This window comes from Pan troglodytes, chromosome 3 (genome assembly GCF_028858775.2).
Source record: "Pan troglodytes isolate AG18354 chromosome 3, NHGRI_mPanTro3-v2.0_pri, whole genome shotgun sequence".
NCBI lineage: Eukaryota > Metazoa > Chordata > Mammalia > Primates > Hominidae > Pan > Pan troglodytes.
In genome coordinates this window covers 42309549-42433095 of record NC_072401.2, presented here as the reverse complement: position 1 = coordinate 42433095, position 123547 = coordinate 42309549, and the positions used below count along the sequence as shown (strand labels likewise).

Sequence of the window (123547 nt, the reverse complement as noted above, 5' to 3'; positions counted from 1 at the left end):
CATGACTTTAAAAAATAAACAGATACTGATTATTTATGGTTTTTGAGCAGTGTTCTGCGTACAAAGGCAGAATAGCTGTGGCTAAATAAGGGGACATGGTTGTGGCTTCCCACTTCTAGTTATTACATAAAATGTAAATCTGACATAATCATTATCAAACAGCATAATTGAGTAACTGTTAAGTCAGACTAAGTAAAAGCTAAGATGACACAGTATTTCATTTTAGGGAAAACATAAAGGTATTTTATTTTTGCCCTAGAAGATGCAAACTTTTAAGAGTTTTTGTTTTTGTTTTTTGTTTTGAGACAGGGTTTCACTCTGTTGCCAGTGGCTCAATCATGGCTCACTGCATCCTCGACCTTCCTGGGCTCAAGTGATCCTCCCACCTCAGCTTCCCGAGTAGTTGGGACCACAGGTGCACACCACCACACCCAGCTAATTTTTGTATTTTTTGTAGAGACGGGGTTTCACCATGTTGCCTGAGCTGGTCTTGAACTCCTGGGTTCAAGCAGTCCTGCCGCCTCAGCATCCCAAAGTGTTGGGATTACAGGCATGAGCCACCATGCCCAGCGTAGACAGTAATTTTGGATGGAAAAGGAATACTTTAGTCCAAATAATTTTTGTTAGAATCGGAATATCAGTTAAAAAGAAATTAAAGTTTTTCTGAAGCATTAAAAGAGGATTATTAAGTAATATGAGCTGTTGGATATTTTGTAGCAAAGCACACATAGGGTAAAGCTACCAATTAAAAAGTGTTAGAAACAGGCTGGGTGGGGTGGCTCACACATGTAATTCCAGCACTTTGGGAGGCCAAGGTGGGTGGATCACTTGAGGCCAGGAGTTTGAGACCAGCCTGGGCAACATGGCAAAACTCCATCTCCACTAAAAATATTAATATAAAAATTAGCTGGGCAAGGTGGTGCATGCCTGTAGTTACAGATACTCTGGAGGCTGAGGTGGGAGGAGCACTTGAGCCTGGGCAGTGGAGGTTGCAGTGAGCCGCAATGGTACCACTGCACTCCAGCCTGGAGGACAGAATGAGACCCTCTTTCAGAAAAAGAAAAAAGAAAAAAAGTATTGGAAACAAGTTCAGTTAGGCTGCAGAACACAAAATCAATATGCAAAAATCGCTTGTACCTTTATACACTAGTGGTACACAATCTGAATGATTAAGAAAACAATTCCATTTACAATTGCATCAGAAATAATAAAATAGGAATAAATTTAACAAAATAAGTGCCAAACTTGTATACTGAAAAACTACAAAATATTATTGGAAAAAATTTTTAAACAACCCAAATAATGGAAAGACATCCCATGATAATGGAGTGGAAGACTTAATATTGTTAAGATGGCAATATTCCCCGAATTGATTTACAGATTCAATGCAATTTTTATCAGAATCTCAGCTGGCTTCTTTGCAGAAATTGACAAGATGATCCTAAAATTTATATGGAAATACAAGGAACTCAGATAGCCAACAGAAATAAACTCTTACATTTATGATCAATTGACATTTATCAAGAGTGCCAGGACAATTCAATGGGAAAGAATAGTCTTCAACAAATGGTACTGGGACAACAAGATATTCATATCCTGAAGAATGAAGTTGGATTCCTACCTCAACCTCAAAAAGTAACTCAAAATTGATCATTGTTCTAAGAGCTAAAACTATAAAACCGTTAGACACAGGAGTAAGTCTTCATCTTGGCTCAGGCAAGATTTCTTCAATATGACACCAAACGCTTTAGTGACAAAAGAAAAACATAGATCAATTGGATTTCAACAAAATGAAAAACTTGTATGCTTCAAAGAACACCATGAAAAATGAAAAAGACAACCCACAGAATGGAAGAAAATACTTACAGATTATATGCCTGATAAGAGACTGATGCCAGAGTATATAGAACTTACGACTCAACAATAAGAACAAAAAGCCCCATTAGAAACAGGCAAAAGATCTGAGTGTGTATGCCCCAAGGAAGATATGCAAATGGCCAATACGCACAAGAAAAGATGCTCAACATTATTAATCACTAGGGTTATGTAAATCAAATTGCAATGAGATGCCACTTCACTAGGATGGCTAAAATGAAAAAGACGGTAACCAATGTTGAGGATGTGGAGAGAGTTGAAACCCTCAAACATTGCTGGTAGGAATGTAAAGTGGCACAGTCACTTTGGAAAATGCATTGGCAGTTCCTTAACAAGTTAATCATAGAGTTATTATAGGATCCAGCAATGCTTCTCATGGGTACATACTCAAAAGAAATAAAAATACGTCTACACAAAAAGTTGTACTCAAATGCTTATAGGAATATTATTTATAATAGTCAAAAAGTGGAAATAACCCAAATGTCCATCAATTGAATAAACAAAATGCATATCCAAACAATGGAATATTATTCAGCCATTAAAAAGGAATGAAGTATTAATACGTATTACAACATGAATGAACCTTCAAAATTTATGGTAACTAAAAGAAGCCAGACAAAAAGCCATGCATTGTATGATTCCATTTATATAAAGTCCAGAATAGTCAAAATACTATGTAGGCAGTTTTAGAGAGTGCTGCTCAGTGCATGGTTTACATAATGAAGGAACCAAATATAGGATGATATAATCACTTCTAAATTTATTATACATTCATAAAATATATTTATTAAGAGCCTGATGTGCCTGGCATTGTTACCAGGCGCTATGGCCTAAGAACCAAAGTAATACAGCCAATGGCTTGGCAACTATTTGAAGAAAAATGACAAAAGAGCTGTTAATTACGAGAAAACCCCGAGCTTTACTGGGCAACTTGTTCCCCCATATAAACCTGTATTCAGAAAGGTGAATCGGGTTGGGTGTGGTGACTCATGCCTGTAATCCCAGTGAGGTTGAGCTAGGAGGATTGCTTGAGGCCAGGAGTTTGAGATTATCCTGGACAACACAGTGAGACTCAATCTCTTAAAAACAATTTTTTTAAGCAGAATCAGATATAAAATGAGAAAAATACGTGCCAGTGAATCAGTGTCTCTGTTAGATGAAGCCATCTATTAGATGTGGCCATCTCTTGGTTCTGATTCAGTCCTAATGCTCTGTAGAGATACAGTCTCAGTGCCTGTAATCATTGGTCCTAATGTTTAAGAAACATGCCTGCATTTTATCTGTAAATTTAAAAAGATACAAAATTGATGTGAAAGAAGAGAAATACACTTGCAGCCTTAAATAAAAAGCTGCAGTAGAATAAAATACATCTAAAGTAGAATATCTTAGTGCTTGTACTTACCAGTTGTATATTTTTCACAAATTGGGTTAAACCATGGTTTTGAAATACAGCTTTAAGATTAAACATTTATTGTCATTTCACAAACATTTTATAGACCAAATTGATGCAATTTTTTTTAACCTTTTTTAGTATTAAAATTAAAAATGCATTGAGGCTTGAGAATGCTTAAGAACATTCTCATTTAAGAATGTTTAACATAATAAAAACGAAATACAGGCTGGGCGCAGTGGCTCACGCCTATAATCCCAGCACTTTGTGAGGCTGAGGTGGACAGATCAGTTGAGACTAGGAGTTCAAAACCAGCCTGGTCAACATAGCGAGGCCCCTGTCTCTACAAAAAAAAGAAAGAAAAAAAAAAGCCAGACATGGTGGCAGACACCTGTAGACCCATTTACTCTGGAGGCTGAAGTGGGAGGATCACTTGAGCCCAGGAGTTTGAGGTTGCAGTAGCGCATGATCACGGCACTGCACTTCAGCCTGGGCAATAGAGAGAGACTGCCTCAAAAAAAAAAAAAGGAAGAGGAAGAAAGGGAAGAAATATAGTCATGTACCACGTGGTGACATTTTATTCAATAACAGACTGTATGGTATGTATGACAGTGGTCCCATAAGATTCTGATACTGTATTTTTACTGTACTTTTTCTTTGTTGAGATACATAAATACCACTGTGTTACAGTTCCCTGCACTGTTCAGCACAGTCACAGGTGGTACGGCAGAGATGTCCAATCCTTTGGCTTCTTTGAGCCACGTCGGAAGAATTGTCTTGGGCCACACATAAAATACACTAATGAGGTTGGGCGCGGTGGCTTACGCTTGTAATCCCAGCACTTTGGGAGGCTGAGGCGGGCAGATCACGAGGTCAGGAGATCGAGACCACGGTGAAACCCCGTCTCTACTAAAAATACAAAAAAATTAGCCGGGCGTGGTGGTGGGTGCCTGTAGTCCCAGCTACTCGGAGAGGCTGAGGCAGGAGAATGGCATGAGCCCGGGAGGCGGAGGTTGCCGTGAGCCGAGATCGTACTACTGCACTCCAGCCTGGGTGACAGACTACGTCTCAAAAAAAAAAAAAAAAAGAAAAGAAAAGAAAAAAATACACTAATGATAGCTGATGAGCTAAAAAAAAAAAAATCTCATAGTGTTTTAAGAAAGTTTACAAATTTGTGTTGGGCCGCATTCAAAGCCGTCATTCAAAGCCCCATGGGCCACGGGGGAGAAGCTTGCTGTACAGATTTGCAGCCTAGGAGCAATACTCTGTACATAGAGTCTGGGTATGCAGTAGGCGACACCATCCAGGTTTGCGTCAGTGCTCCCTGTGATATTTGTACTACAGAATCACCTAATGACACAGTTCTCAGAACCTGTCCTCATCATTGAGCAACGCACGACTAATGAAGAGTAGGCTGTGTGATTGAATAGAAGCAGGGGGACCAGCCAATGTAACTGGAGATACAGGCGTTTTTTTAAACCCAGGGTTTGCTTCCAGACAAAATAAGGGCTTAAATAGTGACTTTTCACTCTCCTCCAGATGCTGGGGAGAAACGCAGGCCCTGCCAAGAGATGAGGAAAGGGGTATAAACGTGTATTCTAGTCTTGTTTTATTTTATTTTTTTTTTTGGTACCAGTGACAATGATTCTTTCTCCTTCCTAGCAACACAGAAGCATTTTCAATTCAATATAAAAATATAATAATGCTGTTTGATTGTGGCTTAAGTTGTGTTTTCTATTAACATTTTGTGCTAAATAATTACCCATTCACTCTCTGGTGTATATTTGGGTAGACTTTGTGTGTTTATGTGTTTTGAGACAGGGTCTTGCTCTATTGCCCAGGCTGGAGTGCAGTGGTATGATCATAGCTCACTGCAGCCTCGAACTCCTGGGCTTAAGTGATCTTCTCACCTCAGCCCCGAAGAGCTGGGACTATAGGTGTGTGCCACCATGCCTGGTTAATTTTTTTCCTTTTGATAGAGACAAGGTCTCACTATGTTACCCAGGGTGGTTTCAACCTCCTGTCCTCAAGTGATCTTCCTGCCCTGGCCTCCTGAAGTACTGGGATTACAGGTATGAGCCACTACACCTAGTGGATGGACTTTTTTTTGCAGAAGTATGTCTATGATAGCTTTAAAATAGGTAAAGATTGGGGCTTTTCCTAGTCCTTTCACATTTCTCTTTAAGGATACATGATGAGGAAAATCCTCATGAATCTATGGGGAACTACAAACATTTGTTTAATGAAGAATTTTTAATACTGGTGAAAAGTGTAAAGGATGCCATTTCTTTGAAGTATCAGTAATTGAGAAGTTATCACTGTTTATCAAGTTTGATTATGATCTGCCTTGGTGTGGTTTTATCTAAATTTCTTCTACTGGGGTTTGTTGAACTCTTGGATCTGTGAGTTTATATTTTTCATCATATTTGGAAAATTTTTCAGTCACTATTTCTTCAAATATAATTTCTGTCTTCCTTCTTCCTCTTCTTTTTCGGGCACTCGAATTACATGTTGTGGAAGGCAGAATAATGACTCACCAACGATGTCCACACATGTTAATCCCCAGAATTTGTGAGTATGTTAGATTGCAGGGCAGAAGGGATCTTACAGGAAGATTATCTTGGATCATCTGGGAGGGCCCAAAGTAATCACAAGGGTCTTAAAAAGAGTAGGTTTGAGTGATGCAGTGTGAGGACCCCATGCTGGTTTTGAAGATGGAGGAAGGAAGCCACAAGCCACAGAATACTGGAGTCTCTAAAAGCTGGAGAAGACAAGGAAATTGGTTCTTTCTTAGAGCCTCCTGCAATAAATGCAGCCCTGTGGACAGCAGTGAGGCCCTAGTTGGACTTCTGACCTACAGAAGTATAAAATAAATTTGTGTTATTTTAAGGGGCTAAGTTTGTTGTAATTTTTTACAGTAGCCGTAGCAAACTAGTACACACACATATTAGACTGATGGATTGATATTTTCCCATAGATCACATGGACTCTGTTTATTTCTTTTCTGTCTTTGCTTTATTTTGGATAGGGTGTATTGCTTCAAGTTCACTGATCTTGTATTTTGCTGTGCCTAATCTGCTATTAATTCTATCCAGTGTATGACAGAGAGAGTGTCACATCTGTCCTTATTATGTTTATATCTTCATTTACATTCTTGAGCAAATTTATATTTATATGGCTTTGTTAAGGTCATCATGTATTCTATCAGAAAAAAGTTTTCTCATCTTCAATAGTTGTTTCGTTGGTGTTATAAATTATGTCTCTTCATAAGATTAGCAAGAGCTCTCTGTTCCTCAAATTTTAACCTGCTTATAAATCACCTGCAAATCTTGTTAAACACAGATTTTCTGATTCAATAGGTATGGAGTGGAGTCTGAGATCCTATGTTTCTGACAAACTCACTGAATGTTAAGAACTAAGATTATTTTCAAATGTGTGGATATCCAGCCTGCTGGCTCAAGAAAAGCTCGTCTTTTACAATAGATGCATCTCTAATGATGTAGGGATAGTTATTGTGGTTGTAAAACGGAAACAACTTTTTTAAGAAAGATCACTATGAATTATCTTGTAAAGGAATACCTTCTTACCTACTTTATTTCTTGGGTACATCTGTAATTGTAGCCAAAGTATGATCATAAAATAACATCAGTAGTATTTTTAACAAACATTGAAGAGCAACTAAGTATTCCTTTAAAAATAATCTCTTATGAGGCTATCATCTTTTTCTAACAATGTCATCATCTTTAGGATATGTTTGAAATACTGCTTGGGAGTTACCTGAGGTATGTGGGACCAATTTTTAAAATAGGCTTGATGGAATAATGGATATCTTTATCTTTTGAAGATAAATTTGATTTTTTGGAAGCAGTCAAAACTAGTTGGATTGACAACTGATGAATATGGTAGATTGATTAACTGGCTATTATTATTTTGGGTTAAAAATAAGGAAAACTGTAATAAAATTTATTTTGTGTTTGTGACTCACCAGTGCATTTTGTAGGAGAAGCCCTAACCATTCTATGAACATTTTTAAGATAATGTTCTTAGTTCATGTTCTTCAAAATATACTATAAAGCTACTATAGTAGCCAAAACAGCATGGTACTTGCATAAAAACAAAGTACAGAAATAAATCCACATATCTACAGCCAACTGATTTTCAGCAAAGGTGCCAAGAACACACCTTGGGGAAAGGATAGTCTCTTCAATAAATGGTGCTGGGAAAATTAGATACCCACATGCAGAAGGATGAAACCAGACCCCTATCTCTCACCATATAACATAGTCCCCCCCTTATCCCAGTTTTCCTTTCTGTCTTTCTTTTTTTTTTTTGAGACAGAGTCTCACCCTGTCGCCCAGGCTGGAGTACAGTGGTGCGATCATGGCTCACTGCAACCTCTACCTCTCGGGTTCAAGCAATTATCTGCCTCAGCCTCCTGAGTAGCTGGGATTACAGGCACCACCACCACGCCCAGCTAATTTTTGTATTTTTAGTAGAGACAGGGTTTTACCATGTTGGCCAGGCTGGTCTTGAACTCCTGACCTCATGATCCACTCGCCTTGGCCTTCCAAAGTGCTGGGACTACAGGCAGGAGCCACCACGCCCAGCCTCCAGTTTTCTTTTCTGAGGTTTCAGTTACTCACGGTTAACCACAGTCTGAAAATATTACATGGAAAATTTCAGAAATAAGTAATTCATAAGTTTTAAATTGCACACCCTTCTTTTTTTTTATTATACTTTAAGTTCTGGGATACATGTGCAGAACGTGCAGGTTTGTTACATAAGTATACATGTGCCATGGTGGTTTGCTGCACCCATCAACCTGTCATCTAGGTTTTAAGCCCTGCACGCATTAGGTATTTATCCTAATGCTATCCCTCCCCTTGCCCCCCACCCCCCCAATAGGCCCTGGTGTGTGATGTTCCCCTCCCTGTGTCCATGTGTTCTCATTGTTCAGCTCCCACTTAATGAGTGAGAGCAAGCGGTGTTTGGTTTTCTGTTCCTGTGTTAGTTTGCTGAGAATGATGCTTTCCAGCTTCATCCATGTCCCTGCAAAGGACGTGAAATCATTCCTTTTTATGGCTGCATAGTATTCCATAGTATATATGTATATGTGTATATATATATGTATATATATGTGTGTGTATATATATGTATATATATGTATATATGTATATATGTATATATATGTGTATATATGTGTATATATGTATATATGTATATATGTGTATATATGTATATATATGTGTATATATATGTGTATATATATATGCCACATTTTCTTCATCTAGTCTATCATTGATGGGCATTTGGGTTGGTTCCAAGTCTTTGCTATTGTAAACTGTGCTGCAATAAACGTAGTGTGCATGCATCTTTATAGTAGAATGATTTATAATCCTTTGGGTATATACTCAGTAATGGGATTGCTGGGTGAAATGGTATTTCCGGTTCTAGATCCTTGAGGAATCGCCACACTGTCTTCCACAATGGTTGAACTAATTTACACTCCCACCAACAGTGTAAAAGCATTCCTATTTTTCCACATCCTCTCCAGCATCTTGTTTCCTGACTTTGTAATGATCGCCATTCTAACTGGTGTGAGATGGTATCTCATTGTGGTTTCGATTTAATTGCTCACCCTTCTGAGTAGTATGATGAAATCTCATTCCCTCCTTCAGGAACATGAATCATCCCTTTGTCCAGTGTATCTGTACTGTATATGCTACCTGCCTATTTGTCATCAACATCATCGTGGCTCAGTGATCCAGGATCAGTGAAGCAGATGGTCTTCCTTCTGACTTATCATCGAGGGTCGGTAGTAGCCTAATGCTATGGCACAATGCCTACGTCATTTACTTCACTTCATCTCATCATATAGGCCCTTTATCATTGCACATCGTCTCAAGAAGGGTGAGTACAGCACAGTAAGATATTTTGAAAGAGTCCACATTCACATGACTTTTATTACAGTATATTTTCATAATTGGTTGATTTTATTATAGTTAATCTCTTACTGTGCCTCATTTATAAATTAAATGTTATTATAGGCATGTACATATAGGAAAAAGCTTAGTATAAATAGGATTTAGTACTATCCATGGTTTAAGCATCCACTGGGAGTCTTGGAATGTACCCCGTATGGAAAAGAGGGGATTACTTTATAAAAACTAACTAGAAATAGATTAAAGACTTAACTGTAAGACCTGAAACTATGAAACTAATAGAAGAAAACAGGAGAAATGTTTCATGACATTGGTCTGGGCAAGGAGTTTTTTTTTTTACCTCAAAAGTACAGGCAACAAAAGCAAACTAAAAAGCTTCTGCACAGCAAAGGAAACAATCAACAGAGTGAAGAGACAACCTACAGAATGGAAGAAAACATTTGTAAATGTTTGTGACAAGAGGTTAATATCTAGAATATATAAGGAACCCAAACTATTGAGTTCAATAGCAAAAAAACCAAATAATCCAATTAAAAATGGGCAAAAAACCTGAATAGACATTTCTTGAAACAAGACATACAAACAGCCAACAAGTATATGAAAAAATACTCAACATCACTAGTCATCAGTGATGACTTGCATGACTGCAAGTCAAAATCACAATATCACCTAACTCCAGTAAGAATGGCTATTATCAAAAAGAAAAAAAATAACAAGTGTTTGTGAGGATGTGAAGAAGAAAAAACCCTTACACACTGTTGGTGGGAATGTAAATTATTATAGTAATTATGGAAAACAGTTTGGAGGTTTATCAAAAAAATAGAAATATAACTACCACATGACCCAGCAATCCCAACACTAGCTATTTATCCAAAGGAATTGGAATCAGTATGTGAAACAGACATCTGCATGCTCCTGTTTATTGCACCACTATTCACAATAGCTAAGGTAAGGAATCAGCCTAAGTACCCATCATCAGATGAAGAGATAAAATGTGGTGTATATGCACAATAGAGTACTATTTCACCATAACAAAACAGGAAATGCTGTCATTTGCAACAACATGGATGAAACTAGATGACATGATGTTAAGCGTAATAAGCCAGATAGAGAAAGACAAATACCACATGATGTCATTCATATGTGGAATCTAAAAAAGTTGATTTCATAGCAGTAGAGAGTAGAACCTTGGTTATCAGAGGCTGGGGGAGAAGGGTGGGAGGTAGAGGAGAGGAGGAGATGGGGAGAAATTGGCCAACAGATGCAAAGTTACAGTTAGGAGGAATAAGTTCTGGTGTCCTATTGCAAGTAGGGTAACTATAGTTAGCTATGTATATTTCAAAATTGCTAGAAGAGGATTTTGAATGTTCTCACCACCAAGAAACAATAAATGTTTGAGGTGATGGGTAAGGTAATTACCCTGATTTGATCATTACACAATGTATACATGTATTGAAACATCATATAGTACCCCATAAATGTGTACAATTATGAGTTGATTAAAAATAAAAATTTAAAAAATAGTGAAGCTTATTTTATTAAGGAAAAATTAATTCTGGAATTAAGTGTTTAGGAATGTAAAGCTTCAAAAATATTGTAGCTAAGTTTATTTGGATTGGAGATAGGTATCAAGAAATTAAGTAAAGAAAATTGAACTCTAATCTGAAAACACTGCCATGCCTCGATAGGAGGTCGTGTTGCAACATTGGGCCTGTCTTCTGTACACAGAAAGTCCTCAGAGGAGTGGAGGTAGCTGGAGACCCCTGGAGGAATCTTGCAGGGCTGGGGACGTAAGACAGTCCCATGGAACAAATAAGATGGAAACAGCTGCAACATATATTTTTTCCTTTTAGAGATCCAACCTTATTCCACTTTATAATAAACTGAGAAGTTCTATATCAAATATAACTGCCTGTAACATTTTAAATTGCTTCAATCTGAGTTTAACACCCACCTTTCCTTTCATCTCTTAGCAAATAATCTTAAAGCTGTATCTAAAATTCAGTAAGAAAAATTACAATAAAAATGGGTTTTGGAGTTTTTTTCAGATTTATTTAATATTTCTACAGAGAATGGATAAATCACAATTTACAATTCCAGCATGAAACAATATCTTGAAGTCACACTTATGAGGAAACAAGTTAAATATACTGAACCCCCAGAGACTCTATACCATTTTGAAATAGGCATGAGACTCATCCATTGTGATTCTTCAGATTTGGCAGAAATGTAGCAAAAGGGAATTTATTTCATACTGAAGGCTAGAGATAATTTGTTTCAACACCAGGGAAAGGGTCCTCAGGAATGAACGCACTCTGATACTCTTGCTAGAATAAGATGGTATTCACCTAATTAGACATAGTTATCAACTGAAAATCAGTAGCCATCTATTTGTACATGTCCTCTACCTATTACCTAGCACACTCTTTACCCTCCTTTTTCTCTGTGCCTGGCCTTACAAAGGGTACTTCCCCAAGGAGGATTCCCTACCCCGACTGCCGAGGTAGTTACGAGGTAGTACAGTGCCCAGTGACACAGACACTCAAAAAGTATTTGTCATATGAATGCAATAATGGAAGTCTGTTTTTAAATTTTCTTTTTCAGTTTTCCAATTTAATAGGACAATTGTCCTACTCTTCTCTGACAAATAGGTTGTTTTTATGATGCTCCACAGTGAGATTTAATATCATTTCAGATTATATCAACAAAAAGTTAAGCAAACGACCACGTTGAGTTCCAACAGCATATGCCATATTACTAGGGTTGGAAATTTAGAGTCTAGTGGTACTAAACCCAAGTTTTATAATTCAAAGAAACATGCTCATCTTCAGTCTTTTCCCTTTAAAACTTTTGGTTCTTACCTCCTCTTGAAAGTAGGTATTAAAATTAAAATTCTAATTCAAAAATTCTCACATCTTAGTTTTATGACACTCCAATCAATGTCTTCATTTATCCCAAGATTGAAGAATTGCTTGTCCTTTTCTTTTCTTTTGACATAGAGTCTCGCCGTGTCGCCCAGGCTGGAGTGCAGTGGTGTGATCTCAGCTCACTGCAATCTCCGCCTCCTGGGTTCAAGTGATTCTCCTGCCTCAGCCTCCCGAGTAGTTGGGATTACAGGTGTCCACCACCATGTCCGGCAATTTTTTGTATTTTTAGTAGAGACGGGGTTTCACCATGTTGGCCAGGCTGGTCTTGAACTCTTCACCACAGGTGATCCACCCACCTCAGCCTCCCAAAGTTCTGGGATTACAGGTGTGTGCCACTGCGCCCAGCCTGAATTGCTTGTCCTTTTAAATTAACTTTTTATTATAAAAGACAAATTCATTGTAGAAAATCTGTAAATGACAGAAAAAGAGAAGATAAAAATTATCCACGTATGAAATTGTTAATAGTGTATTTGCTTTCAATCCTTTCCCTATGTACACAACATTGAAATTATTCTGAATATAGTTATGTATCCTGTTTTTTCACTAGAAAATGAATCTTAAGCACTTTTTAAAATGTAAAAAAGTAATACCTGTTCATAAAAATGTTCTTTATGTCCCACTCCAATCTCAAACCTTAGCAGTAACAACTTGAACTGCAAGATGTATATTCTTTTCTTTTCTTTTTTTTTCAGACAGGGTCTTCCTCTGTTGTTCAGGGTGGAGTGCAGTGGCATCATCTTGGCTCACTGCAACCTCCACCTCCTCCCACCTCAAGCGATCCTCCCACCCCAGCCTCCCAAATAGCTGGGACTACAGGTGCGTGCCACTATGCCCAGCTGATTTTTGTATTTCTTTGTCTTAGAGGCCGGGTTTCACCATGTTGGCCAGGCTGGTCTCGAACTCCCGGGCTCAAGCAATCCTCCTGCCTTGGCCTCCCAAAGTTCTGGGATGACAGGCATGAGCCACCACGCCCAGCCCAAGATGTATATTTTTACATTTTTCTCTATCATAATCCGTATTAAATATCCTGCCAAAAATGCCTCCAAAGACTGTATTATTAGGCTGTATTTCTAGAAGTGGAATAAATAGGTCAAAGGACATGGCTATTTTCCAGACTCTTTTTTTTTTTTTTTTTTTTTTTGAGACAAAGCGTTGCTATATTGACCAGGCTGGTAACTTCTGGCCTCAAGCAAACAATCCACCCACCACCTCCTCCCAAAGTGCTAGAACTGCAGGCATGGGTCACCACGCCCAGACATATTTTTCCAGACTCTTAATATCTTCGGCTATAGTACCCCCCACATAGCTAGGCCTACTTCACACTCCCATCAGCAGCATATTGGAATGCCTATCTCACAAACCTGGAGATGTCAAGTAGGCAACTGGACATTTGAGTCTGGGATTCAAAGTAGAGAATCAAGGTTTCAATAAATGGTTTTTTTTGTTTTTTTTTTTTGAAAGCCATGGGACTGAATCACTCAGTGAATGAATATAGACAAAGAAAAGACATAGTCCTGGGATATGCCAATGTTTGGAGGTAATGGAAATGAGGAGAAACTACAAAAAGAGACTGAAGGCCGGGCATGGTGGCTCACACCTGTAATCTGAGCACTTTGGGAGGCCGAGGCAGATAGATCACTTGAGGCCAGGAGTTCGAGACCAGCCTGGCCAACATGGTGAAACCCCGTCTCTACTAAAAATACAAAAATTAAGTGATGCACACCTGTAGTCCCAGCTACCAGGGAGGCTAAGGTGGAAGAATCGCTTGAACTCGGGAGGTGGAGGTTGCAGTGAGCCAAGATTATGCCACTGCACTGTAGTCAGCCTGGCAACAGAGCGAGACTCTCTCAAAAAAAAAAAAAAAAAAAAAAAAAGACTGAAAAGGAGTGGCCACAGAGGTTGGTGGAGAACCCAGAAAGTAGAATTCTGGAAGCCAGATTCACTGTGTCAAATGCTGCTGACAGATCAAGTAAGATGACAACCTAAGATTGACAATTGTATTTAGTGGTATGGAAGTCAAGGACAGGGTTAGTGGAGAGAGTGACAAAAGCCTGATTGGAATGGGTTTCAGAGAAAAGGAAAGAGAGGCAGCAAATATAGACAACTCCTTTGAGTTTTGCTGTGAAGGGAAGTAAAGAAATAAGAAACTAAGTGAAGGATTTTTTTGTTTTTACTCATTTTGTGTGTGGGGGCGTGGTTGTGATGTTTTAGTCTGTTTTTCTAAGATGGGAGAAATAACAGCATGTTTACAAAAATTTAGGAATTCTGTAAATATCGTATACATTATGAAACTTAGTTACGAAGCTTAAGGAAACCTGGAAAAGCAAACACAAATTAATTACGGGCATTTCCCAGGATACCTCCCATTAAAGTGGACTCAAATTAGGGTCCCAGCATCTTCTATACTTGAAATCACTGGCCCATGATGGATAAACAATTGCTTGGTTCTGCTCAAGGCAGGCCTTATTGACCTCAAGAAGGACAAGATGCCACAGCCATGAGTAATTCTGTCCTGGTTATTGGATGAGGGGATTATCAGGACGGGACATCCCCCACCTTGACCATCAGGAATGATTATCTGGTTGACAACACTGCCATCATCTTCCTTCTTCTAAGAAGGGCCTCACGGGCATCTAGTATATCATAGCTTGTATATAGTAAATATTCAATAATTGACATGGGCTGTCAATCCATATAGAAAATGTCATAAGGAAATTGGATCAGTTTGAGTAATTCCTTGGAACTTCAAGCAGTGATGATATTAGACCATCTATCACCCAATCCCTTAATGCTCTTTTAACCTCAACATGATCTGCCATAGTTCCAGGAGTAATCTAGAAGTCATCTTATAAAATCTCTTTTAAACAGGATTTAACAAAATATAAATAATCATACATTACAGGAGGATTTCTTTAAATTGTGAACTCTTCTAGTGCATCTAAAAATAGATTTAGAAATATTTAATTTATAGATTTAGAAATATTTAATTTACACAATGTCCAGGAACTTATTTTTCTTTCTTTCTTTTTTTTTTTTTTTTTTTTTTTTTTGAGACGGAGCCTTGCTCTGTCACCCAGGCTGGAGTGCAGTGGCGCAATCTCGGCTCACTGCAACCTCCGCCTGCTGGGTTCAAGCGATTCTCCTGCCTCAGCCTCCTGAGTAGCTGGGACTGCAGGCACGTGCCACCACGCCCGGCTAATTTTTTGTGTTTTTACCAGAGACGGGGTTTCACCGTGTTAGCCAGGATGGTCTCCATCTCCTGACCTCGTGATCCGCCCTCCTTGGCCTCTCAAAGTGCTGGGATTACAGGTGTGAACCACCGCGCCTGGCCCAGGAACTTATTTCTTGTATAAAGTGTGATAAACCCGCAACTCCTTCCTTTCTCACCACCTGGGCCCACCAATCCCATATTTTGTTCTCTGAGACCTTTATGTGATGAATGGTATCATACTTATTTAGCCCTTTGCTGGGCCACAAGATAAACTGACATGAACATTCAGAAACATAATTTATGAACTTGGGTAAGAAATTTTGATGGTTCAAGAACACTTTTGTATGATTCAATTGTTCCCTAATGTTCAGAATGTATATTATGCATTTGAATGAGAGGAAGTCAAATTCAAACTCTTCATTTTGAACATGAGAAATTTATTTGCTGAAAGTAACACTTACCAGTTGGTAGCCTTAAGTTATAGCCCGAGAGCTATTTGTATTGATACATTTCTAAGAGCTAAGCCAGAATTTTATCCTCCTGCCTCCAACAACAGAAACCAGGCACTCTTATGCTGTACACTGTAAAGACACTCTCAAATATTAAAGAGAGACTAGGATTACTTTAATCCACCATATTAGGACTGTCCAAAACAACTTTCTGTGATAATGAAAATGTTCTATATCTGAATTGTACAACACAGTCACTGGCCACATGTGGCTACTGAGCACATGAAAATGTGGTTAATGCAACTGAGGAACTGAATTTATCTTATGTAATTAATTTAAATTTAAATATCCCCATGTCACTAGTGGCTACCATATGGTAAAGCACGTTATGTGTTATGACCTGTTGATGTAGTAATTTTCAGTAAACACAACTCTGGAAAATGGCTGTGTACTTACATTATGAGAAGGTTCATTAATATATATACTATTTTATCATCTTTGTAGAACAGGGGAAATATATATAATAAACATGTATATATGTGAATATATACATCAAATATCTCTATAAGGATATATCACAAGCTTATAACATTAGTTGCCTCTGGGAAAAGAAAATGGATAGCTGTGAGCAAGGTTGAGAGAAAGAATGTTTCCTATAAATCTGTTTGAGCATTCTGAATTTAGAATCATGTGAATGTTTTATCTATTCAAGCACAATTTTAAAATATAGTCAGCTTTTCGTATCCATGGGTTCGCATCTCTGATTCAACCAATGTATCGAAAATACTCAATAAATAAAAAATTGTGTCTGTACTAAACGTGAACAGGCTTTTTTCCTTGTCATTGTTTCCTAAATACAGTATGACAACTACTTACGTAACATTTACATTGTGTTAGGTATTATAATAGAGATTATTTAAAGTATACTTGAGGATGTGTGTAGGTTATATGCAAATATTCCATTTTATATAGGAAACTTCAACATCCTTGAATTTTGGTATCCCAGGGATATCCCCACAGGGTATTTCCACAGATACCAAGAGATGACTATATATATAAATTTTTTTTTTTTTGAGACAGAGTCTTGCTCTGTCGCCCAGGCTGGAGTGCAGTGGCATGATCTTGGCTCACTGCAACCTCTGCCTCCCAGGTTCAAGCAATTCTCCTGCCTCGGTCTCCCAAGTAGCTGGGACTACAGGTGCCTGCCACCATGCCGGGCTAATTTTTGTATTTTCAATAGAGACAGGGTTTCACCATGTTGGCCAGGCTGGTCTTGAACTCCTGACCATGTGATCCACCCGCCTCAGCCTCCCAAAGTGCTGGGATTACAGGCGTGAGCCACCGCGCCTGGCAGGGATAACTATATTTTTAAAACTTCTGACTAATTCTAATTTTCACACCTCTCCCTGAATTTCTTTCCTACGTGGTTCAAATCAGTGACTGACATTTGAACAAAATATTATGTTCTGGATATGTTTATCCAGTGGTAGTAATAGTTAAAAATAAATATCATTTAAAAAATAGGCCGGCTTGGTGGCTCACGCCTGTAATCCCAGCACTTTGGGAGGCCGAGGTGGGCAGATCACAAGGTCAGGAGTTCGTGACCAGCCTGGCCAATAAGGTGAAACCCCATCTCTACCAAAAATACAAAAATTACCTGGTCAAGATGGCAGGTGCCTGTAGTCTCAGCTACTTGGGGGGCTGAGGCAAGAGAATTGCTTGAACCTGGGAGGCAAAGGTTGCAGTGAGCCAAGATCGCACCATTGCAATCCAGCCTGGAAGACAGAGCCAGACTCCATCTCAAAAAATAAATAAATAAATAAATAAATAAATAAAAAATAGCCTAACCTAACAGACAAGACCTCAGCGTCCATAAAAACCTTAATGAGGGCCGGGCACGGTGGCTCACGCCTATAATCCCAACACTTTGGGAGGCCGAGGGGGTGGATCATGAAGTCAAGAGATCGAGATCATCCTGGCCAACATGGTGAAACGCTGTTTCTACTAAAAATACAAAAATTAGCTGGGTGTGGTGGCACACACCTGTAGTCGCAGCTACTCGGGAGGCTGAGGCAGGAGAATGGCTTGAACCCAGGAGGCGGAGGTTGCAGTCAGCCGAGATCGTGCCACTGCACTTCAGCCTGCCAACAGAGTGAGACTCCATCTCAAAAGAAAACAAACAAACCAAAAAAACCCAAACACCGCCCCCCCCCAAAAAAAAACAACTCATTGATCCACGCCCTACCCCACCCGTCATCCCCCTGTCCCAAGCATTCTGAGTTAGATTTAGCTAATTGTTCTGACTACTGAATATAAATTAGGTTACTGTATAACAATATAATGAATATTTCCTTTCTACTTTTTATACAGTGTTACTTCTCTTGGGCTTTTCTGTTTAGCAGAATGCTTCCTTGAGAGTTCAAATCCTGACTCTGCCTTTTATTGGATGAGTAGTCTCAGACACTAATATTACCTACTGTATCTGTTTCCTCATCTGCAAAAATGTGAATTACAGACCACATTTCACTGGCTCTTTGTGGGGATTAAATGTGTACATGTAGGCATGTACAGGCATGGTGGCTCATGCCTGTAATCCCAGCACTTTGGGAGGCGGAGGCTGGCAGATCACGAGGTCAGGAGATCGAGACCATCCTGGCTAACATGGTAAAACCCCGTCTCTACTAAAAATACAAAAAAAATCAGCCGGGCATGGTGGCGGGCGCCTGTAGTCCTAGGTACTTGGGAGGCTGAGGCAGGAGAATGGCATGAACCCGGGAGGCGGAGCTTGCACTGAGCTGAGATCGCGCCACTGCACCCCAGCCTGGGCGACAGAGCGAGACTCCGTCTCAAAAACAACAACAAAAAAGTGTACATGTAAAACAGTACCTGGCAAACAGACCTCAAAATATTCTGTTAATAGCTATTATAATACTAACAAGTATATATTTTAGTCTATTTAAAAACCTTTTTTTTTTTTGTTTTTTTTTGGAGACAGAGTCTCGCTGTCTCCCAGGCTGGAGTTCAGTGGCACAATCTCGGCTCACTGCAAGCTCTGCCTCCCCGGTTCTTGTCATTCTCCTGCCTCAGCCTCCCCAGTAGCTGGGACTACAGGTGCCCGCCACCACGCCCTGCTAATTTTTTGTATTTTTAGTGGAGACGGGGTTTCACCGTGTTAGCCACGATGGTCTCGATCTCCTGACCTCGTGATCCGCCCACCTCGGCCTCCCAAAGTGCTGGGATTACAGGTGTGAGCCACCGCGCCCGGCCGTTTAAAAACCTTTTAGAAGGGTTTTATTTTGGGCCCTAATGACACATACAGTTCTTTATTTTCCTGTGCAAATCATAAATCGTAGTGGTTCTACTTTTAATAGGTTTTGAATTTTGGGAGGGAATTTTACCCTCTCAAAATACCAAATTACTTTGGTTTAGTTTCTCATGAAAAAGAAAATACAGTTGGAATTCCTACAGGATTAGTATAGAGTTCAATTTAGATCACAGTGCAGGCTGGCCTTAGGTTGAGGGTTTTGATGTTTCCATGTTTTGTATTTTTTTCTCTAAACATACTCTTGTAGACACATCTGAAACAAAATAGCCTAATTAAAATGTTAAATAATCTAGTTATGTCAAAATGTACTGAAAATATATATCACTAAGGAATATAACTTTCCAGATTTTGTTTTACCAAACATATTAATAATAGTTAATATGTTAATAAACAGTATATTAATAGTTCTTTTTAAACTGAAACCGATTATAAAATTATTATAGTTTGGTTTTATAAAACCAAAAAATTAATAGTTCTCTTTAAAGTGAAACCGATTATAAAATGATTAAGAGTTATTATAGTTAGGTTTTGTACGACCAAAAAGAAATCTTAAAAACTAACAGGCAGCCGGGCACGGTGGCTCACGCCTGTAATCCCAACACTTTGGGAGGCAGAGGCAGGTGGATCACGAGGTCAGGAGATCGAGACCATCCTGGCTAACATGGTGAAACCCCGTGTCTACTAAAAACACAAAAAATTAGCTGGGCGTGGTGGCGGGAGCCTGTAGTCCCAGCTACTAGGGAGGCTGAGGCAGGAGAATGGCGTGAACCTGGGAGGCGGAGCTTGCAGTGAGCGGATCTCCAGCCTGGGCGACAGATCGAGACTCCGTCTCAAAAAAAAAAAAAAAAAAAAAAAAAAAAAAAAAAACACTAACAGGCACACTGAATGAGTAACAAATTCTGTTCAAAAACATAGGCATAAAAAATATATCAGATTATGTAGTTTAGTTCTTAGCACATGAGGTAAAGAAGAATTTATGTTCAACAAACATTTATTTCTCAAGGGAAAAAAATCCCAAACTAATAAATGAGTTGCCTTTATTTACATATGACATTTATTAAGGGAAAAAGTATCCTGAGGGACCAGGACCATCTTAATGTGCCAGGGAAATCAGACAGATGAAATACAATATCACGAATAAAATTTTCTTTTTGCATAAAGCCAAGTCTAAGGATGCAAGTAAACTTACATGCAAATATAAAGGCTGTCAGACTAATCTATATAAATGGCTTCCAAAGTTCCATTTCAGAGACAGAAATGAAGGATTTAGGGGAGACAATCTTTGAATCAACATTTTACCTTCGATTCTTTGCTTCACTGACTTCTGATAGTTTGGCAAATTGGGGTTCATCACATTTAAAAGAAATGCTGCCAAAGCTTGACAAATGCAGTCTAAGAAGATAATACAAATTCTAAATGCCTATGCAGTTTTCTGTAGTTCCCAGCATTCTTCCTCAAAAAGTTACGAAATTTAAAACTTAGGCACTCTTTAGATGGTATCATTTTAGCAAAAATCATTACCTAAATTATGAGATAAGGTAACACTGAAAGCCATATACCAAAAACTCAAGCCTTACGACATTTTGTTATTCACTTTGCAGTATGTGTGTGTGTGGGGGAGGATGTATGCAGGAATTACCTTTGCTTTTGAAAAAATTTGAAAATTTTTCCATCTGATCTGATCTCACAGGTTCTTTAGTGTATGTTCAGGAACTTACCTCTTTGGAGTTGGATACTATAGGCCCCCAGGATACTCCACTTAAAAACAGATCACCGGAGCAGTGGCTCACACCTGTAATCCCAGCACTTTGGGAAGCCGAGGAGGGCGGATCACCTGAGGTCGGGAGTTCAAGACCAGCCTGACCAACAAGGAGAAACCTTGTCTAAACCAGAAATACAAAATTAGCCGGGTGTGGTGGCGCATGCCTGTAATCCCAGCTACTCAGGAGGCAGGAGAATCACTTGAATCGGGAGGCGAAGGTTGCGGTGAGCTGCAATTGTGCCAGTGCACTCCAGCCTGGGCAACAAGAACGAAACTCTGTCTCAAAACAAAAAAAAAAAACAAAAAAAAAACTCCACCCCTCATCCTCCCACTGCCATGATGAAAACTGTGCCACTTACAGTGAATTAGAGATCCATTCTCAGCCAAAGCTAAAAGTAGGTACAGATGCTTTTTACTTATTATGGGGTTATGTGCCAATAAACCCATCATAAAAATTCTTAAGTGCAACCATTATAAGTCAGGGACCACTGTATACCTCACCTTTGATAAATCCTAGATTTTAGTTTTGGGCAAGAAGGAATCAATCATAGACCCTTGACTGCCCCTCCTCTGTCCAGTAATATTTTTGCAATTATTCTCCTGCAGAGAACATTTTCCTTAAAAATGATTTACATGCTTTAATACTCAAATGCTATATGCTAAAGTAGATACAAACAAAGTAAGAAACATTAATTTGGTAAAATAACAAGAAAACTGAAAAACTAAATATAGCCTTATTTTTGGAGAAAGAGACCCAAATTCTCTTTTTGAGACAGGATCTCACTCTGTCATTCAGGCTGGAGTGGCATGATCATAGCTCACTGCAGCCTCGACCTCTGGGGCTCAAGTGATCCTCCCACCTTGGCCTCCCAAGTAGCTGTGATTACAGATGCTGATATGCTTTGGATCTTTGTCCCACCAAATCTCATGTCGAATTGTAATCCCATGTTGGAGGTAGGGCCTGGTGGGAGATGACTGGATCACGGGGGTGGAGTTCTCATTAATACTTTAGCACCTTCCCCTCTTGGTACTGTATAGTGAGTTCTCATGAGATCTGGTTGTTTACAAGAGTGTGGCACCTACCCCCAACCCCCGCCTCTTGCTCTTCCTCTGGCTATGACTGCTTCCCCTTCGTATTCTGCCATGAATGAAGTTTCCCGAGGCCTCCCCAGAAGCAGAAGCTGCTATGTTTACTGTTCAGTCTGCAGAACCGTGAGCCAATTAAAGCTCTTTTCTTGATTACTCAGTCTCAGGTATTTCTTTATAGCAGTGTGAGAATGGACTAACACAGGTGAGCACCACCACACCCGGCTAACTTTTTTTAGTAGAGATGAGGTCTCGCTGTGTTGCCCAGGCTGGTCTTGACCTCCTGAGCTCAAGCAATCCTCCTGCCTCGGCCTCCCAAAGTGCTGGGATTAAAGGCATAAGCCACCACATCCAGCCCAAATTCTCTGATTTGAAAATTCAATGACTCTAGAAAAATTTCCTGATTCCACATAAATACTCAAATTCCTTGATATGTTGTACTCCTTTATGTCTTATTTTACATAAACAAACTTTATGTAAGTTTATCAGTGCAAAACAGAATTAGAAAAGATGGCAACATAAACCTTCAATTATTATTTAAGAATGGTATGACCTCAACCAAAGTCAGATTTAAAAAGAAATCTCAGAAATTGTTTTTTTTAGAGAATCCTAAAAAAAAAAATTACCATTTGGAATACCTGCTGCACATTAACTTTGAGGGTCGTCTTGGGAAAAAAAATGAGTAATTATTCTTGTCTGGCTTTGTGAAATTTTTCAGAGTAATATCACTAGGAAGAAACTGGATATAATTTGGTACTTTCTCATATGGCAATGACATGAAGTAATAAATGGCAAGTGGGAAAGGGGAAGGAAGAAGAAAAAAGTATAGAATGAATCATAACAGGTAAAAAAACAAAGTTTTTTTTGTAAAGAAGGGGTAAGGAATTTGAAACTGTAAGAATAGAGTATCAAATTATATATATATATAACAATTTTCTATCTTAAAAATAAAACTGGAATGTTATTTCACTTAAAATGTACAGCATGCAAAATACTCTGTAATAGTAAAAAAAAAAAAAAAGAAAGAAAAATAAACCAACGTAAAGTCTCACAATTTTCCAGTAAATGAGATTTCTGGATCAAAAATCACCATTACAAACCCTTTAACCAAGGATTTATTTTTGTTTCCAGCATTACAATTTGCAAAAATTCATAAATTTCCATTTCAGTAAGTTTTAAGACACAGATCTCACACAGGCAGTTGGGTCCACATGTTAACAACTCATTAATTCAGCAAAGAGATCACCCAGCCGCCATTCTTATATGAACAATGCTCACTGCTAACTGAACATTTTAAAGTATGTTATGAGTTGTTTTGATGATGACAGCTGCAGCTTTTCACCACATTTTCAATTACTGAATTGCATGTTTTTTTTCCACCTTGATAACTTAGGGTCAGTAGAAAGCTATTTACTTACATGTTATAGTCAATATAACTATGCTAAATGCCCATTTGTAACTGGAAGAAACTCACAGACACAGTATGAACTATATTATACAAAATCATGACCATGAGTTTCAGTGAGAGATTCTGTCTCTTAAAGCAAGAATTATCCCACAGCTCAGATTTACATAAGTAGTGCCGCCTTTTAAATAAAACTCAAATGCTGTCCTGCCTGTAAAATTATAAATATTTCTAACCCATTTTACAGAATTTTAAAATGCTTATAAATGCATTATCTCCCAGTAAATAAACATTATGGTACTGAACCTCATTTAAAAAAAAGTCATCACACTGGCCCATGGAAATATCTAGGACTATATCTCCTAACATTAGAAAAATTAAACCAAATAAGGGGAAAAAAGCAAAGAAGAAAAAAGAAATTTTACAAAATGGCAACTACTATGACCTAAAAGAGTGTACTGAGATGTCTTTATTCAATTCAGTAACTAAACATTTCTGGAATGAACATTTGTAGATAACTAGGTAAGGAGAGTGATTCTCTTAGCACTCAGGTCAAAATCACAAGGTATGGAGAAATAATTTCCACATTCTATAAGGACAGACAGACTTTGAAACGGAGTGACTATTTAAAAACCACATACCAAGATTTAGCCAGAATATTGAAGATTGGCAGATCTTGATGGAGTGAAATCTTCAGAGGCAACAAATTAAAAATCATGATCCTATGGATGCCACTTATTTTTACCAATGTGAAAAAAAGAAAGATGATTGCAAAGTACAGTATACACTGAACAGGTGAAATATGGGACATTATGAACAATTTAAATAACCAAAATGTTCCCTATGGAAGCATAAAAACATGATTTTCAAATTGATTCAACTTGTAGTGTGTCTCTTAGATGTAAGTAGTAGTTTTAGTTCTGTGTCCTGCTGAGTTGCTCTTTACATAAAATATTTCCTTCATCTTAAAAAAAAGGCTTCTGCATGGCACTGAGTCCTTCAGTGTAGGAGAGGAGGAAACTTTGTAGAGTGGACGGACAAACTTGTTTCCAAGGTCCCCACCCAGGTGATTCATTCCATCAAACTCACAGTATCTCCAAATCTACATGTCGAACTTCAGGATTTCGTTTCTGGAAAGAAAAATCACCACCACATTATTTGTAGCAAAATAAAATCTTGTTTCTTTTTATTCCTTTTGGTCATTAGAGCCAATGAAAACATTTGCAAACTATTTCACTATAGCATACTAATGAGAGAAATAGTTGCATAAGAAAAAAAAATAAGATCAATAGGTAAATAGACATACTATAAACAGTACAATAAGTAGTCTCACATTCCTAAGTTTGTTCATGTGTTTGTTAATACAAAAGTGCATTAAGGATCTAGTACATGCCAAGCATTGCAAAGCACTGGAAATACACATTTTTGTGTGGTGAAAAGAAAATCACTGCAAAACAATAATAATCAAAAAGAGTAAATTGACAACCACTCATTTTATATACTTTAGCAACAATCCATATATTCTTGGGCCGGGCCCTGTGCTAGAAAACAGAGCTATGATTATTAAATAAGACTCTGTTCCTGACCCTGAGTGACTCAGTTTAGCTAGGGAGACAAGCATAGCAGTAATCATCTACAACTTAAAGTATTAGAGCTAATAATAAAAAGTTAACATTTATTGCTTACTCACTCATGTATCAAGTACTGTGTTACATGTGCACATGTATGTGTGTTTTAAAAGCCTCATAACCTAATTACTATTTCCATCTTATACATACATCAGGGAAAACTGAAGTATGAAGAAACTGACTAACCTGTCTGAAGTCACACTGCTAGTAAGTGATGGAGCCAGGATTGATTCCAGGCCTGACTCCAGGCCTGATTCCAGATCCCAAGCTCCTATTACATTGTACTAAATAATAACACTGGGAGCAAAAATGAGACAGCCATTTTGCTCATGAGATCTAGAAAATTTCACTGAGGATATAATATCTAAGCTAGGTCTGCATATGATGAGCCTTCCAGGTAGATAATGAAGAGTGTCTAGACAGAAAACACAACATCAGCAAAGTCAGACAGCCTGCAAAGTGTGCACTGGCACTATGGTATAGCTAGCACAGAAGCTGCAAAAAGGGTAGGGTTGGTAATGAGGCTGGAAAGACAGGCAGAAATCAGGTTGTTAAAAATCTTATATGCTAGCTTAAGGAACTTCAATTCAATAACAACCAATACTGTCTGCTATTACATGCCTCCTCTGTGCCAGGCATTGAAGTGTATATGACAATGAGCTGGGAACAAACAGTATTTGCCTTCAGTGGACTTAGGTTTGGTAGTGAGGTGATATAGGTAAATTAAGTAGGCAATTACAACACTCGGCTACCACAGAGCAAAGTAAAGATTTTGGGTTTCTTTTTCCTGTGAGTGCACAAAGGAAGGGCACCTGGCCGGGCGTGGTGGCTCACGCCTGTAATCCCAGCACTTTGGGAGGCCGAGGCGGGCGGATCACAAGGTCAAGAGATCAAGACCATCCTGGCCAACATGATGAAACCCCGTCTCTATTAAAAAGTACAAAAATTAGTTGGGCATAGTGGCGCACGCCTGTAATCCCAGCTACTCGGGAGGCTGAGGCAGGAGAATCGCTTGAACCCGGGAGGCAGAGGTTGCAGTGAGCCGGGATTGTGCCACTGCACTCCAGCCTGGCGACAGAGCGGGACTCCATCTCAAAAAAATAAAAAAATAAAAAATAAAATAAAATAAAATAAAGGAAGGGCACCTAAATCAACTTGAGGGGAATTACAAATATAATAAAATGTAATACATTAATACTGTGAGAAGGGAGGACAGAAAGTAGTGTATAAAAGAACTAAATCTACACCTATCGTAGAGGAAATACTGTTAAATCAAGAGAAGTAGTATAAGACTTTTATGCAGAAATATGGCAATAAATAGAGACATACTAAAATTATTAAAAATGGTTATCTCTTAAAATATAAGTACTGAGGCAGGTGAGGCAGTGATAGTTATTTCTGTTATAATCTTTTCAGTTCTATTTGACTTTATAAACTTTGTGCATTATTGATAAAAATTGCAAAAATAAAAAGGGGAGAAAAGTTCCTGTAAATGATTCAGTTAGGATTCCTAGCTTAAAAATATCCTAGGACCATGTGCATATTACTCGTATTAAAGGCATCCAGTTATAAAAACAAAATCTGGCAGAATATTGGAGTTTTGCTCCAGCAAGAACACTCTACTGAGTGCACACAGGGATTTTTCTTATAACTAGTGTTGCTCAGGTGTGCCTGGGGCTACTTTCCTCTTAGATCCTAATGTGGGAATGACCAGGGACCTTTTAACAAGGAGGGCACACTTTTGTTCCCAACTTTTTCCTTATTTAAAACTATTCCCTGTCTCTGGAACTCCTTAAACTCAATATAGAATTAAAAAAAAATTCTCCAAACAGAAATGAAACTAAATTGTATCTTCCTACTCCAATCAACCCTTACCTATCCTAATATGACTTGAAAAATTTACCTGTTCATTAAAAGTTTGACATTATTCTGTCTAAAAAGCATGATATAAACAAATGTGTACTAATAAAAGCTTTATCTAAAAAATTTGCTCTGCTTTTTAAAATCAAGTTTTCAGAGTAAACTAATCAAATCTGTAAAAGTATATGTGCACAATACAAAGCACACAATATATGCTGAATGAATAAATAAGATTAATATCCTTAAAATTCAATGTTTACTGCTTAACAAGATATGTGTATAGTAGAAACTAATATTTATTGAACAGAACTGAAAATCAATAATTGGTATCCAATTTAAACTTTTCACCCACTTATTCAACAAATACTTTAAAATCTATATTCCTTGCATTGCTCAATACCAATTAGGCTATTTTACACACCATGAGGATTTTATCCCAATACTTGCAGAGAGTTAAAGCCCAAATTACATAATTTATTTTACAATGCTGCAGATTCATTAAAAACAATGCTTTAAGAGAAACTGGAGAAACAAAGGCAAAGTAAAGAACAGAGCATTTAATTCAGACATTATTTATAAGGAATTTATGAATGCTACAGCAGCCTCCCAATGAACTAATTTCCATTAATCATCATAAACAAAAAACTTAATGGAGGGATAGGAGAAAGGTTTATCTATACTCTGAAATACAGAGATAAGACAAAAAAATGTTTAACAGGTCAAAGAACTTCAAAATAATAACAAGATATATTTTATATTAATTTTGTAGTTCCTATCTTGTAATATGGGAATCTATGAATTAGTCTCTATTATTTTTAACACCTTTACAAATAACTATACAAAAGTTCTAGAATTTTTTTTTTTTTTGAGATGGAGTCTTGCTCTGTCGCCCAGGCTGAAGTGCAGTGGCACAATCTTGGCTCACTGCAACCTCCACCTCCCGGGTTCAAGCAATTCTCCTGTCTCAGCCTCCTAAGTAGCTGGGACTAGAAGGGCCCGCCACCATACCCAGCTAATTTTTCTATTTTTAGTAGAGATGGGGTTTCACCATATTTGTCAGGCTGGTCTTGAACTCCTGACCTCAGGTGATCCACCTGCCTTGGCCTCCCAAAGTGCTGGGATGACAGGCGTGAGCCATTGCGCCCAGCCACAAGTTCTGGAATTTTAAGCCAAAAATATAATCTATTTCAACACTCAATGGCATTACTCAACAGAGATGACTCCACTGGTACAGAATTATATAAATGAGTGTGACCTCCCAAAATAATCCAATAATAATTACAATTTAAACTGAGATACTAAAAATGAAGGAATATGCCAGTGAACAAAGTTTTAGTTTTCAAAAGAAAATCAGCTTATTTTCATGACTAAGAAAAACAATTACATTCATGCATTCCCTTTTGGTTTGGCACCTCAACTATGAACATGTCCTTTGACTTAAGATTAATTATGCTTTATTATCTTTATTTTATTTTATTTTTGTTTTTTTTTTTTGAGACGGAGTCTCGGTTTGTCGCCCAGGCTGGAGTGCAGTGGCTCGAACTCAGCTCACTGCAAGCTCCGCCTCCTGGGTTCATGCCATTCTCCTGCCTCAGCCTCCGGAGTAGCTGAGACTACAGGTGCCTGTCACCACGCCCGGCTAATATTTTGTATTTTTAGTAGAGACGGGGTTTCGCCATTTTAGCCAGGATGGTCTCGATCTCCTGACCTCGTGATCCACCCGCCTCGGCCTCCCAAAGTGCTGGGATTACAGGCATGAGCAACCGCGCGTGCCCGGCCGTGCTTTATTATCTTAGCCAAAGATGTTTCCACCTGAATGTATGGATTATACTTACCTTCCTGGTTTGAAAGACTTACATAATTCAAAAACATTATTAATGATTTAATAGCCTCTAGTTAAAGTACAAAGTTAGCTAAACAAAAACAATAAGGTCTGATTGTTGTAAGAGTAAATGTAGGTGACAAGGACCAATTTGTTGATTATTCTTAAATCTGGCTTCTGATTTCTTGTATCTACTAAAATGTAAAGCAAATATTTAGTCCATTATTTTCCTTGCCAGCAAAATAAAAACAAATAGAATAAAGAGCAAAGTTTATTCAATCTTGTGCTACCTTGCACAAAAATAACCATTGTCTCACATTTTATATAGATTAGTTGTTTGCAAAGTGCGGTTCAAGGACTGCTGGGGTCCTGAGACCTTTTTAGGGGGACTCTAAGGTCACAACTATTTTCATAGTAACTGTAAGACATTCTTTGCTTTTTTTACTATGCTGACATTTCCTGATGGCATAAAAACAATGGTGGGTAAAACTGCTTGCACCTTTGCACAATTCAACACAAATGGCATCAAACAATACCAGTAGTCATTGTCTCTACTGTCCCACACTTGACATAAAAAAAAAGCCAGTTTCATTTTAAAAAGTCTTTCATGAAATAGCAAATGTATCCATTTTATTAAACCTAAACCCTTGAGTTCACTTTTAAAAATACTGTGTGTGACAAAATGGAAAGTACGTAAAAGTACTTCTTTGATTGCTTAAGTTGTGAGCTGAATAAACTGCTTTTTAATCTAGAGTACATTTTTATTTGAAAGATTAACAAACTCGGTTTATTCAAATTTGGGTATTTGGCAGGCATCTCCTAAAAAATGAACAAAATGAGTCTTATTTCAAGGAAAACAACAGTATTTGTTGCTAATGATAAAATGCAAGCTTTTAAGTGGAAATTTAAGTTGAAAAACATCCACCCCATCAGCCTGAGAGTGTACCCATATTTAGAAATGTATCAATATCTGAAAGATCTATGTACTTCTGTGAACAGTATTTTCCAAAATACTAATTCATAATGTTATAGAATCATGCATGGGTAAAAGATTCATTCAGAGTATAAAAATAGACCAACAGATTTTAATATAACAGTGTATAGTAGAGAATTACTCTTACCCAAAGGGAGGTTTGGCTTTTGTTCTCCATAACCGGGAAGGAATTTCTAGGCCCTTGACATGTCCTGCCTAAGAGTGTCTTTGTTTACCTGGGGGCATTAACTTTAGAATGTGATATATGATGGGGGCCTTTGGCCACACAGTATCTGCTCTACCTCTAGAAGGGCTAGAGACAAAAGGTCAGCTACTTAGGCAGTCAACTATGGAGCCTCAATAAAATCTCTGGTCATCAAGTCTCAGATGAGCTTCCCGGTTGGCAACACGTCATGCTACTGTCACACTTCATTGCCAGGAGAGTAATACTATACATTACAGAGAAAAGACAACTGAAGCTTCATGTTTGGAACTTTCCTGGACCCTGCCCTATGCACTTCTTCTGTTGGCTGATTTCAAGCAGTATCCTTTCCCTGTAATAAACCAAACCATGATGGGTATAACATGATTCGGTGAGTTCTAAGAGTCCTAGCGAGTTATTAAATCTGAAGGTGCTCTAGGGAACCTCCTGAACTCACAGTTGGTATTAGAAGGAAGGACAGTCTTGTAGACTGTGCCCCCTACCTTCACAAGTAGCATATGAAAAGTTCATTCATTGATTTGGTTTCTACCAGCTGTTATAACACCAAAAGAGAATATCACAATTATCTCAAAAGGCTATAGAAACAGTTCTCTCTTTCCTTCATATTCTTCGGCCAAGCAATCAAATCACTACAACTGAAGGCAGAAGCAGATATGGGAATGTAGCTGTCTTCTACTAAGCCAGGCATAAGAGACTTTTGCAAAAATGTGAAATATCACTCTTCTAACTACGTTTTTTCATTTTGGAAAATACAACTATTTATATAAAAATGTGGGCTTGGCGCGGTGGCTCACGCTTGTAATCCCAGCACTTTGGGAGGCTGAGGTGGGCAAATCACAAGGTCAGGAGTTCAAGACCAGCCTGGCCAACATAGTGAAACCCTGTCTCTACTAAAAATACAAAACAAAACAAAAATTAGCCAGGCGTGGTGGTGGGTGCCTGTTATCCCAGCTACTTGGGAGGCTGAGGCAGGAGAATCCCTTGAACCTGGAAGGCGGAGGCTGCCGTGAGCTGAGATCGCGCCACTGCACTCCAGCACGGGTGACAGTGCGAGACTCCGTCTCAATTAAAAAAAAAAAAATGTGACTGGGTGGGGTGGCTCACTCCTGTAATCCCAGCACTTTCCAGCACTTTGGGAGGCCAAGGCAGGCAGATCACTTGAGGTCAGGAGTTCGAGACCAGCCTGGCCAACATGGTGAAACCTCATCTCTGCTAAAAATACAAAAATTAGCCGGGCATGGTGGCAGGCACCTGTAGTCCCAGCTACTCAGGAGGCTGAGGCAGGAGAATTGCTTGAACCCAGGAGACGGAGGTTACAGTGAGCCCAGATCGTGCCACTGCACTCCAGCCTAGGCAACAGAGTGAGACTCTATCTTAGTTTAAAAAAAAAAGTTATTTATATTAAATAGGTGTATGTTTTTAAAAGTAAATGATAAATATTTTAAAATTTATCTACTTTCATGCATGATTTGGTAAATATCAATAACTATAACTCAAATAAATAAAATCTCTTTGGGGTCTGCAATAATTTTTAAGAATGAAAGAGTCTTAAGACCAAAATATCATCTAGAAAATTCAAAAATTATGTCAGATAAAGCTCATGAACTATAATATTAACAAAATCTTATTTGAAGTACTTGTATTAATCTAATCAGATATCCAGATTCTCAAAGAAAAACTTGAACAGTAGAGATGGAAGTTTTTTTCTTCAATTTTTTACAAAATTAAAGAATGGTCAATATCAACTGAAGAAAAAGCACTGCCTTCAACAAATTATATACATTAAAGATCATTTACAAGTTTTTATTCATTGAAAACAGAATTCAAATGCCAATAAATGGCAATTTGAGAACACTGAGACATTTTAAAAGACAACCTGATCAGGATCAGGTAATATTTCAGTAACGTAATCAATAAATTACAATAACATCCAACTGAATAGAAACAAACAAAAACAGAAAATAATTTCAAATGGGCTAAAAGCAAAATATACATTCTATTTTTTCTAACTTTGACCAGAGTCTAAAGTTTCCTTTTCATCTTTCTCTAGGAACTTTCAAAATGCTTATTTATTAACAAACAAAAAAACCCCCTTTGACTATTTTAGAAACTAAGCAGACTGCATAAAATAGTGTTTAAAAGTAAAGAATCTGGTTCAAATCACAATTTTCCTATTTCCTTGGGTAAATTATTCAACTTATCTAACTCAGTCATTTTCTTGCTTATAAATACCTACACACTGTGGAGTTATGAGTGGGTTAAAGCATGCATGTGATGGATGCACTTAGTGTCTGCTGTAGAGTAAGTACTCAAAAAAATAGCTGCCATTATCATTATGTTATTTTTATGAATACATCTTACTTTCAGTTCCTTCTCAAGTCTATCTACTTCAGCTCCTAAAGTATCAATAATATTTTCTCCATGTTTAAGCATAAAGGTCTCTAGTTCTTCAGGAGTTTTCACTTCTTGAATTTCCTATAAAGAAAATGAAAACAGGAAAATAAATTTTTTAAAAACCATAGTGGTACACTTATGACTCCTTAAAAAAAAACAAACCTATAACAAACACCATTAAGTTTAATGAACATTTTTAAAACTTTAAGCCACAGGCAATGGATTACCTATTTCCAAAACAATTCGGATCAAGAAAACTGAGTATAATACTACACAGAGGTAGCACTACAAAATTACTGGGGAAATAATATAGTCAATAAATAGTGTTAGAATATTTTCCCTTAAGAAAAAAAATTGAATCCCTATGTCAGACCATTAAAATAATTCGAAGTGGATAAAAGACATAAGGGTAAAAAACAAACCACAAAACTACTAGATGAGAAGAGAATATTTTTATGGTAATGGGATATGGAAGGATTTTGCATGCAAAAGAATAAAAAGCACAGAGGAAAAGATTACAAATCTCACATTAAAATTAAAAATCATATTAAATATTTTGTCTAACAACAAAAAGAAAAGGAAGTTATAAACTAGAAAAAAAAATTGCATATATACAAGTAAGAATTAGCATCCAGGATATTAAAAATAAAGACCTTTCCAGGAGTTCAAGACCAGCCTGGCCAAGATGGTGAAACCCCATCTCTACTAAAAATAGAAAAATTAACCGGGTGTGGTCACAGACACCTGTAATCCCAGCTACTTAGGAGGCTGAGGTAGATAATTGCTTGAACCTGGGAGGCGGAAGTTGCAGTGAGCCAAGATCGCGCCGCTGCACTCCAGCCTGGGTGACAGAGCGACACTCTGTCTCAAAAAATAATAATATAATACAATAAAATAAAGACCTTTCAAATCTATAAGTGTAATACAAATGAACTTAAAACATGAAAAATCAGGGAGCAATGTAGAGGAAATCCCACTGGCCAATGAACTTCAATGTTTATTAACCTCAATGCTCCAAGAAATAAAATTAGAACAAGATACTATTTCACACCTATCAAACTGGCAAAAATTTAATAACTCTATTAATACAATCATGTAAGAATATGAAGCAAGAACCTTGATATACAATGATGGAAGTTAAATTGACACACTTTGGAAAATAACTTGGTAAGACCTAGGCAAGCTGAAGGTAAGTATACCCAATGGCCCACCTATTTAAAATCTAGCTATATATACACCATACTAAAGAAATTTTCATATATGTGAACAAGGAAACGTGTGAGAATGCAATCATGGCATTGTTTCTTTCTTTTTTTTTTTTTTTTTGAGACGGAGTCTCGCTCTGTCGCCCAGGCTGGAGTGCAGTGGCACGATCTAGGCTCACTGCAACCTCCACCTCCTAGGTTCAAGCGATTCTACTGCCTCAGCCTGCCAAGTAGCTGGGACTACAGGCACGTGCCACCACGCCCAGCTAATTTTTGTATTTTTAGTATATACGGGGTTTCACCATGTGGGCCAGGATGGTATCGATCTCTTGACCTCATGATCCGCCCACCTCAGCCTCCCAAAGTGCTGGGATTACAGACATGAGCCACCGCGCCTGGCCATGGCATTGTTTCTAACAGTAATATAAATGTCCATCAACTGGAGACAAAATAAATAAATTACAGCATATTCATAGGATGAAATGCTCTATAACAATGAAAGTAAACTGACTAGAGATATATAAATTAACACAGAAGAATCTAAAAAATATGTTGTTATGCCAATTGCAGAGACGCATACAGTAGGATACCATTTATACCAATTTTTAAACATTCAAAATGGTACATATTATACTAAAAAATGCTGAAAAGTATAAAAATCTGAATGGAAAAGACAGGTACCAAATTCAGCATAATGTTTAATTCTAGGGATGGAAGAAGAAGAATGAGATATAGAAAGAGAAAATGGGGGCTTGAACTGTTTTTGTAATTATTTCTTTTTTTAAGAACTTAAGCAAACACACTATAGCAAAATGTTAAGATTTGACAGGGGCAAGTGGTAACATCTGTGCTGTTCATTATATTCTGTTTTATAAATTCTCTTTTAAACTATTCTTAATAAAAAAATGGATTCTGGAGTCAGGCAGATCTTGATTCATATATGACTCCATCTCTGTGGCACTACAACTTAAGGCAAATTACTTAATCTCTCTGTGTTTCAATTTCTATATATGTTAAAACAAAAATGTTATTTCATTGTTGAAATAACAGGGGTGTTGAGGGTAAATTAGATAAAAAAAGATTAAATGCACATAGCAAGCATGTAATAGTAAGTTTGTTCTTTTGCTGTTTCCTCTGAACCCCTCCATAGTAAATATAAAGGTCTCTGTTAAATTTTGGAACCTAAGAAATTGAGAGCTAAAGTGCCTTTAAGATCTATAAAAAAAAATTTCATTTTGTTTACCTTAAAAGCATTTTTCTAACCCTCAATTATGTAAGAAAACAACAAATAAACTTACTTGTAACATTTGGTCAAAATCTTGTTTTTCCAAATATGATCTTGTAACAACTCGCCCATCAAAATCTACTTCTGCCTTAAATCTTACTTTACCTAATCCCAGATCTGTGGCTTTAACATCATGAATTGCCCTGCAATCAATAACAATGCATACAAATTTATTTATACATACATACACATATATATACTTTAATAGCACAAAGGCTTGACTTATTGTTTTTTTCCCCACTAGTTACAAGAATGGACTAAGATGGCTTCAGAGTATTCACCATTAAGTACCACCTATCATTTTCCAAGGCCTGTCCATTTAGCTTTTTTTTCGGCATGATATCATACAAAGGTGCAAACTTAACGAATATTATTTTATGGTAATTTATATATATGAATTATAAAGCTCATATACTAAAAATTCATTAACTCTGCTGGGCGCAGTGGCTCATGCCTGTAATCCCAGCACTTTCGGAGGCCGAGCGGGTAGGATCACCTGAGGTCAGGAGTTTGAGACCAGCCTGGCCAATATGGTGAAACCCTGTCTCTACTAAAACTACAAAAATTAGCCAGGCATGGTGGTGCATGCCTGTAATCCCAGCTACTCAGGAGGCTGAGGCAGGAGAATTGCTTGAACCTGGGAGGCAGAGGTTGCAGTGAGCCAAGATTGCGCCACTGCACTCCAGCCTGGGCAACAGAATAAGACTCTGTCTCAAAAAAAAAAAAAAAAAAAAAAAAAAAAAAAAAAAATATATATATATATATATATATATATTCATTAACTCTAAATCAATTTTCTAAAATGTCATGTTATCTCATAAGCCTTTGTCTCCATATATCCACTTATCAATTTCCTAAATGCCATATAAAAATGTTTTAATTTATAATGGTGTTGTAGAGTATATTAACCAATTGTATATTTACTAGCTTCTTTAAAAGTCTTCATACAATGCTGTGAAGTTCTCTATTAGAATGAGGTTAATAATAACTGCCACATGGGACTTGATGTGAGGAATAGTGAGCTAATACATATATAAAATGTTTAATATAGTAAGAACTATAAGGCAGGCATTTAATGGATGGCTTTCATAAGTGGATAGGGTGACATCTTTATTTTATACATGATAAAACCATCCTAGAGGGGCATAAGTGACTTGCTCAAGGTAATTTAGCTAGTAAACAGCAGATTAGGACTCCCCAGCCCAGCTCTTCAGAAATCCAAGCCCAGTGGTATTTGCATCATACCTTTTGCCTCCCAGACAGGAAAGCAGATACTCAAGCATAACTACTTTTCACCCCTCCTGCTCTAACCCTCAGTAAACAATCTTCCCTAGAAACTGTTGAGAAATTCTCTTCTTTCTACAGTGATCACTGTAAGATCTTTTCTGTACAGCACATATAAGAAACAACAAAACACTCTGAATTCTGAGGACATGGAGATTTACTAGAAAAACAAGCCTACGTAAGACTCCAAGTATTCTTACAACATTAGACCCTAATTTCTGAGGGATCCTGAGCAGGTTACTAAACACTGAGTCCAAAATTTTTTATCCATATAAGGAAGCTATATTTTAATCAACCATCAAGGATGAAATAAGAATTAATGTTTTAATATTTATAGTTACATGTGCTCAAGTTAAAACAAAACTTTTTCAGATTGGCAAGAGGCTATATCATTTATTCTTTTTTTTTTCTCTCCTGGTAACTCACAGAACATATTTATTCATTTTTAAAAATCATTTCTACTTTAGTCTTCACAGAGTATTAACACATTTCATTATTTGGCTGGTATGTGAGTAGCAACTAATAAATACATTTAGATATACTTTTTCCTTATGTTCTTACATATAACTAACTACAGACAGAAAACTGTTTGGAGGGCTCCCAATGATCAATCCCTGCCACCTATACGCAAGCCCTTGTGTGATTTCCTGTCACTGAATGTGGGCTATAACTACCAAATATGGCAAAGTGATGAGATGTCATTTCCAAGACCAGGTGACTAATCTGTGACTTTTGTCTTGTTCACACTCACTCTCTATTGCCTTATCAATTTGCACGCTTTGATTAAGCAAGCTGCCATGTTGAAGAGGCCCATTTGGCAAGGAGCTAAATCTTGCCAACCATCATGTGAGTAAGGTTAGAAGCAGCCCCTTCCCCAGGAGATGACTATAATCCCAGTCAACACCTTGATTACAGTCTATGAGAAACCCTGAAGTCGAAGACCCAGATAAGCTGTGCCCTAATTCCTGACTCATAGAAACTGTAAGATGGTAATATGTTGTTTAAACCACTAAGTTTTGGGCCAATTTGTCACACAGCAGTAGGTAACTAATATACTGTTTAAAAAATTGTATGAATTTTCTGGATTACTAACGTATTTTTTCCAATAATTGAATCCACAGATATTCACTCTTCCACAAAATTTCGAATTTGCCAGTCTTTCAGTTTGTAGCTCTTTAGACATTACTTATTAAACAATATATACAAAATTATAAACATGTATGTAGCAACAACAGAGCACCAAAATATATGATGCCAAAACCAAGAAGAAATGAAGGGAGAAAGAGCTAATACAACAACAATAACTAGAGACTTCGATACTTTCAGTAACGGATACAGAGGCCGGGCGCAGTGCTCACACCTAACACTTTGGGAGGCCGAGGCGGGTGGATCACCTGAGGTCAGGAGTTTGAGACCAGCCTGGCCAACATGGCCAGTGATGAAACCTCGTCTCTCAGGAGTTTGAGACCAGCCTGGTCAACATGGCCAGTGGTGAAACCTCGTCTCTACTAAAAATACAAAAATTAGCTGGTCATGGTGGTGAGCACCTGCAATCCCAGCTACTTGGGAGGGTAAGGCAGGAGAATCACTTGAATCTGGGAGGCAGAGGTTGCAGTGAGCCAAGATCGTGCCCCTGGGCAACAAGAACAAAACTCCATCTAAAAAAAAAAAAAAAAAAAAAAAGGATAGAACAATAGAGCAAGAAGATAATTAGGGAAATTGAAGTCACTATAAACCAATTAAACCTAACAAACATCTACAGAACACTCTACAACAACAGCAGAATATATATTCTTCTCAAGTGCACATGAATATTATCCAAGACTATATGTAAGGCCATAAAACAAACCTTGGTAAATTTAAAAGGACAGAACTAATATAAAATATATTCTTTGACCACAATAGAACAAAATAATAAATCAATAATGGAAAGAAATCTGTGCAACTCACAAATACATAAAAATTAAGTAACATACTCCCCTAAATAACTGAAAAGAATAAAAAAAGAAATTAGAAAATACTATTAGATGAATGAAAATGGCACAATATATGGAAATGTGTGGAATACAGAGAAAGCAATACTTAAAGGAAAATTTGTAGCTGTAATTGTCTATTTTAAAAAGGAAGAAACATCAAATTAAAAGCTTAACCTTAAGACAGTGGAAAAAGAGCAAACTAAACTGAAAGCACGCAGAAGGAAAAAAAATAATAAAGATTAAAGGAGAAAGTCATGAAAAAGAAAATAGAAAAACAACAGAGAAAGTCAATTAAACTAAAAGCTGGTTCTTTAGAAAGATCAAGAAAATGAACAAACCTTTAGCTACACTGACCAAGAAAAGGAGAGATTCAAATTACAGAAATGAAACATGAGACATTTGTACCAACACTAAAGAAATAAAATGGATTACAAAGGAATATTATAAATAGCTGTATACCAACAAATTAGGTAAATTAGAAGTAAAAGACAAATTCCTAGAATACAAGCTACTTAAACTAAGTCAAGAAGAAACAGACAATCTGAACAGATCCATAACAAGAGATATAATTACTAATCAAAAAACTACCCACACAGCAAAGCTCATATCCAGATACTTGAATTCTACCATTTAAAGAAGCTAACACCAATTATTCACAAACTCTTCCAAAAAAATAGGAGAGAACATTTCCCAACTCATTCTCTGAAGCCAGTATTATCTTAATACCAAAACCAGACAAAAACATCACAAGGAAAGGATATTAATTTGGATTATCTCACATTATGTTAATAACTCTAATACTGATTTTCATAATGCTCAACTTCTAATCTTTTTTTTTTTTTTTTTTTTTGAGACAGGGTTTTGCTATGCTGCCCAGAATATAGTACAGTGAGTGGCTATTCACAGACATGATCATTGCACACTAGCCTCAAACTCGTGGCCTCAAGTGATCCTCCTGCCTCAGCTTCCCAAGTAGCTGGAACTACAGGCATGTGCCACTGTGCCCGTCTCTCATTTTCTAATCTTGTTCCAATAAGATAGTTACTTTTCAAGATTAAACATATAGGGCATAGAATATAAATCTAGTAATCATTAATATATTTTACTAATTCAGATATACAGGTCATTTTAAAAAGATTTAACTTAAAGATTTCAAGTACAATACACAAAAAAATCTTATTTTAAAGTTTGAAAAAATATAGAGCGAGTTAGTAGAAAACTGGGTTTTTAAAGGTTTGTTCTTTTATTTCATTATAAAACCACAATGCTGCTAGAATTTCACTGAAAAGCACTATTAGAATTCTGTATCTCTTCTGCTGATTATCTCCTAAGTCTCCAGTTCTTTAGTTTTACATAATTTAAAAGATAAAGATTATAAGAAAAATACTTAAAATAAGCTAAAACAAAGTCTATTTTCAAAGTAAATATAAATTATATTTAATTTGGTAATCATTGCCCAATGAACAAAAATCTTTTTAAATTTAATATATTCAATTTGTAATTGCAACGCGAATATAAGGCAACTCTACAGGTTCCATATTAAGTATTTCCACTAAGAAGACAACTACTTTGCAAACTTCCATTCTCATTATATCAACTTGACTCTTCCTTACTCTAAAAATTAGAAGTATAGAAAATTTAAAAGGAAACTTAGAAGGAGTTTCCTAAGTGTATTCTTTCTTCCTTCCAGGATTTTAATTCTGAAAAGTTACAGACTAAAACGTTCTGCAAGACGAGGAATCCAAAACTTCCTCTGGAAGTATTTACAAACCAGGCATTTCTGTTTTTTAATATGTTTTTGTAAGCCTTAACAGGATTACTGGAATAAGGCTGACCTTACTGATGGGTCATTCTCCAGGAGTTCAGTGAGCCGTTGTACTTGTTCTGGCTGGATGGACCGCCCTAAGAGTGCTTCTGTGTTAGTGTAGATGAGGAATGCTGAGACCATGCCTAATAAGGTGCCCACACCCAAAGAACCTAGGCTGTCATACAGTGGATTGCCTAAATGAAGCACATAAAAAAATCAGTAAATTAACAGTTTATATTATTTCAGTGAACTTTATAGAGAGCAAAGAACCAGAACGAGTAAATCAAGGCACTTGAAATTTATTCCTAATTTCTTTAATTACTTCCTTTAATGACTCCTAATAGTTTTAATATACCACAAAATGAGGATGCTACAACTTGCTTTCATAAGAGTACTATGTGACATAATTAAGATCTCTTACTTGTACCTGTCATTACATATGTGAAGTTTCTGAGCACATTTAGATTAGAGACACCAATACAAAAAAATGACATAATGAAGAATCCATTTCTTTTAGATATATCCATAGCACTTTTCCTACACCACATAGACAAAATAACAGTGAAATCAAAAGCTGAAAGAAACCTTTTTCTGTATCTTCTTCCTACTAATGTTCTGTAAGAGAATTAAGCCCTACAGAAAATAATATGGGTGACTCTCTTCTCATCCAACCAAGGATGATATATAGCTAGTATCATTCTAGATAAAAAGGAGAGAACTTAATTCATTACATGCCATAGGTGCCTCAAGGTGGTGCTTCTCAAAGTGTGGTTCCTGGACCAGCAGCCATCACTTGAAAACTTGGTAGAAAAGCAAATTCTCAGACCTCATTTCAGGCCCCTGAATAAAAAATTCTGGATGTGGGTTTCAGCATTCTGTGTTTCCCCAAGCCCTTCAGGTGATTCTGATTCTAATATTTGCCTTAGGTTGTCAGGGCTTCTCTCCCAGAACCAATGAGAAAGGCTGATTTATCATCTATGAATGTATAGGTAATATTTATATAATAGACACCAATAAATACATTTTAAATCTTCATAATAAATTTTACACATGGCTTTTATGACTACAAGTCTTTTTATCCCAAAGATGAAATGTCATCAATATATTTAACTCTTCTTAATGCTTGATAAAACATATATTTTGCTAAGCTGTAACACTAAAAAGCAAACTTGTTTATCTATACTAAGTGTTAAAAATGATCCGCTTGTAAAACATTATCCATTAGAAGTTTTGTAATTATAGAGCTCAAAATCAAATGCTGCTCTTTAGAAATCCAAATGTAAAGAGTTATTTTTATTTAAATATATACATTCATGTACTCTTAAAGAAATCACAGGAATATTAGCTGAAAGAAAATACCTTTTTTAAGAAAACTTTTATTTCTTGGCATGTTATTTAATTTAATTTGAATAAATTAGCTAATTAAGAAAAATTTAATTCATGTAAAATACATTACATATTTTTGTAAGTTTGATTTGATTGGTTTCTATTACTATGTAAAAGAAAATAAATTATTCAAAGTTGACATCTGCATCAAGTCACACTTTTCTTAAGCCTAAAATTTTGCTAGTAATTTATGTTCAAAAACAGTCTAAAACTATATGGTCAACCAGAAAAACAATCAACACTTTTACAAACATTTTGGATCACAATAAACATCAGAGAATGCTGGTTTGGTATTAAAATGAACACTCAGAATGAGAAAGAAGTATTCATATTTCAGACCATTTGAAGAAACACTGCAGAACTGTGGAAGCTCGTCACCTAAAATTATTTTAAATATGTAAGGACAAATAGAGAAGAACGGAAGAAGTTCCTTTCCAAGAGAATTCCAGCTTCATAAATTGAGTCTTTTCATGCTAAATGGTCCTTTTGTTTTCGAAAATAAAAAATGTATTTTATTGGCCCTCAAAACAATTAGCTACCAAAATAAGGACAGAAACAACTTAGAATTAAAGAAATAGGAAGGCAACAGTAGTTATTATTGGCATTAAGGGTGGAAAAAGACAAATGAACAAGAGCCACAATATACGGTTAAGTCCACATTCATGTTGTCAATAGGTTCTTAGAAACTGCGACTTTATAGGGAACAACATATAACAAAACCAGTTTTACCATAAGCTAACTGATACAAACAAGAGTTAAGTTCCGGCCGGGCGCGGTGGCTCACGCCTGTAATCCCAGCACTTTGGGAGGCCAAGGTGGGAGGATCACCCCCGAGGTCGGGAGTTTGAGATCAGCCTGACCAATATGGAGAAACCCCATCTCTACTGAAAATACAAAACTAGCCGGGCGTGGTGGCGCATGCCTGTAATCCCAGCTACTCGGGAGGCTGAGGCAGGAGAATCGCTTGAACCTGGGAGGTGGAGGTTGCAGTGAGCCGACATGGCACCATTGCATTCCAGCCTGGGCAACAAGAGCAAAACTCTGTCTCAAAAAAAAAAAAAAAAAAAGAGTTAAGTTCCTATGGCATATTTCTGGTCACAAAAACATCACTCAACTTCTAAGACCCAAAACATGTCTAATATTGAACACTGAAATAAATGTGGGCTACATATACATTTTTAAAAATTAATAAAAACTATGTAAAATAATTATTTACCCAATTTTTGGTGAATCAGTGAGTATCAGCAATAGTAGGGGTGGTGGGTTAAATCAAAGAATAAATGTTTGCAAAGTGAAAATTGTAAGGAACACCTATCACCACCACATAATTCAAAAATAAACAACCACAAATATGTAGGCTTGCTGAGCGCTTTCATACATCAGTTATTGTCCTGCATTTGTCTGATTATCATCTACTTGAGCCTATCCTAGCAGCTCAGGACACAAGAAGGAACCAGACCTGGCCAGGATGCCATCCCATGGCAGGGCACACTTACACACACCCCCACACTCACTCAGATTGGGACTATTTAGACACCCCAATTCACTGACCATGCACGGCATTGTGATGTGGGAGGAAGTTGGAGTGCCCAAAGAAAACCTATGCAGATAAAGGGAGAATGAGCAAACTCCACAGAGATGGTAGCTCCAGTTAGGAATTGATATTTTTCACAACAATGTTATAACAAAATCAAGTTGAACAAAACAATGTTACTTGAGGACCTATGTATATTTATTTGGAACTTTAGAGTTTATTAAAACTCTCATATTTTCTTAATAAACCTAAGAGGTTACCAAGGTAAATATTATCCACACTTTTATAGGTAAATAAAAAGTTCAGAGTGATTGCATAATTTTTTAAGTCACAGCTAGAAAGACAGCATTACAGAAATCCTTTACAAATAGCCTTCCTTATTTCTAATTTAGAGACATTTTTAATTCAAATAAACCTGAATACTTCTGCTGACCAAATGTCTTACATAAGTCAATGATTAGTATGGAATTAACATTTAACAATTTGTTGGTTTAATATTATTCAATGATGTAAGAGAAAATTCCCACATATTAGAGAATTATTTAAGTAGGACAAATAAATCACCTGTAATTTAAGAAATATTTACCTGTTATAGAAGTAAGGCCCATGCAAGTGGCTGCTATTATAACTCCCAAGACTGCAGCAGTATCCTCCAATAATATCACATTTGTACTAGGATCACGACTTTCCATTACTAGTCATTGGGGAAGAGACAAGACAAGAAAATTTCTAAAATCTTAACTTGATACTATCAGGTAACATTTTAATAAGTATCCATTTAAAATCAAGATATAAGTTAAGATAAAAAAGTGTATGAGAGATTATGATTTTAAAAACCTTGTTCAATGCAAACATAATTTCTTGGCTTAAATGTCAACAATAACTGATACATAAAGTCAAATTACTTTCTCAAGTTATATAACCATATAAAGAAATACCTTAGTTCACTTAAGTCAAATCCAAATATAAAGTATCCATGTTCATATTTCTATACTACATTTCTTTTTAATAAGGGCTGAAGGATATGTAAGAGCCACAAAGGGATGATATTCAGATATATTTTGTACATTTCTATTAGGAACAAAGCAATAACAGTACTAAGTAATTTTAAGCAAATAAGGGAGGTGAAACAAACACTTGGTTTCTAAAATACATACCATACTTGTAAAATGACATTCCTTTAGCCCGAGCATTCCTACGAAGTTCATTTACAGCAACAAGAAGTGTTGCTAAAAGAAAAGCATTCATATCAGCAAGACAGAAACTTCATGCCTCCAAACTTTAAAGATGGCATCTCAAAAGATAAACAAATAAGCACAACATTTTAAAACTAGGGTTGGCAATAAGGACAAGTTCTATGTTAATTAGTTGTTATCAATTAATCATTATAATAAAATGAACCCCATAATTCTAAACCATAATAATTAAATATAATTACTAATAACAACAGCTTTAGTTTATTGAAGAGCTGCTATTTGGCAGCACCACACTAACCACATTCATTTCTGAGCCTCCCAATCTTTTGAAGCAGGTTGTGTTATAACCATTTCATAGACTTTCAAAGATGAGGGGCCCCATAAACATATACAATTAGGATCTGTCAATAAAAAATGTTAATTTTAAAAATAGATGAAGGGAACATTATACATAGAAAGTTACAATGTTTCAGAAGTAAACATGAGCACAGCAGTGAATCAGGCAGTTTTATACTGATATTAGCAGTTCTCTGTCATCATACTGCTATAGCTGTGTATTTCAAAAACTTTGAAATATTTGTATCACAAGAGCCAGTAAATAATATTCTTCTGGTGAATACTATTAAACTCTAATTTTAAAAGTTCAGTTTAATTATGTTTTTTATACTCCATTTCAAATGTTTTGAGTATTATGGTATGATACTCAAAAATGAAACATACTTTCCCTTTTAAATAAGTAAAATAATTATTTATCCAATTTTTAGTGAATCGGCAAGTAACAGCGATAGTAGTGGTGGTGGGTTCAATCAAGGAATAATGTTTGCAAAGTGAAAACTGTAAGGAACACCTCTTACCACCACATAGTTTAAAAATAACCACAAATATGGTGGGCTTGCTAAGCGCTTTCATGCCACATCAGTTATTGTCCTCCATCTATCTGATAGTCACCTATTTGAGCCTATCCTAGCAGCTCAGGACACAAAGAGAAATGAGGCCTTGCCAGGATGCCATCCCATGGCAGGGCGCAGTTACACACCTCCCCACAGCTATCCATTACAGAACAACCACAGTACATTATGCAAAGACTTTACTCCCTAAAAGTAGAGAAAGCTTAGATGCCTATTCCCACACTTGCTTTTCTTTAATCAACAGAACTTAGCAAACTATAATAATGGACAGCTGAATATATATTACTAAATTAAGAATAGAGACATACTTTGTGACAGTACATACCTCCTTCAGATACTAATGATCCTGCTAAAATACAATATGCCTAGAAAAGAAATATTAAAATAAAGCATAAATTAAGTACTTCCAATCACAATTGTTCATATATAAAGTCCATAATGTCTAAAACAAAAACACGAATTCAAATTTAAGCCAGACAGTAAGGTTACTAATGGGAAACAACTCAAATGAGGAGGACAATGAGATATGAATACAATATTTGATATCAGGAGTGGTAGACACCAGATACAGTAAGATCCACACCCAAACTCAAGTAACTTCTGGATTTTGCTTCCATGCCTAATACCAAGAAAATCGTGATTCAGAAAGATAAGTAGTTACAAACAGTAACCAATTTTTGTTTTTCGGTAATACCACATTCCCTGCAATCCCAGGACACTCTTCAATTAAAGATGGTAAAAAAAGCTTTAGACAGGGGTGTACCAAAAAAAAAAAAGTTAACCTAGCAACACATTTTTTTTATTTTAATGAAATTCAAACCAAACATCTACAGAATTTTCAACAATGTTTAGAACCCTAGGTTTTCCTAAAATAGAGGTCTGAAAACTTTGAACCTAGTCCAACACTATTTTAAAAAGGGCCATAGTCTAATGGAAACCCATTTAGTTACTGAAAGACACAAGAGCTTTTAGAAGTTTTAAAACTTATACACAACTGAAAATTTAACTAATTACCTAATTTCTAACTACAGAGAGTGCTTTGCCTCTATAAAGTGACACTATACAAATTAGAAGAATGCTAGAACAATGAAGTACCCATAAAGTGGCCAAATCTTTTCAGAATGGAGGAAACACATTTGTTTGTTTTAATTATATGAAATGTATTATGGTAAGAAACTAGTCAATCAAAACTATAGAAAACTAGAGAATAACAAATAAGCCTAGTTTAATGCGCTTGTTATTAAGTAGATTTGCATGATATAACAGGATATTAAAAAAGTAGACAGATTGATTCTGTCTAGTTCTGACTACAACCCAAAATAGAGAAGAAAACAGGTACAAGTATCCCCACATTCCAAAAGGAGGTGTTATACCAATCCATTCAGGCCTTGCACAGAAGGTAGCCCAAACCTGGGGCCCCTACCCACTAGACTACATGCTAGCTCCACATCCTCTAGACCACATAAGAAGAGCTGAAATTGAGGAGGCCAAAAATGAAGATTTCTTTGGTGAAAGCTGTTGAGCTACTAAGATTGTTCAGTAGCCTTGATGTGTGTCCCCCGGGATACTGGATATCACAGCAAACTGTCTGATGCATACCTGAGTGATACATCCATATGCAAGCCTACTAACTGATATTGGCTGTATCAGCAGAGTAGATCATTGGGCTTGAGAGAAAAACCTGCACTCCCACAGAAAGTGTGTTAAAGATGTCTGTTTTAACACACAGGTCCCTAGGAGTCTTTTATAAGGAGATCAGCTGCTCAAAGGGCATTCTTTCCAAATGCAAGACAACTTCAGCACTGTCTGGAAACCACACCATGAGATGCAGAAGCTGAGAGAGTAGGCTGCGTGATCAATTTGGGCAGCCATAGCCAGAGCAGCCAAGCAGGGTAATCTCCAAGAAGTGCCCATGAGAAAAAAAGAGACAGCTTTAAACATCTACAAAGGCCAGAGGAAACCAATGCAAAATAACACTGTAGTCAGTAAAGTGGTATGTTTTTATCCCCTATCCAAACCCTCAACACTTTCCAGGGAATAGGAGAGAGGGGCAGAAGCCCCAGAGGTGATCATACGGGTGATCATCCTGCTATCCTCCCATTCCGCCAGTGCAGGCTTCCTACCTGAAGGAAGCCCAGGATGCGGGAAAAGAGAAGCTTTAACTTCAAATATAGTTCCAACTTATGACTATTACATGGGTCTGAATATTTTAATTACTGAAATGAGACTATTCTTGGGACCAAAAGGGAACAGAGGTTTTCTTGTTCTTCAACAGTAACTGGAGAAATTAGTGGAACTGCCCAAGATTTTAACCAAGGAGCAGGGCTTGATAATTGGTACCTACAGAGATCTTGTTCAACATCATTGAATCTTATGGATTTAGAGGTTATGTCCAGTCACGTTCTAAAAATTAAACTATAGATATATAACCCTACAATACACAGTCAAGAAGGTGTATGTCATTCTCCTTTAACACCAATATGACAAAGGCCTTCTACTGTACACAATCACTATGTCATAAGACATCAAAACTGAGGAGAAAAAAAGAGGATTACCCATAGAAGGGATTCTATTGGTTGAGGATGAAGCAATCCCATGACTCCATGGTACCAAGATAGTCCTGCACCCATCATGAAAATACCAACGCCACTAATTAGCGAAGAAATATAGCGCATATTTGAAAATCCGTACCTGAAAAATAGAAAAGAATATAGTTCGCAAGAAATACAAATGGTTTCTTTTAAAATATATGTGCTTAATAGGTCAATGAAAAAGACTAAGAATATCAAGATGTTATAATTTTATATTTAAGTAAGATGTTAAGTGCCAAACTTGAAAAGCAATATGCAAAGTGGAAAAAACTGTAAGAATTTTGAAAATACATAAAGTGAATACCATTTAATTCAGGTATTTTCTGATCTCTTTTCCAAATAGCCTATTTTGATTTAGAGAGCTACTTTACTATTATGTACCACAGATCCTGGTAAAATTAATCTTTTAAAAAATGCATTCAGATGTTTAATGAACAGGATAACATTTAAATTTCCTTGTAATGCAGCTTCTAATTGAATATTTTCATCTTTGTGTGCAGCCAGTCTATTATTTATAATACCTATAATTTGATGCTGGATACAGAAGTTTACAACACATAATTTATTGCTGGTTCTGAATAGGTTAGCACACAGCAACTTTCAACTATTACTAGAACTAAGACCTTCAGTTTTCTGGGTGTTTTCATGGTGCTAAAATCTCAATTATTTTTCAAGCATGCTTCGTCAATATGTACATTATTTTGTATTATTGTAAGTACTGACACAATACTTAGTATTAAAGGTGCTCAAAAATATATTAATAACATACTAGAGGAGGAAAAGAATCACTCATTAATAAAAATATTTCCTGGAAAATTTAGTCCCAAACCCAAACTCAGTGGCACTCTTCTGAGAAATACAAATTTAAACAAGAATTCTTTTTTTTTTTTTTGAGACGGAGTTTTGCTCATTGCTCAGGCTGGAGTGCAATGGCAGGATCTTGGCTCACTGCAACCTCCACCTCCCGAGTACAAACGATTCTCCTGCCTCAGCCTCCCAAGTAGCTAGGATTATAGGCATGCACCACCACACCCAGCTAATTTTGTATTTTTAGTAGAGACGGGGCTTCTCCACGTTGGTCAGGCTAGTCTCGAACTCTCAACCTCAGGTGATCTGCCTGCCTCAGCCTCCCAAAGTGCTGGGATTACAGGCGTGGGCCACCGCGCCCGACATTTTTTTTTTGAAACAGAGTTTCGCTCTTGTTGAACAGGCTGGAGTGCAATGGCGTGATCTTGGCTCACCACAACCTCTGCCTCCTGAGTTCAAGCGACTCTCCTGCCTCAGCTTCCCGAGCAGCTGGGATTACAGGCATGCGCCACCATACCCGGCTAATTTTTTTGTTTTGTCAGTAGAGATGGGGTTTCTCCATGTTGGTCAGGCTGGTCTCGAACTCCCGACCTTAGGTGATCCGCCTGCCTCAGCCTCCCAAAGTGCTGGGATTACAGGCATGAGCCACTGCACCCGGCTTTCAACAAGAATTCTTAATCAAGCTGCTCTTGGAATTCCTTTTTGCAAAGAGTAATCCTGCCATGGGGAATTCCCAGTTTATAGATGTGACAATGTGACAATCAGCTCACTCAGAAAAATTTACTTTCTTCTAAAGTAACATGAATATATATTCACGTTAAAGTAAATTAAGATCTAAAATAAATGGTATTACTTCAGGTGATTTCAAGGAATTATTAACTTATTGAAAATTTTGATTATGTAGGTCTAAACTGCCCAATATGATGAGCCACTAGCCACATGTGGCAATTTAAATTTAAATAAATTAAAACTAAATATAGTTTAAAATCTAGTTCTTCAGTTGCACTGGCCACATTTCAAGTGCTCAATAGCTACATGTAGTTAGCTACTACCATACTGGACAGATATAAAATATTTCCATCATTGCAGAAAATTCTGTTGGGCAGCACTAAAGTAGACTATAAAAATACCTTGAGAAGAAATCTTCACAACCTAAAATTTAAAATTTGTACCTTCTGTTTTTAAATCTTTTGTACATAAAACTGGCCAAGAAAAAAAAAATTTTCTTAAGATGGTAAAACACTGTAATGATGGGTAATTAACACACTAGAGAGCTATTCTCTATACTAGCTTGACAGTTACAAAACATTCAAATATGTTATTTATGGGAAAACAGTAGTATTGCTTTCAAGTAAAGAAAGGCATTTCTAAAGAATAGAGGTAGACTCCTTTACAGAAATAAAAGTGCACTTTTTTTGGTCTTAAGATTTATCAAATTATATTACTGAAGCTAGCCTTAAAATGATGCTTGTGGAATTCAAAAGTGTTAGATGGTTATGTTAATAGAAGCAATAGAAAAAAATCTCTGTATCAAATAATGGCTATGATTCAAAATAATACATTCTAAAAAGTATACTCATTTTACAAATAAATAATTCTGAAATATTAACAAAATACATTTCCAAATCACAACAGGAGGATTAAAATAAGTGTGTATCTAATAGAAGTTATCATCAAAATTTTAGATTGGGCAGCCTATGGGTCTAAATCTAGAATATATGTTTCCTTGGACCAAATAAAACAGACCTCTAAGATCAAAATATGTGCTTTATTATTATCAAATATGGAGAAAACAAGATCTCCATGCCATGCTACAAAGCATAAAAATAACTTGAACTCCATTTTCAAATTATACCTTGAATTTACTTTGACACAGTGGGAAGTTCTGCATTTTAGATACTACAGTGGAAGAAATGACCAAATCTTGAACAAACTGCAGGTACATAAATTGCAGGAGATTTCTGATATTTAGTTATTTCAATGACTTATCGCCAAAACAAACAAAAACAAAATAAGGCAATGTCCTTACGGATGAGAAGGATCTGGTGTTTGAACAGACTTACTGATGCCCAATGCTAGTAAACCCTATGAAGAAGAAGAAAAAAAGGTGAATAATCATTAGCAAGATGGAGAGTATAATATGGTAAAGCCAATGTGGAGGGTGCAGGCTAACAATGACAAAGAAACACTCAACATATGCATGTCCAATGACCCAGCAATTCTGGTTTCTAGTACTTACCTTAAAAAATAAAGATGAACTCAAAGGGGTTCAAAACACCATTGTTTATAAAGATGAGAAACATGAAAGCAACCTAAAAAAAATCCATCAATTGGGAATGACAAAATAAATGATAAACCATAAATTACTTCTACAGTATGTTAAAAAAATAGGGTTAGAGTAGAGCTTTCTATACTGACATGGATAAAGCTCCTAGACATACCATTAAGTGGAAGAAGAGAAAAAAGCAAGTTAGGAACAGTATGTACAGTACAGAACTTACGCTTTGTAGTTTTTATAAACTACATATAATGTAAAGCACGGAAAAGGTTTAAAAGAACATGCAAGTAACTATGTTTGTATCTCTGAAGAGAGGCAGAATTAAGGTAGTCTAATATTTGACTTTTTACAGGAAGAATAACTTGTATAGCTGTACAAGTAAAAGATAATAACAACTTTAAACAATATACATATATTGTGTATGGGCACACACATTTCTATTAAAACTGCAAAACCATGCACAGGAATTATATATCATATTCTTTTCTTTCCTTCCTTTCTGACTCCCTCTCCTCTGTCTCACTTGCCTTCATCATTTCTTCCTTCTTTCTTTCATTTCCACTTAGGTGGTTTTAAAAGTTTTGCCCTTTGTTAAAGAGTTATCCACTGGAACTTCTCAATAGTAGTATGCTTGTCCCTAGTAAGTCCTTTCCATCCTAATTTGATGTGAATCTAGAAATCACATCATAAGACTACCTTCTTAGAACTATTTGATAAAAATATAAAGCCTCTGAGTGAATTCCCTATGTAATTTTAGTTGATTAATCTGAGGCTTTTCCTTTTTCCAGCATCATATCAAATAATCAGATAAGTGAAGTTTCTAGATAATGACTTCTTCACAGATGAGGTTTCCCTTAGGTTGCAAGAAATTTAATAGACACATTTTTTCTAATAAAAAATAGAGATTAAAGAAACTTGAAAATACTTAATACAAATATATTTTTAGGTCTTAATATTGGAAACCCTACCCTAAATACACAGAATATTATAAGCTTTTACCACTGGATTCCATGGGAAAAGGGAGCAAACCACCTAAAATATACATGATTTTTCAGGGAATTAAATTAAGAGAATGACAGGAAATTCAAAGGAAGATATAACTCTTTTACACCCTGATACGGTTTGGCTGTGTCCCCACCCAAATCTCATTTTGAATTCCCAAGTGTTGTGGGATCTGGTGGGAGGTAACTGAATCATCAGGGCAGGTCTTTCCCATGCTGTTCTTGTGCTAGTGAATACATCTTATGAGATCTGATTGTTTTAAAAAGGGGAGTTTCCCTGCACACGCTCTCTTCTCTTGTCTTGCCACCATGTGAGATGTGCCTTTCACCTTCTGCCATGATTGTGAGGCTTCCCTAGCCATGTGAAATTGTAAGTCCATTAAACCTCCTTTTTCTGTAAATTGCCCAGTCTTAGGTATGTCTTTATCAGCAGCATGAAAACAGAATAATACAGTAAATTGGTACCAGTAGAGTGGGGTGCTGCTCTAGATACCCGAAAATGTGGAAGCAACTTTGGAACTGGGTAACAGGCAGGGGTTGGAACAGTTTGGAGGGCTCAGAAAAAGAGAGGAAAATGTGAGAAAGTTTGGAATTTCCTAGAGACTTGTTGAATGGCTTTGCCCAAAATGCTGACAGCGATACTGACAATAAAGTCCAGGCTGAGGTGGTCTCAGATGGAAATGAGGAACTTGTTGGAAACTGGGGCAAAGGTGACTCTTGTTATGTTTTAAGCAAAGAGACTGGTAGCATTTTGCCCCTGCCCTAGAGATTTGTGAACTTTGAACTTGAGAGAGATGATTTAGAGTGTCTGGCTGGAGAAATTTCTAAGCAGCAAAGCATTCAAGAGGTGATTTGGGTGCTATTAAAGGAATTCAGGTTTTTTTTGTTGTTTTTTTTTTGAGACAAAGTCTCACTCTGTCGCCAGGCTGGAATGCAGTGGCACGATCTTGGCTTACTGTAACCTCTGCTTCCCAGGTTCAAGCGATTATCCTGCCTTAGCCTCCCGAGTAGCTGGGACTACAGGCAAGCGCCACCACACCCAGCTAATTTTTGTATTTTTAGTAGAGATGGGGTTTCACCATGTTGGCCAGGATGGTCTCGATTTCTTCACCTCGTGAACCGCCCGCCTCAGCCTCCCAAAGTGCTGGGATTACAGGCATGAGCCACTGTGCCCAGCCCCGGCATTCAGTTTTAAAAGGGAAACAGAGCATAAAAGTTTCAAAAATTTGCAGCCTTACAATGCAATAGAAAAGAAAATTCCATTTTCTGAGGAGAAATTCAAGCCAGCTGCAGAAATTTGCATAAGTAATGAGGAACTGAATGTTAATCACCAAGAAAAGGGGGAAAATGTCTCTAGGGCATGTCAAAGACCTTTGTGGCAGCCCCTTGAATCACAGGCCTGGAGGTTTAGGAAGAAAAGTGGTTTTGTGGGCTGGGCCTAGGGTCCCTCTGCTGTGTGCAGTCTGGGAGCTTAGTGCCTTGCATCCCAGCTGCTCCAGCTGTGACTAAAAGGGGCCAAGGTACAGCTCCAGCTATTGCTTCAGCAGGTGGAAGCCCCAAGCCTTGGCAGCTTCCACGTGGTGTTGGGCCTGTGGGTGCACAGAAGTCAAGAATTGAGGTTTGGAAATCTCTGCCTAGATTTCAGAGGATGTATGGGAAACACCTGGATGCCCAGGTAGAAGTTTGCTGCACGGGCGGGGCTCTCATGGACAACCTCTGCTAGGGCAGTGCTTAAGGGAAATGTGGGGTGGGAGCCCCCACACAGAAAACCTACTGGGGCACCACCTAGTGGAGCTGTGAGCAGAGGGCGGCCATTGCCCTCCATACCCCAGAATGATAGATCCACTGACAGCTTGCACAGTGCACCTGGAAAAGCCACCGACACTCAATGCCAGCCCCCGAAAGCAGCCAAAAGTGGGCTATATCCTGCAGAGCTAAAGAGGTGGAGCTGCCCATGGCTGTGGGAGCCCACCTTCTGCATCAGCGTGACCTGGAGGTGAGACATGGAGCGAAAGGAGATCATTTTGGAGCTTTACGAATTGACTGCCCCGCTGGATTCTGGACTTGCATGGGGCCTGTAGCCCCTTTGTTTTGGCCAATGTCTCCCTTTTGGAGACATTTACCCAATGTCTCCAAATGGAGACACTGTATTTACCCAATGTCTGTATTTACCCAATGCCTGTACCCTCATTGTATCCAGGAAATAACTAACCTGCTTTTGATTTTACAGGTTCATAGGCAGAAGGGACTTGCTTTGTCTTAGATGACACCTTGGGTGGACTTTTGAGTTAATGCTGAAATGAGTTAAGACTTTGGGGGACTGTTGCGAAGGCATGACTGGTTTTGAAATGTGAGGACATGAGATTCGGGAGGGGCTGGGGCGGAAAGATGGTTTGGCTGTGTCCCCACCCAAATCTCATCTTGAATTCCCACATGTTGTGGGAGGGACCTAGTGGGAGGTAACTGAATCATGGAGGCAAGTCTTTCCTGTGCTGTTCTCGTGATAGTGAATAAGTCTCACAAGATCTGATGGTTTTAAAAAGGGGAGTTTCCCTGCACAAGCCCTCTTCTCTTGTCTGCTGCCATGTGAGACATGCCTTTCACCTTCCACCATGATTGTGAGCCTGCCCTAGTCACAATTAAACCTCTTTGTTTTGTAAATTGCCCAGTCTTGGGTATGTTTTTATCAGCAGTGTGAAAATGGACTAATACACACCTGTACATTAAAAGTGACAGTCATTATTCACATTATGTGTATATATGTATACATAGATATGTATTTATATTATTTTTAAAATATTCAATAAACATTCAACTATTTAAAAAATCCTTAATATTCAGTTGGCTGTGCAATGAAGTGTGAGATACCGTCAACTATTTTATAAACTGAATATGGACCATATTTATTAGTTCTAACAAAAATGAGACCACCCCAACCAGCTCTCCTCAGAAGTAAGACAGAATCACAGTTATATTTGATATGTATCCTTCCAGACCTTTTTCTACACATTTACAACATAAATCTCTATCAGTTACGTATATATAACCTACAGAGCATTTGTTTAGTTTGCAGCATAACGAACATTAACATCTAGTGGCTAAGAAGTACTGTAAATGCTCTCTACTCCATGACCACCCTTCACGTTTCTGGTGTTAAGTATCATACTATCCAGCACCTGCATAAATGGTACCTTAGAAGATCTTTCTAATTGTTTTATGTGCATATAACCTGTTTAAAGAAGACAGAGAAAGAACCATGTCTTCTTCTAAACACTTGCTACATTGCAAACTCAGGTGCTCAATAAATTCATCTGAGTTGATATTAAATGATATGATGTGCAATATTTAACAGAAAAGTTTTCCAAAATGAACTGTAACAGAAATTGTAAGGCTAACATGGTGAAACCCTGTCTGTACTGCAAATACAAAAAACTAGCTGGGCGTGGTGGCGGGCGCCTGTAGTCCCAGCTATTCGGGAAGCTGAGGCAGGAGAATGGCGTGAACCTGGGAGGTGGAGCTTGCAGTAAGCCAAGATCATGCCACTGCATTCCAGCCTGGGCAAGACAGCGAGACTCTGTCTCAAAAAATAAGTAAATAAATAAATAAAAAACTACATTATAATTAGAGACACAGGTCTAATTTAAAAGTTGGAGGTACTTAAGTCTCTTAAGAAGTGAGGGAAAACATATGGCATAAAAATATTACAATGAATTAAAATTTTTAAAATATTATAGGTCTCGAAAGAAACAACTTTCTGAAATACAATTTCCATCTATTCAGAAAGGTCCAGTTGAAATATTTTTCACTGAAGTCTTTTTGAAAACTCTAAGAGACGGGGTTTTGCCATGTTGGTCAGGCTGGTCTTGAACTCCTGACCTCAGGTGATCTGCCTGCTTCGGCCTCCCAAAGTGCTGGGATTACAGGCATGAGCCACCATGCCCGGCCCTGATAGAACATTTTTAAAAACTCAAATCATCCATCATTAAGCTTTAACAATTATAAATATGTAACCAAATATGTTTTATTTCATCCATATCTACTCCCTCATGAATATTTTGAAGTAAATTCCAAGCATCGTACCATTTCATCTTTAAATATTTTGGATGAATCTCTTTAAAAACTAGGCTTTTTAGAAAATACAGCCACAAGACTATTATCAGACTTTTAAAAATCAATACTAATTCCTGGCCGGGTGCGGTGGCTCACGTCTGTAATCCCAGCACTTTGGGAGGCCGAGGCAGGTGGATCACAAGGTCAGGAGATCAAGACCATATCGAGACCATCCTGGCTAACACAGTGAAACCCCGTCTCTACTAAAAATACAAAAAATTAGCTGGGCGTGATGGCGGGCACCTGTAGTCCCAACTACTTGGGAGGCTGAGGCAGGAAAATGGTGTGAACCTGGGAGGCGGAGCTTGCAGTGAGCTGAGATCATGCCATTGCACTCCAGCCTGGGCGACAGAGCGAGACTCTGTCTCAAAAAAAAAAAAAAAAATCAATACTAATTCCTTACTATTATCAAATATCTACTAAGTAATCACATTTCCACATAGGGAGAATTTTTTTGAGGTAAAATTCACATACAATGAAATGCACAAATCCTGAATGTACAGTTTTGTTTTTGTTTTTGTTTTGAGATGTCTAGTTCTGTCGCCCAGGCTGGAGTACAGTGGTGCCATCTTGACTCACTGCAACCTCTGCCTCCCGGGTTCAAGTGATTCTCCTGTCTCCATCTCCTGAGTAGCTGGGATTACAGGCATGTGCCACCACGCTCAGCTAATGTTTTTGTATTTTTAGTAGAGATGCGGGTTTCACCGTATTGGCCAGGCTGGCCTCGAACTCCTGACCTCCAGTGATCTGCCCGCCTCGGCCTCCCAATGTGCTGGAATTACAGGCATGAGCCACTGTACCTGGCCCAGAATGTACAGTTCTGGTTGTTAACAAATACACATACCCTTGAAACATATATTCCTATGAAGACACAGAACCTTCCCATCATTCCCAAAAAGCTCCCTGTGCCTCTTTCCTCCCCGACATCAGATGCAACCATTTTTCCCAATTTTTTAAACTATTAAAAATTAAAGTTCCTTGCTGGAGATACATCTATGTTGCCAGTCAGAAAAGTAGTTCATTCCCTTTTATTGCCAGATAATATTCCATTGTATGAGTATACCACAATTTGTTTATCTGCTGTACTGCTGATAAACATTTGGGTTGATTCCAATTTTTTCAGCCATTATAAGTAAAGCTGCTATAACATTCCTTTTTTTTTTTTTTTTTGGAGACCGAGTCACTCTTGTCATCCAGGCTGGAGTGCAGTGGTGCAATCTCGGATCTCGGCTCACTGTAACCCCCGCCTCCCGGGTTCAAGCGATTCTCCTGCCTTAGCCTCCCGAGTAGCTGGGATTACATGGACCCATCACCATGCCCAGCTATTTTGTACTTTTAGCAGAGATGGAGTTTCACCATCTTGGCCAGGCTGGTCTCGAATTCCTGACCTCAGATGATCTGCCCGCCTTGGCCTCCCAAAGTGCTCGGATTACAGACGTGAGCCACCGCGCCCAGCCAACATTCTTATACAAATCTTTTGGGACCATTCATTCCCACTTCCCTTGGGTAAATACTTAGAAGTGGAATTGGTGGGTCACAGGATAAGTATATGTTTATAGGAGGCGGCCAAATATTTTCCAGAGTGGTTGTACCATTTTATTAATACACCAGCAATGACTGGGAGATCTGGCTGCTCCACATCTTCACCAACATTCGGCTGTCAGGTTTTTACTTGTAGCCATTATAGTGGATATGCAGAGATGTCTTGTGGTATTAATATACATTTCCTGATCATTAATGGTGTTAGCACTTTTTCAGGTGTCCACTGGCCACCATTCATGTTTCCTTATTTGTGAAGTACCTGCCCAAATCTTTATCCTTGGGGGGAAAAAACTGGGTTCTCATTTTATTACTGAATCGTGGAATTTCTTAATTCTGGATACCAGTCCCTTGTCAGAATGCTTTGTGACTATTTTCTCCCAATCTATGCCTATTTATTTCCTTAAGGATGTCTTTCAATGAGCAAAAGTTTTTAATTTTGATGAAGTTGAATTTGTAAATCTTATTTTATGATATTGTTTCTGTGTCCTATTTATGAAATCTTTGCCTACCAGGTCTAAAAGATATTCTCCTAGGTTTTCTTCTAGAATCTTCATAGTTTTAACTTTTATATTTGGACTATGATCCATTTCAAACTATACAGTGTTTGAAGTACTATACAGTGTGTGAAGTAGGAGTCAAGGTCCTTTTTCTCCCCATATGGATCCAATTTTTCCAACATTATTTGTTTTAAAAAGTTTCATTTCTTCACTCAATTGCTTTGATGCCTTTGCCGAAAGTCACGGGCCATGTAAATGTGGCTCTGTTGTTGGATCCTCAATTTTGTTCCATTGATTTGTCAATCCTTATGCCAGTAACTCACTGTCCTAATTTCTATAGGTTTATAATGTCTTGAAGTTCTCCAAATTTCTTGTTTCAAGATTGCTTTGAATATTCCAGGTTCTTTGCATGTCCATATGAATTTTGGAATTTATTCGGTTTGTCAATTGTACAGAGAAGTCTGTTCATATTATGAATGGAACTCCATTATATCTGTAAATCAATTTAGGGAGATTTGACAGATCTATGACATCCAATCTATGAACGCGGTATTGTATCTCTCCATTTCTTTAGGTCTTCTTTGATTTCTCTCAGCAACATTTTATGATTTTCAGCGTAAAGGTCTTGTATGTCTTTTGCTAGATTTATCTCTAAGTATTTAATATTTTGTGATACTACTTTATATGGAATTTATTAAAATTTCCTTCCCCATTTATTTGCTGATAGTAGAAATGCAATTAATTTCTTCATATTAACCTTCTATACTTACTGATTTTGAATGTTAAACCAACTTTACACTCCTGAAATCTTACTCACTTATGATATAATATCATTTTTATATATATCATATTTATATATTTATATAATTCAATCTGATTATATTTTAAGGAGTTTTATATCTGTGTTCATGAGGAATAACTGGTCTGTAGGGTTTTTTCCCTCTCATAATGACTTTGTAAAATTTTGGGATCAGGGTTATACTAGCCTCATTAAAGCAGTAGAAAAACATTTCATTCTCTATTTCTGAAAGTCTGTGTACTCAGTATTGTTTCTTCCCTAAATGCTTGACAGAATACTCTTGATATTGTTCCATAGGTTACCAAGGCTTCCTCCATTTTTTTCAATCTTTTTTGTCTATGGCTTTAGTAAGAATATTTTCTGCTGTTACATATTCAGGTTCACTGACTGTTTTACCTGCAGTGTCTAATCTGCTGTTAATTCTATACAGTGAATTTTTCACATCAGATATACTTTTTTAGCTCTAAAAGTTTCATTTGGTTTTTTATACCTTTGATTTCTCTTATGTTCATATTTTCCTTTCAATACATGACTGTACTTGAAATAGCTGTTTAATATCCTTGTCTGCTAATTCTATCATCTGTTTAGTCTGCTTCCGACTGATTTTTCTCCTGGTTATGAGTCAAATTTTCCTGCTTCTTATACTGGCGATTAGTCTTTTTTATTGGATGCTAAACACTGTGAATATTATACTGAGTGTTTGGATTTTGCTGCCTTTATTAAAGAATGTGAGGCTTTGTTCTGGCAAGTGATTAAATTATTTGAAGATCAGCTTGATCCTTTAGAACTTTTAGGAAGATTTGTTAGGGAGGGTTCTAGAACAGCCTTTACGTTAAGAATAATTTAGCCCTGCTCCTAAGGCGAGCCTTCCATTGGCCTCGATAATCAATGACAACTCTCTTACGTCAGCTAGTCAGAACCTGAATGTATCCTAGCTTTGTGTGAGCAGTGGGAAGTAGTCAGTTACTGCTCCCTGCTGGTTCTCTGCCCAGATTGATGCTCACATCTTACACATGTGTAACTTAACATTAAGCAAACATTCAATTCAAGGAAATCCCTATGTAGACTTCTATAGCTTTTTGTCTTTGTAGCTCCTTCCTCTGTGGAACTCTGCCTTGTAAGTTCTAGCCACCTCAGACGCCCTGAACACTGATTTCTGTCTTCTCAACTCAATGAGACTGTTATTTCCCATCCTGCTCCACTATCCCGAATATGCGTTCAAGCAAAAAGCCAGAGAGATCAGAGAGTTCAAATAATTTGTTTCTTATCTCTCAGAGATCATGGTCTTATGCTGCTATTGTCCAATATACTGTCTAGTTTTTAGTTGTTTATGGCAAAAGATTAAATTCAATCCCTGTTAGTCTGTCATGGGTGAAAGCAGAAGTTCTGAACATAGTATTTTGCAACTTGATTTTTTACTCAATTTATCATGGTTATCATTCCAGGTCAGTACACAGATATCTACTACATTCTTTTTAAATGCCTGAATAGCATAGAGAATGAACACTTAAACACTGTCTTCAATGTTTGAAATAAAAACCAATATTGAGACTAATAACATCATACATATCTCCTTGCCATATGGACAAATATTTCTGTATTTCAACTTTCCTTGATAAGCTTACAAGAAAATAGAGATTATAAGTTATATATCTCTCCCTATCCCCTCTCCTCCCACTGCATACCACAGTTGAATGGTAAAATTTTATAGAGACAGTATTTAAGTATATACTGAGTATAAAAATTAAGTTCAAGGTAAATACTTAGTACTAATGGCAAACGCTTGTCTTCTTTCCTTACTTTTATGAACGGTTTTAATCCATCTGATTTGACAGTGAGTGAGACAAGTTCACAGGCTTAATTTTTAATTAATATTGCTCTCCTTGCTCCTTATCTTCATGTTATTTTTATCCTTGTCTTAAATATTCTTATTTTACCTGTGTCTTTCATTGAAGTTCTCCCAAATCAGTTTTTACATAACAGGACTAAAAATAAGTTAAATATTGAAAAGGTATCCTCTTAATATACCACACTCTTTAAAATGTAATAGGATGCACACACAGAAATTTTTATTATATTCTTAGAAAAGTTTTGGTTTCTAGTTTTCACAATTTGGGCCACAGGGGGTTTAAAAGGTATTTTAATTGTATTAATACAAAAATTTTTCTCCATTTGCAAAGCCAAGCAAAGCAATTCAAATTATGAATCTAATGTGAAAGCATTTTAACCAATTACATATGATTTTACATCTTTATTCCAAAAGTTTAAATTCATTGACTATTACAGTCATTGAGAATTCATATTCAGAGACCAGATTTCTGCTCAGTGACTGACAATGTTATACTTCACATTCCATTGTCAGAGGTTCTTAAAGCGTAACAATCTGCTTTAAAATACTATGATTAAATTTCTATGCACTTCATTGCTGAAAAGTAAACTTTTATTTTCTCCCACAAGCCAACTATTGGAATCATTCAGTTTTAAAATAGATCACCTTTTAGATTAAAGCCTACAACTATTACTTTAAAATTGACTTATAAAAAAGCTTTAGTCCTCACCTGATTACAAGTATCAGATAATGAGTGTATAGCTTCTGAGAACATACTTGCTGAACCGGTATAAATCCAGGCAAGAAATTTAAAGAAGCAGTTTAATCCATTGCTAGAAGAGAAAGAGAAAACAATTTAGCATAGGTTTGGACAAAAATTTAAGCCAAAAGCATACTCAATCAGCTGTATACCTCTATACTAGCTTCTGCTGAAAGTAAAATTAGGCTAAGCACAATGGCTCACACCTATAATGCCAACATTTTGGGAGGCTGAGGTGGGAGGATGGCTTGAGGACAGGAGTTCAAGACCAGTCTGGGCAACAAAGTAAGACCCCATCTCTACAAAAAATTTTTTAAAAACTTAGTCTGGTGTGGTAGTGCACGCCTTTAGTCCCAGCTACTGGGAGGCTGAGGTGGGAAGATCATCTGAGCCCAGGAGTTTGAGGCTGAAGTGAGCTATGATCGTGCCACTGCACTCCAGCCTAGGCAAGAGAGTGAGACCCCATCGCTAAAACAACAACAACAACAATAACAAAAAAACCAAGTACAATTAAAAGAATCCCTAGCCTTAAAAAACTTTGTTTAGGTAACAAGAGTAAAAATTTGAAAAAATATAGATTATGTACTGTTAAGAGGCATGCTATGTGTAAGCAAATTACTTAAGTATATTTTGAAAACTGGTGAGAAAAGACGGTCTTCTATATGTGGACAAGATAAAATGTAAAAGAAAATTATGTGTTTTAGGTAGATAAAAGCAGATCTGCACCTGATACTGTCCATTGGGCCAGTGTCAAAGGCAAGACTTCAGTGAAAATCTGTTTACTTAAGGAGGCAGATGCCAGAGGTGACTCTAAGCAGTCTCAGAGTCATACTAGAAGCAGCTAGATGCCAAAATAAACACAGTTAACTCTGAGGAAACTAGCTGCTCAGATACCAACAGTAATGACTAATATGATTTATCTCAGACGTTATTCTAGTGAGTTACCATGTTATATTACAAGTCTGTTATACAAATATTAACACCCCCATTTTATAAATGAGAGAACTGTATGTCCCCCTTTAGCTACCCTTTTCCCATCTCCTCCACCTCAGATAACTTCTTAAAAACATCATATTTATTCTGTCTGTCACAGTTTTCATCTTATCAATACCACCTACCATTCCATACTACTAAATTCCTGGAAATATTTTAGCATTTCTCTTAACCTCCTGGGAGCATCTGACACTATTTTCTTCTTTTTTTAAACAATGTTTATTTATTTTTTAAATTTATAATTTAAGTTTTGGGATATATGTGCAGAATGTGCAGGTTTGTTACATAGGTATACATGTGCCATGGTGGTGTGCTGCACCCATCAACCCGTCATCTACATTAGGTATTTCTCCTAATGCTATCCCTCCCCTAGCCACCCACCCCCCAATAGGCCCCAGTGTGTGATATTCCCCTCTCTGTGTCCATGTGTTTTCATTGTTCAGCTCTCACTTATGAGTGAGAACATGTGGTGTTTGATTTTCTGTTCTTGTGCTAGTCTGCTGAGAATGATGGTTTCCAGCTTCATCCATGTCCCTGCAAAGGACATGAACTCATCCTTTTTTATGGCTGCATATTATCCCATGGTGTATATGTGCCACATTTTCTTTATCCAGTCTATCATTGATGGGCATCTGGGTTGGCTCCAAGTCTGCTAATATGAATAGTGCTACAAAAAACATACATGTGCATGTGTCTTTAGAGTAGAATGATTTATAATCTGTTGGATATACACACAGTAATGGGACTGCTGGATCAAATGGTATTTCCGGTTCTAGATCCTGGAGGAATCGCCACACTGTCTTCCACAATGGTTGAACTAATTTACACTCTCACCAACAGTGTAAAAGTGTTCCTATTTCTCCACATCCTCTCCAGCATCTGCTGTTTCCTGACTTTTAAATGATCGCCAATCTAACTGGCGTGAGATAGAATCTCATTGTGGTTTCGATTTGCATTTCTCTAATGACCAGTGATGATGAGCTTTTTTCCATATGTTTGTTGGCTGCATAAATATCTTCTTTTGAGAAGTGTCTGTTCATATCCTTCACCCACTTTTTGATGCAGTTGTTTGTTTTTCTTGTAAATTTGTTTAAGTTCCTTGTAGATTCTGGATATTAGCCCTTTGTCAGCTGGATAGATTGCAAAAATTTTCTCCCATTCTATAGATTACCTGTTCACTCTGATAATAGGTTATTTTGCTGTGCAGAAGTTCTTTAGCTTAATTAGATCCCATTTGTCAATTTTGGCTTTTGTTCCCATTGCTTTTGGTGTGAAAGTCATGAAGTCTTTGCCCATGCCTATGTCCTGAATGGTATTGCCTAGGTTTTCTTCTAGGGTTTTTATGGTTTTAGGTCTTACGTTTAAGTCTTTAATCCATCTTGAGTTAATTTTTGTATAAGGTATAAGGACAGGGTCCAGTTTCAGTTTTCTGCATATGGCTTGCCAGTTTTCCCAGCACCATTTATTAAATCGGGAATCCTTTCCCCATTGCTTTTGTCAGGTTTGTCAAAGATCAGATGGTTGTAGATGTTTGGTGTTATTTCTAAGGCCTCAGTTCTGTTACATTGGTCTATATATCTGTTTTGGTACCAGTACCATGCTGTTTTGGTTACCGCAGCCTTGTAGTATAGTTTGAAGTCAGGCAGCGTGATGCCTCCAGCTTTGTTCTTTTTGCTTAGGATTATCTTGGCTATACAGGCTCTTTTTTGGTTCCATATGAAATTTAAAGAAGTTTTTTTTCTAATTCTGTGAAGAAAGTCAATGGTAGCTTGATGGGGATATCATTGATTCCATTAATTACTTTGGGCAGTATGGCCATTTTCATGATATTGATTATTCCTATCCACGAGCATGGAATGTTTTTCCATTTCTTTGTGTCCTCTCTTATTTCCTTGAGCAGTGGTTTGTAGTTCTCCTTGAAGAGGTCCTTCACATCCCTTGTAAGTTGTATTCCTAGGTATTTTATTCTCTTTGTAGCAACTGTGAATGGGAGTTCACTCATGATTTGGCTGTTTGTCTATTATTGGTATATAAGAATGCTTGTGATTTTTGCACATTGATTTTGTATCCTGAGACTTCGCTCAAGTTGCTTATCAGCTTAAGGAGATTTTGGGCTGAGATTATGGGGTTTTCTAAATATACCATCATGTCATCTGCAAACAGAGACAACTTGACTTCCTCTCTTCCTATTTGAATACCCTTTATTTCTTTCTCTTGCCTGATTGCCCTGGCCAGAGCTTCCAATACTATGTTGAATACGAGTGGTGAGAGACAGCATCCTTGTCTTGTGCTGGTTTTCAAAGGGAATGCTTCCAGCTACTGCCCATTCAGTATGATACTGGCTGTGGGTTTGTCATAAATAGCTCTTTTTATTTTGAGATACGTTCCGCCAATACCTAGTTTAAGGTGAGAGTTTTTAGCATGAGGTGGTGTTGAATTTTATTGAAGGCCTTTTCTGCATCTACTGAGATAATCATTTGGTTTTTGTATTGGTTCTGTTTATTTAATGGATTACATTTATTATTTTGCATATGTTGATGCATATGTTGAACCAGCCTTGCATCCCAGGGATGAAACCAACTTGATGGTGGTGATAAGCTTTTTGACATGCTGCTGGATTTGCTTTGCCAGTATTTTATTGAGGATTTCTGCATCGATGTTCATCAAGGATTTTGGTCTGAAATTTTCTTTTTTTTGTGTGTCTCTGCCAGGTTTTGGTATCAGGATGATGCTGGCCTCATAAAACGAGTTGAGGAGGAGTCCTTCTTTTCCTATTGTTTGGAATAGTTTCAGAAGAAATGGTACCAGCTCCTCTTTGTACCTCTGGTAGAATTTGGCTGTGAATCCGTCTAGTCCTGGGCTTTTTTTTTTTTTTTAGTTGATAGGCTATTAATTACTGCCTCAATTTCAGAACTTGTTATTGGTCTACTCAGGGATTCAACTTCTTCCTGGTTTAGTCTTGGGAGGGTGTGTGTGTCCAGGAATTTATCCATTTCTTCTAGATCTTCTAGTTTATTTGCGTAGAGGTGTTTATATTATTCTCTGATGGTACTTTGTATTTCTGTGGGATCAGTGGTGACATCCCCTTTACCATTTTTCATTGTTGTCTATTTGATTCTCCTCTCTTTTCTTTTTTATTAGTCTGGCTAGTGGTCTATGTATTTTGTGAATCTTTTCAAAAAACCAGCTCCTGGATTCACTGGTTTTTTGAAGGGTTTTTTGTGTCTCTATCTCCTTCAGTTCTGCTCTGATCTTAGTTATTTCTTGTCTTCTGCTAGCATTTGAATTTGTTTACTCTTGTTTCTCTAGTTCTTTTCATTGTGATGTTAGGGTATCGATTTTAGATCTTTCCGACTTTCTCCTGTGGGTATTTAGTGCTATAAATTTCCCTCTAAACACTGCTTTAGCTATATTCCAGAGATTCTGGTACACTGTGTCTTTGTTCTCATTGGTGTCAAGGAACTTATTTATTTCTGCCTTAATTTAGTTATTTACCCAGTAGTCACTCAGAAGCAGGTTGTTCAGTTTCCATGTAGTTGCGCAGTTTTGAGTGAGTTTCTTAATCTTGAGTTCTCATTTGATTGCACTGTGGTCTGAGAGACTGTTTTGATTTCTGTTCTTCTGCATTTGCTGAGGAGTGTTTTACATCCAATTATGTGGTCAATATTAGAATAAGAGTGACAGGGTGCTGAGAAGAATGTAAATTCTGTTGACTTGGGGTTGAGAGTTCTGTAGATGTCTATTAGTCTGCTTGGTCCAGAGCTGAGTTCAAGTCCTGAATATCCTTGTTAATTTTCTGTCTTGTTGATCTGTCTAATATTGACAATGAGGGGTTAAAGTGTCCCACTATTCCTGTGTGGGAGTCTAAGTCTCTTTGTAGGTCTCTAAGAACTTGCTTTATGAATCTGGGTGCTCCTCTATTGGGTGCATATATATTTAGGATAGTTAGCTCTTCTTGTTGCATTGAACCCTTTACCGCTATGTAATGACCTTTGTCTTTTTTGATCTTTGTCGGTTTAAAATCTTTTTTGTCAGAGACTAGGATTGCAACCCTGCTTTTTTTTTTTTTTTTTTGCTTTCCATTTACTTGGTAAATATTCCTCCATCCCTTTATTTTGAGCCTATGTGTGTCTTTGCACGTCAGATGGGTCTCCTGCATGCAGCACACCAATGGGTCTTGACTCTTTATCCAATTTGCCAGTCTGTGTCTTTTAACAGGGGCATTTAGCCTGTTTCTATTTAAGGTTAATATTGTTATGTGTGAATCTGATCCTGTCATTATGATGCTAGTTGGTTATTTTGCTCATTAGTTGATGCAGTTTCTTTATAGTGTCAATGGTCTTTACAATTTGGTATGTATTTGCAGTGGCTGGTACCAGTTTTTCCTTTCCATATTTAGTACTTCCTTCAGGAGCTCTTGTAAGGCAGGACTGGTGGTTATAAAATCTCTCAACATTTGCTTGTCTTTTCTTCTCCTTCGCTTATGAAGCTTAGTTTGGCTGGATATGAAATTCTGGGTTAAAAATTCTTTTCTTTAAGAATGTTGAATATTGGCCCCCACTCTCTTCTGGCTTGTAGGGTTTCTGCAGAGAGATCTGCTGTTAGTCTGGTGGGCTTCCCTTTGTGGGTAACCCGACCTTTCTCTCTGGCTGCCCTTAACATTTTTTCCTTCAATTCAACCTTGGTGAATCTGATGATTATGTGACTTGAGGTTGCTCTTCTCGAGGACTGTCTTTGTGGTGTTCTCTGTATTTCCTGAATTTGAATATTAGCCTGTCTTGCTAGGTTGGGGAAGTTCTCCTGGATAATCTCCTGAAGAGTGTTTTCCAACTTGGTTCCATTCTCCCAGTCACTTTCAGGTACACCAACCAAATGTGGGTTTGGTCTTTTCACATAGTCCCATCTTTCTTGCAGGATTTGTTCATTCTTTTTCATTTTTTTCTCTAATCTTACCTTCATGCTTTATTTCATTAAGTTGATCTTCAATCTCTTATATCCTTTCTTCCACTTGATTTATTTGGCTATTGATACTTGTGTATGCTTCACAAAGTTCTCATGCTGTGTTTTTCAGCTCCGTCAGGTCATTTATGTTCTTCTCTAAACTGGTTATTCTAGTTAGCAATTTCTCTTACCTTTTTTCAAGGTTCTTAGCTTTCTTGCGTTGGGTTGGAACATGCTCCTTTAGCTTGGAGGAGTTTGTTATTACTCACTTTCTGAAGCCTACTTCGTCAAACTCATTCTCCGTCCAGTTTTGTTCCCTTGCTGGCGAGGAGTTGTGATCCTTTGGAGGAGAAGAGGTGTTCTGGTTTTTGGAATTTTCAGCCTTTTTGCACTGGTTTTTCCTCATCTTCGTGGATTTATCTACCTTTGGTCTTTGATGTTGGTGACTTTTGGATGGGGTTTTTGTGTGGACATCCTTTTTGTTGATGTTGATGCTATTCCTTTCTGTTTGTTAGTTTTCTTTCTAACTGTCAGGCCCCTCTGCTGCAGGTCTGCTGGAGTTTGCTGGAGGTCCACTCCAGACCCTGTTTACCTGGGTATCAACAGCAGGGGCTGCAGAACAGCAAAGATTGCTGCCCGTTCCTTCCTCTGGAAGCTTCATCCCAGAGGAGCACCTGCCAGATGTCAGCTGGAGCTCTCCTGTATGAGGTGTCTGTTGATCCCTGCTGGGAGGTATCTCCCCATCAGGAGGCATGGGGGTCAAGGACCCACTTGAGGAGGCAGTCTGTCCCTTAGCAGACCTCGAGCGCTGTGCTGGGAGATCCGCTGCTCTCTTCAGAGCCAGCAGACAGGAACGTTTAAGTCTGCTGAAGCTGTGCCCACAGCCGCCCCTACCCCCAAGTTTTCTGTCCCAGAGAGATGAGAGTTTTATCTATAAGCCCCTGACCGGGCCTGCTGGGCCTTTCTTTCAGAGATGCCCTGCCCAGAGAGGAGGAATCTAGAGAGGCAGTCTGGCTACAGTGGCTTTGCTGAGCTACGGTGGGCTCTGTCCAGTTCGAACTTCCTGATGGCTTTGTTTACACTGTGAGGGGAAAACTGCCTACTCAAGCCTCAGTAATGGTGGTCCCCAACCCCCACCCCCCCAACACACACCAAACTCAAGCATCCCATGTCAACTTCAGATGGCTGTGCTGGCAGCCAGAATTTCAAGCCAGTGGATCTTAGCTTTCTGGGCTCTCTGGAGGTGGGATCTGCTGAGCTAGACCACTTAGCTCCCTGGTTTCAGCCCCCTTTCCAAGGGAGTAAAAGGTTCTGTCTCACTGGCATTTGAGGCACCACTGGAGTATGAAAAAAAACTAGTCTAGCTAGCTTGGTGTCTGCCCAAATGGCCGCCCAGTTTTGTGCTTGAAACCCAAGGCCCTGGCGGTGTAGGCACCTGAGGGAATCTCCCGGTCTGCGGGTTGTGAAGACCATGGGAAAAGCGTAGTATCTGGGCTGGAATGCACCATTCCTCACAGCACAGTCCCTCATGGCTTCCCTTGGCTAGGGGAGGGAGTTCCCCAACCCCTTGCACTTCCCCGGTGAGGCAATGCCCCACCCTGCTTCGGGTCACCCTCCATGGGCTGCACCCACTGTCTGACCAGTCCCAATGAGATGAGCCAGGTACCTCAGCTGGAAATGCAGAAGTTATCCACCTTCTGCATGGATCTCACTGGGAGCTGCAGACAGGATCTGTTCCTATCCAGCCATCTTGCCCGCCACCCCCTAACTGGCTATTTATTTTTTAAAGACAGGGTCTTGTTCTTGCCCACGTTGGAGTGCAGTGGTATAATCACAGCTTACTGTAACCTTAAACTCCTGGGCTCAAATGATTCTCCTGCCTCAGCTTCCTGAGTAGGTCTACAGGCACACATCACCCACCATGCCCAGCTAATTAAAAAATTTTTTTTGTAGGTACAAGGTCTCACTATGTTGCCCAAGGTGGTCTGAAATTCCTGAGCTCAAGTAATCCTCCTGCCTCAGCCTCCCAAAGTGCTGGGATTCCAGGTGTGCGCCTGTACCAGGCCTGCTATTTCCTTAAAACATGTGTGCCTGTAGTCCCAGCTACTCAGGAGGCTGAGGCAAGGAGAATCGCTTGAACCTGGGAGGCGGAGGTTGCAGTGAGCCAAGATTGCACCACTACACTCCAGCCTGGCGACAGAGTGAGATTCCGTCTCACAAAAAAAAACAAACGGTTCTTCCCTTGGCTTTCTTGACACTCCTTGATATGGTTTGGCTCTGTGTCTCCCACAAAATCTCATCTTGTAGCTCCTATAATTCCCACATGTTTTGGGAGGGACGCAGTGGCAGATGACTGAAGCATGAGGGTGGGTCTTTCCCATGTTGTTCTTGTGATAGTGAATGAGCTCACGAGATGTGATGGTTTTTAAAAATGGGAGTTACCCTGCACAAGCTCTATTTGCCTGCTGCCATCCATGTAAGACATAACTTGCTCCTCCTTGCCTTCCACCATGATTGTGAGGCTTCCCTAGCCACGGGAACTGTAAGTCCAATTAAACCTCTTTCTTTTGTAAATTGCCCAGTCTTGGGTATGTCTTTATCAGCAGCGTGAAAAGGGACTAATACACTCCTGGTTTTCTTTCTACTTTTCTCCTTACTCCTCCTCAATCTCCTCTGCAGGCACTTTTTCCTCCACCTTTTTCTTTTTTTTTTTTTTTTTTTTGAGACAGAGTCTGGCTCTTTCGCCCAGACTGGAGTGCAGTGGCGCAATCTTGGCTCACTGCAAGCTCCACCTCCCGGGTTCACACCATTCTCCTGCCTCAGCCTCTCGAGTAGCTGGGACTACAGGCGCCCACCACTACGCCCAGCTAATTTTTTGTATTTTTAGTAGAGACAGGGTTTCACCGTGTTAGCCAGGATGGTCTCAGTCTCCTGACCTCGGATCACAAGGTCTCCCAAAGCCTCCACCTTTTTCTTAATGTTAACATTCTTCAAGGAATTTTTCCTGAGGACTTTCTATTCCTGATACTATATATACATACATTCCTCAGGTGATCTTTACTTTTATGGCTTTAGTTATCATCTATATACTAAAAACTATCAAACCTCTAACTCAGATTTCTCTCCTGAGCTTCAGACCAATATATATTAACAATAACACTTCTTAAGTACGTATCTTAGAGCAGGTACTATGTTAAGCACTTTTCACACATACATCCCTCCAATGAGAAAAGCTATAATCACTATCCCTGTATTACTGGTGAAAAGAACCCTGTTGACTCTCTCCACCTGGGTGCCCTAAACATACCACCAGCTCAAAAATGAACTCATCCTTTTCTCTGCTCCCACCCTGCTCCTCCTTCCAGTACTCTCCTCAGTGAATGGTACATTATTTACACAATTGTACAGCCAGAAACCTGGTCACTATCCTTGAACATACTTTCTAAGAAGTTGAAACTGTCTATGTCCATCTGTACCACCACTATTGTAGTTATGACAGCATTATTCCTTGTCTGTATTATAAATGTCTTCCTCTAGTTTAGTGTCCCTCCAATCCTTAAAGAATTATGTATTATATCTTTATATTTTCATATCCTATCACACTATCTGATACATATTTTACATATATATTTAAGAATAAAAGAACTAATGAATTATTGAATGATTTCATACATCCTAAAATAGATTAGTCAGAAAAACAGACAAAAGGTGAACAAAACAATAGGAATCAAGAAGATAGAGGGAAAAAGGGGAAGGCAAGGCCGGGCTCAGTGGCTCACACCTGTAATCCCAGCACTTTGGGAGGCCGAGGTGGGCAGATCACGAGGTCAGGAGACTGAGACCATCCTGGCCAACGTAGTGAAACCCCATCTCTACTAAAAATACAAAAATTAGCTGGGCATGATGGCGCGCACCTATAATCCTAGCTACTTGGGAGGCTGTTGCAGGAGAATGGCTTGAACCCGGGAGGCAGAGATTGCAGTGAGCTGAGATTGCGCCACTGCACTCCAGCCTGGCGACAGAGCAAGACTCTGTCTCAAAAAAAAAAAAAAAGAGGAGGCAAAAATAACAAGAACAAATAATTATGTTCTTCCAAGATAAGTGGAATAAAGATAATAAGCACAAAGATATTCTTCAGTAGCTGTAACCCAGGTTGGTTTAGCTAACTTCTTTAAAAAAGCCTTCTATCAACTCCAATAAAAACAAGAAAGGATTTTCAGGTAGCAACTATTCTTAGATCTAACTACATCAAAAATATACAGAGAATGAGCATGGTTATCTATATGAATTCATGCTCTTTCCCCACCACTTTACTGACAATAATAAAGACTTATTCAATTTCCTCCTAAAACAAAATAAACCTCAAACTCTATAGCTAGCTACCATGTAATAAATTTACATATTTAAGGATATACATATTTAAAAGAATATATTCTATTTCACAAAGTTTATTTTTCAGTACTTACATGCAAATTGCAACCATCACCACTTTTCCTGGTCCCTTAAAAAACACTGATGCTGTTCTGGAGCGTGGCTGTAAAAAAACAAAAACTTTTTTTAATACCTCCAAAATTTTGCAGAGAAGCACCATAACTGGTAGCTTTGACAGACCAGAACATTTTCCTCTATCAAAACTTCTGAATTAGATTTACTTATTTTTCTCTAGAAGTTCTTGTTTAGAAAGTGGAAAGATTAAAACCAAAAGCATATCTGGGTCTCTTTCCAGAAACTTGTTTGTTTTGTTTCCTTGTAATTCATGTCCTGCCTACTTCCAGAAAGGATCTGAGCTGGCTACATAAAAACTAGTAATAAAGTAGAAAAATGCACTGTGCTGAAATTCATATGCTCTAAGAATGTGTGAAATCAGACACCCAAAATTCTGTATTGACCTGCCTTCAGAGCTAAGAGAAGGAACTACACAGGGATAAACCTTGTCCATGTGATCTCAACTTTTACTTCGATTTGTAAGCCATAAACTCTGACTATGGGTCTAGATTTCTGAATTATACTGTTTATTGATAACAAACAGAATGTATGTTTTATTAAAATAAGAATATATTGTATTATTTGGATGAATAGAGAAAAAACTCAATGAAATTATTATGGGAACAATAGAATGCTGCTTACGGTGAAAAATAAGATTTCTTTAGAAGAAAGGTTTGGGAACTCATGGGAGGGGCAAAACAGGGAAAGGAAATGAGATCTTTAAGATCAGAATAAGAAATAATAAGAAAAATAAGGAAAAAGATTCACTCGGCCCAAACCACTCTAATAAAGAAGGCTGTAGAAAACGGGAAGATGTGTTGGTAGAAACTAGAAATAATGATAAGGCCCAAGGAACTCTAACAAGAGAATAAAAATCTAGAAAAACAAGAGATCACAAGGAGCCAGGATCCACAACCTGCTTGGGAAGCTTCCTGTAAAAGCTACTCAAAAATTCCATAATCAGGCCGGGCGCAGTGGCTCACGCTTGTAATCCTAGCACTTTGGGAGGCCAAGATGGGCAGACTGCTTGAGCTCAGGAGTTTGAGACCAGTGTGGACAACATGGTAAAACCCCGTCTCTACTAAAATACAAAAAAATCAGCCGGGTGTGGTAGTGGGTGCCCGTAATCCCAGCTACTCAGGAGGCTGAGGCATGAGAATCTCTTGAACCTGGGAGGCGGAGGTTGCAGTGAGCTGAGATCGTGGGCAACACAGCAATACTCTGTCTCAAAAATAAAATAAAATAAAATATTAAAAAATTCCATAATCAGAGCAATTGGAGAACTGCCCCTTTTTGAAGACCAGGACAGCAAAATGTTAGAAATTAATGAAACTGGATAGCCAATATCTATTTTTTCTATTTTTATATATCTTTGAGAACATTCACAATAAACAAGGTTCTTTAATATTGGGACAAGTACAGAAAATTTGGATAGATTTCAGAGAGAACTACCAGGAAAAGGAGCATAAATTGTTCAAAGCATTATTGGTGCATTTCAAGGTGATACTATTGTGGAGTTAAATATATTAAGCAGAGATAAAGGTACTTCCAATTCTCTGAAGTACTATATCAAGAAACCCATGAATTAGAACTAGAAGGGAAGGCATGGGAAAGTAGAAATGTATTAAAGGGGAAATTATTATATAAGAAATTAAATACCAGAGGAGCAGACCCAGAACACTGTGATTTCATATATCTCATTATTGGAGTTCTCATGAGATAAGAATATATTGGAAAAACAAGTGTCTGGGTCAGAAATAACAAAAAAAAAAAAAAAGAAGGCATTTAATTTTTGCAAACAGGATTAGCCCTATGTTTTAGAGAAGGAAAGCAACCATCTTCAGTGAGAGAACAACCATTCCTAAAGGGAATAGGGGTACAGTAGAGGGAAATGAAATACTAGTTTTATCCTAATGTCCCAGCAATAAAACGTTGTAATAGCAAAAAAAAAAATCAATTCAAAACATGGAATATTCAAAAGCTGACCAGTATTAATCTTCTGAAGTAACAAAGATTTCATAAGTCAACAGCTACTATTAGAAAATCTGGTGAGGATGATTCTCCATGTGAAACAGATGTGAAGGCGAGGAGTGAATCTTCCCAGGAGGCAGGTCTCACCAGCCTAAGTTATCCCAGCACGAGAGGCAATGGCAATAGCCCTTGAGGCATGAGAGTGAAAATGCTGGCTCATAAGACATATGAAGGCTCTACCAGAGGAGAGTCCACATCTTCAGGGCAGTACTGGGGTGCCAGAAATGCAGGGATCAAAGGGGAAATGGAAATTAAGAGGTCTTGAAGATAATAAATGGAAAAGGAAAGCATATCAAATAAGATTTGGCTAAAATTATCATCACTGCCAATGTCTAAACTTTGCAAAATGGGTGCAATGTCTCAAATGCCACCAGAGAGAAGAAAATGTGCATAGGTAGCCTTTTATCCAAATATGACATTAACTTCTTGATAGGAGATTCCTCCCAGCCAAGTTTAAATGGAAAGTCAACTTGGCCATAGACTGCTTGGCATCTTAAAGGTGCTGGGGACTTTGGTAAGTCATTTCAGTGGGGTGGTGGGGTTGAAAGCCCAATTGGATTAGGTTCAGGAGAAAATAAGAGGTAGAACAGTAGAGGCAAACTTTCTACATGTGTCCCAATATTAATTTCCTTCTAGTAGGAAGGAAAGCAGAGTATTTTGTCACATGTGTAGATAAGTTAGTAAATTTGGTGATGAAAAGATGAGGTGATGAAAAAGATGAGGTACTTTTATGAAATTACACCTATTTTTTCAATAAAATATGAAACAAAGTCAACAGCTGAAGAGTAAAGAGTGAGGCTGTTGGGAAGAAAGAAAAAGATACGTAAAAGCTATTTCAAAGAGTGGGAAGGTGAACATACTCTGTAAGTTTAGTAAGACTGTCAAATAATATTGAGTATCCATTGATTTTGTATAGTCATGTAAGGAAGAAAGAACAACCACACTGGCTGTGTAATTTTCTTCTCCAAGGGCTAAGCTTCTTGGATACAAGCACAGAGTTGGCAGTCTGAATGTTGAACCAGAGTTAGGAGCAGAAAGAGAGAGGCTAAAGAAAATTAAGAGTGTGTATGACAGATATAAATCTCACTAAAACCTAAGAAAATAAAGTCTTCCTCATCTATATCTACATGCTTAAGGTTCATAACATGGTTATGACTTTAAAGAAAACTTATGTACAAATGTTTTAAATTTCAAGAAAATCAGGCCGGGCACGGTGGCTCACGCTTGTAATCCCAACACTTTGGGAGGCCGAGGCAGGTGCATCACCTGAGGTCAGGAGTTCAAGACCCGCCTAGCCAACATGGTGAAACTCTGTCTCTACTAAAAACACAAAAATTAACTGGGTATGGTGGCATGCCTGTGGTCCCAGCTGCTCGGGAGGCTGAGGCAGGAGAATTGCTCAAACTCGGGAGGCGGAGATTGCAGTGAGCCGAGATTACACTACTGTACTCCAGCCTGGGCAACAAGAGCAAAACTCTGTCTCAAAAAAAAAAAAAAAAAAGGAAAATCAGACGGAAATGAATGAATTGACTATAATTCAGTGAACTACAATGTACTCAAGAAAATCTTAGATTGAGATCACAGACATGCTAGAATTTTACAGTGGACTGGTATTAGAATTTTGCTGTGCAACACAAACACACACATTACAAAGATATCCTTACCTTGGTATTTCCCAAGAAATCTCTGTATTCTCTTAATATTTTTTGGTTTCTAAATAGCCCTGTAAGAATAACAAAATAAATTTAGGTCATAGATATTCTTACCAGTCACAGTTTAGATTAACATGATATTCTCTTCAGGACTATGTTAAATATGCACTACTAGCTAACAGCAAAAATATTAAGTTATAAAAAATTTGGATTTGTAAACTGATTAAAAAATGGGGAGAGGATTTCAATAGACATTTCTCCAAAGATTATATAGAAACCACCAACAAGCATATGGAAAGATACTCAACATCACTAATCATCAGAGAAATACATATGAAAACCACAATGAGATATCACCTCACATCCATTAGGATGGCTACTATTAAAAAAACAAGAAACAGAAAATAACAAGGATTGGCAATGTGTCAAAACTGGAACCTTTTTGCACTGATGGTAGGAATGTAAAATGGTGCAATTGTTATGGAAAAAAATATGAAGGTTCCTAAAAAAAATTTTAACATAGAATTACCATATAATCCAGGAATCCTACTTCTGGACATACGTCCAAAGAATAGCAAGTGGGGCCTCAAAAAGCTATTTACATGCCCATGTTCATAGCAGCAGTACTCACAACAGTCAAGAGGTGAAGCAACCCAAATGTCCATGGATGGATGAATGAATGGATAAACAAAATGTGGTATATACGTATGATGATGGAGTATTATTTAGCCTTGAAAAAGGAAATCCTGTCACATGCAACAACATGGATAAACCTTGACGACACTATGCTAAGTGAAATAAGCCCATCTCAAAAGGACATACACTGTATGACTCCACTTATATGAGGTATCTAAAGTATTCAAATTAATAGAAACAAAAAGCAGAATGGTGGTTGCCAGGGACCGGGGGGTGGCAGGGAAATGGGGGGTAGTTATTTAATGGGTATAGTGTTTCAGTTTTGCAATATGAAAAACCTCTGAAGATCTGTTTCACAACAATGTGAATATACTTACACACTTAGGAACTGTACCTTTAAAAATGGTTAAGATGGTAAATTTTGGGCTATGCGTTTTTTACAATAAAAAAGGAGGCAGGAAAATCTGGATTTGCAATGAGATAAAGACAGTTTGGTAAGATTCTTTTCTCAATATTACCTTTATAAAAGTTAACTAAGCCTGATACAAAAACAAGTCCTTCATTTTTACCTCAAAGTTGAAAAATATGAGAGAGTATTTTTCTATTACTGTGTTTTCTCAAATTTTTGTATTACAAAAAATTCCTTTAACTTTTATTTACAAGGCCTCTCATGGTATCGTTTTAATAGCAAAACACTAGAAACGTCCTATGGGCGAATGATTGAATACATTACGGTATATCAAAAAACAGAGTATTATAAAATAAATGAAAAAATGTCTTTATTTACCGCTATAGCATAGTCCTCATGACAGAGTTAAGTAAAAAAAGCAAGAGCAGCCAGGCACGGTGGCTCATGCCTGTAATCCCAGCACTTTGGGAGGCCAAGGCGGGCGGATCACAAGGTCAGATCATCAAGACCATCCTGGCTAACATGGTGAAACCCCGTCTCTACTAAAAATACAAAAAATTAGCCAGGCATGGTGGCATGTGCCTGTAGTCCCAGCTACTTGAGAAGTTGAGGCAGGAGAATTGCTTGAACCCAGGAGGCGGAGGTTGCAGTGAGCCAAGATCGTGCCACTGCACTCCAGCCTGGGCCACAGAGCGAGACTCCACCTCAAAAAAAAAGCAAGAGCAGAAAGTATGTATAGTATGCCTTATTTATGAAGGGTATGGCGTTTAATACAAATATGTATGTTTTTTTTTTAAATATTATTTTTATTTTTAAATTTTTGGTAAGGAAAATGGTCTCGCTAATGTTGCCCAGGCTGGTCTCAAACTCCTGGTCTCAAGTGATCCTCCCACCTCAGCCTCCCAAAGTCCCAGGATTACAGGCATGAGCCATGGAGCCTGGCTTTATTTTCTTATATTTTAAGTATTAAAAAAAAACCCAAAAACTTTAAAACAGTTACTTATACAAGAGAGAGGACTTAGAGTGGAAAGGACAGAGATGGAAGCTAGAGTTCTCTGAAATATCTGTTCTGTAGGTTTGACTAAGAAATCATGTAAATTTTTAGGCAATTATAAAATAAAAACAAAATTATTTTTAAAAATCAGAAGCAAAATGAAACAAATGAGCCTAACTGTATATCTACTGATGATATTTCTATATAGAAAAATTTTAAGTGACTTTAACACACAGAAATTGAACTATACATCTCTAGTGGGATATATATACTAAAGATAAAAAGAAAAGCAAAGAAATCTTAAATTACATTGTTAGTATTAATACTGCTATTTGAAACTACACTTTATTCTCTGTGTGTGTAGAGACATAGAATAAATCAAGTATGTAATTACTTTAACTTGATTTTATTTTCCAGTAAAAAGAAAAGTGGCTCCTTTTAGAAATAGTTGATTACCAACCCAGGACAGGAAACGTACAAGATGAATCTGAAATATATTATTCCTGAAAGTAAGGACGCCATGATACTAGAGTTATGACAAAGGGACTTAGGAGCCAACTGAGGTGCTTCCATTGACCAACATTAGAACAGTTTGAGCACTGCTACTTTGTTCTTTCCTTGCATATCTTCTTCTCCCTCTTCCCTCTTCCTTGATCTTCCTATCCCACTGCTCCCCTCCTGGTAATGAACTCCTATACTCTCAAGAAACTCTCTCCATCCCTTTTCTTCCTGGGTTATTGACCATAATTGTCTCACAATTTCCACTTTGAAATTTTGCCAACTCATCTGGAGAAGGAAATATTGTCATTTCTAAGCCTTGGTCCTGTGCAGAACTGAGATAGTCAAATAATTTAGAATCCTCCTAAATATTTATACTCCAAGGCTTCTAGTTACATCCTTCTAGTTTCATGGCTTCTTTCCAGGTTACTAATAACAAGAATAAATAAAATGGGGTGGAATCCTAACGAAACCATTGAAACAGGGTTGGCAAACTTTTTTTGAAGAGGGCTGGTGACATGGTTTGGACCTGTGTCCCCATCCAAATCTCATGTCAAAATGAAATCCAATTGTTGGAGGTGGGGCCTGGTGGGGGGGTAACTGGGTCATGGGGGTGAATTCTCATGAATGATTTAGCAATATCCCTCTTGGTACTGTCCTCACGACTGGTGAGTTCGTTCTCATGAAATCTGGTCATTTAAAAGTGTGAGGCACCTCCCCCATCTCTCTCTTGCTCCTGCTATGTAAGATACCTGTTCCATCTTTGCCTTCCGCCAAGACTGGAAGCTTCCTGAGGCTCCCCAGAAGCTTCTATGCTTTCTATATAGCCTGCAGAACTGTGAGCTAATTAAACCTCTTTTCTTTATAAATCACCCAGTCTCAGGTATTTCTTTATAGCAATACGAGAACTGACTAAACAGCTAGATAGCAAATATTTCATGCTTTGGAGGCCAAGAGGTAATATAAAGGACATGATGAAGGTATAGCAAGAAATAACTACAAATTTCCATGAAATTTTTTGACAAAATTTAAAATATAATAAAAATATGTGAGTGCAATTCTTTGTAATACAGGTCTACTAATGAGAAGAACAGAATTCTTTTTGGGGGGATAGGATAAAATATTTCACTTAATTGGGATTCAGTTAGTATTCCTTATCATCAAAATTAATTGCAAATGTTCATCTATTGATGATGATCTGATATTTTACTATTTCATATTCAAAATCTTATAGATAGGTACTGCCAAATGCTGATATAAATCTATAAACATAATTTTAAATAACTATATTCATTGCTTTGAAAGCATTTATAGAATTCTATGAAATTCTTGTTGATATTTGCCTTTTAGCATCTTCTTACATTGACGACTAATCACTTCCAATTGAAGTCAGGAGAAAGCTGCTCAACTGCACTATTTAATGGATTTTGAAATATGTAAATTTCCTCTGCACTTGCATGGAAATCTGAAAAACACTTCTGGAACTATAGGTTGGGCTTGGAAAATATATCTGCTGCAGATGTCTTCTGTTTTTGTTTTTTTTTTCATATATTCATTCTTTTATTGCCCATTGTTTTAACTTGACTGAATACATGATCAACAAGAGCACTGTACTCCTGGCAATTATTAGAACATGGACTTTGCATAGTAGAAAACATTTTACACCAGTCTATGGGGTACTGCATTGCTTTGTATAAAGTTCAAAATAAAGATTTATTTTCAAACAAGTGACTGTGGTTTATTTCATACACTACACTTTTTCTTGCAGAAAAAAATAAAACTGTACAACTGCATAAATAAAAAATTCTTCCACCATGAAAATGGTTAAAACACTCATAAAGACACACCATCAGCATGATGCCTCCAGAAAGGAAAAAAGGAAAGTAAAAGAAAATGTACAAAGCAAATTTATTAGGCCTGTCACTAGCCAAAGTGATGGGCAAATCCAGATGTCAGACACAGCTTTAGAACATACTAGAGGACAAGGGAAGAGATGTCAAGACAGCATTCAAAACAAGCACAACACAACCCATCACCTTTTTGTGTTTTTCTGTAGTGTCACTTAAAATTTAAAGGGCAGTTCCCCCATGACAAATCCCTGTCCCATTCCCAGGAGAAAAAATAATAATAAAGTAAGACCTAACACCACAGGAAAAGACTATAGAATATGTTAAAGATGCTCATTAATGGGCCATTATCTTTGAAAGAGCCCCCCCCAAAAAAAAGACCATGCCAGTTTTATTTCCATTGAATATTTACACCTTGGACAGCAAAACCTGCTCACATAAAGTACAAAACAGATACGATAACACATGGCTTGAAAAAGGACCAGAGTATGCACCTATAGTACTATACATTAAATAAAATATAGGAGGCAATACTTAGGGGCCAGAAACACTGCTTACAAGTCACTTATGGAATCACAATTTACAGTAAAAATGAGCACATCCCAAGGCTCAATTTTTCTTTTGTCATTTACAGTAGAATATTTTGTTGCTATTGCTACACTTTAGTTTACATTAATTACATTCTAACCGATTAAATGCAGAAAGCAATGTAAAGCATATAGATTATGCTTTAAGTGTAGGTCCCATACGTATGACAGTTTGTTCAAGACTAACAGGCTTTTGTATCTTTTTTTAAACTTATTAAATGGCTAGCGGGAAAGATTTGTGCTTGTGATCAGCTCTTAACTTCAATTTTTACATCAAAGGATCCCTGAAAACCATCTTTCTCACTGTGCCCAATGTTCTCACCATCTGCTTTACACTAGGCAAATTTCAGTGTCCATGGTAAGGTTGGTGAACTGTACAGCAAGCAGGGGCTGCAGGTATTTGGGCTGCAGGAGTTTGCCATAGTAGGGATAATTCTGCAGAGGAAAACCAAGGTAGGTGCCCAGTCCAAAATACTCCACATTTCTATTTTTATCCTTATCTTCATCTTGCTAGCCAGTGCACTGAACAGGAAACACAGATGCGTTATACTTCATCACTGGGTAAGTCTCCAAGGACTCATTCTCGGGAGACTTAGGTTTGAAGCCTAGAACTCACTTGAGCTTTATAATAACATGTGGTTTGCCCTCTTCGTAGCTGTAAGTTTTGTCATTTAATCCAGAGCAATTTCCCAGCCACTCAAGCTTGAATCTGCAGACCTTTCGCTCACCTCATTCTTGATTAAAGTCTCCTCGTTCTTTGGGTTCACTGGGCACATTGTCACAATTTTCAAAAATCATGTCATCCTTCTGGGCTGAATCTTTGTACTTTTCCAGGAACCTAACTACGTTCAGCACATATGCCACACAGTGCTTGGGATCATTAGGATGAAAGGCAATTTCAGTCTTCTGGATCTGAGAAATCTGTGTTAATCCTGGTGGGGTCCTGATATGTGGTTCTGATATGTGGGTTTAAATTCACTGATGGTGAGCAGCACCACTTGGATGATTCCGATGAAGATGCCAGTCAGGCAGCCATAAAATATTATGTAGAATAGAAGGATCTTAAACCAACTGCCACCGGTCCTGCCTAAAAACTCCTTCTTCTCTGAGTTCCAGAAGAATTTCTTCCAACTGCCCTCCTCATTGGCTTTCCTGCAGGTCATGGCAACAGCGGGTCAGCAGCTGCCGCAGTCGGAAGGGTGGGCGGCTTCGGGGCACGCCCTCGTGTTCTCTGAGGTGTTGCTCATTGTCTCTGGCCTGGCTCTCTGCAGACAGGACACACCACTGCCACTGCGGATCTGAGTGCTTGTGTTAAACTTTTAACAGCATGGGAAGTACATAAAGCTGACTGACATTACTTTGATTCAAATAATGTATCTACTGTTGAAATGACTTCACAGCAGAGTAAGTTTTGTATTTAAGCACTGTTTTCCCCTGTAATTTTACACTGAATGCATTAAGAAAAATAACGTCTACAGCAAAACCTAATTTTCTAAGCCACTCAGTGTTTGATAATAGTGGTTGACAGGTGGGTCTTCTTATTCAGAAAAATTTCCATTTTGAATTTTTCAATCCTGAGCTCAAAAAATGGCAGTAAAACTGCTAAACCACTGAAATGCAGTGTAGAAGGACAAGTCAGGATTATCAGCTTCTATTTCTTTCAGTGGTTAAGTCCACAAGTTCAAAGGTGATACTATTGGTTCAATAGCAAACGAGATTTAAGCATTTTCCACAAAGTTCCTCCTCATGACAAATATTTTCTGGGAAGTATCTACTAATGAAAAGGCTTTAAATATCTTATGTTTTCACAAACTTTATAAATTTGTCCAACTAAGGCTTTTTCTGCTCCACATGTATTTTTACCACCATCATCTATATAAGACATCTTAGCAGATTCCACATCAGGTTTACTGAATTAGTATTTTCACATCTTCTTTGAAAATATTCTCACGTGGCTGGGCGCAGTGGCTCATGCCTATAATCCCAGCACTTTGAGAGGACAAGGAGGGAGGATCACAAGGTCAGGAGATGGAGACCATCCTGGCTAACATGGTGAAACCCCATCTCTACTAAAAATACAAAAAAAATTAGCCGGGCATGGTAGCACGCACCTGTAATCCCAACTACTCGGGAGGCTGAGGCAGGAGAATCACTTGAACCCGGGAGGCGGAGGTTGCAGTGTGCTGAGATCATGCCACTGCACTCCAGCCTGGTGACAGAGTGAGACTCCGTCTCAAAAATAAAATAAAATAAAATAAATTCTTGCCTGTGGTTGTTCCACATACACTATTCACAAAGGGTAATTCTCCAGTCTCTTCAAACTCAGCACTGACTCCTCAAATAGTATTGGTACACAGGTCAACTTATCAAGAGCCAAGGAATATCATTCAAAATAATTTGCCTTGCTTTTTAATTGACTACTGATGTATGTCCTCAGTGTCCTCAACTCCTGAAGCAACTAGTCTTGCCTAAAGACTACTAGTCCTGGATACATTTCTTCAGCTGCTTAAATTAAACAGGACTTAATTTACTTGCCATTAGAAACCCACTTTCTTCGCTTGACTAATAAGCCACTCAAAAACCAAACTTTGGTTGCAGCCTCATTTTCATTTTCTATTTTTGTGAACAAATTCTGCTGTAATATATTCCATCTTAAATTCTCTAGTTTTTCTGATTGTTACACTCCTGTGAGTTGGGAATACTGTGATGATTGATTAATCTAGTAATGTCAACATATATTGTATTCTTTTAACTCAGCTATGGTGTCACTGCATAGTAGACACAGTACTTTGCCATCTAATTCAATAAAAAATAATCCATGCTCAACTGTGACTTAAAAGCACAACACTAGATGTCTACTTTTCTTACTCACCAGACAGGTATGCACTCATACTAAAAAAAAAAAAAGGTCATGTACAAGGATACCTATGACATTTGAAATACTGCTGAATTATAACTGTTACTGAATTGTAACTGAGTAGCAGTGCAAAGTGACAGGAGCACCACACGCGGTCTCTGTCGGAGCTACTCAACTCTGCTGTTGGTAGTGCAAAGGCAGCCACAGACAATATGTAAATAAAAGATCATGGCTACGTCCCAATAAAATTTTATTTGTGGACTCTGAAATTTAAATTTCATTTAATTTTCATCTGTCACAAAATATTGTTACTCTTTTGCTTTTTTGTCAGTCATTAAAAATATGAAAACCACTCTTGGCTTATAAACTATACAAAAACAGGCAGCAGACCAATTTGTTCCACGGGCCATAGTTAGCCAACTCTGGCTACTGAAGACAGATGCCATAACACCGGCAAAAGTTATTTATTAAGAGCCAGGGACATAGGTTGTTGTAAGCTATCCAGGAAGCCATCCTCTATTAAAATTGATTACACTAAGATCCAAAACTATAAACAAAAAAACCCCACAGAATTAATAGGTAAATTTAGAATTAGACTTCTAGAAATAAACAGTTTGTGGACACTGACCCTGATGTAGAATGCCAAGGGACCCTTTATGCTCTCTTTGGTTAAAGGGCCTTAAATTAAAAATAGGGTGGTAAGAAAGATTAAAATGAACTGGCAGTTAGTTCATGTTGGAAAAACTAAATTGCAATGCACTGTCAAGAAACCAAAAGAGAAGATGAAAAAAAAAAAAAAAAGGAACAAACTTAGGGCTTTTAACAGCCATACAAGGCAAAATTTATTAACTTCTCAAATCCTAAGCAAGTGCAGTCCCTTTCTAATACTAATAAAAATCAGTGTCATTGATAAGAAGTATGAACACTAAAAAATAAATTGTTCTATCAAACCAGAAAGGGAATAGCAGCAATGATATTCTTCTGAGAAACCTCACGATGCTTAATAAAATCTGTTAGTCGTTTAACAGATAACAATAAAGTCAGCCTGATTATCAAAGAAAAATATGTATACATTTTTCATAAATACTAGCACATCGATCTCTACTTTAATCCTGATACATTACCATATATAAGTGCCCAAGAGTAAAAGAACTATATAACTGCACTGGCAATATCTAATTCCCCAATGGAATATGCCCTATCTGATTGCATCCTGTGTTAGTACCTGTATTACCTATGAAGAAACTCAATGGAAACCATTAACTGAATAGTACACCAGAATTTCCAGGACTATCCGTCCCCAGTATGTATTTCTTCCATTGAAAGTAAATACTTCACTTCTGTTAATTTAAGTGCAGCCCTCTTTATAATATCTGTGGATTGTCAGCTAGACACGGTGGCACACACCTGTAGTCCTGGCTACTCAGGAAGCTGAGGCAGGAGGATCACTTGAGCCCAGGAGTTCAAGGCTATAATTCACTATGATTGCACCTGAGAATAGCCACTGTATTCCAGCCTGGGCAACATAGTGAGACCTCATCTCTTAAAAAAAAACAGATGATCGCCAGGTGCAGTGGCTCACGCCTGTAATCCCAGCACTTTGGGAGGCTGAGGCGGGCGGATCACGAGGTCAGGAGATCGAGACCACGGTGAAACCCTGTCTCTACTAAAAATACAAAAAATGAGTTGGGCGCGGTGGCGGGTGCCTGTAGTCCTAGCTACTTGGGAGGCTGAGGCAGGAGAATGGCATGAACCTGGAAGGCAGAGCTTACAGTGAGCTGAGATTGCACCACTGCACTCCAGCCTGGGTGACACAGCAAGACTCTGTCTAGAAAAATAAAATAAAATAAAAATAATCAACAACTTTTTCTGAGGCCAAAAATCCTTTGATACTAGGATTCACTGTCTCCTTCAAACTTTTGAAAATGCCAAACCAATGATTTAAAGAACTTGGATTTTACAAGGAAAACTATACTTATTCAACAACTAGATGATTTAATATTATATATTCCAGGTCACACAAATATACTCCTTATTCCTCCTGACTAGGTTAGCTGAAAAGAGACATACTATTTTCAGTTTTGTCAAGAAAAGGAATCATCAACAGAAGGTCAATCACTTGCTTTGTCAGAATTAAAGCTATTTGAGAACATCCTAGACCTTCAACCAAAGGGCAAATGAGAGGATTACTAAGACTGACAGCTTACTACAGGCAATGGATAGTTAACTTTTCTAAAACAGTTCAACCATCACCATCACATGAACTGACTAAAACAAACATCCTGACCTTTTAATATATACTGGAATATTTATAAATAAAATGATATAATGTCTGGACCTGGTTTCAAAGTAATCCAGTAGAGTGAAGGTTAGTGAGAGGGATATACATTAAACAAGGCTGGCCATGTGTTGGTAGCTGTAAAGCCAGATGATGGGCATTAAAAGGTTATTATGTTTTTCTCTGCACTTCTGAATATGTTTGAAATTTCCCTACTAAAAAGAGGAGAAACCAAATTTCAAGATAGACTGTTAGAAAATATTTAGAACATATGAAACTAACTTGGTTAGATTTTGGTTAAAATCCACCAAAAACTTATTTAAATCAATTTTAAGAGACACACAATCTAATAGAAAAGTGAACAAAACATATAAAAATTATTACAGAAGAACTAAGAAAAACCACTATACATAGAAGATAACCTCAGTAGTAGTCAGAGATATTCAAAATTAAACGAGGTACCATCTGTTGCCCATCAAATACACAAAAAAGTTAAAATCTTGTTAATATCCAGCATGGGCAAGGGTATGAAAAAATAGTCTCCCTCATACACTGTGATTGTAAATGTAAATTGGTACCATATTTCCTTCAGAGAGTAATTCTTTAGGATCTATCAAATTTTTAAATGCCTATGCCATTTGATCCTAAAATTGTATTATTAACACTCAATCCTATGTAAATATTCACAATTATCTCACGTTAAAAAATAAAAATATTTATTGATGTATTCTTTCTAACAGTGAAAAACTGAAGAACATAAATCTTGCTACATCCATACAATGGGGTACTATACAACTGTTAAAAAGAATGAGGTAGATTTCTATATGTAGATATGGAAAACGGTTATGATTATACCACTATCTATAAAAAGCAAGATGTACAATATGTATGGTATCACCCCATTTATGTCTATGTTGCCCAGGGTGGTCTCAAACTCCTGGGCTCAAGTGATCCTCCCACCTCAGCCTCCTGAGTAGCTGGGATTACGGGCAAGTAGCTGGGACTATAGACATGTGCCACCACACCTGGCTCCTAAGAGTCTTACTTGCATATACATTTCAAACACCAAGCACAGCTTCTTGTTCATAGCGGGTATTGGATAAATATCTGCTGAATTAATTAATGTAGCTGAGTTAATAGACCTTTCTGTAAAAAAGTAATTGATATGATTTGGCTGTGTGTCCCTACCCAAATCTCATCTCGAATTATAATAGCCATAATCCCCATGTGCCGAGGACAGGCCATGGTGGGAGGTGACTGGATCATGGGGACGGTCTCCCCCATACTGTTCTCATGATACTGAGTTCTCGAGATCTGATGGTTTTATAAGTGTTTGACAGTTCCTCCTACACACACGCTGTCTCTCGCCTGACACCATGTTAAGATGCGCCTGCTTCCCCTTGCGCCATGATTGTATGCTTCCTGAGGCCTCTCCAGCCATGCGGAACTGTGAGTCAGTTAAATCTCCTTTGTTTATAAACTACCCAGTCTTGGGTAGTATCTTTATAGCAGTGTGAAAACAGACTAATACAGCAATTACTTCCTATTCTATCACTTTTATAACAAGTATAATCTTTAAATCATAAGTTTTGATAGTTATATGTCTTATAAAAATGATAAACTGTAGCTTCTCTTCCTCTCATCATCTTCAAAAAGCTATACAGGAGAAAACAAAAATACAGTTCCTGTTTTTGTGAAATAATTGAATCCCAAAACGGAAACTAGCATTTGCTGGAAGCAACAGAGCCTAGGCCAACAGGTATGCTAGCACTAGAGAGTTCTTACAGATACAGTTCTCACCTACAAGTTATTTTTCAATTAACTTGACTTTAAATTGAATATACTTACTTTCTCTGTATTCTATTTCTGCTTCCTTACGCAATTTTTTCTCTCTGGCAAGAGCTTCAGGGCTTCCCCAAACTTCCAAAGATCTGTGCATACACACATGGTCACCACAATGAACAATTTTAATGACTTTATTGACATCACATTTAAATCTAAATTCTCTAATGAGAATCTTACAACAAAGTGTAAGGTGCTTTCGGAGAAACATAAAGGACTTAGGAACTTTTCCAAATGAAATCTAAACAACTAGAGTAAATTCAACAGCAAATTTTCTTACACATTATGACATATATTTAGTTAAGGAGTACATACTAGTAACTCACAAATAAACAGATTTGCAAATACAAAAATATTGTTTTTAAAAAGTCATTTAAAAAATTCTGACTCTGTCTAAAATGTATTTTTATTAATCCAAAATTTGGCTTGCACTTTTATTCTGAAAGAACTATGTTCTTACTTTGCTTCCACATCTGATCTCAAGTATACAGTAAAAGACTCAGTATCTTCATGGGGACTTCGTCGTCTGATTTTTCGAAGTTGTTCTAGATCACTAGAGAAAGAAACATGTTGCATTTATTCAGACAAAGTGCATATAGTTTATATACTTAAAGAGGATTACTAAGGGCAGATAAAAGCAACAACACTGATCCCTATCTTAGAGAAATATTGATGTGAATGGCTTTTAAAGATCAGTTTAAAGATGACATTTTGTATACAAAAAATAGAGACAGTGAAAAAAAATTACTCTTGATGCTCAGTGTAGACACCACAATATAATATGTAGAGATTCACTTCCCTCACCAGTACTTGTATTTGTATCTGCTATGGGCACACCACTGCCATCTCTAATATATGGGGAAAAAAAGTGAAAAGTTAGGTAATGCGTGGTGGCTCACTCCCAGCGCTTTGGGAGGCCGAGGTGGGTGGATCACCTGAGGTCAGGAGTTCGAGACCAGCCTGGTCAACATGGTGAAACCCCATCTCTACTAAAAAAAATACAAAAATTAGCTGGGTGTGGTGGTGCCTGCCTGTAATCCCAGCTACTCAGGAGGCTGAGGCAGAAGAATCACTTGAACCCGGGAGGCAGAGGTTACAGTGAGCCAAGATCACGCCACTGTACTTCAGCCTAGGAGATAAAGCAAAAAAAAAAAAAAAAAAAAAAAGTGAAAAATAAGCAAGGTGCGGTAGCTCACACCTGAAATCCCAGCACTTTGGGAGGCTGAGGTGGGTGGATCACTTGATGTCAGGAGTTCGAGACTAGACTGTGCAACCTGCAAAACCCCGTCTCTACAAAAAATACAAAAAATTAGCCAGGCGTGGTGGCGCACAGTCGTAGTCCCAGTTACTCAGGAGGCTGAGGTGGAAGAATCACTGGAGCCTAGGGAGGTAGAGGCTGCAGTAAGCCATGATTGTGCCACTGCACTCCAGCCTGGGCAGCAGAGTGAGACCCTGTCTCAAAAAAAAAACAAACAAAAAAAACGAAAAGAAGAAAGAACATGGATTAGAATATCATCCCTCTACTTAAGAATTTAAGTTAAAAATTTACAGTCATTATTTGTTTATATGTAGATTAATACTAAGTGGTAATATCCATTCAAAGGAATGATGTCATAAAGAGTATGTGTCAATTACATGTTATTTATTTTCCTTTCTCTTAAATTCTGAAAGGCTTATATATTCATCAAGTCACTGCTAAATAGTCATTCTATATTTAATCATGGATCTTCCTATGGAAATTTTGTTAAAGCAATGAAACAATCTATAAATAAAAAGTCTGTGACTATGTAATGTTATCAAGTTCTAGAAATTAAACCTAGATTTAAAAAACATCAATAACCATCATGTTAGTAAAAATGTATGGATCAGCTTTCAAAAGATATATATTCTAGTTCTCCCTGTCACTGACTCACTTAAATGAGTTGGGTCAATCACTAACATCTTGTATTATGCTCATCCTGGTCTATTAAAGTGGAGACAGCAATGCCTAATCCACTTAATTCACAAAATTTGTGTCAGAACTAAATCAACATTATAATTGGTTGTTGATGTAATAGTTATAAAAGTTAAAAATTATAGGAATACCTATTTCTTGATATATACCAAAGTGGCTGTGACAATGAGGAAGACTGAAAAAAAGATAGATCATCTGATTTCTCTAATTCGTGCACAAAGGAGGGAGAAAAGTTTAAATCTGTGACTAACATCATTTCAATAAATATAAATATGAGAAAATTAATAATAACAGATATTGGAAAGTAGTAAAAATAATTTATACTCAACAGAAATCAGTTGGGAGCATGAACATAAATTTAACTCACTAAATTAAGTACTCAACTCTGCTGGCCAAAAAACCAAAACAGTCAAACATACAAATACGCAAATGATCTTATTGAGAATTCTGTCACATACCAATGACTTAACAATTTAACTCCTAAGATTCTTGTGTGATGGAAAGGTTTTGAAGAATTTACCATTGTGGATTTAAGAAACTAAGAAAGACTAGAATTGCTAATGCTGGGGCAGGATTCAGTTTAGTTTGCTAACAATTTTTAACATTTTTGACTGAATAAAAATATCTCTTCATTTTAAGGAGCCAGTAGCAAATTTTCCATATATGGATGGTAGCAGGTAACACACTCTAAGAAAGGAGTAGTTATTTAGATTATTTAGATATGACACACGGCTACATTTTTTTTAAAAATTACCTGGATTTGAGGCAGAACTCATTTATCGCTCTGACTCCAGTGATGAAATTATTCTGAGTGTACTTTGATCCATACTCCCTTTTCTTAAGGACTGCTTTAACTAAACAAAAAACAGGAAAACATAATAAATATGCACATTGAAAGTCACATGTGAAGATGAATATAGGCTGATACTTAAGAGGCTTCACTAATGAATTTCACAGAAAACTGATCTTTTTCACTGAATGACATCAGAGAAAAAATTATCCAAGTGCAGAATAGGATGAAATTGCATTTGTAGCCATCTAGCTTTTGTCTCTATATGTCATCTATAACTGATCCCAAAATGTCAACCTTTGTCTAATGAACACCTTGAACAGGTATTACTGGTCTGTCTAAATCATATTGGTATAATTTAAATTGCTTAGGGTCTAAATGAAAATGAACTGAAGTTTTGATAAAAAATTACAGAGTATTGGGAGGCCAAGGCAGGTGGATCACTTGAGGTCAAGAGTTTGAGACCAGCCTGGCCAACATGGTGAAACCCTGTCTCTACTAAAAAAAAAATACAAAAAATTGGCCAGGTGTGGTGGTGGGTGCCTGTAATCCCAGCTTCTCAGGAGGCTGAGGCATGAGAACCACTTGAACTTGGGAGGCAGAGGGTGCAGTGAGCCAGATCATGCCACTGCACTCCAGCCTGGGCTACAAAGTCAGACTCTGTCCAAAAAAAATAATAAATAAATAAATAAAATAACAGAGTAGTTGAGTGCTTTTCAAACTGTGAGGTGAAATCAGCACTTCATACAAAGTAGAAATATAAAGTAATCAAAGACTACTACATATAATTTTTTTTTGTGAAAACCTTTGTTTCATTTACATATACTAATCTATGTGTATACTAGTTGCTAATTAGTATTTCTTATGTGGGTTACAGTCAAAAAAGTTTAAAGCCACTAGACCATTTCACATAATGTAATAAAACTGAAGAAAAGTACAGAATAATTTCATCAGTTAAAAATTACAAAAAAAATTATTACAGATTATAGGTTAAATATTGCCTTCAAATAAATTGTTTTTCTATTGTCAAGTATCAAACTGCTCATAAAAAGGCCAGCGACACCAATACCAATAGCAATTTGGCATCAATTATAGTCTGTGAGTTAAAAATTACAGAACATTGGTCTATGTTAATAAATCATTATAAGGTGAGACTTTTGGTCATATGATAGAGATAAATAAGCAAATACCTGAAGTGCAAGAGCAAAATAACAAACTTATGTGTTCTATTTCGAATTGTCACCTATTCACTTCATGTTCTATTCTCATATTTATTATTTCACAATTTTCTGTTCTACTTCCAAGTTGAAAGAGCAAATTCAGCCTAAGATTACCTATCACTACAGTGGGTAAAAAGATTCCTAAAATAATACATACTTACATTAAATGCACAAATATTATGTAATAAGAATATTTGAAAAATAAAGTTCAATTAAAAAATCAAAACCTTATCTGAAAAACACATATAAGGAAATACAGATTTTTTTTTGCATGAGTTTCATGTCTCTAAACTGCCTTTTAAATTTTTTAAAAATTTTTTAAAAAATTTCTTCCAAATAGCTAAAAAACCCTGGCCCAGGTTATTAATGATGAAGATGAGGATGATAATGATAATGATGGCTGCTATAACAACATTAATTATTATTAATTGTCTACCATGTGTTAATCAAAGTTACCCTAGAAAAGAAGTCTCATTTTCAGCACCACGTTATAGGGGAGAAAACTAAGCCTCAGAGAAGTCAAGTAAATTGCCCAAGGTCAGCCAGCTGGTAAGCACTGGAGCCACAAATTTAATCCAGTTTTATCTGATGCCAAAGCCACAGTGCTGTTAATCATAGAGTTGCTGCCTCCATGAAACAGCTGCTTTGAAGATGGGAACCACAGCCTGTTATACAGAAGAGAGCTACAAACAGGAATTCCTTCAATTTCTCCTAGAAAAGAAAGTCAGACAATAACGGCCAAACTCTACCTGGATTTGAATAAGCAGTAGCTGAAAAGTGTGGGCCTCTTGTTCTTTAATTGCCTTACTCTTCTAAAAATGATAATGCAATTGATGATTCTTATTTGCCATTATTCCTTTCTTGGGCTTTTGAAAAAATTTGTGACAAAAATGCAAAATAAATTTAATAGAAAATTAGTTTATACGTAAGAGAATAAATCCTTATGGTCAATCTATTTAAATAAAAGTAAAAAATAAACTATACTCTTAGAATAATATAACTATAAAGAGCTCTACATAAACCAATGTTATATATTTAATTCAAAACATCTTTATAATACAAAAATAGGATAAAATATATTTACCTCTTACTTGGAGAGGTTCTTGCTTAAGTGGAGCTTTGAGTTCTGCGCCTATACCTTCTGCTGTAAAGTTTATTAAAAGAAGTTTACATTAAACAACTGCTTTCATAAATCTATAAACTTAATTAATATTAGCCAATGTAATATAGCAATGCATAAAAACGACAATGTATCAGACCATGTTGGATTCATCTTAAGAATGTAAGAGTAGTTAAACATTACAAAAGCTATTTATCTCATTAACAGATTAAAGAAGAGAAACTATACAATCATTTCAGAAGCTAAAGAAAAAGCATTTAATACAATTCAACATCCATGCAAATCTCAAACCCTTTTAGAAAATTAGGACAAATAGGAATTTCTTTAAAGGGTAAAACAAACCTACAACAAACATTGTCTTTAATGGTGAATGTTTAAATGCATTTTTAAATTAAGGAACAAAAGAATGCACAGTTCTTCTATTTAAAACTGTACCAGAGATACCATTCAATCAATAAAGAATGATTATTAAGTGGGACTGGGACAACTGTACAACCCTACACCTACCAAAAAACACATTAAATTTAAAAAATTTGAATCTACCTCCCACCATAAAGAAAAAACAATTACAGGTAGATTAATTAATTATTTAAATGTTAAGGTATTTACATGCCTTATAGTAGACAATACAGAATACTTTTATGGTACAGAAAGATTTCTTAAACAAGATATAAACAACACAAGAAAAACTGGATAAATTTCTGCCAAATTAAAACTCAGAAAAACTGTTCATCAAGTAATCCCATAAAAAAAAAAAAACAGAAAAAAGAAAGGCCGCAAACTGAGAGAAGATATTTCCAACAAATAGAATCAACAAAAGTAATCAAGAATATTTAAATAAGTCCTCTAGATCAAAAAAATGACAATCCATTAGAAAAAAATAGGAAGGACAATCTTGCACAGAAAAGGATATACAAATAACCAATAAACATTTGAAAAAATGTCTGCCCCATTATTAATAGAATCCAAATGAAATCACAAGATGCTATTTTATAACCATCAGATCAAGAAAAAGGAAAATATGAGAATACCTAATGTTGGCAAGGGTATGGAACAATGAAAATGCATACACTGCTGGTGGAAATATAAATGGGCACAATACCTTGGTAAACAAGTTGGCATTATCTACTATAGTTGAACACAAGCATAATTTATGACCCAGCAATTCTTCCAGGTCAATATATTTGGCTTCAAGAAACTCTTGCACGAGGGCACAAGGACAGAGGTACATGAGTGTTCAGAGCAGGACTCTGTTCTGTTGTTGTAAACTGGCAACAACCCAAATGCCCATTAGCAAGAGAACAGATAGATAGATAGATAGACCATGTTATATTCACACAACATTTCATACAGCAGTGCATAGTAACAAACATAATAATGGCCATCTTTCTTTGAGCTTTTACTGTGTGCTAAGTACTACTCTAAGCATGTATCAACTCATTTAACTCATACAACATCCCTGAACAGTATGTGCTATAATTATCTCCAAGAACATTAATGAACCAGACACACACACCAATCAATAGGATAAATCTTAGCAACTAAATTTAATGAAAAAAGTAAATCACAAAAGAATATATACAATAAGCTATGACAACGAAGTTCACAAACAAGCAAAAGTAAATAATCAGGGCTATATACAAATGTATAAAGCTATTTCTTCTTTTTATTCACATGGATACTTAGGACAAATGGAGATAGGAGGATGTGATCAAGACAGTGAAGTTCTTAGCTTGAGTAGTAAATTCCAAGGTTTGATTTTATTATGTTTTTAACTTACATATGTATTATAATATCCTTTTGTATGTATCAAATATATTGTAAAAATCTCACCCTTAAAACATTTTCCATTATATTTATATCCTCATTCAATAACATTTCAGAGTTTATGAAGAATGGCTATATATACTAAGCATTTAACATGTGCCATGTACTGTCCTATGCACTTTACAAATTATTTCATTTAATTGTCACAAAATTGCTCTGAGGAAAATACTATTATCTTCATCTTATGAGGAAACTGAGGCACAGAGATTATTATAACTTCCCCCAAAGTCACAGAGCCAGTTTTCCTTGTTATGAGGAAACTGGGGCATAGAAAGGTTTTGTAAATTCTCCCAAAGTCACGCAGTTAGTATTTTAAAGATGGAGGCACAGTTATTTTGATTACTCTGCACTCTTAACCACTTTCCTGTATTGCCTGTGTTTAGAACAATATTTAATTTTATGTGTAGGTATTTGTGTATTTTTCTAGGTGGTAAAAAAAAGAGTAGATACTGGATTACCAACATGAAGATCACTGGAACCTCCTGAAAACAGCAGTTTCTGGACAAGAATGGGAATGGACACAATAGTTGAGGAGAAAATAGGAGATTAAATGGAAGCGGTATTTGGACTTTCAGCAGGAGCTGAAGAGAATGAATCAAGGAAAGGTTGACTGCATTTTACATAGAGATAGGAATGATGCAATAACCACGAAGAAAATATAAAGTAGGCTAATAGGATAATCCCAAAAGCAAAGTCCTTGAGCAGATGGGGTAGTAGGGGATCCAGAATATAAGTCTCTGAAAACATGGAATGAAACAGAAATTAACTAATTCCACATATTTAGATTATGAGTTCATTTAAATGATATGGAACACCACTAAGTCTGACTACTTAACTGTGGTACATTTGTACTTCTGCCATCTTATTGTTTTCAGTTTACCATCTTGTTTTCTTTGCTTTTATTTTTATTTCGCTTTTCCTGCCATCTCCATCTCTCAGATTGAAAAAGTTTTCTATATTCTCCTCCCATCCAATCCCCCAATTGCTATTTGGAATTTATAAGACTGTATTTCTATTGTTTAACATTATTTTTCTTTAAAAAAAACTTTTTATTTTTTTTTGGTTTTTGTTTAAATTTGCTTTTATATTTTAATTTTTTATGGGTACACATTAAACATTTATGGGGTACATGAGGTATTTTGAAACAGGCATACAAAGTGTAATAATCATATCAGGGTAAATGGAGCATCGATCATCTCAAATATTTATCGTTTGTGTTACAAAGAACCCAATTATACTCTTTTAGTTATTTTTAAATGTACAATAAATTATCGCTGACTGTAGTCACCCTGTTGTGCTATCAAATACTAGCTCTTATTCATTCTATCTAACTGCAGTTTTGTACCCATTAACCATCCTCACTCTCCACCTCCCACTATTCTTCCCAGGCCCTAGTAACCATCATTCTACTCTCTCTCTCTCCATGAATTTACTTGTTTTAATTTTAGCTCCATAAATAAGTGAGAATGTGCTGTTTTTCTTTCTGTGCCTGCCTTATTTCACTTAACGTAACAACCTCCAGTTCCATCCGTATTGCTGCAAATGACAGGATCTCATTCTTTTTTATGCTTAAATAATACTCCATTGTATATATAGACCATATTTTCTTTATCCATTCATTTGCTGATGGACACTTAGCTTGCTTCCAAACCTTGGCTATTGTGAACAGTGCTGCAATAAACATGGGAATGCAGATAGCTCTTCTGATACACCGATTTCCTTTTTTTTTTTTTTTAAGACGGAGTCTCGCTCTGTCGCCAGGCTGGAGTGCAGCGGCACGATCTCAGCTCACTGCAATCTCCGCCTCCTGGGTTCAAGCAATTCTCCTGCCTCAGCCTCCCCAGTAGCTGGGACTACAGGCGCATGCCACCACACCCAGCTAATTTTTTTGTATGTTTTCCTTTCTTTTGGGAATATACCTAGCAGTGGGATTGCTGGTAGTTCTATTTTTGGTTTTTTGAGGGTCCTCCAAATTGTTCTTCATAGTAGCTGTACTAATTTACATTCCCACCAACAATGTACAAGGGTTCCCTTTTCTCCACATGTTCACTAGCATTTGTTATTGCCTGTCTTTTGGATAAAAGCCTTTTGAACTGGAGTGAGATGATATCTTATTATAGTTTTGATTTGCACTTCTCTGATGATCAATGATGTTAAGCACTTTTTCATACACCTTTTTTTGCCGCTTGCATGTCTTCTTTTGAAAACGTCTCTTGAGATATTTTGTCCACATTTTAATCAGATTATTAGATTTTTTCCCCCATAGAGTTATGTAAGCTTCTTATATATTCTGGTGAGATCGATAGTTTGCAAATATTTTCTCCCATTTTGTGGGTTGTCTCTTCATTTTGTTGACTGTTTCCTTTGCTGTGCAGAAGCCTTTTAACTTAATGTGATCCCATTTGTCCATTTTTGCTCTGGTTGCCTGTGCTTGTCGGATCTAACTCAAGAAATCTGCCCAGTCCAATATCCTGGAGAGTTTCCCCAATGTTTTCTTTAAATAGTTTCATCATTTGAGGTCTTAGATTTCAGTCTTTACTCCATTTTGATTTGATTTTTGTAAATGGCGAGAGAAGGGGTCTAGTTTCATGCTTCTGCATATGGATATCCAGTTTTCCCCAGCACCATTTACTGAATAGACAGTCCTTTCCCCAATGTATGTTTTTGGCACATCTGTTGAAAATGAGCTCACTGTATATCTATGGATTCACTTATGGGCTCTGTATTCTGTTCCATTGGTTTATGTATCTGTCTTTATAACAGTAAAACAGCATAAAGGATTTAGGTTTAGTAACCTAAACCTATGCTGTTTAGATTATTAAAGCCCTGTAGTATAATTTGAAATCTGGTAATATTCCTCCACAGTTTTTTTCTTGTTGCCCAGAAAGCAAAGGTGGGTAGGGGGTGATTTGCAGTAGTATCTGAGAAAGAGTAAGACGAAAAATAAATGTTACTCTAGAATTTCATAGTGATCTAAATGTCTTCCATCATACTATTATTATTATATTTTTAGGAGTCAGGATCTTGCTATGTCACCCAGGCTGTAGTGCAGTGGTGAGATCATAGCTCACTGCCACCTCCAACTCCTGGGCTCAAGTGATCCCACCTCAGCTTCTCTAGTAGCTGGGACCAGAGGTGAACACTATCACATCAAAGTTAATTTTTAAATTTTTTGTAGAGATGAAGTCTCACTATGTTGCCCAGACTGGTCTCAAACTCCTGGGCTCAAGTGATCCTCCCACCTCAGCTTCTCAAAGTGCTCAGAGTACAGGCCTGAGTCACTGAGCCTGGTTATAGTATCAGGCCTCAGCCACTGAGCCTGGTTGATTATAGTTTTAGCATTTAATATTAAAAAATTTTTACTGTTTTATTATCAATAGTTTTACCAGGACATTTTATCCATTTCTTGTTCTTTGTTGTCTCTTGGATATTTCATCCTTTCCCTTCTGTAACTCCAGGTTTCTTCTGCATCTTGCAGAAGTACATGCTTTAATAGTTTTTTTTGTTTGTTTGTTTTTTAATGTGGAGGGGTTGATTAGTAAAATGATTCTCATCTTTGAGAGATGAAGATGGTTAATGGATTAAAAAAATAGAAAAAGATCTACTATTTGATAGCACAATAGGGTGACTATAGTCAGTAATAACTTAATTGTATATTTTAAAATAACTTACAGAATGTAATTGGTTTATAAACCAAAGGATAAATACTTGAGGGGATGGATACCCCATTCTCCATCATGCGCTTATTTCACATTGCATGCCTGTATCACAACATCTCATGTACTCCATATATACACCTACTATGTACCTCCCAAAATTTTAGAAAATAAGCTTTTTTTAAATGACATTCATCTTTATATGTATGATAACATTCCTATTTTTGCCTTCACTCTACAATGATTATTTAGATCACTATGAAATTCCAGAGTAGCATTTATTTTTCCTCTTACTCTTTCCTGGATATTATTCCAAATCACTCCCCCATCTTTGCTTTCTGCATATTTTTGCAGGTAAAAAGTCTACTTCAGTAGAACAACAATTAGGCTGATAGTATTCTGATTTTTCTCTTTGTCAGCTTTTAAGTTGGGTTGTTTCGTGTTTTGGTTTTTAAATCTGTGGTGTCTCTACAAAGTGTCAGGGGTAGATTTCTTTTTATTTATCCTGCTTGGTACTCAAAACATATTTCTGATCCGAGAATTCCTGTTTTTCTCAAATTCTGAAAAATTCTCATCTCTCTTTATATATTGATTCCTCACCATTTCTCTACCTATTAAATGTAGGCTAGAGCTGCAAGTTCTTAAATGCTTTCAATTTTTGGAATATCTTTTTGCCTTCCTATGTGCCTTCAGACTGAATTTGAATTTACTAATTCTCCTACTGACGATGACTATTTAGTCTACTACATTTTTACTTTAGTGGCTACACTTTCATTTCTAAGATTTCTAATTGTCTCCTTTTCCTAATTATTTGCTCTGGTTTTATTTCTGCAAGTTTGTGTTTCAAAATTCCCTGTCATTTTTAATGAAGATGAGTCCTTCATTTAACCTTTTGAGAACATTAAACTTATTTTAAAGCAATTGAAGCTGTTATTTTAGCTTCAACTGGAATTAATTCACATTTATTGATTCTATTGGCTTTCGTAGCATTAGGATTCTTCATGTATTTTGAAATTTTAGAGTTCACCATCTTACCCTGAATAGGGTATATCCTTTCATTCTCCTCTTCACATTCTTGTGTTCAGAGTTCATTCTAATACCTCTATGCAAAACTCATATTGCCAGTTTGATCTCATATTGCCAGTTTGAAATTCCTTCCCCTCAATCCAGTCTCTAAGCCAGGAAACAGCAAGTTTCAGTTCCTGGTTGATATGGTTTGGCTCTGTGTCCCCATCCAAATCTCACCTTGAATTATAATCCCCATAATCCCCATGTGTCAAGGGCAGGACCAGGAGGAGGTAATCAGATCACGCAGCAGTTTCCCCCATGCTGTTCTCATGATAGTGAGTGAATCTCACCAGATCTGATGGTTTTATAAGTGTCTTGCATTTCCCCTGTTTGCACTTATTCTCTCTCCTGCCACCCTGTGAAGAGGTGCCTTCTGCCACATGAGGCCTCTCCAGTTATATGGAACTGTGAGTCAATTAAATCTCTTTTCTTCATAAATTACCCAGGCTCAGGTATTTCCTCATAGCAGCATGAAAATGGACTAGTACACTGGTCTTCTCCTTGCCTCCCTAGGCCTACAGCTTCCTGTAAGACACAGCCTCAGGTAGCAACTGGAATTAGCTATTTTCAGTCTCCTTCTGTGGGGGTGGGTGGATAAGTTCAAATAGTGAGTCTGACTCCAGTACCTTGCTATTCAAATAGCACATGTAGTATATTACTCCAAACAAGCCAAACTCCTAGCTGCCACTCCCAGATTACAGACCCAGAGTCCAGATGCTTCTGTTCCATTTCTTTGATATAACATGTCTTTTTTTAGTCCAACTATGTCTTCAATTTTCTCTTTTTATACTTTATCTATTATTCCAATGAGTGGTTAGTAGAACACGTGCCTCAAAGTATGTATTCACAATACCACTGTGATCAGAAGTTCTGCCTATCCATTGAGTTACCTCTTTCAAAGCTTACATGAAGCAATTAAATGCCAATATATTAAGCACTAACAAAAGCAAAGCCCTATTTGAAATAAAAGCAAAATATTTTACAGGTAATTTTTAGTATATTTCTTGGCAATTGTTTTTCAGTGAAAACCACTGGGAAAATGACCAAATACTGTGTGTGTGTTTATTTTATTTTATTTTATTTTGAGACAGGATCTTGCTGTGTCGCCCAGGCTGGAGTGTAGTGGCACAATCAGGGCTCACTGCAGCCTCAACCTGTTGGGCTCAAGTGATCCTCCCGTCTCGGCCTCCCAAGTAGCTGGGACTACAAGTACATGCCACCACACCTGGATAATTCTTTTATTTTTTGTAGAGACAGGGTCTCCCCATGTTACCCAGGCTGGTCTCAAACTCCTGACCTCAAGGGATCCTTCACCTTGGCCTCCCAAAGTGCTAGATTACAGGTGTGAGCCACTTCACTTGACCAAAATACAGTACATTTTGATACCTAAAGCATGTACAGAAAATCTAAAAAGGCTTTAAGTGTTTGCCAAATCCTAAGTAGGTTATGATGTCATACTAGTAAATTGAAGATAAGCTTAAAAACACTTCTATTTAGTAACTACATTTGACCTTAAAAAATTAAATTATTATGATTTTATTTTTGTCTCGCTACACAGCAAGCAAATTCTAAAGTATCTTTATCTATAGAACCTACACATCCATTTCTTAAAATTTAGCTTTGGGAAACAGAGAGCAGGGCAGAGAGGAGTGAAGGGAAAAAGGTGGAATAATACATTTTCAAAACTTACCTAATGTCCAAACAACTGATATCTACTGTCAAAAGTTTCAGAAACAACCCTAGTTTCTACAATGCTCAACGTTATTGAACTTAATCACATAAAATGAGTTGCTTTAAGCTGTATATTTCTGGATATTCTTCTCACTACAAACTGTCTAGATGTTACTAAATATATAGTGTTATACAGCACAAACAAGAATGCTAGTAAATGGCTTAAACACATGTATGAATACTTATTTTACAGAGCACCAACTTAATAAACTCACACTGCATCACTGCAGTAGAATATTTTTGATTTCAATCAGTAACCAAACATTCTATCCATGAATATCACTAGACATTTGTTTTAAGCTCAAACCCTGGCTGTTTGCCACACATCTGCTGTCATTAGCAAAATTAAAACTAATTTTACTAAAATTTAACAAATCTGAATGCTCCTTAAAAACTTAAGGATTCCTTAGCAAGTCTCTGCTTCTTAATGAGCTGTTCCTGACTTTATCATGTGATTTGAATTATTCAAAACTCAATCTCAAATCCTTAAATATACAAATTATCTTTCAATCAAGCAATTACTTGCACTCTGTCTGATGGCTAACAAGGTCTAATGTGGCCTAAGCAAGTACTGAAAAATTGAGCCCAAAATAAAACTGTCAATAAACAATGTATTTCTAATATAAGAAAATAAACTAACATTTTTATTCCAGTCAGCAGAGAAAAAAGAAACTTAATCATGGATTTCAATTTGAAAGATTCTGAATGGTGGAACCATATTAAATATTTTCCCCTGAGTCTGCGTTCACCTCTGCAGAGCATTATAACATATTTTACCCTTAATTATATTATTTCATCACTATTTCTTTTCCCTTAACTGTGTTCTAATAAACATGCTTATTTCTGGAACTTAGGGACTCATTACACTCTGCATTCTTTCATTGCATAAAATCAAACTCTCAATCAATATTTACCCCAGCAGTTCTCCATCACCACAAAAGAAAGAGAAGAAATTGCACAGGTAAACCCAAAGGGAGGATGAGGCTTAGGAAAAAGAATGAAAACAAGGAGCCATTAAATGTATACAGGTTTCTCAAGGAATCTGTAAAATCTTCCCCTGTGAAAGACATCTAACTAAAGGAAAAATGGTCTTGAAATGTTTATTATTCTTCAAACACTGTCTTCTCCTGACACCAGATAGTCTGGATTTTCTCCAGCCACTCCTTCTCAAGTCTTCTTTGCAGGCTCCTCTTCTACCTGTCCCTCACCCATGTGGGGGATTTTGTACTAGAAGATCTCTCCTCACTCTAAACACTGTCCCTGCACTGTCCCAAACAGACCCATGGCTTCAGTTCCATCTATGTATAGGTAAAAACTCCTAAATCTTTAGTTCCAGGTTAGAACTCTAAGCATTCACTCACTTATAAATATTTATTATGTCCCTACTATCAGCAAGACACTGAGGTTCATGCTGTCATGGAGCTTGCAAACGTGTAGGTGATGAGGAAATAAAATATGGAAAACATCAATCAGGAGTAAGTGCTACCTATGCCAAAAATTAAATTAGGGTAGTATTAAAGACTTACTGGGTGGCTACTTTAGGTTGAGTGATTTTAAAATGTCTCTATGCAGAGCTGACATTTAAACTGAGATATGAATGACCAGAAGAGGCTGAGCCATGTGGAGAAGGGCACCTTGGAAAGAGAACACAACTAGAGCAAAGGCCCTATAACAACAAGCTTGCCATTTTCTCCGAACCAAAAGGAGAGTGCTTTGGCTGAAACATAATGAACAAGCAAGAGAGTAGCAGAAGAAAATAAAGAGGAATATGGAAGCCAGATCAGCTAGAAAGAACTTTGAGAGTCAGAATAGTAAATTTTAATTTTATTCTAGCAGTCTTGGCTTTGTTCTATGGGTAACTAGAAGCCAATGGAGAGTTTTAATTAAAAAAGTGACATGATCTGTTTTTAAAAAGACCACACTTGTTACGTGAAAAATGAACTACAGAAGGACAAGAATGGAAGCAGAGATCCCAGGGAGAATACTACCACAGTAAATCAGACAAGAGATAATGATATCTTGAAGTAGGATAGTAGTTGTGTTAAGATGTGTGACATCTTTTGTTTTTTGAGATGGAGTCTTGCTCTGTCGCCCAGGCTGGAGTGCAGTGGCGCGATCTCAGCTCACTGCAACCTCTCCCTCCTGGGTTCGAGCGATTCTCCTGCCTCAGCCTCCCGAGTAGCTGGGACTACAGGTGCGTGCCACCATGCCCGGCTAATTTTTTGTATTTTTAGTAGAGATGGGGTTTCACCGGGTTAGCCAGGATGGTCTTGATCTCATGACCTCGTGATCAGCCCGCCTCGGCCTCCCAAAGTGCTGAGATTACAGGCATGAGCCACTGCACCCGACCTGATGTTGGACATTTTAACAGATGATGCAGTGACTAGTAGATTCACTGGATAACCAACTGCCTATTGGTCACTGCATCATCTGTTAAGACCTTCCATAGGCACCTATAATTCGGATGTGCAAACCAAGCCATCATCTCATTAAAATATACTCCAGCTCTGGTACTCCTAATTTTAGAAATCAATGAAATCATCTAGACAGCTGGCCAAACAGTAACCAAGCATTGCCCTTGGCTTGACCCTCTTCTTCATCCCCCAAATTCAATTACTAAGTCCTAATTATTCAGCTCCTAGATCTCTTAAGGTCATCTACTCCTTTAAAAAAAAAAGCATTATTATTACCCTACTCCAGACCTTCATTTGTACTACTACTTTCAATCTCCCTCCTTTGCAACCTGTTTGACATTTTGCAACTAGTTATCTTTCTAAAACCTTAAATCTGATCAAGTACCTCCCCTACTTGTATTAATAATACTCTGTTATTCCCACTACCTACAAAACAAAGCCCAAACTCCCGAACAAGACCCCGATCTGACTAGTGCTTAACTCTTGCCATTTTCTCAGAACATGGCTGAGAAAAAGGGAGACTGCTTTGGCTGAAACATAGTGAGCAAGCAAGAGAGCAGTAGAAAAAAATTAAAAGGAATATGGAAGCTGGATCACCGTCTCTTGTACTTTCAACACTACCAACCCCACCGCCAAATCCTCTACTCACTATTCCAGGAATTTTACCTCCTTTTTCCACCATTCACCACACATCCATACCTACTTTTTTTTTTTTTTTTTTTTTGAGACAGGGTCTCACTCTGTTGCCCAGGCTAGAGTGCAGTGGCACTATCATGGCTCACTGCAACCTTGACTTCTCAGGCTAAGGTGACCCTCCTACCTCAACCTCTTGAGTAGCTGGGACTATAGGTGCACACCACTATGCCCAGCTAATTTTTGTATCTTTTGTAGAGACAGAGTTTCACCACGTTGCTCAGGCTGGTCTCGAACTCCTGGGCTCAAGTGATCCACCCACTTGGTCTCCCAAAGTGCTAGAATTTCAGGTGTGAGCCACCACACCTGGCCAATACCTACTTTTCTTTCATGTCTCCAAGTAGGTATCATTTCCTTATGGAAATCTTTCCTAACCACTCAAGACTCGGTTAAGTGCCTCTCCTATGTGCCCCTGCAGCACCATTAATGAATTTCCCCTATCACAGTATGGTTATCCCTCAGTATTTGTTGGGGATTGGTTCCAGGACCTCCCTGTAGATACCAAAATCCATGGATGCTCAAGTCCATCTTATAAAATGGTGCAGTATTTGCATATAACCTATGCACATCCTCCCATGTACTTTAAATCATCTCTAGATTACTTATAATACCGAATTCAATGCAAATGCTAAGTAAATTGTTGTTACACTGTATTGTTTAGGAAATAATGACAAGAAAAAATGTCTGTATATGTTCAGTACAGATGCAGCCATCCATTTTCCCCCCAAATCTTTTAATCCTTGTTTGGTTGAATCCACAGATGCAGAACACATGAATACAGGGCTAAATGTTACAATACAATATTTGTTTGCTTAATTTTCTGCTTTAGTAATCAACTCTGAGTCATTCTCATTTGCTGCCATATAAAAAGTGCTCAATAAATATTTCTTGAGTAAATTAATGAATAAATGAATAAAGGATTTCCTTTAATGCTTCCTTTTATTGTACCCCAAGCAAAATCTTTTTAAATGCATTGTTAGTCTAGCAAAAAATGATACGAAAAGGCCAAAAATGAAGTGAAAGCAGAACCTCTACAGAACAAATGAACATCAAAGCCAGCTTTCCCCCGATTTCTATTGAAGCTTGGATTCTTTGAGCTTATTTCTACCTCCAGAGCTACAACGGGCATGGAAGACCAGAGAATAAGACTAGGTTCTGCCAAGATAAGGAGTCTAACAGGGGACACTGAGGTAAAAAGCCACAGCCATGGGATCACTATGAACTAGAAATAAATAATACACATAGAAGGGAACAGCAAGTAAACTGGCCTATCTGTATTTTGGTGTTAAATAGTGGGGAAGAAAAAAATACTCCTCTGAAAATCCTACAGACAAGTGAACCCTAACACAAGTCTGAATTCACAATGTAAATCTAAAGCAGAGAACTGAATTTAATGTGGTCCCAATAATGCTACTGGAGAGTAGCACACAAAAGCAAAAACAAACCCTTCCAGGCAGAAAGTCATTTTCAGTCCAGATAAACATCAAATACTTTCAAGATACAAAAACATCATGGAAAATGAAGAACTCACAGTTATAAAACACAGGTACGACATCATGAATAAGAGCAAAAAAGGGAAGAAAAGTCTCATATAGTGAGAAACAAAAAGATTTCATATAGCAGAATTTTCTGTTAAAAATATAAAATAGCTATGTTTAACGTATCTAATGTAATAAAAGGTAAGTCTGAAAATACAACCAAGGAATTAAAGACCAACCAAGCAAGGTAAAAAACAATTTCTAGAAATGAAAAATATGGCCAGTATAGTGGCTCACCCCTGTAATCCCAGCACTTTGGAAGGCTGAGGCAGGAGGATTGCTTGAGCCCAGGAGTTCAAGACCAGCCTGGGCAACACAGGGAGACCTTGTCTCTACAAAATATAAAAATAAATTAGCTGGGCGTGGCAGCACACACCTGTTTTCTCAGCTACTTAGGGGGCTAAGGTAGGTCGAGCCCCGGAGGTCAAGGCTGCAGTGAACCATGATCACACCACTGCATTCTAGCCTGGGCAACAGAATGAGACTTGGTCTCAAAAAAAAAAAAAAAAAGAAAGAAAGAAAAAAAAAGGAAAATATAATCATTTAAGTTAAAAACCCAACATACATAATCAACCAGCATATTAGAGGCAACTAAAGAGGAAACTAGTGATCCTGGTAGACCTGAGGAAATAATACAGAATGCAGGCCAGAAAGGTAAAGAAATAGAAAATACGATAGAGAGGTTTAAAGACATGAAAAACATAAGATGATGTAACATATTTCTAATTGAAGTTCCAGAAGGAGATAATACAGAAATGGGAAGATGTAATATATGAAGGGATAATAAGAGAATTGTAGAATTCCAGAATTGTAGAAAAATATCAATCCTCAGATCCAGGAAGCCCAACAAATCTCAAGTAGAATAAATACAAAGAAATACATACCTAGTTACTTCATAATAAAACTGCCATTTATACCAAAGAAAAAGACTTTCAAATTAAAGCTAATCAAATTTAAAATGCTGTCAAATAGAAAAAATATACAAAGGCATAATATCTGACTTCTCAACAATTAGTGGAAGCCAAAAAACAATCGAGTAACATCTTAAATGTGCCTTTCCCACAAAAGATCCTCACCTAAACGAACTTGTATAGGATGTACATCAGACAGAAAGATCAGACATAATAAAAGGTGGCTAACAAAGATTCTGAATAAATCTAAGCAAGCAACAATGCATACTTTATAGCAGAGAAAGAGCAGAATAGACAGAAAATATTAGCCAACAAATAGCGCATAAGTTGGAGGCGGTGATCAGAATTAAAGCACTCTAAAGCTTTTGTGTTTTTCAGAAGGAAAGTAAATTTATCAATTAACTTTAGGCTTTGAAGTACAGACACAGAGTCTAAAACTTTCAAATGAGAGAAAGAGAATAGAGAGAAAGGATGACGGAATGAGAAAAAAAATTAAAGGCAAAAAAGGAATTTAAGAAAACAGGACAAGGAAACATGATAAAATGGTAGAAATATGTTTAACTATATCAGTGATTACAGTAAATGCACACTGCCTAAACTTCCAGTTAAAAGACAGAGATGATCATATTAAGACAAAATTAAGTTAAAATCAAAGGATGGGAAAATAGTAACCAAAAGAAATGTAGTGGAGAGCTCACTAAAGAAAAACAGTAGCTGCACAATGATAGAGGGTATAATTCATCAGTGTTATGTAATAATTCTAAATATGTATGTATCTAATGACAGCCTCAAATTATAAAAAGCAAAAATTTACAGAACCATAAAAAAAGACCATCAAATCTACCATCAGAGTGTGATACTCCAACATCTCCCTTGGTAATAATGAATTTTTAAAACAGGACAAAGATCTGTATTGAACAACTAAAAATAAGAATTGATGTGTATAAACACCACACCAGCAATTAAAAATACACATTATTTTCAAGCACAGGAAAACCATTTAGAAAAACTGACCAATTGCTAAACTAAAATGTTACACTCAACAAATTTCAAGACTGAATCAATACAGACCACATTTTGTGAAATACATTAAATACAAAAAGATAAACAAAAATTCCATCTATCTGTAAATTTACAGTGATACTTTAACAACTAAAAAGTCATAGAAGAATCACAATAGAAATAAGAATACATTTAGAATTACAAATAATAAAAATATTATATATCAAAACTGTGGGATGTGTTATCATGGCTTAAATGTCTACTTCAGAAAGGAAGGAAGGGTTAATAAACTAAGTATCTAACTGACAATTAATAACAGAATGACAGAACCAGAAAACAAGAGATGCTAGTGAGACTGCAGAGAAAAGTCAATACTTAATACACTGCTGGTGGGAATGTAAGTTAGTTCAGCCACTGTGGAAAGCAGTTTGGAGATTTCTCAAAGAACTCCAGCCAATCCCATCAGGGAGTGTATATCAAAAAGAAATAAATTATTCTACCAAAAAGACACATGCACTCATATGTTCATTGCAGCACTATTCACAATAGCAAAGACTTAGAATCAACCTAGGTGTCCATCAATGGTGTATTGGATAAAGTAAATATGGTACATATACACCATGGAATACCATGCAGCCACAAAAAGGAATGAATTATGTCCTTTGCAACAACATGGATGTAGCTAGAGGCCATTATCCTAAGCAAATTAACACAGAAAACAAAAAACCAAGTACCACATATTCTCACTTATAACTAGGAGCTAAACACTAGGTACACATGAACATAAAGATAGCAAAAATAGGCAATGGGGACTACTAGATGAGGGAGAGAGAGAGAGGGCAGCAATGGTTGAAAAACTATTTGGTACTATGCTGACTATCTGGGTGATGAGATCACGTGTACCTCATACCTCATCATCACACAAAATACCATGTAACAAACCCTCACATGTACCCTCCTGAATCTAAACAAAAGTTGAAGTTATAAAACAAAACAAAAAATAATGACTGAACAAACCCAAAAAAAGGCAGAAAGGAGGCTATAATTAAAAAGTAAAAATTGACGAAATAGGATACAAACATATAATGATTCAAAGTAAAAAAAAATTACTTAGAAAAATAATAAAACACAAACCTCTGGGAAGACTAGCCAAGAAAATAAGACAAATATTAGGAATGAAAAAAGGACATAACTACATATGCTATTGGGAGTAAACAGGGAACATTATTATACACTTTATACCAATAAATTAAAATTTTAGTTTAAGTAGATAAGTAGATAGTTTTTCGTAGAAAACTGGGTCAAAAAGAAATAGAAAAAATAAAGAAATTAAATAAGTGCTTTAATAGTTCCCACAAAGAAAACATCGGTCCAGACAGTATTATAAGTAAGTTCTATCAAACATCCAGGGAACAAATAATTTTACACAAACTATTCCAGTATACAGAAAAAGTACATTAAAAAAATTACACATACCTGTTTCAAATGATGGTACTTTTTCCACTCTGAGTGTTTGTGATCCCTGTCCTTCTTTCTGAACATTTGTGGAGTACAACTTTACTTGACTCAGTGTACCAATATATGGATGACTACAGGGAACCATGTTTGAAAAGCTTCCAAATGTCACTAAATTCTGCCACTCTAAAAGAAAAAATATATATACTTTAATTTCAAACCAAGTCCTAGCTGCATAATTAATTGCCAAGCCACTGTCTCCAGAGGTGTTTCACTGCTTCTAGGTACACATGAAATACCATTTTGTAAAGAAAAATTAGTGACAACATTCTAATTTTCTCTAACTTGTAAACTTATTTGGAAATTTTAAAAAATATAAAAAATCAAATAAAATATTTATGCTATTCAGCTATTTTGAAAGGTATATAGTACATAATAGATACTCTTTATTTTGCATGCTGGTTGCAAGCTAAAAAAATGTTGGCATAATTACTTTTCAGAATAAAGGACTCTGGGAGGGAAGGTCAGGAAGACTTCCTACACAAAATTATCCTGTGTCCTTCTTCCACTAGCTAAAGATTTATTCCTCTTTCATTTCACAATCAAGTGAATTATATTAATCATTCATTCATACTGTCACCGATTTTTTAATCAGATAATTAGATCAACATTTGGTGAGATGCCTCAGTAAATGGGGAATTTTAATTGAGTGAAGAATAGAAGACTAATTACAAAGCACTTCAGCTGCTTCATCTGGGTTGACTGTGAGCTTTGAAGGGCTCAAATACAGAAGGAAAGTATATTCCACAATTTACCCAAGTACTAGAAAACCAAATTTGTTCCTATTTTCCTGTGACCCTCCTTCTCTTTTTTTACCATGAGTACTGATAATCCCTCTTTTTGAAAGAACCCAAAAACCCTATATAGATATCATTCATATATTTTGTAAAGTTTTAGGTGAAATCAAATTACATCATTACAGATAATCAAGTTTTTCCAAGGATGGAGGGTTAAGCATTTAAGAGTTGAAACTTTTGTAAGTGCTTAATAATGATCTTCCAAAAATGTTAATTCATGGATTGTGTGTGCAGATATATGCATTCTGAAAGAAAAGCCATTTCTTAATGGCTCAGAGAATTCATCAGGAACATAAATTATTATGAATGTTGAAAATAATATGAAGAGCACAAAGGACATAAGGGAACATAAGTATTCACTCAAGTTTCCGGCCTAGAACTTATTTTCTTGAAAAACTTTCTGATGTGAACTGATTCTTTTACTTATTTGGGAAACTGTTGAAGGCCTATAATGTTTTTGGTCATTTGTGTCTATTTTTTAAAGGGTCAGTAAAGCAAATATAACAGCAGAAGATTCCTACACATTAAAATATGCTGCCTACTAGCAAAAATAATTAGTAAATATGGGCTAAAGCAGATTTTCATAGGAAACACACTCCAGAAAAGCATCTTCTTCATCCTGGCCACTGGTGTTCTGACTGTTCAGCCCTATTCAAAATATCTTCTGTAATTATTACCTGACAAAGACAATATGCCACTAACTTTTTTTTTCATACACTGATGAAATATTTTCATAGAATTTGTGCTAAGATGTTTAAAGAGGGATTACTCCACAGTTTAAAAGTCCTTCCTTGGAAGATGACCCATTTCCATGACTTGATGCTAGATTTTTTTCAGTGTTCTCTTTTGTTTTTAAAACACTACAGAAAATCTCAAACGTATGCAAAGGTAGAAAAACCAGCACAATAAACTGCCACGTACCCATTGCCTACTTTCAACAATGATCAACTCATGGACAATTTCATCTCATCTCTACCTGCACCAATATTAATTTGAAGCAAATCTCAGATATAACTTCATCCATAAATATTTCAGTATGTATTTATAAGAGACAAAAACTTTTAACACAACCATAACACCATTACCAGAAATTTAAAAAAACCTTAATATCAAATATTCTCAATTTCAAATTTCCAGTTGTTACAAATGTTACAATTTTTTTCCAGTTTCTATGTGAATAGATCCAGATAAAGTCCACATATTGGGACTAATTGAGATGTCTTTTAAGTCTCTTTTAAGCTACAGAATGTCTTTTTTTTTTTTTTAACTGCAATTTTTATGTTGAAAAAGCCAGGTTGTTTGTCCTGAATTTTTGTCCTGGTAGTTTCCCAGGCTGAATTTTGCTGACTGAATTCCTATGGTATTGTTTAGCCCATTCTTCTGTATGTTCTATAAATCAATGGCTGTAAAGGCTTTATCTAACTTCAGGCTATTTTTATTAGGTCAACACTACTTTCTTAAGTGGTGATGAGTTCTTTCATCAGGAACCACACAGTAACTGGTTGATTTATTTGTGATCATAGTGTCTACTGTTCTTCAATGCTTAGAATCATTTATTCATTAGGTGGTTACAAAATGATGATACCAATTTTATTACTCCTTCATTTACTACTCAGAATATTTCTACAAAGAGAAAATATCCATCATTTATTGGTTATTCAGAAAAGTAGTTCATATAGGAAAGTCAGACTAAATGCTTCTTTCCCTTTATTTACCAGTTCTCAAAATAATACGTTAATTACCCAAGGTCCTGTAATAGTGACACATTTTTAATTTGTGTGTATATCATTACAACTTCATAAATTTAAACATTACTTGGCATTTTTCAATCTAGTTTAGTCATTATCCTAATGCTCAAACTGTTCTATTTTGGGCCAGTAGAGGCCTCTTAAAATTGACTCCTAAGTGCTTTTGACACTATCTTCATAATCTTTGATAGCTTTCTTGCTGGCTGTTTTGAAAAGTCCTTAATTTTTAACACCAGTAGAAATTCAGGTAACAGCAACTTTAAAAGTACACATTTGGCATTCATACGAGACAGAAAATGGCACATACATTTACCACCTAATATTGTATATTATAAAAACTATACTGAAGCACATTTAACTCAATAAAACAAATATAATACCTAACACATAGCAATAGAAACACAACCACTGGTTAAAGAATTACTGAATTCCGCAGGGTGCAGTGGCTCACACCTGTAATCCCAACACTTTAGGAGGCCAAGCTGGGCAGGTCACGAGGTCAGGAGTTCGAGATCAGCCTGGCCAACATAGTGAAACCCCATCTCTACTAAAAATACAAAAAAAATTAGCCAGACGTGGCGGTGGGCGCCTATAATCCTAGCTATGCAGGAGGCTGAGGCAGGAGAAGCACTTGAACCCGGGAGGCGGAGGTTGCAGTGAGCCAAGATCGCGCCATTGCATTCCAGCCAGGGTGACGGTGTAAGACTCCATCTCAAAAACAACAAAAAAAGAATTACTGAATTCATTAATTCCAGTAAGCAAAGAGATAGTGAAAAATATTACCCACCATTAATATTCTTTTTTCAAGGTGACTTCTAAACAAGCTACATATCGAAGTCTTTACTCTGGCACTTACTATTCTACTGGCCTGGACAAGAACTTCCTTATGGCTGTGTATATAAGGGCTGTGTCTTCAAGACTGCAGAGTTACTGGTATCCTATCAGCAGTCTACTCAGAACAGCCACACTTCTCTGTCTTTATTTTACTCTCATGGCCTCTGTAGCTAGTGACCTAATGGCCACTGCCAGTGATCACTACTTGTCCTCTCTCTCTCCAATCTGGTTTGTCACCTACCACTACTCTGGCTTCCAGAGAAAATCTGGCCATCATTTTCAGGCTACAAATAACAACAAAAAGACACTCCTTTTCTCTCACACAAACTGACAACTCAGTCTACTGTATACGTTGCTTCCGCAACAACAACTAAAAATAAACAAAAAGATTTCTTGCAACGTGAGTTTATTTCCGGCTAATTTCAGAGCCAGAGTCAAGCTTGCAGCCTGTCTTCTAGATTTCAGTCTCCTTACTTAAGAGACTATTTCAATAATTCTTTTCCAAAATTTCTAAGGCAGTAATATATGAAAGCTAAATTACTGTTAAAGAGGTTACTAAGAGGTTATATAACCTTTTAAAGAGGTTATTAAGTGTGAATTTAAAATACATAATATAGAATGCAAAGATGATTCCTCATGGTATTATTTATCACAGGAAAAAACAGAAACAACTCAAATGTTCCCTAATAGAAGAATGATTAAATTACGGCAGGTAACTATACTTTTATTATGTATTCATTAAAAACTTTTAATAACAAGGAAAAACACTCATGTTATAATGTTGCATGAAAAAAAGCGGAAGACTTATACAGTATGATTTCAACTACTAAAAATGTGGTGAAATATCTGAATTATACATAGTTTTTACTTTATACCTTATACTTTCCCTGTATTAAAAAAAATGCCCATAATAATAATAATAAAAAAACCTAAGAATGTGTCCATAGCTAAATTATCTGGAACTTCATCAAGGTCTTATTAACATCATCATCACAATTTGTAATATAGTCTACCATTAACAGATTGACTATCTCTGGTTTACTTTAATCCTTTCAGCTAGCCAAAACTACAGGAAAATCCTTTTTATCCTTAATCATGTAGCAAGCAAAAGTGTGACCTGGATGGAGTAGCTCAGTCTAGAAGACCACTGTTGATGTAACTTTTCGCCAGAGCAGAGTAAAAAACAGAGAATCTTTTTTTTTTTTTTGAGTTAGGAAACAATAGGAGATGATGACAACTTCCTAGACTGCATCTTGACATACATCTCTACTGCCTTGCTTAATTCTATTTTTCTTTTTCATTTTTATTTATTTATTTATTTATTTATTTGAGATGGAGTCCCACTCCGTCATCCAGGCTGGAGTGCAGTGGCGTGATCTCAGCTCACTGCAACCTCTACCTCCCGGGTTCAAGTGATTCTCCTGCCTCAGCCTCCCAAGTAGCTGGGATTACAGGCATGTGCCACCACGTCTGACTAATTTTTGTATTTTTAGCAGAGATGTGGTTTCACCATGTGGGCCAGACTGGTCTTGAACTCCTAACCTGAGGTAATCCACCCTCCTTGGCCTCCCAAAGTGCTGGGACTACAGGCATGAGCCACCGCACCCACCTGTGTTTTTCTGAGACAGGGTGTTGGTCTGTCACCCAGGCTGGGGCAGTGGTGCAATCATGGTTCACTGCAGCCTCAACCTCCCCAGCCTCAGGTGGTTTTCCCATCTCAGACTCCTGAGTAGCTGGGACCGCAGGCATGTGCCACCCTACCTGGCTACATTTTTTAATTTTTTTTTGTAGAGATGGGATTTTGCCATGTTGCCCAGGCTGGTCTCAAACTCCTGGACTCAAGTTATCTACCTACCTTGGCCTCCCAAATTTTGCTGGGATTACAGGCGTGAGCCACTACGACTGGGCAAGAGTGATATTTTAAAACACTCCTCTTTTTCTAAGCCTATGGCTTAAAATACTCAAATTTCGGCCAGGTGCAGTGGCTCATGCCTGTAATGGGACTTTGGGAGGCCAAGGCAGGTGGATCACCTGAGGTCAGGAGTTTGAGACCAGCCTGACCAACATGGAAAAACCCCGTCTCTACTAAAAACACAAAAATCAGCCAGGCGTGGTGGCTAACACCTGTAATCCCAGCTACTTGGGAGGCTAAGGCAGGAGAATTGCTTGAACCCAGGAGGTGGAGGGTGCAGTCAGCCGAGATCCACCATTGCATTTCAGCCTGGGCAACAAGAGCAAAACTCCGTCTCAAAAAAAACCACAAAAAATAAAAAAACTCAAATTTATTTTCATACCACCCCACCATACCCTAGACACAACAGGTTTCTTTCTGCTCCTTAAAACTATTTGTCTGGGCCAGGCGCAGTGGCTCACACCTAAAATCCCAGCACTTTGGGAGGCCGAGATGGGTGGAATGCTTGAGCTCAGGAGTTTGAGACCAGCCTGGGTAACATGGTGAAACCCAGTCTCTAACAAAAATATAAAAATTAGCTGGGCATGGTGGCGCTAGCCTGTGGTCCCAGCTACTCAGAAGGCTGAAGTGGGAGGATCACTGGAGCCCAGGAAGTCAAGGCTGCAGTGAGCTGTGATCCTGTCAGTGCACTCTAGCCTGGGTGACAGAGCAAGACCCTTTCTCAAAAATACATACATATATACATACTAGTCTGATCTTTACAGTTCCTCTTTACTCTTCCCAAATTGCTCTTTCTCCCAGACCTTCACGTGGCTTGCTCATTTTCATCTTTCATGCCTAGGCTCAGTCATTACCTCAGAAAAGCTGGAGTCCTAGGCCATCTTATCGAATGAAATAGCCCATCCTGGCTACTTTCTAGCCCATCATCCTGCCTATCTCTTCTATGGCACTTTAAATATATTTATTTCTGGTGGAAGAAAGGTGGAAACCATCCACCTCGTTCAGCACTACACTATCAGCAACTATAATGCCTGGCATCCAGTGCTGAATGATTCTCATTCACAAAAACTCTAGGAGGCACATACTACAGTTAGCTTCATTTTATACTTAAGTACAATAAATTCTATCATGAACTTGATCTGCATACAATCTTCCTGTCTGCCTGCCTAAATGGTCTTTTTTTTGGTGGGGGGACAGAGTTTTGCTCTTGTTGCCCAGGCTGGAGTGCAATGGCACGACCTCGGCTCACTGCAGCCTCTGCCTCCTGGGTTCAAGCAATTCTCCTGCCTCAGCCTCCCAAGTAGCTGGGATTACAGGCGCCTGCCACCATGCCCAGCTAATTTTTTTGTGTTTTTAGTAGAGACAGGTTTTTGCCATGTTGGCCAGGCTGGTCTAGAACTCCTGACCTCAGGTGATCCGCCCACCTCGGCCTCCCGAAGTGCTGGGATTACAGGTGTGAGCCACCACACCCAGCCCTAAATGGTCTTTTATAACTGTCAATGCTCTCTTAATCAGACTAAGAATTTAACTTTTATCCCCAGCAGAGGTCCCTCCTCCTCCCCAACCTCTTTAAACAACTAAGAGCATTGACAGTCTAAATGGTCTTTTTTTTTTTTTTTTTTTTGAGACCACATCTGACGGGTTCAAGCAATTCTCCTGCCTCAGCCTCCTGAGTAGCTGTCATTACAGGCGCCCACCACCATGCCTAACTAATTTTTGTATTTTTAGTAGAGATGAGGTTTCACGATGTTGGCCAGACTGGTCTTTTGTAACTGTCAATACTCTTAGTTATTTAAAGAGGTTGAGGAGGAGGAGGGACCTCTGCTGGGGATAAAAGTTAAATTCTCAGCCTACTTTTCTTATGACAATAAATACTAGCAGATTGGAGACAATAATAACAGAGTATGTTTGATTTCTATTTTCTATTTAAAAATTACACTTTTATTAATTTCAGTGCTCATCTAGTATACTTAAGTGTCTTCCCCTCTCAAATTTTTGCCAAATGAGGCAAGGTATAAATACATGAAAAAAAGAAATATGTGCTCTATCCTAACCCAAAGAACTTTTTATAAAAAAGGATATACTTACTACAGAAACTAACACTTTTATTCTTTAGAAGTATATGTGTACTGTAGATCATTTGTAAAACACAAATAAAAAAATTTTTAGAGAAACTCACTGTTAATATCACAGTATATATTTTCACTGTATTTTTCTACAGTTTTTACCTAATAACACAAGAGTATTTTCCATGTCACTATTCTTCTAAATTATAATTTCTTTTTTTTTTTCTTTTGAGATGGAGTTTCGCTCGTCGCCCAGGCTGGAGTGCAGTGGCGCAATCTCAGCTCACTGCAACCTCCACCTCCTGGGTTCAAGTGATTCTCCTGCCTCAGTCTCCCAAGTAGCTGGGATTACAGGCGCCCGCCACCATGCCCAGCTAGTTTTTGTATTTTTGGTAGAGATGGGGTTTCACCATGTTGGCCAGGCTGGTCTCGAACTCCTGACCTCAGGTGATCCCCCCACCTCGGCCTCCCAAAGTGTTGGGATTACAGACATGAGCCAACACACCCAGCCCTGAATTATAATTTTTTTAAAAAATGGTTGTATACATCACCAGCCCATAATAAAGGTATCATAATATATTTCAGTTTCCAACTCTCCATAACTATGAACTACCAATTTATTACTATAATAAACTTCTGCAAACATTTTAATATGTATTTTGATTATTTCTTTAAAGTAAATCCTTTTGAGTAAAAACTGTTAGGTCAGAGGGCATAAACCGTTTATGTTTTCAATCAGTAGTTAAGAGAGTTCCTGTTTTCCCACACCCTCAATATGGGGTATTATCATTATGAAAAATTCGGCCAAAATGAAATAGGCAGTGAGAAGTAAAACCCTTTAAAGTCTCTGTTTTTCAGTATGGAACATTTTTGCATTTTTATTGGCCACTTGAACAACTTTATGAACTTTGTATTCAATTCCTTTGTCCATTTTCCTACTGGAATGTATACTGGTTTGTAAAAATTCTTTATAACTTAGATACTAACTCTAACTACACTATCTAATTGAGTAGTCACTGTTTACTGAGCACTTAAAACGTGGTTAGTCTGAACTGTGATGTGCTGAAAGTGTAAAATACTCACTGGGTTTTAAAGACAGTACAAAAAGATGATGTAAAATACTTCAATAATTTTGATATTGATTACATGTTGAAATATTTTGAATATACTTAATAAAATAGTATTAAATTTTATATATTTATTATTAAAATATATTAATTTTGTTATTAAAATTAATTCTAGAATATATTAAAATTAATTCATCTTTAATTTTACTTTTTTTAATGTGGCTATCAGACAACTCAAAATTACAAACAGCGCTCTCATATTTCTTTTAGACAGTTTCTATTTTGCCTTTAAAGGCATTCCTCATTTTTAAGTATTCAAGCAATCCCTCAAGGTTTCCTCCTCTCCTTATGCTTTATAAGCTTTTCCCAGCCACAGGCATTTTAGAAGTATAAACTAAACCTTACTTCTAGACAAATAAAAACAACTGTTTTTAGATTTTCTTTCTCCAAAAGTTCTTCAAATAGTCTTCTCACATGCATCCAACTTAAATAGTACTCTTTTTCTAAATGATTTTAAAATTTTGCCATAATAATGGTTGCCCTTTTAAGAAATGCTTCATTACTGAAACTAAATTTTCACAAAGTTATTTTTAAAAACCTACTAAGCATTTTTAAGTGTGAAAAAACATTTTAATTTTTTGTAGTAATAAACATTCCAAACAACTTTGCAAAGTCATTTTGACCACTAAGATAGGTAATAATTATCTGTGTTTCACAGACAGATGAGACAAAGAATACATAATTTTCAACATAATGACAGCTACACAGAAGAGGGATTACAAATTACACTGTTTCTACTCCTTTTTGCCAACACTTAAAGGGCAGTTTAGACTAAATTTAACAGCCACTGTAATTTCAGTGTAAAATGCCAAAATTGCTTGGTCAATAGAAACAATTGTGTTAGAAACTTACTTGGGGATTCTGGAGTACAGTATAAACGTATGATTCATTTTTCTTTTTCTTTTCTTTTTTTTTTTTTTGAGACAGGTCTCACTCTGTCACCCAGGCTGGAGTGCACTGGCATGCTCAAGGCTCACTGCAGCCTCAACTTCCTGGGCTCAAGCGATCCTCCCACCTCAGCCTCCTGAGTACAGGCTAGGATTACAGGCGCGCGTCACCAAACCAGGCTAATTTTTTGTAGAGAGGCAGTTTTGCCATGTTGCCCGGGCTGGTCTTGGAACTCCTGGGCTGAAGCGATCCACCCACCTCAGCGTCCTAAGGTTTACAATCTTCCTGAGGATTAGCAGCATGAGCCACTGCACCCAGCCGATGATTCATTCTGTCCATAAGGGAACCTGGCAGTATATTGCAAATATGGAAAAACTCAACAGTTACACTTTTCTATCACTACCAAAAAAGCCCTGGGAATAGTGCTGTTAAAATTTATCCGTTTGAAATTCTAAGATTCAGCTTTACATTTATTGCAAATAAGAGATACGAATATATTCTAATTTATATCCACAGCATAGTTACTATAGCTTATATTACATAAAATCTCGAATGACTGCAACTTCCGGCTTCTTTCAGGAGGTCACGAACATGTTACAGGTTTTTTCAAACATATGTTTTTACAGACAGCTCACTATATTGCCCAGGCTAGCCTAGAACTATTAGGCTCAAAATATCTGCCTGCCTCAGTCTCCCGAGTAGCTGGACTACAGGAGCGCACCACCACACCTGGCTTCGAACGTGAATGTTTCGGTAAATACTCTCTGCATCCCAAGAATGGAGGGATTAGATTAAGGGTGGACTTAGTTCTGTCTTCTCCCTCAGAGATCCTATCAGTTCTCAGTGTCAAGCAATGTGTGTCAAGCTACGGCAAAAACGAAGGTAAGCCTGATTAGTTCAATGTTATTTTGGAAACTCTCAAACCATTTAAATTTGAGTCAGAAAAGAATGTTGAGAGAGACGAAAATTCTCTTCAACCACCTTTTTTTCTGGGTTACCACTACAACTGACACCTTTTCACCAAAAAGACTGCTCAGCCGAACTGAAGAGTTTCTTTGTTTTTCGGACCCAAACTGGGTTCATTCAATGATTGTCGGATACTTTCGTACTTCTTCCGAAAGATCCGCAGTGAGTAGCACCCCTCCTTCCTTTTAGAAAATTTAAGAAAATAAGTTGGGAGAGTAAGAAAAAGAAGGCCAAGAAAATCTCAACCAAGTGCTAAATGAAGGTGCGCTGGAAAGCTCCAAAGACCCTGGAACTTTGCGGAGTCCGCAATTTCCAACCGCGGAGGTGAGTAACCGCGGGACACCGCGATGCGCACGTAACATTTTGTTTGGTACAAAGCAGTAGGCTTCAGAGGTGCAATCCGGCCCGCGAGGTGCCCACGAGTTCCCGCGGGGGCCATGCTAGGGCTGCAGAAGGCATCAGAGTCAGAGACCTGTCAGGACCCCCGCGGGCTGCGCAGGCTGAACTGGAAAGGCGGAGGCCAGAAAGGAAGGTTCTGAGGTTGGCGAAAGGCAAGTGGGCGAATTGCCCCAGGCGAGGCGCCGAGCCCAGCCTGGCCCTCCAGTTCGGCTTCTACGGAGCCAGCGGCCAGCGCGGGACACTCACCCTGGCGGTCGCTGGGGTTACAGGCCGCCGCCCTGCATCGCAGACGGAGCCGGCACAGGGAGGACCAGCTACATCTGTGGGCCGCGGCGGCGGCCAAGCCCGGTAACATCCTGGTGGGGCAGAGGCCCCTACTCGGACACCGCCTTCTGCCTCCGCGCCGCCACCGGTACCAACTGACTCCATAGACTGGACATCAGCGAACACCGATGCCTTCGCCGCCACAAGCTGCCTGGGTGACCCGGAAACGGCAACGTCATTTAGCGACGCCTGCTGTGGAGGTAGCGGAAGTGACGTAACACGTTGACCACCAATAGGGAGGCCTTCCTTCCCGGGGACCCAGACTCCCAAAGTGGGGAGGGCGTGGCTGTAGGCGAAGTTTGGTGTCTGCCGTCTTCTTTTGCACTTGTACTTTTGCGCTTGGTTGGAAATCATCACGTAAACTGTTTACATCTTGTTCAGCCAGGAAAGCTGTCCTTTGGGAGTTCTACTTATTCCTTTTTTTCTGGACTCGAAACCGGGGCCGTGGTTTCGGAAATGGGAGGAAAGATGGGAAGGATGGACGCAGGTTTTCTGAGCCTCTCTACCTAGAGCCTGCCAGGATAAACCCAAATTAGAACCAACATGTCCAGTACTCTCCGAACCTCTGCCACGTACATCGTTCTCCTTGTTAACACCAGTGTGTATCCAGTATCATAAAGGCAAGTACACACTTCGGAATCAGCTACTTGCCCTACTAATCTGTGAACCTCAGATTTTTGCCTGCAATATAAGAGGTTTTATGTTCATGACAAGTTAGGGTAAACGGAGGTATGGAGACTTCGAAACATTTTGGTCCCAGGGAGAAAGAAACCTGAACAGTATCCACGTTAACTGTTTCTCTCTGCCATGCTCATTCAGCTCTTAACTCAAACTCAAGAGAGGCCTTCCTTGACCACCCTAGCTGTGGTAGTCCTGGTCATTCTCTACCCGGCTGTCCTATATACTTTTCTTCAAAACGCTTATCACTATTTGAGATTTTTTTTTTCTATTTTGTGTCCTAGAATAGAAAATAAGCATCATGATGCTGGAATCTTGTCTATTTTGTACATGGCTGTATAAAGCCGCTAAAACAATGCCTGGCAAAAATAAATTGAATGGAATGTATGGTGGTTTGTTTTAAAGTTAATCTGAGTCGCTTATCTATATTACTGCAAAATAACTATCTCGGGGAAATTTAGTATGTCCTTAATTTTTAAAAAAATCAACAAGTCTCTTATACTAATTGAGATAAGTATAACCAAATGAGGAAAGAGATTATCGTTAAGAATGGTAAGCAAATTTAATTTCCTATGACAAACATAACTTATTCAGTGGACAAACATTAAAAAATGATGTCCCATAAATGTAGGCTCAATATTACTAAAAAATCTGAATATTACTGGAAAGTTACTTTCCCTTTCTTGTAATAGATTTTAATAGAAATTCAACTTTATGAAGTAAAAATACATAAAGGCTTACCTCTTATTTTATGGTAACTATGCAAACATCTATTAACTTTTATGGATAATTCTTTTTGAACAAAACTAATCTCATATTTTGGATTCTTAAAATGGCTTTGGTTTCAACTGATTTTAGGCAAGCCTGATCAAAACTTCTCAGGTTTTATTTTTAATTTGTGCGATAGGATTATTTTTATTTTGTTTAGCTGTACTAATCATTTTTAGAAGAAAATGTTCCTTTTTTGATAAAACTTTTTAAAAAAATACATTTTGTGCAGAGTTCTTAATTTCCATAACAGCCCACCTGATGTGTAAAATATGTTGGTGCACAGTAAAATTTCACAGTGTGTGCTTTCCTGTCCTTCTTTTTCCTGGTATAGTTGGGGTGTAACTTGACTTAGACACTACTAATTGTTATAAACCTCCAGTACCCTTGATTTGCCAAATAAGTTTGAAGAACAAAGTGTATCATTTTCTGTTACCTTAACTCTCACAATGCTGTATCACATAATAAAGCCTCAACAGACTTGGATTAAAATAACTGCAGTTGTCTTGGTATTTATACCTACATATCATGATATACTTATCCTTTTGGAAAGTCTTTGAAACTTCCCCAAGTGCTAAAACTTAAGATAATGTCAGTTTTAGAGTTCCTTAGGAGAATTTCCTTTGACCCTAAATCCCATCCTTACCAAGAGACTTTGTTTTTATGCTCCATTTGAGACACATTCAGCGTTGCCTACCTATACATAATAGGTAAGATTCTAGTATCATAGGGCTTATTTTCTACTGGAAGAGGCAGCAAATTTATAAATAAATATATTGATAATTTAAAACTAATAGCAGCGGTAGTAATATTAATCATTTACTAATTGCCAGGCCCTCTGTGTACACTGTCTCATTCATAATACCTTAAATAAGTTATAGGTAGATGAAGAAACCAAGGCACAAAGATCTTGATCTTAAACACCACCCTTTCTAAGTCAATGGGTACTTGCCTTTGGAAGAAAATGTGAGGTCTTCTCAAAAGACTTGAATGATAATATGGTGTTCCTATTTTTTTTTTCCTGGAATGTAGGTTAAGAGAGAATTTCCCCAGATATTTTTTACTCATGTGATCAACATGGTATAAAATTGTCCAAGTTTCATGAGGATACATGATATAAATAGATGCCTAAATATAGGGAACTATTAAGTCAGATAGATAGAAACAGAAGTAGGAAAGGAGTGAAGTGTCATTTGATTATTACCATACACCATAATTCCTGCAAGGTTTTCCATTAACTCTGAAGAAGTTCCAACATCTTTCAGAAATTTGCTTGTGCAATTGAGCTAACTACTATTGCTTGGTTTCATCCTGTCTATAGCTTTGGGAAAATAATTCTGATCTTGAGACAAACTTGACTGGTTATCTGGAAAACTGACTTAGATAATCCATTACAAAATAAAGTAAGTGGCTCTATCATGAGGCTTACCAAGAACACAAATTTAATTTTGAACACAGACATATTTGTTGTCATCACGTTTTGGCGATTTTTTTTTTCTTTGCCTCTAGGAGTGGGGGAGGAGGGAGCTTGCCCACCTGAACACTTCAATAAGAAAATGGCCCAGCCTGGCCAACATGGCAAAACTTTTTCTCTACTAAAAATACAAAAATTAACTGAGCGTGGTGGTGCACACCTGTAATCCCAGCTACTCGGGAGGCTGAGGAATAAGAATCACTTGAACCCAGAAGGTGGGGGTTGCAGCAAAACGAGATTATACCACTGCACTACAACCTGGGCAACAAGGTGAGACTCTGTCTTGAAAAAAAAAGAAGCAAGAAAGAAAATGGCTTATAGCCAGGTGCTAGTGGCTCATGCCTGTAATGCCAGCACTTTGGGAGGTTAAGGCAAGAGGCCAGAAGTTCAAGACCAGCCTGGGCAACACGATAAGATCCCATCTGTACCAAAAAAACAAACAGAAAACAAAAGTGGCTTATACATGGGTAAAAAGAATTACCTGGTCACACCCCCTCTCCTGTACAACAATGGTCAGAAACAATAAGGGTCTGCACAGACACATTTGGCCTGTAAAGGCAAACATGCAAAAGAAATGAAACATGCACTTGATGTGGTTTCTGACCAGGTTGCTAATCCTCATCTCCATTTTTCAGAGGTGAAAGGTTTTTTCTACAGTTCACTTAGCAAGAATGTCACAGAAGATGGAGTCAGACTCAGGTCCTCTAACTCCAAATCAATTTACATGGTTGAGTGAGCATTGTAGAGGAGGAGAGAAGGAAGGAGTGGCTTGTTCTTACAGGTTTTCCCTCTGACATTATCCTATGAAATTACTTGTGGGATTTTTTTTGTCACAATTATCTTGTCAAATAGCCATTTAGTATTCCACTACCATTAAACTTAGGTTCACTCTTTGCCACTTCCATCCAAGAAAAGGAGAATGATTTCTCCAATGATAACTGTATTCCTGGATCATAGCTCTCTTATTCAACACTTCTTAGCTTCTCCAATAAAAGCTCCTTCTCTGCAATT

At 37.3% G+C, this 123547-nt stretch overlaps 1 protein-coding gene, 1 long non-coding RNA gene and 1 pseudogene across 2 annotated transcripts; all 3 read right to left on the bottom strand.

Moving 5' to 3' along the window:
* Nucleotides 1-11233: 11233 nt before the first annotated feature.
* LOC134809878 (uncharacterized) lies at nt 11234-21136 on the bottom strand. The gene is made up of 2 exons (XR_010156547.1): nt 20838-21136; nt 11234-12542 (listed from the first exon to the last, which is right to left on the bottom strand). It is a non-coding gene; the product is annotated as an uncharacterized LOC134809878 (long non-coding RNA).
* Nucleotides 21137-23066: 1930 nt separating this feature from the next.
* On the bottom strand, nt 23067-119835 carry SLC30A9 (solute carrier family 30 member 9). Its single transcript, XM_003310277.4, has 18 exons — nt 119539-119835; nt 108517-108681; nt 92165-92224; nt 89825-89924; nt 87577-87669; nt 87123-87205; nt 75181-75239; nt 71467-71534; nt 61037-61139; nt 50281-50336; nt 47409-47544; nt 45179-45218; nt 43907-43978; nt 43336-43443; nt 39858-40023; nt 34776-34905; nt 32240-32353; nt 23067-24502 (listed from the first exon to the last, which is right to left on the bottom strand). Exons 1-18 carry the CDS (start codon nt 119645-119647, stop codon nt 24458-24460), a joined length of 1707 nt encoding a protein of 568 aa, XP_003310325.2. The 5' UTR covers nt 119648-119835; the 3' UTR covers nt 23067-24457.
* On the bottom strand, nt 80293-81398 carry LOC134809876 (sodium/potassium-transporting ATPase subunit beta-1-like; annotated as a pseudogene).
* Nucleotides 119836-123547: the final 3712 nt, after the last annotated feature.

Coding starts and splice junctions, on each gene's coding strand:
- SLC30A9 (XM_003310277.4), bottom strand. CDS start 119,647: ATGTTACCGGGCTTGGCCGCCGCCGCGGCCCACAGATGTAGCTGGTCC. Junction 87,206..87,576: donor AGATCAGATGTGGAAGCAAA/GTAAGAACATAG, acceptor GTGTATGCACAG/ATCTTTGGAAGTTTGGGGAA. Junction 34,906..39,857: donor GAGAATGACCCATCAGTAAG/GTCAGCCTTATT, acceptor TATTGATTGCAG/GGCAATTCATGATGTTAAAG.